Source organism: Camellia sinensis, chromosome 7, assembly GCF_055761805.1.
Source record: "Camellia sinensis isolate YWXY chromosome 7, ASM5576180v1, whole genome shotgun sequence".
Lineage (NCBI taxonomy): Eukaryota > Viridiplantae > Streptophyta > Magnoliopsida > Ericales > Theaceae > Camellia > Camellia sinensis.
In genome coordinates this window covers 180,787,747-180,931,925 of record NC_138967.1, presented here as the reverse complement: position 1 = coordinate 180,931,925, position 144,179 = coordinate 180,787,747, and the positions used below count along the sequence as shown (strand labels likewise).

The following is a 144,179-nucleotide window of genomic DNA, read 5'->3' as shown; positions in this document are numbered from 1 at the left end:
GATGAAAAGACGATCGCTTTCTTCTTTCTTTTCAAGGGTAACTCTTCCTCTTGATCTGTTTCTTCTTTTTCTTCTCCTTGAATATTGGATGTTTCCTTCTCAAGTTCAAAGAGCCTCCTTTTCTTTTGTGATTGGCCACCTCCACAAAAGAAGAATTAAAGATAAGGCAAAATGCATTATAAAAGACAAAAGGAGAAGGGACAAGGGTATACCTTTCTTCGAGGCAGCTCGAGTAACTCTAGGAGAAATTGAAGCAGCAGGAGCGGATTGTGTTGTAGCATGTGCTGTATCTGAAACAGTGGAAGTGACAACCCCAGCTTCTTTAGGCTTGGTCACATCTAACACCATTAGTAGGTTTAAAGGTGAAATGGCCAAGTAGATCTCCATGTTAGTCACCCACCAGTTTTGGTACCTCTTTAATACGGTACCTTGAGGAATGAAAGGGGTATACTCGAAATTGGCCAAGTCATCTATAAATTTAAAAGTTACCTCTTCTAGCCTGGACTTCCGGACTTTCAGATCCCTTCTAGTAAGGCCGAGATTTGTGTTGCTATAGAGAGGTATTAGGACCCCTTGTGTGAGGCCAAATTGTCTAGCAAATTGAGCAGGACAGTAAGGTTCAGCAATGCATTTGTAGGCCTTCGGGTTCAAAGTCCCGATAAATAACTCTCTGGGAATCAGAATGGAAGCCCATATATCTTTGTGAATAGGTGAAGTGCAGGACTGGTCACTTAGGAAATTTCTCAACCAAGATGGACCAATGGAGGGTTCGAAGGGACGAAAACGGTAAGTAGGAAGGGAGGCTGGAAGCTGGTGAAAGAAAGAGAAGTAAAAAGCAAAGGTAGAAGGGTAAAGTGAAGCATTGGCCAAGCTTATGCCATGAGTAGGAGGGTTTGGCTCGGAAAATTTAAGGCATTTGGATTGTAACTCAGTAAAATAGGCGAAAAGCCAAAACTGAAGAATCCAGAATGGCCCCCCTTGATTAGCATCTAAGGGTTTCTCACAGAAAAGGGAGCAGACTCTGTATATATGACCTAGAACATGTGGGGCTAAGGCCACCTTTTTCTGTAAAACAAAGGCTTTGGCAAGAGGGGCAAATTCAGGCATGATTCTCTGAGAAGAGGTGCAGAATAGAAATTTGCAAAGCCAATACAATAAGAAAGAAAAGAACTCCCTATCAGTCACAGGGCCTTCTCGTTTATTCTCAGCCCTAGCAAAATCACTATAAGATGAGTTAAGGGAAGGGAGGGAGAAAGGGACTGCTAAATCAGGATAATCCGGTCCGAATGGGGTACCAATGGGAGATAGTCCTAATAAATGACAAATATCAAGAACAGTAGGGGCCATCATCCCGCATCTATATTGGAAAAAGTTAAAGACAGGATTCCAAAAACATAAGGCAGCAGGAATAAGGAAAGGGTCCTCTGAGATAGTTACCCTAGATAGTTTGAGAGCATCGAGAAGGCAGAGTTCTTGAAGGTCTAGGGTCCTAGCAGGAATAACCCGATCATACCATTCTTGCCACTCTGGTCTCACCGTGGGCCAGCATCGGTGGGGGTGATTTATCCTCCAGTTCCTCCAGTCAAGACCACCTTCGTAAAGGTGACATTGGTTTTCCAGACGGGGATACAGGGCTGGGAGCTCAGTAAGGATCTCTTTGAATATGGGCCCGAGCACGTAGTCTAGCTGCACATGGCGACGAGGGACAAAGATGCGTCCATCAATAGCGTTTTTCTCCCCAGCTTTGTACTTTTCACATTCTGCATCAATAATCCTCTTCAGGGCCACAGATGGACTCGTACGCTCTACGACTGATACTAAAGGAGAAGCCCTTGACAGTATGCTTTTCTTGAAAGTGAAACCGGGAAAGGAAGTAGAGAGAAACCGAAGATCGGTAGAAAGAGGGGTTTGTGCGTTAGAAGAGCAAGTGATTTCAGAGCATGAAACAAAAGGGTTTTTAAAGCCCTCATATCCGAAAATATATTACATGAGCTGTTAAGTATTAGAAGTGCGAATACAAAAGCTTCCTTCAATATTAATGCTTTTGGAGGGAAAAACAAACCCCAGTTGTTGAGGCTAGCTTCGAAATAAGATATTTTGCTTCGAAGCCAAGTCAAACGGCTTCGAAACAGAGAAGCCGGCTTCGAAGCAGGTTGCTATACCCAAAATATAAAAATACTCGAGTGTTTATTTCACTTAAAAGAGTTTAAAGACCTGTTTTTAGGTTTTAAACGAAGGTAATGTCCTTCGAGGCAAAACTTGAGATTCTTTAAGGATGGGATTTGGTGTTTGAAACATCAAAAGCAATAATGACAATGACTAGATGTTGACTATGGTCAAAACAGACTTTAAGTATAAGATTGCTATATTCGAAGCACTGTTTCTAATTAAAAATCAGCCAAAACTGTCAACTTTATTCCACAAATTGGAAAGGTTTATAATTGGCTCATTTAGTGTTTCATTTAAAACAATTAAGTCCAGATTCAAAGGATGAAATTGTTCAAAGTTCGAAGCTCTGAATTGACTTTTAAAACACAAGTGAAAGCAGGGTCAAACAATGACAAATGAAGAAGAATTTTGTTTATACTAAAACCAAAGCGATTACATCAGATGACCCTATCTCGGTATGAACTCGAGCTCATAAAAATAAGGAATGGAATAAATAACAAGATCATGAAATTTAGTCCAACAATGATCAATAAACTTTTGTTCTTTCTTTATTATATCTCCCAAATTTTCTAGCATTGACTGCATAAGTTGATGTGCTCTCACTTCATAGTAGAGCTCTTCAGCCTTTATTTCGAAAGTCACCTCTCTTAATCCTTGTTCCAATTCGTCAATGTCTAAGTCATCCCAATACGCAGAATCTTTATTCTTGAAATCACCGAATTCTTCAATGAAGTTCTCTGCTTCGTACTGAGCATGAATTGGAAGAGACGAAAGTTGGTCTAAAGATTGTGTAGTAGCCACAGAATTTCGATGCTAATAAAGGAGCAATGGAAGTTGGTCTAGAAACATATGAAGTTCTGCCTGAGCAAGGGGATTAAGGACATGGCCCCTAGTCAGAATATCACAAGCCCATCGAAGGTTCTTGAGAGGGACTTCGTCCTCAAGTACATTAAAAGGCAAGTGAGAGAAAGCTGCAAGCAGAAGTTGAGCTTGTTTCCGCTCAACTGGAGTAGGAGAAGGTAGAGGTTTATAAGGTGGGAAGACATTTTCCATGGATAGGGCAAGCTTCAGGCTCTCTGTCTAGGAAAGAATTGGTGGGGAAGAAGGTATGAATACTTCAATTTTGGGAGACGAAGAAGAAGGTGTGGACGCTTCTATTTTCGGAGATGACACGGGAGTAGAAGGAACAAAGGCATTAATATAATCAAGCTAGTCAGAAGAACAAATCTTCGCCTTCTGGGCTAAGAATGATGGGTTATACCCTTGTGCTTCTTCTGGGCGGGGGGCAAAGTGCACTATCTTTGTAGGCATGGAGGATGTATACCATGCTACAAGAAGATTCTCCTCCAAACTACGCCGATGGTCAATGGGCACATAGGGATAGACAACTGAACTTCGAGCATAGGAAGGAAACTCTAAAGGGTCAGTGAACTCAACAAAATGATGGTTGATTCGCTCCTTCAAATCACAGGTCTCAGGTATTGACCAGCTTGTCCAGTCAGAACCCCCCAGAAGAGGAAGAAGTTGCAGCTTTATCCCATACAGAGATTTGTGAAGAAGAGTTTCTCAAGTCCATATTTGCAACTTTCCGAATCAAAGGTTTGAGAGCAGTTTGTTCGAACTGTAAGGATAGGTCAGAGGAAAAACTTCTTATGTCTATATTTGTAGCTTTCTGAATCGAAGGATTAAGAGCAATGTGTTCGTAATCTAAAGATTGGTAATTTGCACAGGCATCCATGACCTGAATATAGAAATGTGGGTAAAGGTGGCTAATAAATGCATGCTTTCGATGAGGAACAGCATCGACATATGACTCTTCGTGTGCTTGATCGCTGGAGGAAAGAATTAATTTGGCCATGAAATGTATCAGTCTGTTCGAATGCTAAGACAGTGAAAATACTTAAAGGATCAAAACGAGAGTATTAATACAGATGGTGAGTGACAGTTGCATTTCTGGGAAGATGCAAAACCCATGCACGTTCTAAGACGTGGGAAAAAGAACCCTGATCCACTAATATCACCAAGTCTTGGGCATATTAGTGCGGGGGGTAATGTTGGCTACATATTTTGTGCTAGCTAGTGACGATTCGACGCGTGGCAAAGAAAGGGTAATATGGGGAGACCAGTCAGGTCTTCGATCCTGATCATACACGTGGCAGTTAATATTGGTTGTTATAAGATCTGAGTAGCAGCGGATCAACAAAGAGATGTAATGTGACGTGGCTTCAACGGTTGCTCACATTCAAATTCAAATATAGGAGGGAAGCCTAACTGCAAGTGAAGGCATAGTGGACCTACTTATAAGGTAGCATGATCAGCGATCACGGAGGAGCAGTTCGACGGTTTGAAGTGCAGTTCGATGGTTATTTTTGGAGAGTATAAATAGCAGGAAGGACTTCAGAGAAGGGGACGGAAAAAAAAGATCTAAGAAAGCCAGTCTTACTTTACATATTCCAGTTTTATTTCCTGTTCTTTACATTTCTGTACTTTAAGTTCCTGCACTGCACATCATTTGTAGGAGTAGTTTTCGAGTATATTGCCACTGTAAATCTCTACGAGGCTGAGATCATTGTAAGTTTTTCATACTAATGAAATGCTTCAATTTATTTAACTGTTCTTATGCTTAAATTCTCTGAAGTCAAGCTACCAGTAAGCCACCAGTAAAAGTCCTCTTTATTGAGGCTAAAAGAACCATAACACAATCGTTTGAATAATTGGTTGGCAATTACAATTCTGTAAGGACTGATTGATTCTTGCTGGCACGCTCGTAATTACAAAAATAACTTCGAAAGCCAAAAAGCCAACACACCTGTCGCTGTCAGCGACTTTTTCGGCCAATTTAGTGGTGACTTTTCTAGCACCAATGACTTTTTCCGACAACTTTTTCTGACGACCTTTTCAGTGTGTCCTTATTACCTAACAATATTTTACTTTAGATCTAATGTCTTATACTTCCAAAGTCTGAATTTTTCACCAATTTTTTTCATTTATATTTTAATTTGTTACTCTTTGTTTTATTTTATTTATTTTTATTTTTTTCTTGGAGAATATTTTTGTTAAAAAGAATAGGAGTGGGATAAGAAGTGGGGTTAAAAATAAGGAAATGCGTGGAATTTTGAAAAGTGTGACGATATAAAATTTTTAAAAAAATTAAATTTTAAAAGGAATGATAATTAAAAGGAAAAATTTTTAAATAGTGGGGCAGGTAAAAAAAAAATTACAAGAATATGTACGGTGCAAGTGAAAAGTTGCGAAGTGCAAGTTTGTAAAAAAAAAAAATTCCCTCTTGAGTGAATGTAATTCCCCCTTAAAAAAATGAGCATTTTTTTAATTTTATTTTGAGTGATTCTATTTACATCACTAGTTTATCTCTTTATACCCTCTATATGAGATTTTTTTTTCCAAATCTTATTCATATGTGAAATTACTTTTAAGGACAAAAGACTAAAGTTAAATATATTTTATTATCCCCTTACACCCGTTACTCTTTAATTCTTACTACTCTTCTTCTCTTCTCAATTTTTCTTCTCTGCTACATATCTCTTTTCAAAAAGTGAAAATCATAGTGTTTTAATCTTAGAATAAAGCAATGGATGAAAAAATGGTAGTAAAGAACCATCAAAAAAGTGAAATGGTGAATTTTTTTTATTTGTTTAATATGTTTTCGTTTCGTTTTTTTGAGAAAGTTCTCCAACTTTTGTTTGGTGTACCAAAATCGAATAAAATAAAATAGTTCGAAATTACATTGTTGAACAAAAAATATATGTTCAGTAACCCACAGCCAAATAAAAGATACATTTCAAATAACCCAAGGCTGAACTTTTTTAATTTGTTTGGTTATTCATTATCGTGCATTTCCAGTTTCAGTTTTTATATTTATTTTATATTTTATATTTTATATTTTTTTCTTGAAAGGATTATACTTTTATTCATTGCAGCAATGCAAGTACAATCATCTGACTACTAAACATCTTGAAAGGCACTCATTTACTGGTAGATTATCTGAAGAGGAAATATCGTCATTAGTTAACATGTTAAAGAGTATGGTACGACCAAAAGAGATATTGATTACATTCAAACGAAGGAATGCCTTTAATGCGACCAGAGGGGGACTTAAGAAGGGACCAAGGGGGTTTTAGAATTTTTTTTTTTTTTTAAACACAAAACAGATGTGGCCTTATCTTTAAAAAAAAAATTGTAAAAAGAAAAGTGTTTACCAAACACGTGCAATGGGCCCTGCCCTCCACTCAATCTTTAACTTTAAGATGTATATACATACATCCTGTCCCCCATTTCTTTATTCATATCACATCACTTTGCTTTCTGCGACTGCTATAGTCTTCCTTTCGACTCTTTGACTCACTACTGCTTCGACTCATGGCGAATCGGGACCACACTACACAGGGGACCACACTACAACTCACAACCTTTTCTCTCCATTGTTTACAAGTAATTTCCCTCTCTAATATTTTACTCTTAAATGAAAAATAAATGTATTGATTTATATGGTTATTTGTGGTTAAAATGATATGTTTTGATTTGTTAAATTTAGAAAAAGATTTATTTGTGATTATTTATGTTAAAATTAGAGATTTTGATATGCTAAAATTAAGAATCTTGATTTGTGGTGGTTTATATTAAAATTAGGGTTTTTGATTTGTTGTGATTTGTCAAGGATTTAAAATTAACAATAAAATTAGGAATCTTGATTTGTGGTGAGTCATATGAAATTTGGAGTTTTGATTTGTTGTGATTTGTACTAAAATTAGGGATTTGATTTGTGGTGATTTGTACTAAAATTACGGATTTAATTTATACTACAATTAGGGGTTTGATTAGCGGTGATTTATATTAAAATTAGGGATTTTGATTTGTTGTGATTTGTACTAAAATTAGGAATTTTGATTTATTGTTATATGTGTTAAATTTAGGGATTTTGATTTGTGTTAAAATTGGAGATTAGGGTTTTTGATTAAGGGTTTTTATTTTTATTTTAAAACAGACGTGGAGAAATATTTCAAAAGAAAATCAAAGTTGGAGTCATCTATTCCTCAAAAAGAAGATGATAATTCTTCCTCTGCAAAACGAAGTCGTATAAAAATCAACTTGACAGACCTTCCTACAGATCCAGGATTACGACCTCGAATTATGGACTATAACCCTAATGATCAAGACCGAATCCATAGAGCATATCTACAAAAGGGTCCTTGTCAACCTCGTGATCATAATTTCCCACAAAAAAGCATTTGGACAAAAACTTTGACAATTTAATCAATCTTGTTTCAGTGAATTTCCTAATTGGTTAGAGTATAGTGTAATGAAAGAGGCGGCATTTTTTCTATGTTGTTATCTTTTCAAGCCTGATATTGGAGATCAAGCAGGTGGTGAAGCTTTTGTTAGTGCGGGTTTCTCAAATTGGAAGAAAAAAGAAAAAATTCAAACTCATGTGGGAGTCCCCAATAGTGCTCATAATCAAGCTTGGGGTAAATGTCAAGACTTGTTAAACCAAAAGCAACATATTCAAATGCTTTTTTCCAAACAACCTGACCAAGCTCGAATTGAGTATCGAACTTGCTTGAATGCATCGTTTGATTGTGTTAGGTTTCTTCTAAGACAAGGACTTGTATTTCATGATCATGATGAATTTGAAAAGTCAAGTAGCCAAGGAAATTTTCTTGCACTCTTGAAGTTTCTTGTTGATCACAATGAAGATGTCAAAGCAGTTACATTAAGCAATGCACCACAAAATCTTAAGTTGACAGCTCCTGATATTCAAAAAGATATTGTTAGTGTAGCTGTGTTTGAAACTATCAATGTGATTTGTAGAGAGCTTGGTGATGCATTTTTTTCTATTTTGATTGATAAAGCCCATGACATATCAATCAAGCAAATGGCAGTTGTAATACGATATGTAGACAAAATAGGCCAACTGATCGAGCGTTTTATTGGTATTGAGCATGTTGCCAATACTATTGCTCTTTCACTCAAGCAAGCTATGGAAAATTTATTTTCTAGACTTGGATTGAGTATTTCTAGATTGTGGGGTCAAGGATATGATGGGGCTAGTAATATGCAAGGTGAGTTAAATGGTCTTAAAACACTTATATTGTGGGAGAATCCTTGTGCATATTATGTTTATTGTTTTGCTCATCAATTGCAATTGGCTCTTATAGTCGTGGCAAAGAATCATGATCAAATTGCCTTACTCTTCACTTTGATTACTAATGTGGTGAATGTTGTTGGAGCATCATGTAAACGTCGAGATATTCTTAGGGAAAAACAAGCAGCAAAAGTTGTTGAGGCACTTAATATAGGAGAGCTATCAAGTGGGCATGGCTTTAAATCAGGAAACCAACCTTAAACGTGTTGGTGATACACGTTAGGGTTCACATTATGGTACTTTAGTCAGCTTGGCTGGTATGTTTTCAACAGTGATCGATGTGCTTGAAATGATTTCAGGGGATGGTTCAAATTCAGAACAACGAGTAGAAGCAAATGTGTTGTTGGACTCAATTCAATCTTTTGAATTTGTATTCAATCTTCATTTGATGGGAACGATATTGGTTATTACAAATGAGTTATCACAAGCATTACAAAGAAAAGATCAAGATATTGTTAATGCTATGAATTTGGTTCAAGTTTCTAAAAGGCGACTCCAAATGATAAGGGAGAGTGGGTGGACCTCTTTACTTGATGATGTTTCATCTTTTTGTGAAAAGCATGAAATTGATGTTTCCCAAATGGATGGTATGTTTGTAGCTCAAGGGAAAAAAAGGTGTAAAGCTCAAGAAATTACAAATTTATATCACTATCGCACCGAGTTATTCTACACTATTTTGGATATGCAAATTCAAGAACTAAATGCTCATTTCACTGAGTCAAACACTGTGTTGCTACTTTGTGTGGCATGTTTGAATTCATCCAACTCATTCTCTAGTTTTGTGTCATGACCCAAACCCGTCCCTATAGGTTTAACGTCGTAACCGGCCAGTAATTCGTGATTACCAAAGGCCTGCTTATCAATAAGACAATAAACTAATAAAAGGGGCTGGCAGAAGCCAATCAATATCGTCCAATGAGCTGTGAAGACTTAAATGAACAAAACAAATTTCACATACTTGTGATTACACAAATACTTAAGTCCATAACACACCTGTACAAGCTAGGGAATTAAATCCCATTGCCAAAAACAGTTACGAAAACTCAATAAACATTCTTATTTCTTAAATGCAATGTTAAAATGGTGAATCTGAATCACCCAATAAGCCTTGATATGCAAAAATTTGAACCTCGCAATGAGGGACAGTAGTCGGCTTGACAAAAACTGGATTCTGGTCAACGCTGCTAACTCTGATCCGATGCTCGATCGCCTACATACATATAATAAACAATGAGCTAGAGCCCAGTGAATAACAACTGTGTAAAGGGGTTATGAATAATGTCCTTACAATAATTGAAACAATCAATTCATTAATAGATCAATTTCTCAATAAATGTTTCATATCATATCAATCAGTTCGATCCATTTCAATTCATAATAGTCATATGTGGTACATCCAATAGCAGAACAATCGATAGGTCTTAAAGACCAAACAATCATTTGATGGCCATCAATGCAATAACAATAGTTCCAAGAATTGGAAATAACAAAGATCTCTGTAACAATAACAATAACAATATGCTATGGATGCCACGAGTACAGTTCAGAAAATAGGACAATCATTCATCAATAAACATTATCAATTCAGTAAAACAATACATTTTTATCAATCAGAAAATAATGCGTCCGACCTAAACAAACAAGTCAAGCACAAAACTCAATACACAATTCATTTATTCAATCGATTCTATTCACTTATTCGGTTTCTATTTGTTGTCCACTCGTTCGGTTCTAACATTTTTTTCTTTCGTTTCATTCGAGTTCATGAGATGTGAATGCACATGAAAAACACTTTAAACCATGCGAACGGAGGCCTGAAAGGTAGAAAAATGGAGTGAAAACAAAACCGAGACCACCTTAACAACCGCATGTGCGGGGGCACTAGCCGCACGTGCGAAACCACCACTGCACGTGCAATTATTTCAGTACTGAAGCTCAAGTTTGCCCTGTTTTCTGCACATGCGGGACCCCAAGCCGCACGTGCGGTTTTGGGTCTGTTTGGTTCGAAAATCTGTCTCTTTTTTGAAGTCTCAATTTTACAACTCCAACTCTAATTTCATGCAATTCAAGACCCAAAACCTTTCATGAACATAGTGAACTTAACATATCTAGCTTTAAACAAAATTATAACTTTAATCAAAGCAAAGTTGTCCATGCAAAAGCTTCAAGTCTTATATTGTAATGAAAGTTCATAAAGCTTGTACATTTTTGAGCTACAAATCTTCTTAAATTTCATGATGCATGTGCAATTAAAATTCTAATTTATGCAAGACACCAAAAAGCAAACCCACAATATGGTCAATTCTAATTTAATTTCTACAATTTGAATTTAATTCAATTCCTTCATCCTTTTACTAATTTCTTTTAAATTACATAAAATTGATTCTTAAACTCTTTTCTATTTTCCTCTAAATCATGAAATTAGAGTTATGAAAATTTGCATGTATGAAATTAAGATCAACACTAACTAATTATAATTAGCATTTCTCTAATTTGGATTTTTATTAATTTTCTTCATATCAAACCCATAAACGTTTTAAACATTAATTAACATCTCAAACCGTTGAAATCCTATGATGCATGTTTAATTAGAGTATTAAACTTGTAGAATTTGTCCATGTATGTAACAATGAGGCTTAAGTTCATGCGAGACTACATCATTAAACCCAAAACAATTAATTTCCATAATCATGAATCTAACTTAATTTCTTCATATTTGTTTCCTAATTTCTTCCAAATTATATGAAATTGAACCGAATCTCATCTTTAATTCAAGTGTAATACAAGAATTCGACAAAAATCATACCTTAAACTTTAATTGCCTGAAATTCTTGAACTTTTCCTTTTTCTCATTACTTCTCTTCTTGTATTCCATGCCCTAGACTTGAATTCCCTAGCAAAGTAGTTTGAGTTCCCTCTCTCTCTCTCTCTCTCTCTCTCCCTCTCTCTCTCTTGGGTTTGCCCAAAATAAATATGAAGCTACACTCCTTTTTGTTCTCAATTTCTTTCTAGTACAAGAATGCTGCCAGCAAGTAATAAAAATAGAGTGAAGCCATGGTCTTTTGCCCGGTTTTCTCTCTCTAGGATGAGGGGCTCTCTACTCTAGGGTGGATTTCTCTGGGTCAATCCCAGTCTCTGTGTTTTTTTCTCTTGTGAGGGTCTTTGTAGCCTCTTCTTTGTCTCTTTTCTCTCACCTGCTATTCTAGAATATCCTTTGAGCCTCCTTTTTCTTTGAGTTGTGCTTTTTTTAGATGGCGACTGTCTCGAGCACTTCGTCTGATTTGGGAACCATTGAGTTGGAGGATGGTTTACTAGGCTCCGAAGAAATACCTCACCGGTGCTTAGTTGGTAGGATTCTGGCCTCCAAGAAGCTCAACAAACAAGCAGTCTCGAACATCCTCCATGTTTCGTGGAAGGTTAGAAATTCCTTTACCATCTCTTCTTAGAATGACAATACTTTTCTTTTCAACTTTGAAACTGAGGAGGATCTCCAGTGGGTCCAGCGGGAGGACCCCTGGTCTATTATGGGGTCTTTACTTATTCTCAATCCCCTTGTCTTAGGCGTCCCAGTCAGAGACATAGACTTCTCCTGGTGCCCTTTTTGGGTCCAAGTTTATGGGCTTCCTCTTGAAAAGCTGACTAAGAGGAATGGGGAGATTATTGGGGCTAAGATTGGCCGCCTTATCCGAGTGGAAGCTCACTATGAGGGCCTTCTTCTTTACAGGAATTTTCTTCAAATTAGAGTGGGAGTTAATGTTACAAAACCCATTCCGAGAGGTTTTTTTCTCCATACTGGTCAAGCACGTGGTGAGGGCGAAGCAACCCCGTGGGTCTCTTTCAAATACGAGAAGTTATCCGATTTTTGTTTTGATTGTGGGCGTCTTGGTCATGATAGACATTCTTGTAAGTTAGTGTCGAGAGAAATAGGGAGTAAGTCTAGTTATGGGCCACATTTACGTACTGGGATAGCTCGTAACACTGGTTTCCCGGTCGAGTATTATCGGAAGAAGGTGGACGAATTGGATGAACGTGTAAGGCCTCTGTTACACTGATCCGGGTCACCGGAGCAAAGTTTGCCGGGCAAGATGACGGATTCTGGAAATGTGAGTACGATTGAGACACGTGGGTTTCATATTGAACCTGGGATGGTGGAGGCAGTAACGAGTGCTCATGCACATCCTGATGTCTGTACTACGAAGATTTTGGTAGAGGGACGGAATAGCTGGGTCTGCAGGGTGTAACACAATGGTCCAAAACCTCCCTCTAGTGAAGCCGCATGTGGAAACGGGGGCCAGCTTGGTTAGGTATATTCGGGATCAATCTGTTGGGCTATTGGCAGAGGAGTTGGCCCCTCAGGAGAGTCCAATTGGCCCAACATCAGCAGGAGTGTTTCCTTCTAATAGACCACGTTATTTTGTAACTGAACCAACTGATTATATCCAGGCCTTTTCTCTTCCTATGGCCCATGGAAATCAATCATCAAGCCTACTAAATATTGAAGAGCTCAGTCCATCTACCAGCCCTGTTCGTTTAGATCTTAAAACCATAGTGGTGGATGATTGTATATCCCAAGTTTTTCACAGTCTCTCCATCAAACGTAAAGCCAACGAGGAGGAGGACAGACCAGTCCCGAAATGCAAGGTTTCTAAGTGTTCAGACAAGCTATTTGTCCCTATCCTTGCTGCAGGTTCTGCTAGCACTGTTTCAGCTTTGATTACCCTTCCTCCATGCCCTCTTTCTACGAAACCTAGGCCTTTCCATCGCGGGAGAGGAAAGAAGCAACTGGGGAGGGTACATCAATATGATTCTCAGACTCTTTATGAAGTCCAGGTGGTTGCGAGCCAATCTTTACCCCTGGAATCCACCTATGAGGTTTGTCCCTCTTTGACTCTGTTTGATGATTGTTGTTCATAGGTCCCAAGCACACCTTCTGAGGAATTATCTTCTGTTGATGTTGATAGGGTTGTGGTGGCTGGCCCCAAGCAGCCACAGCCCCCACGTTGATTCTCAGCTGGAACTGTCAGGGGCTAGGCCGACTCCTGACGGTCCGGATCCTCCAAAGGTTGATGTCAACCCATCGGTCTATGGTGGTCTTCCTCATGGAGACAAAAAATAAAACGGGTAGTCTAGAAAGAATCAGAAGGTGTTTGCATTTTACAAATTCGAGTTATGTGGAACCAACTGGCCTTTCAGGAGGCCTGGCGCTTTGGTGGACAGACGATGTAGAAATTGACATCAAGTATCAATCAAAAAATTTGATTAAGGGCATCATTACTCCTCCGGATAAATCTACGGTTTGGGCTGCCTCATTTGTTTATGCCCCTCCTTAGCGAACTCTTCGTAAGGCTTTCTGGTCTCTCTTTCAAAATATGGCTTCTGAATCTCATTATCCTTGGTTATGCATTGGAGATTTCAATGAGATTGGGGCTCAGTTGGAGAAACACGGCGGTGCACATTGTCGTTTGAGTCAACTACAAGCCTTCCCAGATCTCCTTTCTGATTGTGGCCTTATGGACCTCGAGTTTAAGGGTCCACCCTATACATGGTCAAATAACCAAGTGGGTTGGAGATTCTTGTGGGTTGGAGATCCTTGTATCCGTGTGCCCAAGTCTTTCACGAAGTCCTATTTGGCTCTAATCATTGTCCCCTTCTTCTCAGTTGTTGTGTTCTGCTTAAGAAGGTTCCTAGAATTTTCAAATTTGAAAACATGTGGACAACAAGCCCAGCTTGTGAAGATGTCATTCAATCAAATTGGGATGGTCAACACTTTGGCTCTCCAATGTTTCAACTAGTCTTTAAGTTGAAATCTTGTAAGGAGGGACTCAAGGTGTGGAGTAAAGCGACTTTTGGAAATAATCAGCTTCAAATCTTGGCTCTGAAATCCCAACTCATATCTCTTCAATCTTACCCCTTTTCGGAGGATAATGCTCTTTTGCAACGTCAGTTGAAGGTAGATTTGAAAGATGCCTTATCCCGCAAGGAGATGTATTTGCATCAACGGTCTCATATTAGATGGTTGAGTTATGGTGACAGGAATTCCCACTTCTTTCATGCCTCAATGATTCAACGTCGTCAACGAAATCAAATTTTGAGACTTCAGAATGAGGCGGGAGTTTGGCTACACACAGAACATGAAATCAATCAGCATCTCTCAGGGTATTTCTCGAATTTGTTTCACAGCGTTGGGCAAAAGAATGTGGAGGACGTCTTATCTATGGTGACTCCAGTCATTTCTGAGTCCATGAATTAACTTCTGGTGCAACCCCTTAGCGATCAGGAAGTAAAGGCTGCGGTGTTTCAATTGGGTGCAATTAAGTCTCCAGGGCCCGATGGTTTTCCAGGGTGTTTCTATTAAAAGTACTGGGTTGTGGTTGGGCCTTATGTATGCACTATAGTTCGCAGTTTCTTTCTAGGTGGTCATCTCCTCAAAGAACTAAACCACACCAATTTGGTGCTTATCCCCAAAGTGAGTCACCCTGTGAAGTTATCCCGGTTCAGGCCTATTAGCTTGTGTAATTTCACTCTGAAGATCATCACCAAGATCCTTGCAAACCGACTGAAACAAATTCTGAAATCTCTAATCTCTCCCAATCAATCGGCCTTTGTGCCGGGACGAATGATTCAAGACAACTCTATCATAGCACATGAGGCTTTTCACTTTTTAAAACATAAGAGGACAGGGCGTGATGGGTTTATGGCCATTAAACTAGATTTCAATAAAGCTTACGATCAAGTTGAATGGGATTTTTTATTGGAGTTTATACGCCGAATGGGTTTTGCTCAGAAATGGATCCAGTGGGTTTCCTAATGTATCACTACGGTCATCTTTTCTGTCTTTGTCAATGGTGAAAAGCGGGCTGCTTTTACTCCGTCTCGAGGGTTACGACAAGAAGACCCTCTCTCTCCGTATCTCTTTATCCTAGTTGCGGATGTTTTATCCAAATTAATCACTCACAATCTTCATATGGGACAAATTTTGGGTTTCAAGATCAATAGACACTGTCCCACTCTTTCTCACTTGCTCTTTGCGGATGACGTTTTATTGTTCCTCAAAGCAGATCAGTCTGAATGTTTGAAGATCTTGGATATCTTGAGTTCCTATTGTAATGCAACCGGTCAATTGGTCAACTTTGACAAGTCTAGTGTCAAATTCTCGCTCAATGTCCCTTTCCCCCTTCGGAGTAGCATTAGAAATCTCTCTGGGTTTCGAGAAACTCCGGTTGATGTAAAGTATCTAGGCCTTCCAACTTTTTGGGAGAGGTCAAAGGCGGAGGCTTATGGTTTTATTATTGAGCGTGTACAAGCTAAATTGCAGGGCTGGAAACTTAAACTGTTATCTCAGGCAAGGCGTGAAACATTAATTAAAGTTGTGGTGCTAGCCATCCCATCTTACGCCATGGCGTGCTTTATCTTCCCTAAGAAATTTTGTGCCAAGCTCAATTCTCTTATAAGAAAATTCTGGTGGAATGGTGACCCGGAGAGTATGGGCATTCATTGGGTAAATTGGGCCTAGGTGGCTCTGCCAAAATCTGAAGGGAAGTTGGGATTTAGAGACATTCATGACTTCAATCTAACCTTGGTAGCAAAGCAAGGATGGCGCCTGGTAAAGTATCCTAATTCTTTCTGTGCTAGAATGCTTAAGGGAATCTACTTTCCACATTCTAATTTCATGGAAGCCTCGAGAGGTCAGTGCGCCTCATGGGTTTGGGCAAGTTTGATTCAAAGTAGAAAAATCCTGTGCAATGGTGTCCGTTGGCAAGTGTATAATGGTGCTTCCATCAATTTTTGGGATGATAAATAGATCCCTTATCTCCCGGGTTTTAAAATTTCCTCCCCAAAACCACCCATCAGCCGGGTTAACGCAGTGGTGGACACAATTGATGTTACTCATGGCCTTTGGAAAGTCGAAGATCTGCAGGGTCTGGTCTCGGCGGCCGAAGTCCAGGCAATCTGTTTGATTCCCATTTCTTTGGCTCACCAGGAGGATACGCAGATTTGGCAGTATGAGAAATCGAGGGATTACACAGTCAAATCGGGTTATCACATTGCGGGTAAGATGAAGAATAACCCAAAAGATCAACTTCCCTCCTTCTCTTTTCAGATTCCCCAGGATTTTTGGCAATTTGTATGGTCTCTCAAGGTTCCTCCAAAGATTCACCATTTTTGGTGGCGAGTGTGCAAGAATGCTTTGGCAACAAAGGAAAATTTATTTAGAAGGAAATGCAGCCTATCAAATATGTGTCCTATTTGCAAGACTGCAGTGGAATCGATAGAGCATTTGCTATTTGGCTGCGGATGGGTCAGGGTTGTTTGGTTTGGGTGTGACCCGAATTATAGAGTGGACTGGACTTCTATCTCCTCAGTGCTTCATTGGGTATGTGCGGTTCAAGAGTCTTTTCTTCACAAGGAGGATTGCATCTATTTTTTTAGCACAGTTGCTTGGTTTAGCTGGTTTGTTTGGAAGGAGCGCAATGCTTTTGTGTTTAATTCCTCACCAGCAGACCCTTTGTATACCATCCAGCGAGCTCAATGGGCTAAAGATAAGTTTTTGCAAGTTACAACGAATTCAAACCTCATGTGGCACCAGTCCTTGAACCATATCTCCCAACATTCTGAGTGGCATCCCCCTCCCAATGGGAGTTTTAAGATTAACTGTGATATGGCTACTCTTAAGGGATCTGACAAAGCTTCCATCGCGGCTGTTTTACGGGATTCACAAGGGAGCATCCTTGATGGTTTAACACAGCAAGTTTCTATAGTTTCTGTGCTTCAAGGCGAAGCTTTGGCCTGTCGTTTAGCTTGTCAACTTGCCTCCTCCCTAAACCTCTCTGGTGTCGAGATCGTAGGTCATAAGAAATAGGTAATTCATCTCAGTGTCTCAGAATCTGTCCCTCCGTGTGAATGTGCTGCTGTGGTTGCTGATATAAAACTAATGGCACAATCAGGTGACTTCTCCTTTTTGTGAAGGCCACAGACAGCCAACAAAGTGGCCAATTGGGTGGCTCATCATCATCTTCGGAACAGTCTCTCTCTTGACTGGGTCTCTAACCCACCTCCTGGGCTTGTGGCTTGTCTTGCTTCTGTTTAGTTTTATTTTGCTGTGCTGGGTTTCTGTTTGTTTTTGCTATGTTGTTTTTCTGTATTGTCCTCTGTTCAAAAAAAAAGTAATAAAAATAGAGTTGCCTACTCTCTCTCTCCTCATATACACACACTCCATTCTTTACATTTCACACGTGCACTCATCCTTGAATTCCAACACATCACTCACACGCACACACATACACAGATTTGCTCAGGACACATAGAATTTCTCTGCACACCCAGATTTTTCAGCATACTGTCTAATTTGACTTCCATTAGAACCCAATTAATTATATTTTAATTTATCATTCTAAATCAGATTTTTAATCAAACTCCCAAAATGCTCCAAATATTAAATTAAACTTATTTCCATCCTCAATTTTGATTTCTTAAATCATTAAGACCTTCAATTTCAAATTGAACTTCAAAATCTTCGTCAATAAATTACATATTCAATTGAACACATCATAAGTAAATTTAATTCATAATAATCTTAATTTCCAATCTTCATGACTTAATCAACTCTAATTCGGACCCAATTAATAAAATCTCAATTTTACTAAATTGAATCAGATATTTAATTGAACTCCCATATGGTCTGATACTTTAAATTAAAACAATTCAATTCGTCAATTTCACCTTCTTGAGCTACTTAAGCTTTTAATTTCTCATTCCAAAATAGCTCTTTTATAAAATTATATACGAATCAACACCAATATTGTTCATCAATTCCACAATTAAATAAGAATAATAATCAATTAAAATCCAAATCACCTTGATTAATTAAATGTAAAATATTATACGTGGCGGGGTCGTCACATTTTGACAAGAAAAGTTTAATTCATCTTGCTGAATTTTATCCAAGTGAATTTTCTACAGTAATTCTCATGGTACTTAATGATTAACTTGATACATATATTGTCGACATACTCTCTAGTATTGAGTTCTCATGGTTGAATGGAATTGCTGATCTTGCTAAGAAAATGATGAAGACTGGAAAAGATAAAGTATATCCATTGATTTATTTGCTCCTGACTTTAGCATTGATTTGCCTGTTGCAACTGCTATTGTTGAGAGGGTATTTTCAGCTATAAATATTGTAAAGAATCGGTTGCAGAACCGAATGGGTGATGAATGGATGAATGATAGCTTGGTTGTTTGCATAGAAAGAGACATTTTTGATGGCGTTGATAATGATACTATTATGGAAAACTTTCAAAAGATGAAAACTCGTCAAGGTCAATTGTGGAAGTTTAGTGATATTTTTGTAATGAATGAAAACCCATCAAAGTCAATTGTGAAAGTTTAGTGACATTTTTGTAATGAATATTTAAGTTTTTATGATTAATATTAGCTCAAAATATTATGATTATTTTATTGTTATTGATTAGGAAAGAAAAATTTTGAGATTGTAATTAATAGGTGCCCCTCACATAAAATTTCTGGCTCCGTCACTGAATGTGACAACAATGAAGACAATCTACAACGCACATAAAGTGACAAGTGACTAAACAAATAATCTAATTTGTATAACAATGTATCAAAGAACAAACACTTCACAAATGAACTCCAACTAATTTTTTGTTAAAATAAAGTAAAATCATCATATCAAACGGCAACAAATTGTTAAAAAAAATTAGTTTATCCAGAAACATGGCCCTCCAATAATTAACAAAAATAAATCAAATTACTATATTACCCTCGTCTTCATCCCTCACACTCGCCCCCTCTCTCTCTCTCTCTTCCCAACCCGACACCGCTGCTCCATCAGAATTCGAAACCCATCTTCACTTCCTTTCGTGTTGGTGTACGGCATTTATATTATATTATCATGAAGATCCATTATTACAGTTCAATTGATGCCGATTCTCGTGGAAGATTATATGCTAGAAGCGTTTCTTATGGGTAATGTAATGCCTCATCTCTGAGATTAAACTTTCATAGAATACTTGTTGTATTTGTTACAGGGAGTAGTGTTTGATTGAAATGCCCTTTCGTTTATTCCATTCTTACCCTCTGTTTTGATGCGCAGAAAATTAATGAAAATTGAAAAGAAAATCTGAATCTTCTGCGATAATGGCGACTCTATGTAAAGTTTCACGTTCTTCTCTGTAATTGTACTGATTCTAAGAATTACGCAGCTTCAAGACATGTGTTTTGTGGCCACAGACTGTGAGTCTGGTCTCTACTGTGGCCAAGCTATAAAGCCCATTTTATTGTAAGCTTCTTCAGCTTTGTATCCTTTTCATTTGAGTTATATAATTTTCTTGTTATATTTTGTGTTTTACAACAATTCTGGTGATGGGTTTTTGTTGTTTTGTGCAATTGGTCATGGGTTGATCAATGGGTTTCCCTTTAAGCACTCGAGGCTGGTGACTCGTAATCTTCAGTCAGTGTTAATGGATTGGTTTTATGGCTTTATTTTGTAAATTGGGATTTTTGTTTTGTCTTCTATACTTTGTATATAATTGACTGGCTTTGGATTGTTGTGTGATTAGCTTTGGGGAGAAGCATTCTTTTTCTTCCGTTTGTATGCCTGTTGTTACTTTGGTACAGGCAGTGGACAGAGAGAGATTAGAGAGAACACAAGAGAGGGATTATAGTGCTAGGGTTAAAATTGGTATTTTCAAAATTTTAATTGATGGCATCAGCCCTACCTATTAGTTGACATATCAATTGACTAACGGAGGGAGAAAATTGTAATGCGATTGGAAACCATAGGGAGGAGATATAATTTGTATAACCACAAGGATAATAATGTATTTGCTAGAAACCTTAGGTGAGGTCACTCCCTGTCTCTTAGTTTATGGCGAATGGGTAGCCACATAAAAGGTGAAGAAATTCGGTGAAATACTCTTGGTGAAGTACTTATAGCAGGTCTCTTTCAAAATTATTTTTTTTCTTCAAAAAAAAAAAAAAAAAAAAATCAATAGAATCAAGTGATGCTCCTTTTATCTCTCTCATGCATTATCCTTTGCAAGCCCCTAATTGAAGCTGCACATGATGAGATATCTGAAAATCTATGGAAATAAAGAAGTTGGCAGTGATAACAAACTCTAAACATGTTATTGTCCTCTAGTAGTGTACATGAAATGAAGTTGTACACTTAAGAAACTAGACTATTTCCAACAAAAAATAAAAAAGATGAAGAAGAACTTAGACTGTGAAAGGGTGGTATAGATTATTTGCATTCTATTTATTATCTTACTTGTCCTCTTATGGATTTTCAAATGCCTTACTTTTCTCAAAAAGTCCAGGTCAGTTGTGAATTAAGTCGTTTGATTTTGGTGCCAATTTGGTTAGACTATTCTGATGAGCATGACTGATTGTTCCTACTCAACCATTTTGGACCACTAGTTGATAGGAATCTGTATAACTTTCCCAAAAAAATGGTCTGCTCTCGAATTTGATAGTCTTTGAGAGGAATGACTTGATGTGTTTGAAACTTCGTCGGTGTTAATGAGAACAGCTTCATCATGCTCCATCAGAGAAGAAGATATCAAGCCATTTTGGGTGGCGCAACCCTTTAGCAGGCCAGAGGCAAAATTTTAAAATGAGATCTTTTATATTTAAATATTAATTTTTATTATTTTAGTTTCATCAAAATTATTTTTTGTTACTTTTTTTTTTTTTTTGATAAATAATTTTTGTTACTTTTTGTGATGCAAAATTACTAATTAAGCTTTTGTAATCAAGTTTCTATAACATATCATTTTCAAGGATAAATTGCTAACACACTTAATCTTTCTTGTGATATAGTTAACCATAGGTAGGACTTTATAAATTTTAATTTTGAAGTACTTTTTTCTACAGAAGCAATTGTTATGGGTATTGTCAGTAATATTTTGTAAGCAATACTTGCATTTGAAAAATAATCTAGATTTTAAAATATAATTTAGGCCTCGTTTGGCAAGAGGCTATTTTAGCCAATTAGCCAAAAAGTTACTAAATTAGCTAAAAAGCCAACAACCCATACCAAAAAGTCAAAGATTCTCTTTTCTCTCTACTTTTTGCACATCTTTTCGTAATAAGCCAAAAAGTCACCCCAAACATACAAGTTTTTTTTACCTATCTTTTTAGCCAAATAGCCAAAAAGTTACTAAATTAGCCTGTTCCCAAACGAGGCCTGTCAATTGGTGTATTTTTCCTTTCCTAATATTTGTATGAATTCTTTTAAAATTTTTAATTTGGAAAAACTATCAATTTTATAAAAATCATCAAAACTTACAAAATGAAGACAATATTTTTTCAAACTGCCATCATCTAAATTTATTTTTTTTTAAATTAAATAAAACATAAAAGGATAATTAAAGCTGGCCAAAAAATAAAAAACTTGGGATTTACAAAAGAAGCATTGAAAATATGAATTTTGTAAACGGTTTCCGTGAAGACACATGTTAAGAAGTTTGAAAATGTTATACATTATTTATAAAAGTGTGTGAATAAAATGCCCTACCATTTTAAATTTTATTAACCAATTATTTCGGGACACTCATTAACAAGCCTCAAGAAATTTATAATTATTATATGGGCATCACACAAAATGAGGCCTTCCCCAAGTTGTGTGCCCAAGGCAACGGCGTTAATGGCCTGCACTTGGGCTGGCACTGCAAGCCATTTACCCAATCAACAATGAACAAGCAAACAAGGGGAACAAAAATTTATATGGTCCATGAATTTTGTAATCCAAAATTCCCAATATCTGGCAGTTCCAAAAGAAAGGTGATTTAGAATTTAGAAAAGTATGCCTTTCTAAATAATGACCCAATGAGAGGGAAAGGCAGACTTATTGCAAATATTGATCCAATGACTCAATCATGGGAAAGTAAGACCTACTGCAAGAGGTCTTGAAATGATCTTTATATTAGATTTGATAGTAAAGATGGAGAAAAGTATGTTTACAAACTTGTTAAAATGAGAGAAAGGAAAACAAGAGACTTTAATCATGTTAAGTGTATTATAAGAAAGGATTTGAAGGACTTAGTAAAGGATGAGGAGATTAAGAAAGGTTGAAAAACTTATTTTGAGTAATTGTACTGATTTTCAAGAATTATGCAGCTTCTAAACTAACACTTTGCGGCCACCGGCTGTCAGTGTAATATCTACTGTGGAAATTCTCCCACAATGAGCAAGCATTAACCAGTCTGCACCAGAGGCCAAGCTATAATACCCACATTTATTGTAAGCTTCTCAAGCTTTGTCTCCTTTTTCTTTGAATTCTATAATTTTATTGTTGTATTGTGTGTTTTACAACAATTCTGGTGATGGGTTTCTGCTGTTTTGTGCAATTGGTGATCTGTAGGTCAATGGGTTTCCCTTCAAGTATTCATGGCGCCCATAATCTTCAGTCAGTGCTAATGGATTGGTTTTATGGCTTTATTTGGTAAATTGGGCTTTAAGTCTTTGATGCTTTATATAAAATTGGGTGGCTTTAGATTGTTGTGTTTTGGGGAGAAGCATCTTTTTTGTTCCGCTTTTGTGCCTGTTGTTAGTTTGTTACAAGGCAGTGGAATGAGAGATCAGAGGGAACACAAGAGATGGAATATGTTACTAGAGTTAAAATCAGTATCTTAAAACTTTTAATAGCTAACATCATCCCTATGTATTAGTTGACCTAACAATTGATTAACAGATAGAGAAAAATTGTAATGTGACTAAAAAACATAGGGAGGGGATGTAATTTCCAGAACGCAGAGGTACTAATGTAGCTAGAATCCTCAAGGGAAATTCAGTGGAATTTACCCTATCCATGGTACACTTCTAATACTAATCTTTCTTTGTCTCCCTTATTTAATGAAGGGAAAATAATAGGCCCACTATATTACTAAGCAGCCACATAGAAGGTGAAAAAATTCGGTGAAATAGAGTCAGCTGATGCTCCTTTTATCTGATACATAATCCCTAGGAAGCCCCTAATTAAAGCTGCACATGATGAGATGTCCAAAAGTCTATGGTGATGAAGAAGGTGACAGTGATAACAGACTGGACTTCCATTTTCCTCTAGTAGTATGCATGAAATGGAGTTGTTCACTTGAGAAGCTAAACTATTCCCGTTAAAAGAAAAGTAAAAGAAGAAGAAACTAGACTATGAAAGAGTAGTTGGAATGATTTTCATTCTATTTACTAGCTTACTGTTCCTTTCTTATGAAGTTTTAAATGCCTTACTTTTCTCAAAATTCCAGATGACCAAATTTGGTCGTCTGAATTTAGTGCCAAGTTGGTTTATATAGCGATCTGTGATTGTGTGTTGTGGTTTATGCCTTGTGTTTCTACCCTTTGTTTCCTTATATTTGAGTTTGGGTTGTGTCGAGCGAGTTTGGAATAGGTTGATTGTGAGTTGGTGCAAGTGGTTGCTGCCTAGGTTTTTGTCTCTTCGCTCGAGCGAGGCTTTTTGCGCTCAAGCGAGCCTTGGGTATTTATCTCTTCGCTCGAGCGAGCTTTCTTGCGCTCGAGCGAGCCTTGTCTGGTGTGTCCTTTCGCTCGAGCGAGAAACCTTGCGCTCGAGCGTGCGTCTGCGTCTCTTTTAGACCTGAAGAGTGGCATTCTTCGCTCGAGCGAGCTCTGTATTCCTTCGCATATCATTACTCTTTGTTTCATAGCTAGTTCTTGTTTGCCTACTTGTACATGTGAAATGGAACTTCATTTCAGCATTTTTATTTCTCAATTTGCTTAGTCCAAACACATTACAATGTCATATGCAATATCTATAGGGATTAAGAGATACGATTTCACATTCTTTATATTCAGATACATATGTGAAACACCATTCAAAGGCTACAAATGTCCTTTAAGTTTTATGGAAGAACGTGACATATTATATGTATTAACTCTGATCTCTTTACAATGATTAGAACATCTATATATATATATATATAGAAGACAAAAGCCTTAAAATATACATGCTATATGGTAAACTTCCAAAAACAAACATTCCTTTCTTGTGTTTGTTAGCTAAACAGACTCAAAAGTTTTCAACCATAACAATTAAAATATCACTAGGAATTGTCTTCTATCGTGCCTCTACCACTGTTGTGCTAACCATGTTGGCTGAACATTGTTCAACCTCACTTCCTGTTGACTCTCCTTCAAGCAGATTCCTTTCAGTGAAAAAACCAGGTTGTTTGGGGTGAGTCAGTGCACCCTCTCTGCCCAACATCAGAACCACACTTGCCATGTTAGGCCTATCCTCTGGCCGTTGTTGCACGCACAATAAACCAACATGAATCGAACGCAACACCTCAGGTATATTGCATGAGTTTTGTATTGGTTCATCAATCAATTCTCTGGTTCTGTCTTCCTTGTATAATCTCCATGCCTGAACAGTTAGAAACACTTTTAAGTGATTGTTTTAATTTTTATAGAGAATGACGTTGCTGAATTGAGCCTTTCTATTTAACACCCTTTGAAATGGCTCTAAATTACTTTTAGAGATATCATTGCTACATCATTCTGTAACTTTCTTTTGTAAGATTATATTATTCAACTCTATGCTTACATGCCCAAGAAGGTTGAGGTGATGGTCTTGGTGATAGAATCCCCTGTTTCTCTTCCCACTCACTATTTCTAGTACCAAAACGCCAAAGCTAAATACGTCGGACTTTACTGAGAAGAGTCCTTCAATTGCATATTCGGGAGACATGTAGCCACTACAGGAAAAAAATGAACAAATAAACCAATTTATATAGTTGAAAGAGAAAAAATTTGAATTGGTTTGAAAATTCTTACTATGTTCCAACCACTCTTCTCGTATTTGCTTGCGTCTCGTTTGCTCCAAAGATTCTAGCTAAGCCAAAGTCTGATATTTTTGGGTTCATCTCATAATCTAGTAGAATATTGCTTCCTTTCAGATCTCTATGGATAATTCTCAGTCTGGAATCTTGATGAAGATAAAGAAGCCCCCGAGCAATTCCATTGATGATGTGGAAGCGCTTAGGCCAATCCAGTAGCATCTTCTGTGATTGATCTGTTCAATTTTTCACCCAAGTTAAACCAAGCTTCTAGCTAGTATTTAACTTCTCGAGTATGTATAAGAAAGCCATACCAAAAATAAAGGAGTCCAAGTTATTGTTGGGCATGAATTCATATATTAACATCCTTTCTTCTCCTTGAATGCAATACCCTAGAAGCTTTACAAGATTTCGATGCTGAAGCTTGGCAATGCAGATAACTTCATTCTTGAACTCATCAACTCCTTGTTTGGAATCCTTTGATAGCAACTTCACAGCTATTTCTTGTCCCCCTTCCAACATACCCTGAAAAATTATACAGCATTTTTGTTTGTTTAAATGAGTTCGGATACTGAAAACTCTTGTTAGTGTAACTATGTTATTACCTTGTAAACAGGTCCAAAGCCGCCCTCTCCAAGCTTATTGTTGATTGCAAAGTTATCCGTAGCTTTAGTGATTGTAACCAAGTGGAATAATGGTAATTCTATATCTTCATTCTTGGATTCTTTGTAGTAACCTTGTTCAGGATGACCTATTGTTCTTCCTGCAGAAAGGGGGTGTCAAGAACATTTAAATGAAACAATTTGTTCAAAACAAGTATACGTGCCAACTAGAACACCTACAGAGGTGAGATATTGAAGCATTATTGACTAATTGTTATTACCTTCTCTCTTCTGCCACTCCTTCTTCTTCCAAATGTACAATGAAATGGCCAGGCCAAGTATAAGTGTTGCTGTTGAGACTACTGAGATGACTATGATCGTCTTTGCCTTGTTCCAATTGTGGCCAGCTTTACCTAATCCCGAAACAATTTAGTTAAAATCATTTAAATTTGGGGAAACTAAGAAATTCCAGGTGGGTTATAAGGGATCTATGGTGAATTCATCCCAATTTATCTACTCAAATGAAATGTATGATCAATAAAGACGATGCAAACTTACTGTGACTCTCTTTTTGTTAATTTGAAACCAAATTCAGACATGAGAATTTATATATCAAGATTCTTTGTGGAAATTAATATGCATATATTAGCATTAGCTGTGATTGTTTGCATTATGTGTAGTGTTAGATGAGTATAGAGAACTAAGAAAGGCACAGGTTACATAGTATGATGTACGATCAAGAATGAGCAAGATAATGAATTTGATCATGCTGATCCAGATTCAATGAGACCTAATATGTTTGGAGGACTAAATTTGAAGAGGGCTAAAAATTTTATAGCATCAATGCTCTTAATGGGTAAGAAATTCTTACCAAATTCAGAGGCAGCCATTCTTACATAAAGATCTTGGCCATTTTCAATGACTCTGATATCAACAAGTTCATTAAACCAAAGCAAACACCCACTTCCCTCTCCACTTACATCCAAATTCGCATAAGCCATACACGAGCATTTCTTCAAACACATGGTCTCACATTCCTTAAGGGTCATGCTCACATTGAACCATGAATTTTCTGTATCCGGCACTTTAACACCGGTGTACTTCCAAAACTTATCTCCATTAACACCACTGCAATTCAAGGGTGTTCTTCGAACACACCCATTTGACCAATCCGTACCCCAATCTTTAGGAAATTTTGGTTCAAATCCTTGCAAACAACCACATTCTGGGGAATTACTAACAGTACAGAGACCATAAGGACCGCAAAATGCAAAAGTATCGCAATTTGTCATCTCTGTAGTCAAGTGTTCAACCCAACTCGTGGATGATCCTTCTATCCACGTCATGCGCCTTAGAACACCATCCTGATTCATCACCATTCTTGTGACAACCGAGCTATTGAGAAGATCGTAATTGAAATAAGTCTCATTCTGATTCAACACAAAAGTGAAATTGTAAATGGGGTTTGAAGATATGGTAGGCATTCCACTGAACCGGACACCATTCCACGGCCCTGATCGAAACACCTTGACAGTGTCCTTCCTGAGAAAATACTGTGGAAATCCATGAGAATCCATACTGTATGTATAATCTCCTTGAGCCGGATTGTCACTGCTCTGCCATGACCACAGGCTCATATTAAGCCCAGTTTCATAGTGAATTCCAAACTTCATACCGGGTAAAAACGTGTCAGTCGGATAGTCAAAACTCTGCCACAAATAATTCTCCGGGTTATCATCATCAGCATTTCTCAGAACCAAATTCCCTGACTCCAGGAGCTCTGCAACTGGGTTTTTTCTGGGTTTTGTCAAATTGGAAGACCAAATGATACTTTCTGTACTGTTGAGGAGGACGAGAACACCTTGTTGGGTAACCATTAAAATGCCCGAGGCATCGGTGACGGGGGTTTCTCTATTGGCAACCCATACAACAGTCCTGGAATCATTAGATATCTTGTTGTACCATATGCCAGCGTATCGGTTTTTGGAACTTCCAGGGCTGAAAAACCCGAGTGCGAAGCTTCCTCCAATGGAGACTATTGTGTCACCATCTTTAATGGATTGAGTTGCGGATATTGTGTTCACTGCAGTGGTGGAGACTACTAAGATGGAACAGAGAAAAGATGAGAGTAGTAGATTGGTAATGGAATCCATTGAGGACTTGTTTAGTTTCTGCACAATTGTTTATGATTGTATAGAATCAATCAAGCAATCCATTTTTCTATCAGTTGAGTCAATAAGAGAAAATTTCAAAGGCTTTATTATTTGTTTATACCAAGTCTTCCTCATATTTTTCTCCATTAGACTTTCCAATTTGTTAACTTGGCCTAATTTACTTCCCGACTGCTTGGTGGGCGAACTATTTTTATAAATGAGAAAGGAGGAGGATCACCTGCGGTCCACATTTTGGGCTGGAGGGTGCTTTTTGGGGCCATTTCCCTAAATAAGTTAAAATAATAAATCAATTCTCAAACTAAGCCTAGTTTTGAAAGAATTCTCAAAATAAGTTAACTCGCGATTCACAATCGCGATTTCAACATATTTGCACCTATCTCACGTGAAACTTGGTAAATCTTAAATTCGTGGTTACAAAAAGCGCTTTTGATTAAAAAATCACAGTTACAAAACGCGATTTTAATTAATTTTTTTTTCTTATGAACTCGTTGTTCTGAACCACGATTTTATCCAAAAAAAAATTTCTTCTGAACTCGCTGTTCTTAACCACGATTTTATGGAAAAAAAATTTCTTCTGAACTCGCTATTTCGAATCACGCTTTTAGACCAAAAATTTTTTCTGCTGAAATCGTGGTTGTGAACCACGATTTCAATACTGCTTTCCCAACCACGCTTGGACCAACTGATGCCTAAAGTAAAGTAAACATAGTTGGTCTAATAAAGTTATTTCATAAAAAAAAAAAATCTAACAAATAAATTTCTAAAAATAAAAATAAAAATAAAATTCTAAAAATTTATGCTACCTTAGTATTTAGGGATAAAATTTATTTTTTTTATTTTACTAAAATAAAAATAAATAAATTATAAGAATTAAATCCTAAACCCTAAAATAAATAAAATAAAATTTATCCGTAAACACTAAGGTAGCGTTTGGTAACGTTTACATTTTTTGTTTATATTTATGAAAATTTTATAAACTAGTTTTTATTTATTTTTAGAAAAACATAAATTACAAACGAGTTTGGTTTGAACAAAATGTTTAAAAAATTTTATAAAATAATTATTGAAAGAAAATAATTATTTGAAAATTTTATCCCTAAACAATTATTTATCCCTAAACAAATAATTGAAAGAAAATTTTATAAAATAATTATTGTTTAAAAAAATTTTATAAAATTTAATTGAAAAAAATAATTATTTGAAAAAAAAAATTAATTGGGAAAAAAAATATTTGAAAAAAAAAATTAATAGAAAAAAATAATTAATTGAAAAAAATAATTGAAAAAAAATTATTTGGTCTTAATTTCAAATAATTGAAAAAAAATAAGACCTAATAATTGAAATTAAGACCAAATAATTTTTTTCAATTAATTTTTGTTTCTATTAGTTTTTTTTTCAATTAATCTTTTTTTTCAATTAAATTTTTTTGAAATATTTTTTTTCCCAATTAAATTTTTTTTCAAATAATTATTTTTTCAATATTTTAGGCTTGAACAAACATATTTTTTATTTTACGTTTTTAAAATTTTTTAAACATTTTAAAACTAAACGCATTTAAATTTTATAAATTTTTTTAAACATTTTATTTAAACCAAACTCGTTTGTAATTTATGTTTTTCTAAAAATAAATAAAAACTAGTTTATAAAATTTTTATAAATATAAACAAAAAACGTAAACGTTACCAAACGTTACCTTAGTATTTACGGATAAATTTTATTTTTTTTATTTTAGAGTTTAGGGTTTAATTCTTAAAATTTATTTTTTTTATTAAAAAAAAATAAATTTTATCCCTAAACACTAAGGTAGCATAAATTTTTAGAATTTTATTTTTATTTTTATTTTTAGAAATTTATTTGTTAGATTTTTTTTTTTTTTTTTATGAAATAACTTTATTAGACCAACTGTGTTTACTTTATTTTAGGCATCAGTTGGTCCAAGCGTGGTTGGGAAAGCAATATTGAAATCGTGGTTCACAACCACAATTTCAGGAGAAAAAATTTTTGGTCTAAAAGCGTGATTCGAAATAGCGAGTTCAGAAGAAATTTTTTTTTCATAAAATCATGGTTAAGAACAGCGAGTTCAGAAGAAAATTTTTTTTGGATAAAATCGTGGTTCAGAGCAGCGAGTTCATAAAAAAAAAAAATTAATTAAAATCGCGTTTTATAACCTCGATTTCTTAATCAAAAGCGCTTTTTGTAACCACGAATTTAAGATTTACCAAGTTTCACGTGAGATAGGTGCAAATATGTTGAAATCGCGATTGTGAATCACGAGTTAGCTTATTTTGGGAATTCTTTCAAAACTAGGCTTAGTTTGGGAATTGATTTATTATTTTAGCTTATTTAGGGAAATGGCCCTGCTTTTTGAGTCTTCATCGCCGGTCTTATTTCAATAATTCGAACTGTTTATTTTGTCAGGTACTTTATGTATTTCATCCACACAAAAAATTAGATCAATCCGATAATTGTAACTTATTTAATTTTTCACTAAAAAAATAGACAACAATTGTGTTTTTAAAAATAAATCATACCTTTTTTTAGTGACAAACGTAATAAATTGAATAAGTTACAGTTATTAGATTAACCTAATTTTTTTTGTGGGTGAAACATACAAAATGCCCAACAAAATAAACTGTTTGGATCATTAAAACGGGATCCGTGGTGGATCCTACGGATTCAAATAATACCTCCAGTCTAAAATGTGGATTGGAGGGGATCCTCCTCCAATGAGAAAATGACAGGGGTTGAATGAATCTCACTCTCCAATTGTTTATATTTAAAAAAAAAAAAAATTAATTATATTTATAAAATTTTTAAAAATGAAAAATAAAAACCCGTTCAATTTCTATTATTATTTTAAATTTTATAAATATAGAAAAGTTGGTTTACACTTGCTTAGTTTTTTTCTCAGTCTAAAGTCAAAAGGAGAATATTAAATGCTTTATTATTTGTTTATACCAAGTCTTGCTCATGTTTTTCTCCATTAGACTTCCAATTTGGTGAGTTAGACAAATTTGCTTCCAACTTCTCTTGGTGAGCCAAATAGGTTTATTATGAGAAAACGATAGGCGTTGAATGAATCTCACTCTCCATGGGAGGGGGAGAGACAGACTTGTTTAGGATTCGTTAACGTTTATATTTATATTTATTGAATTTTTAGGAATTGTAAAAAAAATTCATTTGATTTTTATTTTTGTTTTCAAGTTTCATAAACACAAAAAAATTGATTTACACCTGTTTAATATATATATTTTTTTCGTTTATTATTGTTATTAATTTTCTTTTCTCCCTCTATACTCTCACGCTTTCTAATGACCACCATTACTCATCGCCAACCATTATCGATGACTTCATCTATTAGCTTACCTATTGTTGACATCAACCAACTTCTACAAGTGGTAATCACCTTTGGCTACCACTTTAGGCGACTGACTTATCACTACAATCACTTGCAACCATCAATCACAAAGCTGGCAACCACTTCTTGTTGGCACCTCTAACACTTTTCATCAATCACTCATTTTCACTTTTTCTTTTTTTTTTCAAAATGAAATTTTAAAATACTTTTATACAAAACATATTTTCAATTTTTGTTTTTATTCAAAACAAACAAAAACATGTTTAATATTTTTTTATAAATTATAAATATTGCCAAACCACACCTTAATATCAATACTAACGATTACCAAACCACACCTTAATTATAAATTACCAAACCACATCTTACTCTAATGGCACGAGTTAGAACTAACGATTGTTTTGTTAATGTGATTCTTCTGCCTTAATTCACCCTTTTCAGATATCAAAGTTTAGCTAAAATAATAAATGAAGACAAAAAGGTTAAAATAATTAATATGGTATAATATTACATCTAAATCATGATTATTTTATTTTTCTTTTTTAACCATCAAATCAATTATAAAAAAAAAATTTAACTATATTAAAATAGTCATAAAAAATCAAATTAAAATAACTAAGTTTTAAGACGGATAGTTTTCTCTGATAGTTCTCTTTCTATAACCAAGACGACTAAGGCCACGTGGTTGAGTTTTTTTTTGGCTTTCAAATCAGGGTGTTTGAAATTAATTATATTTAAAAATTGACTAAAGAAATTATTAATTTTTTTTAATAAAAAACTACTATTAATTCAACCTGTCACTCTTCCCTATCATCATTTTCTCCTCTAGTTTTCTCTGGTAATTCTCTCTACAGCCAAGACGACTAGGGCAGGTGGTTGACATCTTTTTTTTTTTTTTTTTGACTTTCAATTTAAGGTGTTTGGAATTAATTACTAAAGAAATTATTAATTTTTTTAATAAAAAACTACTAATTTTTAGTAGTTTTTTATTTAAAAAAATACTATTAATTCAACCTCTTACTCTTTCCTATCATCATTTTCTCTTCTAGTTTTCGCTGGTTGTTCTCTCTCTACAACCAATACGACTAAAGCAGGTGGTTGACGTTTTTTTTTAACTTTGAATTTAGGGTGTTTGGAATTAATTATATTTAAAAATTGACTAAAGAAATCATTAAATTTTTTTAATAAAAAACTACCATTAATTCTACCTCTCACTCTTCCCTATCATCATTTTCTTTTCTAGTTTCATATGGTAATTCTCTCACTACAACCAAGACGAAGGCAGGTGGTTGAGGCTTTTTTTTAAAATACTTTTCCAATTAGTATAAAAAGTGACTAAAGAAATTATTTTTTTATAAATAAAAATGAATTTAACTCTTTAAATTTTTTAACCGATAACAAATAAAATTTTTGATCTTTTATTTCTTTTAGTTAAAAATTTAAATACTTAGTATAATTATGTCAAAATTTTAAGATTATGCATAATTTTTTAAAATGTAAAAGGTTAGTCAGTGTAAATTTACCTAAAAAAATTAATTTGTTGTCTGAAATTTAAACCCAATAAAGTTGTCATTTTTCAAAGAGAGTAAAATTTTAATTTGGTATTTGTTATCTTTAAAGTGATTTTTTTACCAATATATCACAGTAAGCCTTCTTTTGAGATGAACTAATTTAGCTTGATCTTTTTAAATTATTATTTTTTTAATCTATTTTAACTTATTTTAAAAAGTTATATTTTGACTCTTTTTTTTTTTTTTTATATAGTGGATTTGATAAATGTGAAAAAAAAGGTAAAATGATTATACTTTTAATGTAATATTTTGTATTATTAACTAAACTAGCATATCACCCGTATTATGCATGGGATTTGATTTAAAAAATTTATTTATGATTATGTCAAACATATTTTTAAATTGTTAGCATAAAATATACGTAATTTTGAAAGAAAATGTTGACATTTCATAATTGAAGTAATAAAAATAAAAACTTATTACATTTGCTCGAAATTCACTGAATAAATAAAATATATTATAACTAAAATCCAAATTGTTGTGGGTCTTCTATCAGTATTCCTACATTGTCAACATGATAGTTAGTATTATAATTGATGAACAACACATATATTATGTATTTATAAAATGTTATGAAGTAAAAATGTTATACTTACATATTATATTTTTTTTATCTTTTAAAAGATATAAACATTGTTCAGACTAATTTATATTTAAAACAAAGGTCACGCACGGTACACAATCTAGTTAACGTAGCATTGTTGGCATAGGTATGATAAATGCATAGGCACGATCTCTGCATGACGCAATATAATCTTTAATCATTCTAAGTTCATTATCCGATAAAATTTTAGTATTATAATATTGTGTTCGAAAAGGTAAGAATAAGTTACTTATAATAAATTTTATAATTCCTACATTTGATCTCATATTCTTCAAATATGATGGTTGACATCGCAAGATAAACTCTGTCTGCTTATCTTGAACAGTGAGATTTATTGAACCAGTACTGTATTTGACCACAATGTTAACATTGTATCTAATAAATTAAAAAAAAAAAAACACTAGTTAAAAAGAAATATTATACCTAATAAAAAATTAAAACACTTGTTAAGTTTGAATTATTTTTCTACATAATAATTATTTACCTAATGAAAATTACCTCTTTATAATATAAATATCATCATGTATGCAGTGACGACAAATAATGTGGCCATAATGATATTTAACTTTTTGATAGCAGTTTTTGCACAAATCAATCCAAAGGTTGTTAACATCAATTTGTTCAATGCACTTAAGTATTCGAAAATATGAAACCTACAAAATATTTGAAAAACACATAAATTAATCTTTCTCTATAAAGGAATTTATATACGTATCATTTAATTTTCCTTACTTGGGATGATAACAATTTTTACCATTAGCATAAGTGCAAAATCATGTATTTGAATTCTTTTGGCATTTGATATTACCAATGACTGTGAAATTGAGAATTTATTTTTTCGATTCTAATATATCAACTTTTGTGATATAGGATTCATAGCAAGCCTAGATAAACATGTCTATATATATATAATTGTGAGAATTATATTGTCGTATATAATTGGTTAATATTATACAATCATAACATACAACACTCGAATATGATTTGTATAACGGAATGAATGATTAGTATATAACTTGCTATATTTGCCTGTAGTGAGACATGGACCTAGAAGTTGAGAAAAGATAACTTATTAATATCAAAATGTGTATACGCATATAGATATTATAAAAGTAAATAAAAAGTAATCTTACCATGATAATCTTTAATTCTTAATCCAGTGGTAAACAAAATATTATCATTCTCTAGAGTATGATATAATTGCATGTCATCAGTTGTTGCAAACACATCCTATAGAGGTAGTCTTACTAATGTGAAACTATTTTTACAATTAAAAAAAAAAGAAGTTGGGATTAGGAAAAAATATAATTCGCAAAGTATTTCAAATTTGGTAAAAACACAAAAATATGTTATGATATCAAACCTTGTATCAAGTAGTAGAATCTCTCTCTTGTAATTATCATGATTTACAATATCTTGACATTCAGTTACACTAACAACCAAGACAATCACATCTGCATATTTTAGCATTGACATGTTTATTGTTTTTATAGTTTAAATTTTTTGTATTGGTAATAAACTATGTAAGTATGTAATCTAGATGAGTATCTGTATGAGTGGTTTTCTGACCACACTGCCCGCTTAGTAATTCAGCTATAGAACACTGGCAGAATAGATGGTACCTTGCTGACCTGCAACAGAAAGAGAAGGCTCCGGCGGTGGTTCTTCCACCCGGGGGTACTCCGACGATCAAGTCAGAACTCAATATCTTTCAAAGATAATCAATCATCTATTCAACTCACAAGCTTGAGCATAAAAAACATCCTTTAGACCCATGGGGGTGCCTCTTATTTATAGCCAACTCAATCCTAGTCTCAATGGGAGCCTAACTCCAATGGACTCAGGATTACTGCTAATCTGAGACTCCAAGTGGGATTAGGATAACCTCTCTAAGAGTCTCATCTTTACCCAAACTGAAGTCTCCTCCCATTCTAGAACTCTTGTCCCTCATCCAGGTTGAGTTCCCTTTTCATTCTAGGACTCTTGTCCCTTATCCACTTATCTCGGATTCCGATATCTTCGGAGATAACCTCGGCCTTGCCGAGATCACCTCGGCGTCACGACCAGGACACGTGGCACCTCGGCTGACACGTCGGTGTCACCTTGCCACGTGTTGGTATTTAGAAAATATATCCCCACAATTGCCCCCTAGGTTCTATTACCTCGGCATTCTGAGGTGATGGAACCTACATTGTCTGTTCATCTGCGCCCCTCTGTCCGAAATCAAAACTTGCCGACCTCAAAGTTCCCTGGACTTTACTGTCTACTTGTGTCAATCAAGTTTCATGCTTTCCAAGTTGCTTGAAATCGCACCTCCTAGCCGAGGTTCTGGTTCCATTAATTCGTAAACTAAGAGCTTTGCAACTGCTCCACTCACACTCTCTGGTGAGTTCCCGATTTCCAGTCATCTATTTGACTCCGGCGATTTTCATATCGGCGTTCATTTCACTTGGTAGGTTCATGCACTCTTTACTTGCTATTAAGCTCAATCTTTCATAACTCTTCTGAATCTGTTTACTTGCCATCTGTTGCCTTCTATTTTCGTCTGTTTCAAGTTTTGAATTGTTTGAATGCCTGGCACTGTCCTTGTCATATCCTCTTTCTGTTGCTAGCATCATGTCTGGGTCATTACTTTCTTGTTCTTCACATACTTACTTAGTGCCTGTGCACTTGGCTTTATTCTTGAACTTTGTCGTCTTCTTGACTATTTTTCTCTTTTTTTCATTTAATCCTCTGGCTTTTTTCCTTTCTAGCTCTTTTGCTTAAATCCGTCATTGTTCCAAGCTTTGAAGCTCTGCAATTGTTTTCGTTCCTCTCCTCCGGTGAAGCTTACGTTATTCTGTCATTTTCGCATCCGTCGTCAGACTTCGGCAATTCTCATTCCGACTTCCCTCTTTCTGGTAAGCCACTTTTCCTCCTGGTTTTATTTCTTGTTGCTTTCCAAGAAGCTCTGCTTCATTGTTAACCACCATTGTTGTTTTACCCGTTGTTTCCAAATCATCTTCTTGAATATACACTGTTCACATATCTGTTGATTTCTGCCACTGTTCTTAGCTTGACACACCTGTACAATCTTTTTGTCTTGATTTCCTGATAGCTTCATCACCATTTTTGATTTACGAATTACATTCTTGTTTTTGTTTTCTGTGTCTTTTCCCAGAGTTTTGCTTTCAATCCTTGCTTTCAAAACGCTGAGGTGCCAATCGCCGAGAAAAGCTTTGATCAAACTCTTCAGGAGATTGATGCTGAGCTTCGTGGCTGAGAAGGCTGCTGAGAAGTTCTTTCCAACTGTCTTCTAGGGGTGAGACACAACCTGCCGCTGATGCCGAGTAGTTTGCTTCTTTCTTGAAATTGATGCCGAGGTAACGGTAAAGAAACTCCTCCAGCTGACTGCCGAGGCTGAACCATCGTCGTCCGTTGAAGCAGATCAGTCCGACGTTATTGCTTTCAGTCCCTAGTTCTTTAAGGTCTTCATTTTTGTACTTGCCAACCTTCTCAGCTCTTAACAAGCTAGTTGGTCATCTCGGATGATCATATCTCAGAAACGTCTTTCAGTGTTATCTCGGCTATACCAAACTTGTAAATTGCTACAAATTTTAACAAGTGGTAGACTTCATAATCTTCGGTTAACTCATCTTGTAATTTGCTCAAAAATTTCAACAAGTGTTAACATTCCTTGCTCCTTAATTATCATTCCTTCCCCCTGCACCTTCTCCCTGCCCCCTAATGTGAACATAAGTTGTACTTAGGATCACATCAGGGAAGTTGGCTTCGTGCCGCAGTCACAGACCTGATGTGTTCTGCTTTCACCAATGTATTAAAACTTCTGATATTTAATGCACCCCCTATAGACCCTCTTTCTCTTGGCCTTTGCAAACTATCATCGCTGTTTCTTGAAACATTTATTCCTTTCACAATTCTGGTCACCATTTCTAGCGTGCACTTAGTGGTTCTGTTCTAATCAAAATGACGTTTGACTCCGGTGAATCTTTTGCCGACATTTAACTTTGTGCACTCTCAAAATTTCAACAAGTGTTAAACATCATTTCGTTTTAACTTCGGTTTAAGCATCATCTCCATTTAACTTTTAGTTAAACATAATCTCGGCTTAACTTCGGTTAAGCATCATCTCAGTTTAACTTCGGTTAAACATCATCTCGGCTTAACTTCGGTTAAGTATCACTTCAGTTTAACTTCGGTTAAATATCATCTCAGTTTAACTTCAGTTAAATATCATCTCGGCTTAACTTCGGTTAAGCATCACTTCAGTTTAACTTCGGTTAAACATAATCTCAGTTTTTGAAGTTTTTCCTTTTTTGTCGCTTGTACTCTTGTACCTTTTTGCTTTTTTAGACAATGTAAGCTCTGCATATGGCCGATGTGCCTCCTTGTTCTTGAATGTCTAATGCAACTGTCCTTCTCTGAATGCTTGTGCCTTTGTCTTTTCTTGACTGCCTTTGCATGATTCTATACTTAAAATATTTTGCGTGTCTTTAGTATGCTCTTCCTTCTTTGTGCAACCTTCTCGGGGTGACATACCTCGGGTATACAAACTGATGATTTACCTCGACAATAACTTGTCCTGTAAACTTTGCATAAATTCCAACTGATATAAAACACATACTGTTTTAATTTCAACCTATAAACTTTCCTTAAGTTATAACAAGTGTTAAATAATGATCTACTTGTAAATTGCTACAAATTTCAATAAGTGTTTAAACAATATACTTAGCTTTTACTTCAACCTGTAAATTGCTGCAAATTTTAACGGATGATCATATGTCGGCTTAACGTCATCTTGTAAATTGCTACAAATTTCAACAAGTGTTAAGCATCTTCTTCGGGTTAACCAACTTGTAAATTTCTACAAGTGTTTAACCAATAACCTCGGCTTTACTTCGGCTTGTAAATTGCTACAAATTTCAACAAGCGAAGAGAAACAGTAATCTCAGCTTAACTTCAACTTGTAAATTGCTACAAATTTCAACAAGCGAAGAGAAACAGTAATCTCGGCTTAACTTCAACTTGTAAATTGCTACAAATTTCAACAAGTGAAGATAAGGAATCAGCTTAACTCCAACTTGTAAATTGCTACAAATTTCAACAAGTGAAGATAAGGAATAATCTCGGCTTAACTTCGACTTGTAAATTGCTACAAATTTCAACAAGTGAAGATAATGAACCATCTCGACTTAATTTCAACTTGTAAATTGCTACAAATTTCAACAAGTGAAGATATGGAACCATCTCAGCTTAACTTCAACTTGTAAATTGCTACAAATTTCAACAAGTGAAGATAAGGAATAATCTCGGCTTAACTTCGACTTGTAAATTGCCACAAATTTCAACAAGTGAAGATAAGGAACCATCTCGGCTTAACTTCCACTCGTAAATTGCTACAAATTTCAACAAGTGAAGATAAGGAACCATCTCAGCTTAACTTCAACTTGTAAATTGCTACAAATTTCAACAAGTGAAGATAAGGAACCATCTCAGCTTAACTTCAACTTGTAAATTGCTACAAACTTCAACAAGTGAAGATAGGGAATAATCTCGGCTTAACTTCAACTCGTAAATTGCTACAAATTTCAACAAGCGTTAAGCATCATCTCGGTTTAACCAACTTGTAAATTGCTACAAATTTCAACAAGTGGTAAACGCATTCTTGTTCTCTCTGCCCCCCCAGTGTGAACTTAAAATCCCCTTGGGTTCTCATCATACATGTAGCTTCGACCTTGTCGCCGAGGTTTAATTCAAGCCGAGGTTGTCGGCCTTGGTTTCTCTATTGATCTTACTTGGCTCCAACCTGAGTTTGATTTTCGGCCTCGTATCGGCGAGCCGTTTCTTTTTCTTGTTCCGACGCCTTTGTTCCCGGCATGTCCTCCTCGGCCTTAGTATACTTCTCAATTCTGGCCAACTTTAGTCTGATGTTGTGTGTTTCCTTTTTATCTTTTGGGATCTGAGATTTGCTCACTGAGCTCTTCTCTTTTCGGACTTAAGTGCCGAGATCTTGTCTGCTAGAATCTTGGATCTGCTCACTCAGGTTGAGTTATTCTCTTCTCAGACCTACTCATCTAGGCCGAGATCATGTCTTCTAGGATCCGAGATCTGGAATCCGGGATCTGCTCACTTAGGTTGAGCTCTCGTCTTCTCAGGCCTACTTGTCTAGGCTGAGATCATGTCTTCTCGGATCCAGGATCTAAGATCTGAAATCCGGGATCTGCTCACTCAGGATGAGTTCTTCTATACTTGAATGTTATCTCCTTGGGAGAGCTCATGCCCCCTGTCTTTGCATCCCTTCTGGAAGGGTCTTTGTTCTTCCGCAGGTATCTATCCTTCCATACCTGGAGGTCATCTTTGTTGCTTCGATCTGTTGTCTTTGGTGCGTCACCTTCCTAGCTGGCGTCTTTCACTCTGTGACTCTGGTCATGAGTTTCTGTGTTGCGGTTGTCCCCTTCAACGTCGAGGTTGATAGATCTCCCATTCCTAGTAGGAGCGTTGTCTCTAGTCTGATCCTTCTGTTCGTCATTGGCTATCTATTCTTCTTTCTTTCCCATAGACGGTGCCAAATTGTGTGAGTGATTTTCTGACCACATTGCCCGCTTAGTAATTCAGCTGTAGAACACTGGCAGAATAGATGGTACCTTGCTGACCTGCAACAGAAAGAGAAGGCTCCGGCGGTGGTTTTTCCACCCGGGGGTACTCCGACGATCAAGTCAGTACTCAATATCTCTCAAAGATAATCAATCATCTATTCAACTCACAAGCTTGAGCATAAAAAACATCCCTTAGACCCATGGGGGTGCCTCTTATTTATAGCCAACTCAATCCTAGTCCCAATGGGAGCCTAACTCTAATGGACTCAAGATTACTGCTAATCTGAGACTCCAAGTAGGATTAGGATAACCTCTCTAAGAGTCTCACCTTTACCCAAACTGAAGTCTCCTCCCATTCTAGGACTCTTGTCCCTCATCCAAGTTGAGTTCTCTTTTCATTCTAGGACTCTTGTCCCTTATCCACTTATCTCGGATTCTGATATCTTCGGAAACAACCTCGGCCTTGCCGAGATCACCTCGGCGTCACGACCAGGACACGTGGCACCTCGGCTAACACGTCGGCGTCACCTTGCCACGTGTTGGTATTCAGAAAACATATCCCCACAGTATCATTTGGTAAAAGTAACGTACCTATTAAATGAACATCTTGATGAAGAAATTTGCCAATGTATGATAATTTCGTAATGAAATACCACCTAAGTGCTATATTATCATTATGATCAAGTATATGCACAATTATTGTATCATTAGTAAAAGACATCTTATAATAATATGACACCAACTTGAATTTCTCATCAGCCGATATAATATGAACTTCTCTAAAACAATATAGTTTTCCTTCAATTAAATGTTCTTTGAAGTAATCATGTTCCTCAGAACATATAGTTCCTTCAATGGCATCACCCTTTAAAAAAAGGTAATAAGTACACATTTTTAACATAATACAAAACAAAATATTTAACAATTATCTTATGATAAGAGTTGTAAATACTTGTCTATCAATAAAAATCATTCTGAATGTCATATTTCTCACAAGGCGATTAGTCATAGATAACAACCTGACTAACTAAGCTTTAACGCTCCAATTACTTGCATATGGATGTAAATCAACAAAATAAGGATATCTAATAATTCTATCACCTATTAACAATGTAGAATTTTAATTCTGTCACAAAAAAACAAAAAAAATTAGTTTTTTGAAAAGTGAATTATGAAAATCCAAACCAAACAAACTGAATATTTTTTTTATTTAAAAAAAACACAATCAGTTGAAAAAATAAAAGCACAAAATTTTTTAAAGTGATTATTACATATGTAATGAGACAATGTATATTTAAATTGCAGGAGTTGGCATTATTTTTTTGAACAAAATTATTACAAAATAATTCTTACCTTGTTGTGGAACAATTTTATTATTTGTTGTCTTTGCGGGTTGTGACACATCTCCATACAACCGAACACTCTCGGATATGGGATTTATGACTATTTCATCATTAAAATATCATTGAAAAATAATTAAATATCCCAAAATAAACTTATGTGAAATAATACAATGAGAATAATAATGAGATAAGTATAAAATTATGAGTCATGTACAAATAATGCAAAAAAATGAATAACATAATAGTTTATTCTTACGTTGTTGTGGAAGACTATTGATATTTGTTGTCATTGTGAATTCTAAGACATCTCCATACAACTTAATGTCTTCAGATGTGAGGGGCATGACTATTCCATCATCTAAAATTTAATTACGAAATTAATAATTAATTTATAAATTAATATTTAATTTAAAGGTTTGTGAATATCAATTATTGGCAATTATAATTTTAAAAATTATAATTAAAAATGTTAATATATATATATATATATTAGGGTTTATCTTCTGATATGACAATATTATTATTCACTACCCTTGTAATTTCCAAAACATCTTTATGTATGTGAACACCCTCAGATATCGGGAATACAACAATTCCTTTATTTGAATTTGTATGAATAAAATATTTAGTGTCAAATCATTTATTATTTGAAGTTATGATAATATTTTCAAATAAATCATAATTCTAAAATTAATACAAATAATAATTATTACCTTCTTCTTCTGTGACAATATTGTTGTTTGCTATTATAGTTTCCTATAATAAATCCTCATGCAACTGAATGCCCTCTAAATTTTGACACATGATTATCCCGTCATCTAATTGGATGAAAAAATAAACAATATACATATCGGGAATTATAATTTTAAAATTCATAATTACAAAATCTATATATATATTAGTGTTTACCTTGTTGTAGGACAATATTATCATTCATCACCCTTGTGATTTCTGAAACATCCTCATGTATCTGAACACCCTCAGATATCGAGAACATAACAATTACTTTATTTGGATTGACATGAATAAAATAATTCGTATAAAATCATTACTTTTTTGAAATTATTATAAGAATATTGTCAAATAAATCATAATTGTAAAATTAATATAAATAATATTTCTTACCTTCTTCTTCAGATATGGGAGGCATGACTATTGCATCATATAATTTTCATAAAAAAATATAAACAACATAACTATTAGCATTCATTATGAAAGTAGCAGATATTAGTATTTGCAAATAATTATATAAAAGAATCATAATTAGAAAATATTATTACTAGAGGTTTTTACCATTTAGAACATTAATATTGTTTATCAATGTGGTGACTCTTGAAACATTTTGGTAGAAGTGAACACACTCTGATGTGGAAGACATAACAACTCCTATATTTTAAATTGCAGCAAAAAAAATATATTTAATACAGAAACTAGTAAGAAATCTATATATATGAAATTAATAATACTTCAGAGCTTACTTGTGATGTTCTGAACATTGGTTCTATAATGTAATTGTTTGTCATGTAGAACACATGCTCTTAATCGACATGTTTCTTTTTGAAATTGTTTCAATTTATCTTAGAATATGGGATCATCATGATCAGTCTGGCGTGAAATGAGTAATTTTCTTTTTTGAGATAGTCGATTGATTTTAGTGGTAACTATATCACGTTCCATCCTGTAAAAACACAGAGATTGTGACAACGCAAACACAGTGTGTTTGGTTTGAGTTTTTTGGATTAAGTTTTTTGAAAACTGAGTTTTTTGATTTTCATATTCTTTTGTTTTTAGTGAATATTTCTTAAATTTTAAACATTTTTTTTTTACTTTTTTAGATGCACCTTAGTTAGATGTATCTAAAAAGTAAAAAATTTGTGAAAAAATATTTTAAAAAATTAATAAATACATAGAAATACAAAAAATGTACTGAATTTTTGTATTTTTTATTTTTGGTATTTAGTGAATTTTTAAAAGATTTTTTTTACAATTTTTTTACTTTTTAGGTGTATTTTTGTTAGGTGTGTCTCAAAAGTAAAAAAAAATGCTTAAAATATTTAAAAAATTCAATAAAAATAAAAAAACACAGAAAATAAGAAAGCAGAATTTTCTAAAAAGTGTTTTCTAAAAAATGAAAACAAGCAAGCTAATCAAAATGGACTGTAAAAAAACACAATCAATTAAAAAAATCACCATGTGATCAAAACATAATGTAAAATCACTTTTTTGTTCGTAGTAATAATAATAATAATAATAATAATAATAATAATAATAATAATAATAAGGTAATGAAGTCAATTGGTAGTTAAAAAACACAATCATAAATTTTTTTTCTCAAAATACACAGTGAGTTAAAAACCCAATTACAAATTAAGTCAATTGATAGTTAAATTGACAGTTAAAAAACACATAATCAATTATTTTTTTCAAAAAACACGGTGAGTTAAAAATCCAATTACAATTTTTTTTTCAAGATGAAATATAATCTAATCATCATTGATAGTAATGAATACAATCCATTTTTGTTTCAAAAAACACAGAGATTGTCACAACCCAAACAATTTTTTTTTTTCTCATCATGTGATTGAAATTAGGAGTGCAACTCGGGCGGGTTCGGTCGGGTTGGGGGTCTGCCCAAGCCCGACCCGAATTGTATTTGGCACTGCCCAAGCCCGCCCAAGCCCGACCATGAACCCGAGCATTGTTGCCCAAGCCCGGCCCAAGCTTTGTATTTTGAACTCGGGTTGTCCGAATTGCCCGAATTGCCCGAGTTCAAAAACCTGTAGGTAGATCTAAGGGTAGACATAAAAGATGCTAATCTAATGGTAGAAAACTAACCAAAAAAAAATAAAAAATAAAAATTAAGACTAACTCTTTTACTTAATAGAAGACTAACCAAAAAAAAATAAAATAAAATAAAAATTAAGACTAACTCTTTTACTTAATTTATATATATTACATAATTTATTAAATTATATATATATTATATATTATATATTATATAATTTATTAAATTATATATATATATATATTATATTATATATTATAATTTATATAATATATTAAATTGAATTCGGGTTCGGGTTGCTCGGGTTGGCCATTGGTTCTGCCCAAGCCCGGCCCGAATTGCAATTCGGGCATCAAAAATCTGCCCAAGCCCGTCCAGATTACAAGATATAGTTGCCCAAGCCCTAAAAAAACTCGGGCTGGGCTCGGGTTGCTCGGGTTGAGCCCGCCCGAGTTGCACCCCTAATTGAAATGGAGTGTAAAAAAATACAATTAGTTAAAAAATGTGATCAAAACGGAGTGTAAAAAAACACAATAACATTTTTGCTCATAATGATAATAACAATAATAAAAGCAATGACGACAGTTGATAGTTAAAAAACACAATCTTTTTTTTTTTTTTTTAAAACATAGTGAGTTAAAAAACCAAATTATAAATTTTTTTTTGCAAGACAAAAAAGAAAAAAAAAATTAATTCATATTTAAAAAACACAATCAGTAACAATCATTTATTTTTCAAAAAAAAAAAAAAAACAGCGAGTTAAAAAAATCAATTACAAATTTTTTTTTTCTTTTTAGAATACAATCTTTTCATCATATTAATAATGGATACTTTATGTGAACCTAATACAATCCTTTTTTTTTTTTTTCAAAAAACACAATGAGTTAAAAATCAAATCACAAATTAAGTCAATTAATAGTTAAAAAACACAATCAATTTTTTTTCAAAAAACAAAGTCAGTTAAAAAAATTAATTACAATTTTCATCATCAATAATGGGTACTTCATGTGAACCTAATGAATACAATTTTTTTTTTTCAAAAAATACAATGAGCTAAAAATCAAATCACAAATTAAGTCAATTGATAGTTAAAAAACACAATCAAAATTTTTTTTTCAAAAAAAAAACATAGTGAGTTAAAAAAATCAATTTCATTTTTTTTTTCAAAATACAATATGTGAACCTAATTAATACAATCTATCCACCCCCCCCCCCCAAAAAAAAAAAACAACAAAAACAATGAGTTAAAAATTAAATCACAAATTAAGTCAATTGATAATTAAAAAATACAATTATTTTTTTTATAAAAAAAACACAATGAGTTAAAAAAATCAATTACAATTTTTTTTTTTTCAAAATACAATCTAATCATCATCAATAATGGGTACTTTATGTGAACCTAATGAATACAATCCATTTTTTTTTTTTCAAAAAACACATTGAGTTAAAAATTAAATCACAAATTAAGTCAATTGATAATTAAAAAACATAATAAAATTTCAAAAAACACAGTGAGCTAAAAAATGAAATTATAAATTTTTTTGCTAGACAAAATACAAATTACAATTTTTTTATTTTTTATTTTTTTTGGGGGTGTAGATATGCCGAACACTTGGAAAGAATAGTTGAGTATTTGGGCTTAGTTGTTTTACAATTGTTATGCTATCTTTATGACTGTTCATATTTATCTAACTACAATAACATTTTTCTCATAATAAAAAAATAAATGAAAAAAAAAATCATTGAAAAATAAATAAAATGATTACTTATAGGCTTTGAAACTTTCTTTTTGTGACAGTGTCAAATCACAAATTAAGTCAATTGATAGTTAAAAAACACAATAATTTTTTTTCAAAAAATACAGTGAGTTAAAAAAATAAATTAATTTTTTTTTTTTCAAAATACAATCTAATATCATCACCAATAATGGATACTTTATGTGAACCTAATGAATGCAATCCATTTTTTTTTCTCAAAAAAATCAAATCACAAATTAAGTTAATTGATAATTAAAAAATATAATTTTTTTTTTCAAAAAACATAGTGAGTTAAAAAATCAAATTATAATTTTTTTTTTTTGCTCAACAAAATACAAATCACAATTTATTTTATTTTATTTTATTTTATTTTTTGGTGTAGATATGCTGAACACTTGGAAAGAATGGTTGAGTATTTGGGTTTAAGTTAGTTGTTTTACAGTTGTTATGCTATCTTTGTGACTATTCATGCTTATCTAACTACAATCACATTTTTGTCGTAGTAAAATAAATAAATAAATAAATAAATAAAAAGAACCATTGAAAAATAAATAAAAAGATTACTTACAGGTTTTGAAACTTTCTCTTTGTGATTGTTCATGTTTATCTAACTATAGTCACATTTTTCTCATAATAAAAAAAAAAAATGAAAAAAAAAAGAACCATTGAAAAATAAATGAAAAGATTACTTACAGCTTTTGAAACTTTCTCTTCATCTTGATTTGTCCTGACTTGATTTGTCCTTCTAATATAAAAAAATAAGTGAAAAATTATGTATTATAGATAGATAAATGTGTTGTCGGTAAAATGGAAAAGGCTGCAATAGGTATGGAAGAAGTTGAAAAGACTGTGTATGAGAGAAGTCAATAAGTGTTGAGGTTTTTTTTTTTTTGTTGTAAATCAAAAAATTAGAAAATTAAGATTGAGATATCAAAACTTATTTTCCTTATATAATATATAAATAGATTAGTTTGTTTTGTATTTACTGACTAATTTAGCCAAAAATAGTTCATGGTAAACTAGGCCTAATGATATATGTATATGAAAAATATTTGAGTCTCATAAATGTTTCACAATTCAATCCATATTTATGTAATTTGACAAGTGTCAATTTTTTATTAGTCAAACACTTAATGATACGAGATTCATCACTCTACTCACATCATTGTGGATGTATTTGTAGATATAAAATGTGAGTTTTTAGTATAATTGCATATATATATATATATATATATTTGGGGGGTGAGTAAAAATTTGTAGATATAAAAATTTATGTTAACCTGTTGTAGATACTGCCATAGTGGGTGTTTGAGGTTAGTTAGTTAGTTAGTTAGTTAGTTTTTTTTTTTTTTTTTTCTTGATTTATTTTGGTTTTTAGTGAATTTTTTTTTAAAAAATATTTTACTCCAACGAGATGAATCAAAAAAATTTTAAAAATTTAAATTTTCTAAAAGATCAAGAAAAGTGAAAAAATAAGTAAAAAAATACTGAATTTTTTTGGTTTCTTTTTCAAAAACAAATTTGGAACTTCAAAAAGAAATTGCATTTTAGATTCATTCACACATACGGACCGGAAAAATGAAATTTTTTGACATAATGAAAAAAATATATTAAACACGAAAAAATTCAAAAAAAAAAATGTGGCTTATTACTAACTTCTTTACCTTGCATTTGAGCCTCATGTTGCTGACTTAGAGCATCTCCAACGATAGTAGGCATTTTACCTATCTAAATATTACTATAAAGTATATATTTTATTTTGCCTATCAACTATTTTATGTTTTTACTCCAACCATGCTCTTTATTTTAGCTATTTATCCAAATACTATTAATTTTATAGAATGACACGTCAATAACATAGATGGAGGGAAATGATCATAATGATTGAATACATTTTGCTTAGTGTTGAAGGCTAGCTACATGTAGCTAGTGAATATGAGTTGAGCCAAAATGCCTAATCATATGCCTAGTGCATTGGAATTGAAAAAAGTGAATCACACTAAGCATTTTAACTAACAAGTATTATATGCCTATGCTTTCATTGTTATTGCAGTAAAATTGTAGTGACATTAATTCTGATTCTGACCGATAATTTTATGCATTGTTAAAACCTTCGAATGCACTTTGGTAAGAGAGGAGAGAGAAAGGAAAGGGCTTTTAGTAATTTCACAGAATCTTCCCAGATTTCACTGCAGGAAATTCGACATTTAGCGGCGTTTTTTAAACGCCGCTACAAGGGTAAAACAACGCCACTAATTCTTTTTGTGATGCTTATTACCAAACGTCGAAAATGCAGCCGTCGCTATAGCCTTATGATGCTTAAAAAACACTGTTAAATTACAATCGGCAGCGTTTCAAAAACGCCGTCGTAGATGTCTTCAGATGTCTTCATATTTTAAAAATCTAACCGTTAGTGGTATAGTGACATTTGAAAATGCCGTTCTAGATTTTTTTTTCTTTTTTTTTTTTTGGAAATTATGCTAATTCTATGTGATTGAACAAAAAATATACCTATAATAAAAGTAAAAAATAGCAATAATATGGATAAAAAATTGCTACTATTTCAATATATTGACTAAATGTAGACAAACATTGCATAATTATTCTAAATCAAAATAAGGCAACAAACTTGTCAAATGACAATTCAACAAGCAGATTATTATAAATTTCAACAGAACTACCACATAAATTTCCATTCAACAAACAAACTACCATAGGAATATCATAATCATCTGTGTGTTATAGGACAGATTTGGAGCCTCCTGGAAGGGAATTCAAATTTTGCATGGTCAGGAAACTGAATTCCACAGATTCAATATGACCTGATTGTGCCCCTAGAAAACTTGACATGCTATCATACTTGACATCAACTCCAAGGAGTTCATTTTCTCCCGGCTAAAGATTAAAAAAAAAAATGATGTCAAGCATTAACAAGTAACTTGAATAACCCAATTTTTGTCACTTGTTGTGGGACTAAATTATAAGGATAAAAGTTAATCTCAAAAAAAAAAAAAAAAAAAAATACAAAAGATTGCTATCAGTTCATCACATTATGCACTATGACTTCAAATTAAAAAAAGCAATGTTAAAGTATCGTAAAAATCCAGATTAAAATTACATGTATACAGCAAACCAAGCAATGAAGGAACACGTAATGCTTTGCACAATATTGATACTTGTACCTATATGAGAGCATACCAAAGGTGGGAAAAACAACCTGCAGATTTTGTATGTTATTTCAACTAGAGAGTGAATGAGAAAAAGACAGGAGATAGCACCGATAGTAATGATGTATTATACTCAACACAACACTATCATTATACACATATCTCAATTCACAACAAATGAAGCAGAATGGCATAGCATCCATGCTCGAAACGACTGAACAAGGTTTTCCCTGTACAAGACTGAACAAAGAATATAGTATCAATGATAAACTTCAGCAAAAATTTAAAGAAATGATTTAGGAAGATTTTCCTCTATTTATATGTTAAAAAATTCGAAGAACAATCCTGAATACATGTTTACAAGTAATGACATTGAATATATAGCAGAAATACAATTGCAGGCCTACAAAATCAGTATATTTAAATATTATATGATAATTTTTGTATGATAATTTACTAGGGATCACAGGCCTACGAAATCAGTCCACATTGGTTGGATTCCTCCTACACGTGGAAAGTACAAACTTAACATGGGCAAGGTATACAGCTAAAGTGTAACGATCCAAATTTTAAAAACATTTTAATTATATTTACTGATTCATTATTACTTCTTTAGTATATTTAAACTTGTTATTTTGCATTAGAATTGACTATTTTGAACATTGAGGAGTTAAACATCAACCAGGAGTGGTTCTTGTTTAAACTTGATCAAAACCCCAAAATTCAGATAGTGTAAACACCTTTCACTATTTTGATCATATCTCTTTTTATAGTTGGAATTTTGATGTGAGCTCCATTTTGGTCAATAATGAAATTGAGTACCCAATTAGATATTCATGGGCATGTGGTGAACATAATAAATAGGTTCAGGCATATTTCAAAACAATTATACATTGGTTACTACTAGGCTTAGTACCCAAGTAGACATTCAGGGGCAACCAAGCTCAACCCATTTAAGTTTACAAAGATTTAAGATATTGATCACTGAAGCTACTCATCCACCCAAGTAACTAGCATCAACTGAAATTTGAAGGATGCATACAAACTTTTACCGTCACATACTTGAAGTGATTCATTACTTGAAGTGATGTTGGAAATAGAAATCCAAGTAAGCACATAAATATGTGTACTCACATGCTCATACTAACCCACATAAAACAGAGTAACATTAGCAGGCCACTGAAAATGAAGGATATATTTGTGCATAAAGCATAAAGTTATGTTTAATTACAAGTCCAAAAGTACCCGAGTGTTGCGTAGTTGAGGGAAAAAACAAACAAAAATCAAAGCTACAGTAAAGAGCAGAATAAAAACAGCATGAAATCGTGACATATTACCCTGTATGTCATTAATAATCACCTAGTGATGTCTATTGTAGACTTTTAGTCATAGCATGATTACATTAAATTTTCTTTTGGAAATTATGCTCGTTATTTGTAGAATCATTATGCTATTGGGGAACATTTTTTCCAAAAGAGAAGTCAAGACTGTTAGGTTTTATTATTGGCAATCCCGATTGACAATGATTTCTTTAAGTAGTTGGATTTCTTCCAAAACTAGGATTACTTTTGGATTTTCTAAATAGTTAGTTTTCTCCCAAAACTATTTAATTCCTTCAGATCTTCTTTTTGGTTCTTAAGGTTTATATCTGGGGATATTTTGTTAGTTTTCTTTGATGTTTTATTGAGTATTCAACTCATGGTTTAAAGAGAGTACATCAAAGGTTTTGTTTGCTATACACAAGAGAGAGAGAGTTGTTCTTCGGTGGATTCTGAAGAACTCGAGCTTGAAGCTTCGGTGGATTCTGGAGTGGCTCATCGAAAAGACAATTCCGAGGTGAAGACCGGGTTGGAAGAGGCACATAGAGGTTGGTTCAATTAGGCGTGGATTCGCTAAGTAATTGAGAGTATACCTGCGTAATTCCTTTAAATCTTCTTAGTGAATTGTTTTGTGGCTGTTGCCCGTGGTTTTGTAATCACAGTTGGAGGTGTCCAATTGTGGTTTTTCCACGTTAAAATCGTTGTGTTGATTTGTCTTGATTGTTTGATTGGGATTGTTATATACTGCTTAAAATTGTTACATAATCACAAATCAATATCTAGAGGATTTCTAGATTTTTCAAAGACATTCATGACCACATGGCCATTGAGTTTTAGTAATGAGAATCTGTAAATATATTAATTTGTAAGCTTGGAAGCATTCTATCATTCATTATTCATAATCTTTTTATCTATTACTCATTGGAAGTATTGATTTCCATATTTATTTGTATGTAGACAGTAAGTTCCTTTTACAGTTGCATCTTTCACTCTTATTTCCTGCTTAAAGCCCCTAATCTTGTAACTGGAATAAGTACAAAAGATTCACAAACTAAACTCCTAAAAATTAGCTACATTAAACTTTGCAACCCTAACAACAATGCCATTAAGAAAATTATAATATGTCCATACATCAGAATTGGGACCAAAATCAGATCAGCATAGGAAAAAAAAGGCTAATATTGTTGATGCTAATTTAGGGTTTAAAACAGGGTAATAAAAAAACAGAGAGTGAAAAATAAAGAACGCTGATTGAAAAATCAGTTCTGGTGATCTGGGAAAAAATAAATGAGGTGTAAAACACTGATTGATCAATACAAACTGATAAATAAAAAACAGAGATTAACTTCTTCAAAAAATTGATTGAAAACCTTAGGAGAATAATCGATTGGAAGGAAGAACTTGAGAGAGAGAGAGAGAGAGAGAGAGAGAACTTGAGATTTACTGAAGTGAGGGTGCTCACCTTAGTAGATGATGGTGCTCACTCTCCTTGGATGAATCTGAGATTGAATAACCGAGCTTTGAAATCGAGAGATTACTTCGAAATCGCCGAATGAATCTGTGATTGAATCACCGAGCTGAAGAAGGTTGAACTTCGAAATCACCTTCAATTGATCAATAGATCTTCAATCAATCTGATCTAAGAATGATAAAGTAGATGAAATCTAGCATACCTGAATCGAATGATTCCATAAGTAAGTATCATCTTCAATCGAACTTGAATGTGCGAAGATAGAGATGAGACTGATCAACACTTACCATGAAGAAAGGCCTGCGAACTTGAACTCGAACACGAACTCGAGACGGCACATTACGATATGCGAATCTACCATCTACGAATACTTGTATACTTTAGAAGCGAGAGAAACGAAGGGTTTTGAAGCGAGAGAGAGTGAAATCAAGGGTTTAGAGAGAGAGAGAGAGAGAAGAATAGGCTATTTAAGTATACAAAAAAAAGAGAAAAGTTAGAGATCATGAAAATTTTGCCATGAAAATGATCATGAAAAATTTATGATCCTTGGATTACCTTGACTACTGTGTGGTACTTTATTCTAAGTGTAATCCAAAGGTCACGAAATTTTCATAATTATTTTTATAAAAGGTTTTTCATGATACCTAGCATTGCTGCAAAAAAAAAAAATAAATAAATTTGAAGGCGTTTAAAAATGCCTTCTGAAGTTAAAACGGTGCGGTATTAGTCAATTTGAAGGCGTTTAAAAATGCCTTCTGAAGTTAAAACGGTGCGGTATTAGTTAATAAGAATGCGACGTTTAAGAAACGTCGTTAAATATTGGAAACAGAGGCATTTTTTTAAACGCCATCAAATTAATGCCGTTAAATCTTACTTTTCTTGTAGTGTTTTTGTAATTATTTTGCATCATTCAATTGTAATTAGTTTTTATTCTGGTCTATTTGCAATTATTTTGTGAACTTTCCAATTATTAGTAATTTTTCTTTTTAAAAATTACATTCTATTTACCCTAAGAAAACAACTCCTCACACCACTTGTCTCCGTTTCTTTGAACTTGTATAATTTCCGTGTTATATTGTGTGTTCTACAACAATTCTGGTGAAGAGTTTCTGCTGTTTTGTACAATTGGTGATGGATAGATCAATGGGTTTCCCTCCAAGTACTCATGGCTTGTAACCCATTATCTTCAGTTAGTGTTAATGGATTGGTTTTATGGTTTTATGGTTTTATTTTGTAAATTGGGCTTTCGAGTCTTTGATGCTTTGTATATAATTGAGTGGCTTTAGATTCTTGTGTGATTAGCTTTTGAGAGAAGCTTCCACTTTTATGCCTATTGTTATCTTGGTACAAGGCAGTGGCAAGAGAGATTAGACAGAACACGAGGGAAGTTGCTACTAGGGTAAAAAATGGTATGTTAAAATTTTCAATAGTTGGCATTCGCGCTATTTGTTTGTTGACCTAACAGTTGGCTGATGAAGGATGGAAATTGTAATGTGACTGGAAAACATAGGGAGGGTGATGTAATTTCCAGAATGATAGGGTACTAATGTATTAGTAAGATACCACAGGGGAGGTCAGTTTAATTTACCCTATCCATAATAGACTTCTAATACTTCTCTCTCTCTCTCTCTCTCTTAACATAAAAGGTGAAGAAATTCAGTGTAATACTCTTGGTGAAATACTTATAGTAAGCCCCTTTCAAAATTTGGGTTTGTTAAATCAATAGGATCAAAGGATGCTCCTTTTTATCTCATGCGTAATCCTGAGCGAGCCCCTAATTGAAGCTGCTCATGATGAGATGTCCAAACATCTATGCTAATGAAGAAGTTGGCAGTGCTAACAAACTCTGAACATGTTGGGTGTGTTTGGTTTGTGTATGTAGAGTAGTTTTTAAGATAAAAAGTACGAAAACTTGTTTAGTTTGCCTTTTTTTAGAAATGGTTTTGGAAAATTGTTTTGGAGAGAGGGTTTTAAAAAAAGTGATTGATTTGATGTGTACGAGACAGAAAGTGATTTTGGAAAGTAGATAACCAAACAAAATTTTGAGATTTTTTTTGGAAAAATTTGTTTGATTTGATTACTATTGAAAATTTATTTGTAGAGAATTTTTCCCAAAATTTTTTTTGAAAAACAAACCAAGCAAGGCCATTATTTTCCTCTAGTAGTATGCATGAATGGTCTTCTTCACCGGAGAGGCTACGTTATTCCCATGCTAGACTATGAAAGAGGGGTCGGACTGGTTTGCATTTTATTTACTATCTTGCTTGCCCTGTCTTATGAAATTTCAAATGCCTTGCTTTCCTCAAAATGTCCAAATCGACTGCAAATTTAGTCATCTGAATTTATACTCTGTTTGAATTGAGAGATGAGAACATAAAAGAAACGACCAGAGAAACGAAAAGAAATGTTTCTAGTTTCTCACATTCTTGTTTGGATGGAGAGGTTTGGTAAGAAAAGAAAAGAAATGGTGAGAATAGGAAACCCATGTAAGAAAAGAAAAGAAATGGTGAGAATAGGAAATCCATTCACATGTTTGGATGGTTAAGTAGGTGAGAAATGGTGAAAAATGATGAGAGATGGTAAGAAAAGAATTCTCACCAAACCTATATTTTGTTTCTCACCGGTGGTGAGATTTTATGAGAAAGAAATGGGAAATTCTATTTCCACCACCCTAATAAACTCAGGGCAAATCTTTTCTCAATACACATCTCTATTAATTTAATTATTAAGTAATTATCTCAACCCACATCCTTAAAATTGCAAATAAATCCTTCACTCATATGTACACACACTTTACCCTCAAAATACACACACTTTAATTTATCCCAATTTACAATTCTACTTCCACCCACTTTCGTGAAGACCAAAGTGACCCCAATTTACATTTCTACTTGAAACAAGAAGGAAGAAGAAGAAGTTCAAACAGGAAACCAAAAAAAAAAATCTGCACTTTCCTCACCTCCATTGAAGATTTCAAGAGCTCCATTGAATATCTACTAAACACTGTTGAAAACCTTGTTTAAGGTAAGAAATCTTTCAATTTTATTATTACATTTATCATTTTGTTATTAGATTGACAATTTTCGGATCTCTCTTCACTCCATTGGCATGAAAGTATGTTTTTTCCGTAGTTGGAAGTGTTGTGTAGATCTCGGCACTGGGTTTCCGAATATGTGTGTTTCATTCGGCACTTGATTACCGAATATTATGTATAATTTCGTCCAATAAATTCTGAAAAAAATACATAACTTCAAAGTTTGACTTCCGAATCTATTCTATATTTTCGGTGATCTTATTCCGAATAAATACAATAATTTCGGCACTTAATTGTTGAAATATTTTTGTAAGTGCGATTCTGAAGTGCCGAATGGGTTTTTTTTTTTTTTTTTTTGATATAGAAACAGGTTACATAGGCCACCAATATTTGTTTTACTCTAGGTTCTTTTCCAACAATTTTATTTTATGGGTATGTTTGTGTATTTTTTTTTCCCCCCAAATTGAATGCATAACAATAAAAACAAAAAACTGTATAGTATTGGTATTTTCACATGATATTGTTAGCTTAGTAGTTGGGTCTTCATAAATTTTGTTAGCTATATAGCTGAACAAAACAATTGCATTATATAGAGTATTAAAAGCTTGAGTTAATTTCACATCATTTAAATTGTGAATTTAATGGTGTGGTCTATAACTGCGTATTAGATTTCATTAAGGTGGCATGGTTAGGCTACTTATTACCCACATTGATGTGATCCTTTTATGGGAGTGCTTATTATGTTTCATTATATTGGGTTGATAAGAACAACTTTTCTTATGCAGATGGATGTCGGTCCTAGTGAACGTCGATCAATAACAGCTTCGAATAGAAGACTAGGTGAATTAGAGAGACGTGGACGTGGACATGGACGTGCTCGAGTGCATGATGATGACATGCACATTGCCATGGATGATGATCCTATACATGGTGCACCAGTTATGGATGATATTGCTATGGATGATGACCCTACTGGTGATGATGCTGACATTGTTGATGAAGATATCCTTACTCAGCCATTTCCAGGAGGTCCAACTGATCCATCAATCCTTAAAAGTTTTAAAAGTCATGTTGCCGCAGCTATTTGGAATGGTGCTGATGAAAGGGGGGCCTTAAATTGTCATAATCACTCATCTAAGATTCGTTCATGGCCGTGGTGGAAACAAGGAAACAATGCTACATTTGTAAACATTGTGGAGATGTCAGGACTTGCACAATTAGCTCGTTGCACGTGCTGCTTTGTCAATAAAATTGTAGTGTCTAGTTTTGTTGAGAAATGGCAACCGGAGACAAACACCTTCCATTTGACTGTTGGAGAGATGACTATCACATTGGACGATGTCGCCACTATCCTAGGGCTTCCCATTGTAGGCAAATCTATTAGTGTGCGTAAGTTGTCAGAAAGGCGGGCCATTGCATTAGTAGTTAATACGTTGCAAATTGATGAGCAAGACATCAGCCATGAGATATGTAGTGCTGGAGGCAATTCAGTGAGGCTTGAGTGGTTGAGGGCACACTTTCATAATGTCACAGACAATGATTTAATGGAAAGAATTGCATGTGCAGGTAGAGCATACTTGCTATTTTTGTTGGGTTGTACACTTTTCAGTGACAAGACTTGTACTAGGGTCCCCGTTGTTTATTTGAGTTTGTTATCTGATTTGACGACTATATCTTCATATGCTTGGGATGCTGCTGCATTGGCATACTTATATAGACAGTTGGGGTACGCTAGCAGGTCCAGCGTGAAACAAATAGCCAGTTACATGACACTGCTTGAGGGATGGATTTATGAGCACTTTCGTGGATTCCGACCACACTTGAATATGAATTACACTCGAGAGATGCCACATGTTTACTGTTGGACTTCTCGGAGAGAGTGTAGTGAAGAGACACAGTTACAAGCTTTTCGAGAGGAGCTTGATAGGATGGGTGTACATGATGTAAGTTGAAAAGTCCTTCAAAATTTGAAACTCTATATCATACAAAATTTACAGTTGTCATATCTTACAATTTTTATTGTTTGTAGGTTATTTGGAACCCGTACCAGAGTTGCAAAGATGTCTATCAATGTCATCCAGTTACGTTCTACCACGGTTGACTAAAGTGTTTGGAAGTAGTTAAGCCATATCACCCTGATAGAGTGTTGAGACAGTTTGGCAGAGTGCAGACAATCCCTAATCCACCATTTGGCCCTATGCGTGCTTCTTGAGGAGCCACAGCTCCACGCTACAATGTTATGTATGCATACTTGGACATCATTTGGGAGGCATGGGACAACCATGTGTTATCTGATCGGAGGAGGAGTACACCGGTACGGCAACCTTAGGATTGTGTTCCTGGTTACATGGATTGATACCAAACCATTACCCATATGTACGTACAAAACCCAGCGCGTCGTTCTCAAGTGGATCTGAATATCCATCATTATCATTATCCTAGCCAAGACGCACAGGTATCTTTTTTTTCATTTAGATTGCAAATTATTTATGTAAACTGTTTCAAGTTTGCACATAATGGTATATTTGTTCTCGTAATACAGCGTATGTCACAGATACATCAGATTACTCATCCTTTCATTCAGGCTGGCTATGAGGACAGTGTTCAACATCCTGATAGGCTTTACTGCGCGATTGATGCAATCGAACAACTTCTTCAAGATCAGCACATTAGTGAAGCTGCGCCCAGCACATCCACTCAGGGTCGGTCTGCACCCAGCTCTTCCACTGCATATCGTTTTGGAGCACATTACACTCGCCGGTCACGTAGTTAATAGTAGTTCATAATGTTAGCACAAGTAGTTTCTGATGATGTTGGTAGATGTATAAGGAGACAAATATTATTATTATCTTCGAATTATGTATGTTTTGGATTATGTACAAGCACACATGTCATTTGTGATGGTGTGGATGGATTGAACTACTATTTAGTATATATATATATATATATATATTTTACATGTTTAATCTTATTACTTTTTAACAGCAATTGCACTTGGTTAATATTATTTTCATTACGTTTTGTGTTCAGACAATGTAAAAATAATATGACATCCATTCCATAAATTAGAGAACTATAACGCATATAATATTCTATTTTTTAAAACAAAACTGACCATTACAAAATCCAATGGCAAAATCCTATCTACCTCGTTACTCTATTCTAGTAAATCATAAAAACTAATGTCTTAACCCTCTCATTACTACTTTGTAATACCTCAATCTATGTCAACTACATCAAATGTCTCTCGAGTAGCTACATTAGGTCCTATGTTGTCTTTAAATTTTTGAACGCGGCTAACATATGCATTCTCCCATTCTGACGCACAAGGGTGATGGTGAACTTTCCAAAGCACAACAATGGAAGGAACTAGATGACCAGCTTCCAAAAACACCTGCACGTACATCCAAAAAATTACATATCTTTACCAAATACATAAAATTTGCAATTACACAAATATTAGACAACAATATTTGGTTATTTTCATAACTTATACCTGCACAAAATGATTTCCATTGACAAATCCAATGGCAATCTCGCGACGATCAGCTAGGGTTACCGGCAGTGATCTCAAAGGTAAGAGAGTGAGACACTGTTGCAATGACAAGTGGTACAAGACTACATTATAAAATGATGCAATAAGATGCCCCATGTCAGGCATAGTCATTCAACGATCAAAGCCTGGGCTATTTTCAAAATATGAAAGGATGTGTATCAGCTCCTTAACCATCTCATGCGACCCATATAGTACGACGTATTCATCTCTGTGATTATTCAATTCAAGTAGCAGATCACGCCTAACTTGCACCCAGTCATTCTCTCTAAGACCAAGTAAACCTGCAATAACTAAATCCACAATTCCCATCACCATCTACATCCTTCATCAACTTTAAGAATGGTATTAACATAGGCGGGAAGTCAGCAGCATATGCACTCGGTAAACTTGTTATTGTACGATATGTCTTTGTCTTCACATTCCGCTTCTTCTCATGCACTTTTGAAGCTCTCTTTTTCTTTGACTGACTGGAAGCTAATGTGCTCTGGCTATTATGCTCATCGTCAACCAACTCAATAGCATACGGGTCACAACGACAAGATATATCAATTTTCTTATGTCCTCGACGTGGATTAGGTTTCACATCGGGCTCAATAAGAAAAGTGCTTGCTGGATTTGCAATTTTCCTCAACTTCTTCAACATATCCAATTGCGTGGCAATATTAGACTCTTCGAACCGCTTTAAAATCAACTCAAGTTCTGGGATACAAGTCAATTCCAACTTCTGTTCCTTCGGATTATGCACACATATAGTAAGGCGCGTCCAATGTACATGTATGCTACTGAGTGGAATAGGACGGCCTTGTCTCGTGTAATCTGCAATCTCGTGAGAACAAGGTAAACCATGTGTGCGCCTAAGAACACATCCACATGTTGCAACATCAATTCCAACTGAATTTGCTCTCTTACTCTCTGCTAACACGTACTCCAATGCACAAATAGACACATTACCCCAGAGCTCTTTGAATTGAGAAGGTTTGAATTGATGTTGTACAGTTGTCAAACTCTTCTCGAATGATACTTTAACTTGAATGTGCTGCAACTCAAGTAGACAATGTATTTTTTCAAATGAAACCTCAAATGTTGTTTGACTTGAACCTAATTGCCTCTTCAATCTAGCATGAGCACTCTCAACCCTGTTCATATGGATGTAAACCAAAATAGTCAAGCATAATAATTAAAAATAACAATATGATTTATAATAAATTTAAAAAAAAAAGAAACAAATCTTACCGATTGGTTGTAACATTACCAAAATGCATACACATGTCTGTATGTACCGCAATGAATTTTTCTTGATACGGATTCAACCAACTCACAGTAACATATTTGATTGCCTCCGAATAGTTACTAAAATCCTTATGTAGTGTTGCAAGGTGATCATTGTATTCCTCTTCAGTCGATGACAATATCAAATAGTTCCATGCAGTGTTAAACTTGTCCCATTTTTCTTTTGTCTTAAACATTTTCTTGCATTTTGTCAATACATTCTTATTAATATGCCAACGACATAACAAATGTCAAGCATTCAGAAAGGTGTTGTCAATGGCATTCATCAAAGCAAGCTCTCTATCTGTGACAATGACTTCAGGTAAAACACTGTCGTCCATAAGATCACACAATGTTTGTAACGCCCATGCATAATTATCAACCCGCTCAGTTTGCAAGTATGCGATAGCCACGAAGAATTTCATATGAGTTGATGTTACTCCCACAATTTCAAGAAGAGGAAGCCGATATCTATTCGTCTTATATGTGCAATCTATAATCAACACACAAGGGAATGTACGAAGCAAATCCAAACTCACTGGATGTGCCCAAAACAAGTCCGTGATAGTCATAGAGCTTTCCTCACATCGATGACGCTCAATGTACTTATGTTTCGCTAATTCACACAGCAGTTGTTGCATCTGGGATCTACCAGTTTTCTGTAGAACCCTACATCGATGTCGTACATTGTAAACTATCTTCATTGTGCTCATATTAAGGGCATCCCTATGTTTGAGTGTAATGAGTATCTCTTTTGGTCTTACTAGGCTCTTTGACATATCAACTAATAGCGACTTTTCATTAGTTGACAATCTCCCTGCATATGAATGTCCTTGGAGATGCTCAGCAGCTGGATGATTATGCAACCTGCAAATTACATTCAATGTCCATTCATCGTTTGTTTTCAACTTGAATGCCTTCAAATCAAATGGACATTCACACTTCTTCGTACCAGTTTGTCTCAATAAGTTTTTTGGGCCATCTTTCAACTTTTTACGCAATCTATACTTCCCACTCCGCTCACAAGCAAGATAAATTCTTCGTTTCTTATGACCGCCACCATAGTCCGACGTCCTTATAATAATAACAAAGCCATTTATCCTTCCAATGTCTCGTACCCAAGTGAGCAATTCATCTTTGTTGTCGAAAACCTATATACGATGTCACATAACTTTCATAATAACAAACTAAACAAACTAACTAATACAAATTTATGAACTTACAAATTTTATGTTAAAAATTACTTGTTTAGCTGTAAAATGACTAGTACAATCCACCATAATATTTGATTGAACCTCAGGTTCTTCAGTGCATGCCATCTGAAGAGGAGGGGGAAAATTTTAATTCAGTTCTACAGAGCCGAAATAAATTAAAAAATTCGGCCATAAAAAATGAAAATAATAACAAACTTCGGTATTCTAGGACCGAAAATATTAATTTTGTTCGGAACTCTACAACCGAAATAAATTAAAAAAATCGTAATTCTAGTGACGAACTATTCATATTATTTTGGTATTTGATTACCGAATTAATTTAACAAATTCGGCACTGCGTTTCTGACTAGAAAACGCAAAAAAAAAAAAAAAAAAAAAAAAACAATACTACACGATTTTACCTTTTCAATGCTGATTTTGCTGTCACCATTGCTTGAGTTTGAACTATCATAGGTTCGCAACTCTTCCATATCAAAATCAAATAAAAATTGTTGAACTAATAATTAAATGATATTAATAATTGAATATAAACTTAAAGATTAAAGCAATATAGGAGATGTTTTGTTTGCAAATAACAGAGAGGAGTACAGAGTGTGTAAGAAGCAAAGTGACTGCAAAAGAAAAATTAGGGTTTAATTTTTTTGTTTCAAAAAGTGTATATTGAGATATTTTTATTTCTAAAAGATGTGTATAGAGAATTTGTATATATAATATTAGGAGTGTTGATCAATGGCTATTATAGTAATTTTTAATTAGGATATAATTGTCATTAATCTAATTTTTCATTAAGTGTGTTCACTGAGTTTATTAGGTTGGTGGAAATAGAATTTCCCGAAAGAAATTGGGTTTAATGAAAGTTTTCTAAAATACCAAAATTACCCTTATAAAAAAACATAACTTGTTAATATGGAAGGTTATATTGGTAAAATGAAATACACCACTTTGTTTTCTTTTCTCTTGTTTACTTTATCCAAACAAGATAGGTGAGAAACTACATTATCTTCTCTTTTATTTATCCAAACATAATGGTGATAAACCATAATCATTTATTTTATTTTCTCACCTTGGTGAGAAATCACAATCATTTCTTTTCTCATCTCACGATCCAAACGGAGTAATAATCATCATAGTTACTCCGTTTGGATCATGAGGTGAGAAAAGAAATGATTTTGATTTTTGTTTGATTTGGCTTTCTCACTATTTCTTTTTGTTTCTCACCTTATTAATCGTCCAAACAAGTAATGAGAAATCTCATTCTCTTCATTTCTTTTCTTTCCTCACTAAACCCCTCAATCCAAATGGAGTGCGAATTTGGTTTGGACTATTCTGATGATCATGACTGATTGTTCATACTCCATGGGATTCCATTCCAACCCTTTGGACCACTAATTGACACGAAGTTTTAGAAGGCTCCAAAAAAGAAAAAAAACTGTCTGCTCTCCAATTTGATGTCTAATAGAGAGATTAATAAAGGTTTGTTGTGCTGATAGTGGTATCAGGTTCTGCTATCTGTATGCTTATCCTATAGATATATATATAAAATAATTAATAATAATAATAAATAAAAATAAAGAAAGAAAGAAAAAAAAAAAAAAAAAAATTGATAAAAAAAAGAGGGCGACAGAAGATGAAAATGACAACTTCTAAAGTTGGCATTGAGAGGGATAACTTGATATGTGTTTGAAACTTGTTCAGTTTCTGTGATAACAGCTTCGTCAAGCCCCATCAGAGAAGAGATCAGGCCATTTACCCAATCAAAAACGGACACATACTGGTCCATGAATTTTATTATCAAAGATTCCCAATATCTGGTTGTTCCAAGTTCCACCTGGAAAGTACATTTAGAATTTAAGGTAAGATGCTTTTCTACATATTGAACCAATGAGGGGGAAAGGAAGACTTATTGCAAATAATGACACAGTGAGGGGGAAAAGAAGACTTACTGCAAATATTGAGCCAATGAGGGGGAAAGGAAGACGATTCAAATTAGCATTACTGACTCTGGAATTCCATGTCTTCTTAGTTGACTCCAAGTCCAACTGAAATGTCTTAAATAGAGAAAAGTCCAACTGAATAGTAACTGTGCTGCAAGAGTTCCTGAATGTTAATTTATAAATTGAATAAATAATGGCAAAACGGATGAACTCCATGAATTTGGACATTAGACCATCAATGGACGGCCTCAAACTTTCTTTTTGTTCACCTCTTTATTTTCCATCTTAATAATGTCCAGTGCAGTAGACTTAATAACTAAAACCCAGTTCATTACAGGCAGCCAGACCGTAGTTTCATCTGGAGGGCGAACTATTTTTATCATGAGAAAATGATGGGGGTTGAATGAATCTCACTTTCCAATCGTTTTGAGCTAATGTTTATATTTATAAAATTTTTAAAAATAAAAAATAAAACTCATTTGATTTCTATTGTTATTGTAAATTTTATAAATATTGAAAAGTTGGTTAATTTTTTTCGTTTATTATTGTTATTATTATTATTATTATTATTATTATTATTATTCATCTTTTCTCTCACGCTTTCCAATAACCGCCAAACGGTCACATCACCAACGATCTTATTTGTCAATCACATGCTGCTGACACTAACTACCTTCAGCAGATAAGTTATTGGTTGATTCAGGAACAACTCTTTATGCTCTCCATATGTATTGTGATTGATAGAAGAAGTGAGACTCATAATTTTATGTTAAGTGATTGGGGAACATGAGAGGGTATGAAGTTTGTGATTAACCTAAAATATGACTACATGATACCCTAAGACCAACTAATAATTTTTCCCTTCAACCACCACCCTGAAACTAATCACCATTTTCAACCATTGACAACCATTTTTTGCCATTGACAACCATTTTTTGCCACCACTAGCACCTCCCACGACCACTTATTTTTTTTTTACCTTTTTCTTTAAATAAAATTTTAAAATATTTGTGTATCAAATATATTTTTTGTATTTATTTTTATTTAATCTTTTTTGTAAATTAAAAATAGTATATTGTAACTGTTATCAAATCACACCTTAATATAAAAATTAAGGGGAAAATTCAATTCAATATATACTTTTAGAAAAAAAAAATTAAATGATAAAATTTATCCACATTAATAATTAAAGTTATAATTTTTTTTATGAATCTGTAATAATATTTTTTTATAAATAAAAATAAGAATTATTATTATTTTAAATAAATTATAAATACATTATTGAGATATGTTTAAAATCCGAATTGCCCCTTATGCTTTGAAAAATTACAAATATCCCATTGTTAGAAATTTTTTATTTAATAAAATTAATAAAAAAATAAAATTTCTACTTATTTTTCTATACAATAATAAAATTATCTGAATTAATAATTAAAATAAAATTTTGATATCATTAAAAATTATTAATTGACTTGATGATTTATAATAAAACAAGTTATTTGTTATGAAATTAAAAACTTTAAAAAGTGAGATATATTTTCCAGAATTACGTAGTGTAATTCATATTTTAAATAAATTTTAAGTGTAGTTATAATTTACCCTTACTTATTTTGTTTATATTTTGGCAGCTTATTTTGCCCTGAGAAGAGTGATCAGATGGCATGAAACCGCTTATTGGATTTTAATTATGAGTCGTAGAGGGTATAAATTGTTCGATTTAGTTGGTATTTAGGGCATATTTAGGCCAAGTTTGGCATCCTCCAAAAAATCCAAAAAGTCAAAAAGTCATTATCCTATTTAAGTCACATCATCTTATTTAAGTCACATCACCTCTCTAACACATCACTTCAAACCCAACCCAAACCCAACCCATATTTCATAAAAAGTCAAAAAGTGCACTTATTTAGTCTTCCCAAACTTGGCCTTAGTAACAAAATTAATCATTCTTGTTTTTATGGTTGAGAAATCGATTATATATGAGAAACTGAGACAGACAATATGTTACAGTTCGATTTTATCAATTTGATATAGAAGATAAATTTACATATAATTTTAAAGGTTTTATAGTAGATCATAAAATTTTACATTAAAAATAAATGAAAAAAAGATATGAAAATTACTCTATAAATAATCTTCTTCCTAATTTTTATCATAAAAGTATATTATATTAATTACTTATCATGCTCAAATAATTATAACATAAAAACATTAAATATAATATTTAATCGGTTAAATTTGTTGGAATATAAAAATTTCAAAATCTAAAATAAATAATAAAAAAAACCCAAAATTGGAATTTCGGCCGGTTGGATCGGTCGGTTCGGTTCTTGAAAGGTCTCCACACTCCTTTTCTCGCCAGTTTCTCAACAACCAAACGGAAAGGAATATAATTTAAGTCAAAATGTAGACTGACAGAACAGACATTATGCAAATCACAGAAATTGGAAGCTTCAATTCCTCAATTACGGTTTGCGATTCTTTTCTTTAACTCTCAAATTGAATATTCATAATTGCTTATGACTGTGTTTACATTTATGTATGTATATGTGTATATATATATATAAACGATGTATATACTCTCTCTCTCTCTCTTAAAATTTCTGGTAAGCTGTTGTAGATATTGCTAATGAGCCTCAGTCATCATAGCTCTCCATTTAACTTGCATTTGAGCCCAATGTTGCTGATTTACTCTGCTTTCATTGTCATTGAAGTAAAATTGTGGTGACATTGATTCTAACAGATAATTTTATGCATTGTTAAAACTTTCAAATGCATTTTGGTAAGAGAGGAAGAGAAGAGAGGAGAGAGAAAGGAGAGGGCTTTTAGTAATTTCATAAAATCTTTCCAAATTTTGTAATGGGTGATTCTACTTACACCACTATTTAACCTTTTTACACACTCTATCTCATCACACCACTAAAAAAAATGTAATTCTCAATACACCCCCAATATATTATCAAAACTAACCTTAAATTAACTATTTCATCTCTTTACGCCACTAATGTTTGTAACAGTGTTAAACAATTTACATTATTCTGGTGTTATGCTGCTTGAAAAAATAGATCTCTCTAGCATTTTGTTGCTATACATTTACAGAGTCACTTTCTTCCAAACAATGATTTTTTAATTTGTGGTGGGCCTGTTCGGTAATACAATGCTAATTAATTTGAATTACTCTAGTGTCATGTTACCGGATAATATTTTTTTTTCCTAGCATTTTATTGCCCGTCCAATTGGATGATAACAAGAAATTAATTTGGGCCACTTGTGAAGTGTCTGTTGAGTGATACATTGTTATACAAATGGGATTACTCTAGTGTCATGTTGCCAAACTACAATAGAGTATTCTAGGCCCCCGTCGCTATACATTGAAAGATTTACTTTTTCCTTGAAGCATCCATAAAAAAATTCATAATTCAAACACGCATCCATAAAATCATACATAAAAAGTATTCATAAAATTATTCATAAAAACATCAAGTGTACGAATATCCATAAAGCATCCATAAAATCTGTCATTATTTGCATCCATCAATCAAATATATTATCGCAATTCGTCTTGGTAATTTGTAAGTAATTTTTCCCCTTAATAGAAATAGACATCCACACTTTTTAGAGCCTGTCAACCTCAATTGTTCCCCCTTGATCTTCCTGTTGTCTCTATAGTAACCACTTATTTCACAAGCAAGTGTAAGTCTTGGTTTTCTGCAATTGCCTCCCGCATCCGATGTCTTTATAACAATGACAAATCCAGTCTTCTTCCCAAAGTCAGAAGCCTATTTAATTAATGCTTCACGACTACTAAAAATCTAAAGATAATAAACACATTTATACATCAAATTATTAATAAAACTCAATACAGATTAAAAATAAGAAAAAATCGTATTCATAAAAAAAAAACTTAACAAACCTCGTTTGTAATGAATTCATTACTAGAGTCCACTTATATTGCAGTACTTGTGTTGTTGCCATGAGTATGTGTATAATCCTTCCAGGTAAAAAAATAAGATATATAAAAAAATGAAATTGAAAATACATGGTAATGAGAAGCCGAACAAATTAAAAAAAATTCGGTTTGGGGTTACCGGAAATGTATCTTTTATTCGATAGTTGGTTACCAGACTTATATTTTTTGTTCTGCAATGTGATGCCGGACTGTTTTATTTTGTTCGATTTCGAACCACCGAACGAAAGTCGAACACTAGTCCAGAAAAACGAAACAAAAACCTACTAAATAAATAAAAAAAAACTCACCATTTCATTTTTTTTTATGGTTCTTCACCACCGTTTCTTCATCCATTACTTTCTTTAATGATCAAAACACTATGTAACAAGTCCGCGGGGGACCTCGCTACAGTTCGGACTCTCGATTTGTAGTCACGGTTCTAAGTCTGAACCAAAAAGTCCAAATCTGGCAAATCGTTTTTGAGAAAACTGATTTTTGAAAGAAGTGCCAAACATGGACTGCTTTACCAGATACAGAGTCGCCACCTAAATATTTTATTTTGGGGAAATTTAGGAAACCCTGACTCGGTGCCAAAGGCCACGTGTCCGTCATCACCAAAGTTGCCTTGGCTCGGGAACTTGGGTACGATTGGGGAAGGTCACTTCGTGAGCACCCCCGCTCGCCCGATCAAAGATCGGCCTCTACTAACCATGATATCTATTTTTGAAAACTTTGTGTATCCTTATTCCGGTTATTAGCCTAGGTTACTATGTGATGCACACAGCATATAAGTATAGACTGGGTCGCCCGAATTGGAACAAAACGTTTCATGCTTGTTTATTTGAAAGATGGTTTGCTACTCGCAAGTAGGCTTAAAAATGCAGATTTTGCCACCCGCAGGTGGGCTTAGAAAAGATGGTTTTGCCACTATCTAGTGGGCTTAAAACAAACAGTTGATGATTTATTCCAATCCAAGTAACCCAACCTTCACCCACAGGCATTCAGGCAGTTATATCACATAAGCATATAGCCTCATGGTAAGCATGCTATTCATGGCAGTCACTCACACACATGCAAGGATGCTAAAGCATAAAACTCACCGGGTACTCCAAGCCAAAACAAAAACTCATTAGAAATCATGCATGAATCCTAAGTATACAGAAATGCCTAATGCAACCCATGCAAAATGCAACTATAGCAGGCTCGGCTATTCTAAACATGGCATATGAAATGTTACAACTATCACGTATTCAATTTGGAATTGAAAGTACAATGCAGTTAGTATGATGCGCCGAGCCCGGTGCATGCAAAACAGATGAATGAATGCAAACATGCTATCATACTGTATGCTAATTGAAATATGCCCTAATCTAACCATCATAAGCAGGTAAATAAAAGGGAAGAAAGACGTGGGGTTGGAAGACATACAACACACTCACGCACACTTATTACAGTTGTGCCCTCGCGCAGAGGGTCCGAATAAATATACAGTCCCGAATAAAAGAATATTACAGTCCCAAATATTACAGTCCGAATAATATACAAATTCCTAATTAATTAACAAATTAACTAAGAAAATAAATAAAACTGGCATGCAAGCCAGGGATTGCCTTGCATCTGATGGATGATGTATGTTCGGGTTGCCTTGCGCGGAAATCCACCGGGATGCCCCAATTAGCCTCTGTTTAGCAGTTATCCTTGGAAAACGCGCCAAGCTCCGAAAAGTTTCTGATTCTTCATTTTGCTGCAACAGAGAGCAGGAAAGGGGCATAGCAATGTATTTTCACAGATATATGCATGCCTCGATCCTCGTGCCACCAATCACGCATACCGAGGCATGATGGCCGAGGAGTCGAATTGCACAATTCAATATAGAATGAATGCACGTATAAACACAATAAGAACCTAACTCCATCATGGATGATCCGGAGTGTCGGTGACTAGGGAATTGAGACACATTCCGTCACTCGGAGTACGAAATGCACCTCGTTTCCCGTGCCCGGGCTAACTCCTATCCCGAACACGATGCAATATGCATGACATGCATGAAATGCGACTAAGATACAATCCTAACATACACGATGCTATAAAAATGAGATGCCTCGAAATGCGCGCACACGGGCACGCAAACCGAGAAAATGGCCGAGGAAAATGTAACATGGACTTATACTAACATGAGAGAGCCTCAGCCACACTCACATAAGAAGCCGGTAGATGAAAATGAAGTGCCTCGAAATGCGTGCACACGGGCACGCAAACCGAGGCGATGGCATATGCAATGCAAATGACATGAAAATATGATATGGGCTTACACTAATATGAGAGAGCCTCAGCCACACTCACATAAGAGGCCGGTAGATGAAAATGAAGTGCCTCGAAATGCGTGCACACGGGCACGCAAACCGAGGCAATGGCATATGCAATGCAATATGGCTAAAATGGCATATAGAATGCAACATGGACTTACACTAACATGAGAGAGCCTCAGCCACACTCACATAAGAGGCCGGTAGATGAAAATGAAGTGCCTCGAAATGCGTGCACACGGGCACGCAAACCGAGGCGATGGCATACGCAATGCAAATGACATGGAAATGGCATATAGAATGCAACATGGACTTATACTAACATGAGAGAGCCTCAGCCACACTCACATAAGAGGCCGATAGATGAAAATAAAGTGCCTCGAAATGCGTGCACACGGGCACGCAAATCGAGGCAATGACATATGCAATGCAATATGGCTAAAATGGCATATAGACATGCTAATGGATTTTCAGCAATGAAATGTGGGGTAAAACAGCCCCGAAATGAGGCGAAAACACACCCGATGCATGGAATCTCTCCCGAAATGCAAATTAGGCACCCGAAACAATGCGTGCACAATATGGACATGAAGTGCAAATACAGAAGCTAGGCAGTCCCTAAATAGGCATTTTTTCAGTTATGAACATGGTCAAACAGCAAGCATAGGTAGAGCAACAATGGCATGCAAAAAATGAGGGTCAAGAGAGAGGTATGAAGCAAGTGGTATATGCAAAAGCCAAACTGGAAAATTCCCTTCTACAACACTGAAGAGGGACCAAAAATATGCACATTTACAGTTTATGGCAGCCTCAAAATCAGTATACAAACATGCTAGAAATGCAACGCAAAATGAGGCTCAAAAATGGCTATAACATGAGGTATACAAAGCATTCACCAAACAGAAAAATATTGTTAATGAAACATGACAAGGGGGTCAAAATATGGCCACTTTCAGTTCTGATCATGGTCGAAAAGTGAAAACACAATAGGCTAAAAAAACATGCAAAAATGAGGGGGAAAGAGGGCTATAATGGTAGGTGGCATATAGAAACATCAAATGGTGATGGGCCCTTCAACAATGTTGAAGAAGGGCCCAAAATAAGCACATTTACAGTTTATAGAATGCTCAAAAACAGATCACACATGGGCTAGAAATATCATGCAAAAAGGATGGCATACAAGAGGGTTGTGAAGCAAGTGCCAAAAATAAAACTCAAACAGAGAAATATCCTTAATGAAAGATGAAAATGAGCTCAAAATAACACTAATTTCAGTTATGGCCGGAACTCAAATGTGCAAGAAAGAGAGGCTAAGAAATGTTGCAAGAAATGAGCTAAAAAGAGAAAAATGGCAACTCACCCTTGTAGACCAAACTCTAGCAACTTCTTGGACCAAATTTGTTGCCTCTAAGCTGCTGGAATTCCTCTCCTTGCTGCTGAGATGGAGTGGTGGTGGTAGAGCTTGGTGGTGATGAAGAAAACAAGGTGTAGGACTTGGAGTTTTCAAGCAAAATGAGAGGGATGGAGGGAGAATTATGTATCTAGCCTTGAAGAGCAAATTTTCTAACCTCTAAATGTGATGCCACCAGCTGGTTATATGGACAAGAAGAGGGGAGTAAAGGAGGGGCAAAAGGTGGGGGAAAATAGGCAAGTTTTCCCCCACAAAATATCCCCCGGATTGGGATATTTTCTGGGGAAAGGGCTACACAGCTGTAAAGTGGAAGGAGAGAGGAACATGGCCGGCCACCTATTGGGCTTGGAAGTGGCCGGCCGGCCACCCCCCCTAGCCGGCCAGCTAGGGGTCAAAAGGGTCAAGTTGAAATAGTGGCCGGCCACCACATATTGGTGGCCTCCCAGGTCTCCTCTTCACAACCCTGTGGTTCGAATTTGGAAACTCTAAAACAGGAGAGAGAACAAGCCATTTTGAGGAGGGGTTCAAAAGGTTCAAATGGAATTAATGGCCGGCCATAAACTTTTAGGGTCCTCCCATGTGTGTACAACACAAATATGTGGTTCAAAGTTCAAGAAAGTGGCCCAAGGATGTTCAACATTGGCTCGGAAGGAGGGGTTCAAAAGGGTCAAGAAGCATTAGTGGCCGGCCATGAACTTTTAGGGTCCTCCCATGTGTGTACATCACAAATATGTGGTTTGGGTTTGAAGAAAATGGCTCCAAGGTGTTCAACATTGGCCCGGAAGTGCAAAAAACGGGTGTCGGAGGGCGCCGGAGGAGTAAAGAACTGGTTGTTGAAACAATTGCTGGCCTCCCACCCTTCCATGACCTTCCTAGTGATGAAACAGAGGTACCTGCCAAAAACGAATGAAAATCGATGCAAAACGAATGTTCGGGGGCCAAAACACGCAGTTCGGGGCCCCGGAAACTGCCCGTTAAACACCGAAAGTGGCGTTCGGCCACGAAGTGGGTTTTTCAGACCCCAGTGTCCCTCAAAAGGGAGAAAATAAGATGTATGCCAAAAATCAGAGCAAATGGAGATGGTTAAGCGGTCCCGAACCGGGGCACATGGCCAACGGTCCCGAAAAACCGAAAACCGGACTCCGAAATGGGCAAAATGGCCTACAGCCACCAAATGTAGCCCACGGCCACTGAGAGATGGTCTACGGGACCTCTCCCTCCCCTCAGGAAAAGAAACAAAGAAAACCGAGCCTGGTTCGCAAACCGAGGCAAAGCACAAAAGAGGGTTCAGAAGTCCGGAGGTAGGGCTCACGGCCGCAACTCGGAAACTTCTGAACGAGCACATTATGCAACATCACCAAGTGCTCAATCGGTGACGTCTGAGTCTTAAGGTCGGTCAAAAATGGGGTGTCTACACACTATAATTCTCACTTTTTGAAAAGAGATGTGTAAAAGAAGAAGAAAAATTAAGAAAGGAAAAAGAGGAGTAGAGATTGAAGATCAATGGGTATAAGGAGATAACAAAATACATTTAATTTTAGTGTTTTGTCCTTAAAGGTAATTTCACACATGGATAAAATTTGGGGGAAAAAAAAAACTCATATGGAGGGTGTAAAGAGGTAAAGTTGTGGTGGAAGTAGAATCACCCTTTTGTGATTACTTTTTGCATCATTCAATTGTAATTAGTTTTTTTCCTAGTGTATTTGTAATTATTTTGTGAACTTTCCCATTATTAGTAATTTTTCTTTTTAAAAATTACAACCAAAAAAAAAAAAAAAAATTTACATTGATCTCTCTCGGGTGATTCTATTTACCCTACAAAAATAACTCCTTAAACCCCTTGTCTCATTTTCTTTGGACTTGTATAATTTTCGTGTTATATTGTGTGTTTTGCAACAATTCTAGTGATGGGTTTTTGCTGTTTTGTGCAATTAGTGATGGGAAGATCAATGGGTTTCCCTCCAAGTGCTCATAGCTTGTTGTGACAATCCCGTTCTGTATTATACTTTTTAATTCCTTAATTGTGCATGTGCTTATGTGCTAAGTGTGAATTTGAGTGGTAAATATGTCATTAATATGTTTTTGGCTTTATATCTGTTGATCGTAGGAAAATCTGTTAAGAATTCTACTTTGATCTGAAAATGGAAGGCCTTAATGGCGTCAGAAACCAAAATTGGTTAATTTATTGTGATCAATATTAAGAAGTTTGATTAAAATTTGATTCAGTTCAAAAATATTAAGTTTTAATTAATTAAACTTAAACCTAATTAATCCCTTAAACCTTGATTAGTGATAATTAAGCCAACTAGTATATATATATGTTTTGGTTAAGGAGTTGAGCTCAATACTTCATTTTGGCTGAAATTTGTAAGTCTAGAGAGAGAGGGAGAGTTCATTTAGAGAGAGAGGCTCAAACTTGGAGAATTTTGTTTGAAGCTTTTGGAATTGTGTGAAGTAACTCAAGAATTAGCTTGTGGAGGTGTAATTGAAGACCTTGGGTAAGAGTTTGAACCATAATTCAAGAGTTTAAGCCATCAAATATGTGAATTCAAAGAGATTATGTGTTTAAATGAAAGAATTGAGCTAGAATTGTTAGAATCAAAGTCAATTCATACATGCATGCATAATTTGATAGAGTTTCATGAGTTTGAACATGATTCATGTCATCCATGTTGTGTTTTGAAGCTATCTTCTACATGCACTCATGAATTATGAAGTTTTAGAACTTAATTAAATGATTTACAAGATTTTGAAAAGAAATTGCATGTTTTTGTAAACTTTGGAAAAGAATTGAAGTTTAATCATACATGCATGATCATTTGAGTCGAATTCATGAAGTTTGGCCATGAGGCTTGAGAATTGGCCTTGAATTCATGTTTTTGGAGGAGTTTTAAGTCTTTGAGAAGTGATTTACAAGCAATGCAAGAGTTTGTGTTTGAATTGCAAGCTTTGAAGCTCAACTCTGTTCTGGAAATTCCAGAATTTTGTCTCACCGCTTGAGTGAACAATCTGTCGCTCGAGCGCACATTGCATGCATTCAGTATTTTTGCAGGCATTTGCAATTGGCTCGAGCAACCACCTTTTAAGTTGCATCTTGGCTCAAGCGAACATCAAGCCTAAATTTAGACCATCTAGTACTTGTGCAGACCAAGTGGTCCGCTCGAGCGACCGATGTTGCGCTCGAGCGAAGTGTTCTGTTTTAGCAAATTTTGAAAAGACATATTCTGAACAAATGTGCATTATCATTCCATTTTGAGCATTCTTAGGCATGAATTGAACATCCTAAATGAATTAAAGGGTTAGAATAAAGTTTAAGAGAATTGAATCAATTAAAGAACAATCCGGTTGGACAATGTAATCCAACTCGTGTGTGTTATGATAATGTAGGATCATTCACAAGGACGAATCAACAACCAAACCACTATGAGTAATATCTTAGTAAATATATTTTCTTAATTACTCTATTTTCTGTATATCCTACTGTAGTAAACTTTCTGAAACTATGAATTTGCAAAGGTGAATGAGTCTCTATTTGTCTGACCATTGTGATGTCTATAAGGAAAATGGTTAGGACCCCCTTTTTGGGAAACCCCCACCACCCCCAATGCATTGTGATTGGCCAACTTTTTGTTTTTGTTTTTGTTTTTGTTTTTTTTTCCCTCCTGTCTCTGGCTAACATGTGTCTGTGGGGGTTGTGGGGATAAAAAAAAAAAAGGGGGTCTGTATCATTTCTGTATCTGTAAATGTGATTGATGTGACACGAATGTTTATGATGGACCTAAGGTCGTTCTGTATATCTGAATTGGACCCAAGGTCGTTTCGTACGTATGATAAGATGGACCCAAGGTCATTCGGAACATCAGATAAATTTGATTATCTATTATGAGTTGACCAAATGGTCGTAATACAGCTGTAAATGATTGGACCCAAGGTCGTTCTGTCATGATATGATCAATTTCATTTTGTAGTACTGTCATATATTGGACTCGAGGTCGTTCTGCTATCTGTTGGATCCGAGGTCGTTCTGTTATGTATTGCTCATGATATAAATATAAATGCTTATGTCATTATTTGAACTCATTCACATAAACCCTTTACTCTGATGTTATTCACTGGGCTTTCGCTCATTACGTTATATTTATATGTATGTAGGTGAGCAGCGGGATATCTAGCCCTAGCCTTAGTGAACCTATTAAGGAAACCAAATTTTGAGGAGTCTATTACAAGCGCCTCATGAGCGAGGCTTTTGTTCTTTTGTCTTTTACTTTTCTGTTTCCTTTTGCTGGTCAAGCTCGACCACTTCTGTATATAAGCTCGACCACAATGATGTTTTGAAAGATCTTGGACATATGGAATCTTATCATGATTTGTATGAGTGTGAGTTATTAATATATGAGAAGTTCTGTTTATGCCATTTATGCACAGTTTATTGGACAAAATTTTGTATTTCTGTTTCCACTTCTGGCTCCTTATTATGAAATATATCTGTATTCTGTCTGAGGCTGTAGGTAATCTCATGATTACTGGCCGGTTACGATCCTAACCTCTAGGGGTGGGTTTGGTCGTAACACTTGTAACCCATAATCTTTAGTCAGTGTTAATGGATTGGTTTTATGGTTTTATTTAGTAAATTGGGCATTCAATTCTTTGATGCTTTGTATACAATTGTGGGGCTTTAGATTGTTGTGTGATTAGCTTGTGGGAGAAGCTTTCTTTTTTTCCACTTTTATGCCTATTGTTAGTTTGGTACAAGGCAGTGGAGAGAGAGATCAGATAGAATACAAGAGGGAATTTGTTACTAGGGTCACAAATGGTATTTTAAAATTTTCAATAGTTGGCATCAGCCCTATCTGTTAGTTGACCTAACAGTTGACTAATAAAGGGTGGAAATTGTAATGTGGCTGGAAACCATAGGGAGGGTGATGTAATTTCCAGAATGGTAGGGGTACTAATGTATTAGTTAGATACCTCAGGGGAGGTCAGTTTAATTTACCCTATCCATAAGAGACTTTTAATACTTATCTCTCTCTCTCACTCAACATAGAAGGTGAAGAAATTCAGTGAAATACTCTTGTCCAAATTGAAGCTGCACATGATGAGATGTCCAAACATCTGTAGTAATGAAGAAGTTGGTAGTGATAACATGTGAACATGTTATTTTCCTCTAGTAGTATGCAAATGGAGTTCACTGGAGAAGCTACACTATTCCCATGCTATGTGTAACAATAGTTTGGTAGAGAGAGAGAGAGAGAGAGAGAGAGAGAGAGAGAGAGAATAAACTGAAGTGTATTGATCTATTCAGTATATGTTTACAATGGGAAGATTACTCTCCTTTATAGAAGGGAGAGTATACAAAGGTTCAAAAAGACCGAAACAAGAAAGCACAAAAGTGTGCACTAAGGGAACAACATAATTAAAGCTTTAGTTTACAGCTAATTACAGTTACACTAACAGCTAATTACAGCTACACTAACATCCCCCTGCAAACTCAAGGAGGGTAAGCATCAACCAACTTGAGTTTGGAAATAAGATCACTGAAGCGACCAGGAGGATGAGCCTTGGTGAAAATATCAGCAGGTTGATCGGCAGAAGCAATAGGGAGAAGAAGAACAACGCCACGTGTAACATGCTGGCGAATGAAATGACAATCAATCTCAATATGCTTGGTGCGATCATGGAAAACATCATTGTGAGCAATCTGAATGGCACTCTGACTGTTACAATAGAGAGAGGTAGCACCAGAAGAAGAAACGCCCATATCAACAAGGAGCCAGCGAAGCCAGAGAAGTTCCTGAGTAGTATCAGCAAGAGCTCGGTGTTCAGCTTCGGTATTAGAGCGGGCAGTGAGGGATTGTTTCTTGCTACGCCAAGTAAGAAGAGAATCTCCTAAGAAGAAACAGAAACCCGTGGTGAAGCGTTGATCCATAGGATCCCCAACCCAATCAGCATCAGAAAAGGCACACAGTTCAAGAGAGGAGGAAGCAGAGTAATGAAGGCCATGGAATAGAGTGCCTTTGAGGTAGCGAAGGATGTGGAGTAAAGCAGTATAATGGGGAGTGCAATGAGCCGACATGTACTGACTAACAAGATGAACAACATAGGCAATGTCAGGACGAGTCGCAGTGAGATAGACAAGACTACCGACTAGCTGGCGATAAAGAGTAGCATCAGAGATGAGATCTCCTTCGAGAGGAGTGAGACGAATCTGAGGATCGGCTGAAGTAGAGGTAGTTTTGCAATTAGTAAGACCAGTACGGGCCAGAAGATCGGATGCATATTTGGCCTGGGATAAATAGTAACCAGTAGAATCATGGGAGATTTCAAGGCCTAAGAAGTAGTTAAGAGTACCAAGGTCCTTCATCTCAAACTGATGATGGAGAAAACGTTTGAGGTGAAAAATACCAGCTACCTCATTACCAGTGATAATCATATCATCCACATAAAGAAGAAGAAGAGTGGTACCATGAGGATTGGTACAAGCCTCACGATAGGAGGTAAGTTCATAAGTAGAAAAGGCAGCAGACCCAACAATATAATCACGAAGATGAATAGGTGGTTGAGTTACCCGGTGTGGCCGACCCATGGGAGGATCGGTAGGGAGAAGAGTTGGCAAAGAATGAGGAGACGGACTAGAAGGTGCAATGAGAGGTGGACCATCAGAGAGAACAGTCTGGATGGGATCAGGGATCAACAAGGGCGTCTCGATGAAGGAGGAACCTGTATCAAAATTATTAGAGAAGAGATCTATGAAAGGATTAGTAAATATGACCGGAGTGGAGAGTGCGGGTAAGTGAAAGGAGGAAAGGGAGGAAAACTGTCACGACCCAAACCCGACCCTATGGGTTTAGCACCGTAACTGGCCAGTAATCCGAGATTACCGAAGGCCTGCAGAATAGTAATACAGTAATACAGAGTACAGGGCCTGGCGGAAGCCAAAACAGTAAATAAACAATGTCCAATGAGCTGTGACAGTCTGTATGCAAAAAGACTTCTCATACATTTATACATAAACAGTACAGAACAGTATACACACTATTTACAATCATTTAGACTAGGGACTCAATCCCTGCATAACAGTACAGTAAACATTCGGTCTATACAAACAGTAAGACAGTACAGAAGGGGGAATTGTAAAACACCCCTAAGCCTTAACACGATAGGCTCGGAACCTTGCAGTGAGGCACATAGGCTGGCTTGACAAAACTGGAGTAACCCTGACGCTCCTAGCCGCGGTCTGGTGCCTGAACACCTACATATATATATGAGCAGTGAGCTAAAACCCAGTGAATAACATAATGCGTAAAGAGGTTAAGAATGAATGTCCTTACAGTATGAAAACAGTTCAATTAAACAGTATTTCAGTTGTTCAGTCAGTACAGTCGTATGTGGTACACCCAGTAGCATAACAGTACAGTAAGCAGCAGGTCTTAAAAGACCGAACAGTAATGATGGCCATCAGTCAGTAAACAGTAGTGGTTCCAACAAGGGAACCGACAGAGAATTCTGTCACAGTAACAGTAAGCAGTAGGTGCTAAGGATGCCACAATACAGTTCAGAATATAGGACATACATTCATTCAGTTAACAGTAAATCAGTTCAGAAAACAGTACAGTTCAGTTGTTAAGAAGATAATCATTTGTAAACATATCTTTACACAATCGTTACACAATCATTACTCACAGAGTTCTGGGCTACAGTATGCTAGAGCGTGTCTCCCCAGTCGCCAACCCTACACAGTTAACAGATTGAACACACTAAGCTACACAGCTGGGAAAGATAATAACTTAATCCCTAATGCCTCGGTGTGTTCTACATCTATATCCTCAGTAAGATGTCTTAAACTAGGCCTAAGAATGCCTAGAATGGGATGAGGATGCAAAGATCTACTCAAAAAGCAATTTCAGAAGTTTCAGAAAAACAGAGTCCCGCTTGAGCGCAGGTTTACCCGCTCGAGCAGTCATGCAACAAAGGTACACGCTCGAGCGTCAACTTTCCCGCTCGAGCGTACTGTAAAAGTACTGGATGGGTGAAATCTCCGCTCGACGAACGCTCGATGCCCGCTCGATCGTGAGACACATGCCTCCGCTCGAGTGCCCAATCCTCCGCTCGAGCGGACTGTAAAACAGTGCAGAGAAAATACTGGATGCTCGGATTCCACGCTCGAGCACCAATTCCCCGCTCGAGCGGAAGTGCAAAATCTGGGAATTCCAGATTGCACCTCCAAGCCAAAACCAGGTTCAAATGCATCAAAACCAATCCTCTTGTGCCCATTTTTCTGGAAAACCTTTATAAACACATAGAATAACATGGTTCAAAGCTCAATTTGAGAAATCAAAGCCCAAGGGTGTTTAATTCAAACCCAATTTCAAACCAATATCATGAACAATATGAACATGCAAACATGCATGAATTCAAATCAATTCAAAGCTTCAATTTGATGCTCTAAGGAGCCAATTGATCCAAAAACAAGTTGAAAACATGGACCATTACAAAGTTATGGACATGCATGTACCTTTTTACCATGAAATCAACTCACAACTCAACAATTCAAACATGTATGCATGAATTATGCTCTATGTCAACATGCTAGAACTAATCCATGGCTCAATCTTCAATTTTGACATGAATCATGCAAGAACAAGATAAACAAGAGGGTAATTACTCTACCTTAGGTCTCCAATGCAAGACTAGGAGCTCATTTATGAAACCAATACTTCAATTACCAAGCAATTCTTCAAGATGAATCCAAGATCAACTCAATTCTCTCTCTCTCTCTCTACTTGGTCGGTTGAGTCTAAGGGATGAGCTGATGAAATGTGTACGTGTGAGTGCAATGAGGCTCTAAGATGTTATATATTGAGTGGCCACTAAGGCTAGTTTGGTAATTAAGTCAAACTTATGCAATTGATCAATATTTAATCTAATTTAGTCATACCTAATCAGTTTTCAGGTAGATACACCATAAATTCACATTAATTATGAGGATCATAAAACATCAATCAATTCCCGGTTCGGCCGCCGATAAGGCCTTCAATTAGCAGTTTAAACATAAAACGTTAACAGATCAAATAATCAATCAAACAGATAGAATACAAATTAACATACACACTCAGTCAATTCAATTCCAGTTTTCAGTCAGTCAGTTCAATTCAGTACTTTAATCAGTTCAGTTATCAGTCATGATCAGTTCAGTTTAACGGTAATCAGTGTTTATCGGTAAGCAGTGGTGAGGGTTATTACAAAAACATTTTGTGCTCCTAGAAAACTACATGGCGGGAGATTCGAAGACGTTTAGAGAGAAGATCCCAATAGCGAAAGCCTTTATATTCAATCCCATATCCAAGAAAGCAGCAAAGACGAGAACGAGGTTCAAGCTTGGTGTGTTCATGGGATTGAAGCAGAACAAAGCAAGCAGAGCCAAAAACCCGAAGATTGGTGTATGGAAGGGGAGTGCTGTCACGACCCGAACCCGCCCCCATGGGTTAAGGACGTAACTGGCCAGTAATCATGAGATTACCTACGGCCTCAAACCAAACCAAACGTATTTTAACAGAGTTAATGGGGGCTAAACGGAAGCAATTTAAAACTTTGTCCATAGAGCTGTGCTTACATGGCACATCATAACAATCATACAGATACATATTAATAACTCACATCAAAATATGTACTAACACAACCTCTGTACACACAGGATCATTCGAATCTAAGTCAGCCAAGCAAAACTATATACAGACGTAAACCAAAGTCCTCACCAACATGACAAAATGACACAAGATAGCAAAAGGGCGAAGACGTGCCTCGTTCGTGAGACGCGAGGGCTGACTCTTCAAAACCTTGGTTGTTCCACACAAACTTCACTGAGGTTGGGTTTGGACCTCTCTTGGCTCACCTACAAACACATGAATGAGCGTGAGCGATAACCCAGTGAATAATATCAAACAAAGAAGTCATACAAACGATATGTAGAACAACATACTCCAAACGGCCTTGGGCCCAATTCATACTTCTATTTAACATATATATATACACAATTTAAGTCAAGTGACCGTGGTTCGTATCAGGCTAGCCTTCGGCCCATTTATACTTTCATTTATGTCAGAACGGCCTCTGGCCCATCCATTCGTGTCAAAACGGCCTCTAGCCCATTCATTCATGTCAAAACGACCTTCGGTCCTTTCGTTTATGTCAAAACGACCTTCGGTCCATTCATTTATCTCAAAGCGACCTTCGGTCCATTCATTTATCTCAAAACGACCTTTGGTCCATTCGTTCATGTAAAAACGACCTTCGGTCCATTCGTTTATCTCAAAACGACCTTCGGTCCATTCATTTATCTCAAAACGACCTTCGGTCCGTTCATTCGTGTCAAAACGACCTTCGGTCCATTCGTTTATGTCAAAACGGCCTTTGGCCCATTCACACTTTCGTGTCAAGCTGGCCTTTGGCCCAATCATTCATATCGAAACGGCCTCTGGCCTATTCATTCATGCTTGTCAAAACGACCTCTGGCCCATTCATTATTTCTTGTCAAAACGGCCTCTGACCCATTGCAAACTTTCATATCAGACATTGTCCACCATTCAAATTAATGAACTTACAGACTTACATAGAGGTAAGCAATAGGACAACAACATATTCAAACATCTTTTGTTAAGATATTACTCACAGTGATCGGCTTGTGAATTTGCCCTGGAGCTTGACCCTACACATCACATAACATATATGGGTCACAAATCACTCAATCCGTTCTTTAATTCACACATTCCTCTTTAGGCTTCATTCTTATCTCTTTAATTCAATTACAATGCTCAAAGTATGCCTAAGAGTGCTTAGAAGTGAAAGGGAACGGAAAACAGAACGCAGAATGTATTTTCAGAATTTCAGAAAACAGGGTCCCCGCTCGAGCGGACCCTTAGGGCCTACAAAAGTACTGGTTACATCAAATCCCCGCTCGAGCGTGAACTCGGCCGCTCGAGCGGAAGGCCCATCTACATAGCTCCCCGCTCGAGCGCCAACTTCCCCGCTCGAGCGGACACCATGTCTGCAAAAAGTGCTGGGAGCACATATTTCCCGCTCGAGCGGTAGTTCCCCCCCCGGCTCGAGCGGACACCAAAATTCTGGGTTTTCCAGAATGAGTTCTTGAGCTCCAAATCGACCAATTTTTCTTGCATACATTGGCTCCAATCTCATATATATTTGTACTAACACTAGAATACGTCAACATGGAACTTAATCTCATGAATCAAACACATGCATGGCTCATTTTCCACCAAACTCATTACCAACATAACAATGTCATGCATTCAACCTTATAATTTGTATATGCATGTGATGATTCTCAACTTAGATAATACAATTGGTGATTACATCATGAGCTTTAACCAAAACTCTACATGAATCATGTATTTCAAGATCAAACATGCAAATTTAAGATAATTTCTTACATGCATGCACAATTTAGGCTTCAATTCAACAAAATCAATTCAATTTCATCATACTCAATTAAATTCATGTTCTTTATTCTTATTCAGCTCTGAATTTACAAATAGCAAACAAAAACCCATGATTCAAGGGTTAATTACTCACCTAGGAGCCTTAAACACTCAAGTTCTAGCCAAATCTTGAGCTTAATCTTCAAATTCCCAAGCTTGAGCCAAAAATCACACAATTCTCTCCTTCTCTCTCTCTACAGCCGGTTCTCTCTATTTTGAGTCCCAAATTCAGCCAAATGAAGTGAAAAAGAGAGGATAGAGTGTGTAGTGACTTCACAACAAAACCCACTAAGGCCAATATAATATTAATAAGATAATTGGGCTCTAATTCACCGATTTAATCTGACCCGAATCAATTTTCAATTAAATTTCACCATAGGTTCCAAAAATTATGCCAATCCCAATGGCGTAATCAATTTCGGGTTCTGTGGCCGATAAGGCCTCCAATTAAATTTCCAAAGCAGATAAATCAAACAGATATTCCTACGGTGAACAGATAGAAATCCAAGACCACATAATGGCACACAAAATCATATTAAACACATAATCATACTCATATTAAGGACCAATTAACATATTACGGAACAGGGGTATTACAAGTGCCATGTAGACGTTCAAAGGGAGTTTGATGATGGATGACAGGGGTAGGAACACAATTGATAGTGTACACAGCAGTAAGGGCAGCTTCTCCCTAAAAGTTTTCAAGGCAGGAAGAAGAGAGAAGGAGAGCGCGAGTAGTGTCAAGAATATGCCGATGTTTTCATTCAGCACGGCCATTTTGTTGGGACGTGCCAGCACAGGAATGATGGGGTTGAGTACCATGACTCTGAAGAAAGGAAAGGAAATCGGTATCCCGATATTCCATAGCATTGTCAGAGCGAAAATTTTTAATGGTCTTTGAAAATTGGGTGTGGACCATTTTGGCAAAGCTATAATAAAGATGTCAAAGTTCAGATCGAGTTTTCATGAGAAAAAGCCAAGTAAAAGGTGAATAATCATCAATAAAAACAACAAAATAACGAGATCCCCCCATGGTAGTAGTAGCAGATGGGCCCTAAATATCCGAATGTATGAGATCAAAAGGAGCATGGGAAACGGAAGTACTTTTATTGAATGATGAAGCAGGTTTTTTTGCAAGTTGACAGGGTATACAATCAAAAGTATCTAGAAGTACACGACCCAATTGACCACTAGAAACTAAAGACTTTAAGTGACTAACGGAAATATGTCCTAAGGGACAATGCCAAAGATGAAAAGGAAACAAAGAGGAAGCAGATACAGGAGCAGCGATCTGTGGGGAGTCAGGAACATGAAGTTGAATGAGTTCATAGAGACGTCCATACTTACGGCCGATCCCAATAGTCTGTCCCGTCTGAGGGTCCTGCACCAAACAACCATTAGCAGAAAATGTGACGATTAGACCAAGCTCACATAATTTATTAATAGAGATAAGGTTTAAGGTTAGAGCAGGGATATGATAAACTTGAGGTAAAGATAACTAAGATGTGGAAACAATACCAACATGACTAACAGACATAAGAGAACCATCAGCAGTATGAATGGAAGGAAGATGAGTAGAGGGAGAGATGGAAGAGAATATAGTAGAGCTGGATGTAACGCCCCAATTTTCATGCCCAAATGATAATACAATAGTCATGGCTCTTTAAAGTAAAACTGATAATAAATCCTCATACTTGCATTACATGATGTAAATAGTCTTCATGCGACAATACAATTAATCCAACAACAATTAATTAAACAACAAATACCCCCAAGGGTTTACAAGTTTCCAAGGCTTGAGCCTGGTTACACAAAACAGTTATTCAAACCCACACATACAAAGCCCTTGGCTTGCAATCAGAGGCACAGCAAATGAGCACATTATGCTCTCAGCACACACTTCAGGTCAGCTACTTTTTTCCGAACCCGAACTAGGCAAAGGAAAAGTGGATTTAGACTGCTGTAGTTAGGGCTGGGATGAAAAGGTACCCCTGCTCTTCTTATTTTGCCTATAGTCTCCTTGAGACTCTTGGCCCCTAGACCTCGAACTCCGAAGCCTCTCCTCCTCGGCTTACACGGAAATCTCTACGTATGCCGCCGATTCTACAAGACAGTCATAGTTCCGAATCATGTTTCCAACAATTTTAAAAAAAAAATTGGTTTTCAACTTTTTCTCGAATTCAATGCAACGGTGCTCTTCAGTTGCCACCAACTCTGGCATAAACCTAGAGAAATTATAGAAGATTGCCTCGAACTCGGCCACGGTCATGTCGAGTTGTTTGAGGTCTTTGAACTCTTGCATCAATCTCTCCCTAGCAGTGGGAGGTAAATATTTATCTTGGAAAAGCAACTACAAAGGCTTGCCATGTTGGCTCCACTCTACTCTTGGCATACTTCCACCATTGACCCGCATCCCCTTTAAGGTAGTAACTCGCTTGAGTCACTCTCAACTCGCTATCATCAATGTGAAGCATTTCAAATGTCTTCACAATTTGTTCAAGCCACTCATCCGCTTTCTTAGGCTCGCGGCCACCATCGAATTCATCCGGTTTGGCCCGCAAAAACTCCCTAGTAAGGAAACTTGCTCTTGCCTCTAAGGTGTTCTCTCGGGCTTGGTTCTCCGCCCTCAACAAGTTCATAGCCCCTGCTATTTCTCTAGCTAGGGCCCCCATTGGGGTTTGACCCACTTGTTTCGCTTGTTCGGCCATATTAGCTTAGCCTGACTCTTCCTCTTGCACCGGGACCTCAGGCACACCCCGGCGAGCCCTACCACGTCTCCCGCCTCTACCATCATGGGTTTGACCTCTTCCTGACATCCTATAAAGGACAATAAAAAAGATTTAGCACACTAACTCATATGTGCCCGCAATTTACCTCACACGTCTAATCACCGCAATTCTATACATTTCACTTCTATATAGACATTTCAATATCATTCCACATAAGCACTTAGTCATGTAACACATACGGATTATTCTTTCATGATGAAATTCGTCCCACGAAAACTAAGAATTCTTAGTAGAACGAGTATTGATCAAGTACCCTTCTAAAAAGACCTCAAGGAATTTAACAAGTGCAAACAACATCCCAAAAGTCCAACCCCATACCCACATAGCCACATAAGCATGTTATCACATAATCACAAAATGTACAACATCTTCCTATCATGCAATCTATCATGCAGCATGAACCCATTGTGGTAAAATAACCACTTCCCACGAGCTTCAAGTATTCAAACCCGGTAGCTCTGATACCAAGTTGTAACGCCCCAATTTTCATGCCCAAATGATAATACAATAGTCATGGCTCTTTAAAGTAAAACTGATAATAAATCCTCATACTTGCATTACATGATGTAAATAGTCTTCATGCGACAATACAATTAATCCAACAATAATTAATTAAATAACAAATACCCCCAAGGGTTTACAAGTTTCCAAGGCTTGAGCCTGGTTACACAAAACGGTTATTCAAACCCACACATACAAAGCCCTTGGCTTGCAATCAGAGTCACAACAAATGAGCACATTATTCTCTCGGCACACACTTCCACGCCTTCAGTTAGGCGAAATCACCACATCATTTCTTGCACAAAAGTCCCGTAGGGTGAGCATAAAGCCCAGTAGAGAATTCTTAACAAAGTATATACATTTTACACAAGTCTCAAGAGATGGAATGCTTATGCCATGCCATGCCTTTTTGAAAGTAAAACACACCTTCATCTTTTTGAAAACCAACATGCTCAATGATGTCATGCCATTTCAACTGCTGAACATTTATCAAATTTTATTCGAGGGGCGGTAAATACAACTCTGGTAATCCTTAAGTCAGTGTCTGCAAGTAGACTATACAAGTACTACCAATTTTTCATTTTTACCAGTATCAACTGGAGGGCTTGACACCCATAATCTGTCATTTTTACCAGTACTGACTGGAAGGCTCGACACCTATTCTCTACACTACCTTTCAAGACTTACCACTGTATTTACCCCAAAACCATTTCATGAAAACTTGTTTCTCAACATTCCTTTCTCAATGCAAGTTTTCAAATCAACTTCCAAAGTTCAATAATCAAATGAATTGATATGCCAATGCAACAATAATCAATACAATGCAACAATTCTTCCATTTCCAATTCTTCCACACAATGCTACCATTGTGATCAAAATTCCCATTTTTCCTTTCCATGTAATTTCACAAGATGAATAAATACATTTATTTCAATTCATCCGAGGAATAACATAACTCCCACATTTCAAACATCGTTTATTTTGACACACAAAATAGATATAACAACATATTCTAAAGATTTTCAACATCTTTCTTAAAATCCCCAATTTCTAGGTTTTCTCACCAAAACCATTCATCTTCAAATATTAGAGAAGATCTCACCAAAACATCTTTCTTTCATCAACATAGTTCAAAAGCTCCCAATTTCTATCTCAAAGGATCAAATAGTAAACCCTCTTTCAAAATCACTCTTTTTCTTGAATCAACAATTAATTTTCAAAACTAATCAAAGGATTTTGAAAAATCATCTTGATCTTGCAAAAACATATATATAACTCAAAGAAAATCCTTACCTTAAGTGTAGAAGATAGGCAAGCAAGATCAAAACTCCAAAGATGACGAAATTGACTCTTACTTGGATTAACATGAAGCTCTTGAAGCCCTCTACCTTATTCACAAAGACACTAGGGTTAAGAACACAACGGATCTAGATGAAATCTTAGAGAGAAAGTGTATTCTAGAGAGAGAGTATGAAAACCTGCATTCTTGGAGAGTTTTAGAGAGAGAGTGAGCTGCAAAAGTGTTCTGAAATGTCTCATTCACGATCTGATATGAACAAGCTCGCTCGAGCGAAGGAGTTCTCGCTCGAGTGACCAGACACAAAAAGGTCGCCTCGCTCGAGCGCAAAAAGCGTCTCTCGAGCGTAGAATGCAAAACTTCAGGTCTGTTACCAACGCAGACGCATGCTCGAGCGCAAGAAGTCTCGCTCGAGCGAAGAAACAATTTCACAAGGTTCGCTCGAGCGCAAGAAGCCTCGCTCGAGCGAAGAACAGATTACACAAGGCTCGCTCGAGCGTAAGAAGCCTCGCTCGAGCGAAGAAGCCAAAATCTGGGCAACGACATTCTAGACTAACTAACAACCAACCTATTCCAAACACGCCCAACATAATCCAAAACTCAAATACAAAGAGTTAAAGGAAGGAAACAGGACATAGACAACAGTATACAAATCGCGGAATCCGAGTCTAGAACACAACGAAAGTTGGGGTGAAAACCTGGGTCGCTATATTAGAAGTCATAATATTACAACAGGCGGAGTCAAAATACCAAGAAGAGTTACCTGGAGTCACAGACAAAGCAGTAGGTAGAGGTGTACCAGAGGTGGAGAGAAGCTGTTTGAACATGGCCTCAACATCAGTTTGAGAAAAAACAGGGACAGGAGACTCAGAGAAATCCTTAGATGCAAAAGCAACAGTGCTATTAAACTGACGATGAGAGCTCCCCCTAGAAGAGTCACCGCGAGAGAAGTGGCTAGTGGAAGATGACCAGGATGGATTGCGAAAACAATCCTGCTGCAGATGACCAGGACCAAGTTTGTTGCAATATCGGCAGGATCGAATAGGGCAAATGAACCAGAAGATGATAGAAGGAAGGCCCCGACTCTCACAATAGATGCAAGCAGTGGACCGTTGGGTCGGTGAGGGTCGTGACTGAGGAGTGGTAAGAACAGAGTCCATATGATGAGTCTGGAGAGTACCAAGACGAGTCTCCTCAGATAACAGCTCAGAAATAGCCTGTTCAAGAGTGGGCAATGGGAGGCGATGAAGAAGAGAGGCACGCACGGGCTCAAAAGAGGGAGTGAGAGCCATGAGAAAGTGAACCAACCGCTGCTGATTACGATAGGTAGTGAATAAAGCAACATCTTCTCGATGAGGCCATGCCAATTCTGAGAGAGCAAGCTGGTCCCAAACAGAATACATTTGAGAAAGAAAGTCATTAATAGACTGACTTGATTCTTGGCGCATGCAGTGAAGTTGACTCTGAAGTTGATACTGATGGGCAAGACCTGTAGTCCGATATCGATCTCTCAAAAAATCCCAATTGTCTTTAGCAGGATTGGTAACAGAGTTCAGTTGAAAACGGCCAAACTGAAGACTAATAAAGGGAACAGAGGTATTCGGAAGCCAAGTAATGATCTGTTAGTTCTTACTGTCCCAATCTTCGAGTCGGTCTTCATATATGGCAGTAGGTTTAGCGTCCTCTTTCACCGGTTTGGTCACATCCCCGGTGATAATACGCCAAAGTTTTCGTCCTTTGAGGAAGGAAGACATGGCTTAGGCCCACAGTACATAATTGGAACCATTAAGAAGAACAGAAATTGGATGGGAGGCATCATGGCGATCCATATTAAAAGTGGAGTAAGACTAAATAAATAGGAACATGCCTGTAGGAGCAAAATCTGGTAAAACAGAGCGTACCAGTGAGTTTGGAAGGTCGGAAATAGCTGGGAAAAGGGCTGTTGTGCAAAGATGACGTCAGCAGAGGGCCGGATGATGTCAGTGGCGCACAATAGCAATCAGAGGAGCGGCGCACAATAATAGGGACGGCGGGCGGCACACGATAACAGAACAGTGCATGCGCGGCGCAAGAGAGCAAAATGGTACACGCCGACGCACAATAGCAATACGGCGGCGCACAGTAGTAGGTGCGGCGCACGCAAAGGGTAGGGCTGACGTCAGATGATGACGTGAGCACGCAATAGAAGGCGCGTGAGAGCGCGTATGAGAGTGGCAGCGGAAGCAGAGACGCGCCGAACACGGAAGTGGCGCGTGAGGGCACGTGAAGAATTTTCTGGTGATGTGGGTGGTGCCGTTGGAATCGTGAGGAAATTCCGAGCAGGTTGGTAGGAAGATACAACGGCTCGGAAGCAGTTCTGTAGTGCAACTGTGTACGGGACTAAGATCACGGAGAAAAGGAACTCAGCTCTGGTACCATGTAACAATAGTTTGGTAGAGAGAGCGAGAGAAAGAATAAACTGAAGTGTATTGATCTATTCAGTATATGTTTACAATGGGAAGATTACTCTCCTTTATAGAAGGGAGAGGGTACAAAGGTTCAAAAGGACTGAAAGAAGAAAGCACAAAAGTGTGCACTAAGGGAACAACATAATTAAAGCTTTACTTTACCGCTAATTACAGTTACACTAACAGCTAATTACAGCTACACTAACACTATGAAAGGGTGGTCGGATTGGTTTGCATTTTATTTACTAGCTTGCTTGCCCTGTCTTATGAAATTTCAAATGCCTTTCTTTCCTCAAAATGTCCAGATTGACTACAGATTTGGTCATCTGAATTCACACTCCGTTTGGATTGAGAAATGAGAACATAAAAGAAATTATTAGAGTTTCTCACCTAGGTGAGAAACGAAAAGAAATGATTGTGGTTTCTCACTTTCTTGTTTGGAAGGACTGTCACTCCGTTTGGAGTTTGGATAGAGAGGTTTGGTGAGAAAAGAAAAGAAATGGTGAAAATAGGAAACTTATTCACTTGTTTGGATGGTTAAGTAGGTGAGAAATGGTGGGAAATAATGAGAGATGATAAGAAAAAAATTCTCACCAAACCTATGCTTTATTTCTCACCAAAAGTGGTGAGATTTGGTGAGAAAGGAATTGGGTTTAATGAAAGTTTTTTAAAATATCAAAATTACCCTTATAAAAAAACATAACTTATTACTATGAAAGGTTATTTCGGTCGAATGAAATACAACACTTTGTTGTCTTTTCTCTTATTTACTTTATCTAAACAAGATAGGTGAAAAACCACATTCTCTTCTCTTTTATTCATCCAAACATAATGGTAAAAAACCATAATCATTTCCTTTCTTACCTCACCTCACGATCCAAATGGAGGGACTATGATTAAAAGAGTAGTTTTGGTTTCTCCCCAAATCTCACCACTTTTGGCGAGAAACAAAACTTAAGTTTGGTGTGATTTGGCTTTCTCACCGTTTCTCATCATCACTCACCTTATTAATCATTCAAACAAGTGATGAGAAATCTCATTCTCTCAATTTCTTTTCTTTTCTCACCAAACCCGTCAATCCAAACGGAGTGCCAATTTGGTTTAGACTATTCTGATGATCATGACTGATTGTTCATAGTCCATGGGATTCGATTCCAACACTTTGGACCACTAATTGAAACGAAAGTTTTAGAAGGCTCCCAAAAAGAAAAAAAAAACTGTCTGCTCTCCAATTTGATGTCTAATAGAGAGATTAATAAAGGTTTGTTGTGCTGATAGCGGTATCAGTTTTTGTTATCTGTATGCTTATCCTATAGATAATAATAATAATAATAATGTAGAAATTTAATGTATAAAGAAAAATAGAGAATTGTATAGATATTGATTGTATTATTGATTGATTGAATGTTATGTGTTTACAATTCCTATATATAGAAGAGAAGAATAGGTAGTAGGTGGAGTAGGTGAAGTGGGTGGAGTAGGTGAAGTGGAGTAGGTGAAGTGGGTGAAGTAGGTGATAGGTTTTAACAGCCCCCCGCAAACTCAAGGGGGATAGGAACTAACCAACTTGAGTTTGGAGAGAGTAACAAAACAAGAAAATAATCTGAAAAATAAAAAATGGATAGGAGACACTGTATGGTCGTGTCAGACCGTTGTAGAAGACTGTATGGTTATGGCAGACCGATGTAGAAGACACTGGCTCGTGTTGGACCGATGTAGAAGACAGTTTATGGAGTCATGTCGGACCGTTGTAGCAGACAATGTTGTGACAGTGGTTGTGACAGTTTACGGAGTCTTGCTGGACCCTTGTAGAAACTAACCGGAATCAATGTCGGGACAGTTTACAGAGTCTTGTCGGACCCATGAAGGAGCTAACCGGAATCAATGTCGGGACAGTTTACAGAGTCTTGTCGGACCCTTAAAAAGTTGCACCCTCAAAAGGTGTGCCCAATCTTTCAAAAGGCGTGCCATCAAAAGGCGTGCCCAATCCATAAAAAGGCGTGCCGGATATGATGGCGAGGCGCGTCACCGCATTGGCTTGCGCGCCCGTTTTGTCGTCTAGCGTCAAGTGGCGCGTGATGCGCGTGTCTGCCTTGGCTATTTAACCAAGACGGATGCTGAGGCTGAGGCAGAGGCTAAGACAAAAAACTGGCTAAAAACCTCTGAGAAACTCTTCGTTGTCTTGAGAGAGATACTCTGTAACACTCTGTAACCAACCCTTCTCTGAAACACTCAGCAACCCATAACATGGCCTCGTCTTCCCGTTCAGCTACCCAGAATATGGCCTCTTCGTCCCGTGGTCTGCTCACTCTCTTTCCCGACCTCAACGAGTCAACAAGAGAGATAACTGGTGCGGTGGCCAGTGAACCTCAACCAAGCGCCTCTGGTTTTGCTCCGTTGAACTTTCCGATGCGGTCGGTGGAGCAAAAAATGGCGGTGCAAACTGATATTGAGGCCAATCAGTATACTTTGAAGTCATGTGTGGAGACCATGATGGCGGTCACAAACCTGTCACACCGGTTGCAGAGTAGGACAAATGAGGTGCAACAGTTAAACGCCTAACTGGCTCTGCTCCAGCGCATGTATAAGGATGCTCGAGCAGAGATAAGTGTGCTAAAGGCGGAAAATAAGGAGCTGAAGCGGAAGGCCACTGTGATGTTCCGATTTGGAGGTCCGCCATATGCTGCAGTGGAGGAGCAGGGAGTAGTGATCGTGCCTAGTGGAGTGGGAAACACGGAGGCAACACCGTCAAGGGCCGCCTAGGACGGAGGCAAGAAGAAGAGACCCGCGGCAGAGTAGAGAAGAAAAAAATCCCGCCTGTGGAGGTAGTTGTGTTGGTTTGGTTTGGTTGTTTTTTTTTTTTTTTTTTTTTTTGTAAAATTGTGATCGGGGTTGATCCCGGAGATGAATAAAATATGGGTGTTGTGCAAATTTGTAAATTGTTTGGTTTTTTTTTTTTTTTTTTGGTATGGGAATAAAAATAAAATAAAATAAAAAGAGAATGGAAAAAATATGATACTCACCAACTGAGTTGTAGAATATTGAAATATTGATGAAAAAGAAAGATAGAAAAAAAATTAAAATAAAATAAAATAAAGGTTTGTGAAAAAATTATTATATAGATATATTGATGAATCAGTAGATATATAGATATAGGGTGAGTGAAGGATAATAGTGTAGGTAATATATTATAATAATAAAAGATATATATGCTTTGTCCCCTGAATCGGTAAAGATATGGTGAGTGGAGTGCAAAAGGTGAAGGAAGGGGTTGGAAAGTGGACAAAGTGGTGGATCCTTGAGTAGAGAGAGAGAAAAAAGGGACCAGAGAGAGAGATAGTGGGTTGATTAAAAAAAAGAATGTGGAGTTGAAAGTGGGTTCATTCATCAACTTCATGGCCTCAATGATGCAGAGAACCTGTCCCTTCTGTACTTTGTCTCCAACCTTAACAAGCGGTGGTTCACCAGGTGCTGGACTTCGGTAGAATGTCCCTGCCATGGGGCATTTAAGAGGTGGAAGGGATGAAATGTTCGCGAGTCAGTTTGATGGCAACTCTGCCTTCAGTGGCGGTGGATTTACGTCTTCCCAGTCAACCCAGGCCACCGATATCGGCTCCTCTCCTGCCAAAAATCGTAACGCTTACGGAGTAGTTCCGATTACAGTGAAGCAGATAAGCGAATCCGCTCACTCTGGCGATGAAAAATCCAATTACGTCGTTGATGGAGTCGACGTAGTCAATGTTACACTGATTGGTATGGTGTCTAAAAAGACTGAAAGGGTCACTGATGTTGCTTTCACTCTCGACGATGGAACAGGGCGAATTGATTGTAACCGATGGGCTAACGAAGCTTTTGATTCGAAGGAAATGGAAAACATACAAGATGGAATATATGTTCATGTCAATGGGCTCAGAAAAAGTCTTCAAGGCAGAAGGCAATTAATTGCCTTTTCTGTTAGGCCTGTGACAAATTTTTGATGAGATTTCCTTCCACTTCATTGAGTGCATACATTTCCATTTGCAAAATTCCAAAACAAAGCTGCAAGGTAGCACCACAACCCAGCCTCAGTCTGCAAACCCAAACAGCTGCATTCAATGTCATCAATGGGGGTTCACATGCTGGCAACAAATTGGCAATGCAGGAGTTTATGATTCTTCCTGTTGGGGCTTCTTCTTTCACAGAAGCCATGAAGATGGGTGTAGAAGTATATCATCACTTGAAGGTGGTGAGGTTTAGGCCGGAAAGCGACCTGGTTTGGCGGCGGCGGAGCTGTGGAGATGGAACTGGAGTAGGAGGAAGAGGAGGAGGAAACGCATTTTTCTGGGTTTCTCTCTCTCTCTCAGCAATGGATTTTAGAGAGAGAAAAAGCAGAGAGTGACTGAGAGAGTTCAGTATGCAGAGGGAAAGTGTGAATTGAAGCTTGAAGAAGAAGGGTTGTTCTTGTGATTGGAAAGAGTGGAACAAACTTGGTGGGTGTGTAGAGGTCCGGCGGGCGGCCAAGGTGAGCTGCCGCCTGCCGGTGAAGCAGAATTACTAGCTTCTTAACCTTGCTCTGATACCATGTAGAAATTTAATGTATAAAGAAAAATAGAGAATTGTATAGATATTGATTGTATTATTGATTGATTGAATGTTATGTGTTTACAATTCCTATATATAGAAGAGAAGAATAGGTAGTAGGTGGAGTAGGTGAAGTGGGTGGAGTAGGTGTAGTGGAGTAGGTGAAGTGGGTGAAGTAGGTGATAGGTTTTAACAAATAATAATAATAATAATAATAATAAAAATAAATAAAGAAAGAATAAAAAATAAAAAAAGAGAGCAACAGAAGATGAAAATGACAATTTCTAAAGTTGGCATTGAGAGGGATAACTTGATATGTGTTTGAAACTTCTTCAGTTTCAGTGATAACAGCATTAAGGGTGTGCATAATACCGCCGAAACCGCCGAAACCGCCAAAACCGCACCGAACCGCACCGCCAAGGCAAATTCGTTATTATTTGTCAATCGAACCGCCGGCTTTTGGTAAGAAAAATGGCAAATTCTAGTGACACTTTTATCAATCCGCCGGTTTCTATTTTTCTTCCAAACCGCACCGACCCGCACCGCTATTAAATCATGTTTTATAGGATTCTAAAAATTCTTTTTTACTTAAGTTTGCTTGTTGTTCTATACCTTAGAATATAGTATTACATTACTGCTCGAGGGGAATTTTATGTATTGTATTTGATCATTGTAGCTTCCACAGATGCTTGTAATGAACTGATGGTATAGTCGTTGATATTATCATGTTGTTGCTACACTTGCTGCATCAGAAGAAAGCTTCACAAGATGCTTAACATTACGATATCTCTCGTCTTTTTTTTTACTCTTTGATTTAAGTTTTGTAATTTGAATTATATTTTTTATAAACCGCCAATCCGCTTGAACCGCCAAGGCAAATCCGCCATTATTTGCCAACCGAACCGCCGGTTTTCGATAAGGAAAATAGCAAATTCTAGTGACACTTTTATCAATCCGCCACCCGCCATACGGTTTCTATTTTTCTCTCAAACCGCACCGACCCGCACCGCGCACACCCCTACCCATCAGAGAAGATATCAAGCCATTTACCCAGTCAAAAACGAACAAATAATGTTCCATGAATTTTATTATCAAAGATTCCCAATATCTGGTTGTTCCAAGTTCCAGCTGGAAGGTACATTTAGAATTTAAGGTAAGATGCTTTTCTAAATATTGAACCAATGAGGGGGAAAGGAAGAGTTATTGCAAATAATGACCCAGTGAAGGGGAAAAGAAGACTTACTGCAAATAATGAGCCAATGAGGGGGAAATGAAGATGATTCAAATTAGCATTAACTGACTGTGGAATTCCATGTCTTCTTAGTTGACTCCAAGCCCAACTGAAATGTAATAAGTATAGAAAAGTCCAACTGAACAATAACTGTGCTGCAAAAGTTCCTCAGTGTTAATTTATAAATTGAATAAATAATGGAAAAACAGATGAACTCCATGAATTTGGACATTAGACCATCAATGGAAGGCCTCAAACTTTCTTTTTTGTTTGCCTCTTTATTTTCCATGTTAATAATGTCCAGTGCAGTGGACATAATAACTAAAACCCAGTTCATTACAGGCAGCCAGACCATAGTTTCATCTGGTGGGAGATTTGAGATGGGATTTTTCAGCCCGGGCAATTCCCAGAATCAATACTTGGGAATATGGTACAAGAAAATATCTTCTAGGACTGTTGTATGGGTTGCCAACAGAGAAATCCCACTCATCGATTCATCAGGTGTCTTGAAGGTAATTGACCCTGGAATTCTGGCCCTTCTCAATGGTACCGGCAGTGTCATTTGGTCTGCCAATGTGACAAGATCCACAGTACAGGATCCTATTGGTCAACTTTTAGAGTCAGGAAATCTTGTTGTGAGATATGCCAATGATGACAACCCAGAGCATTTTCTCTGGCAAAGTTTTGATCATCCATGTGATACTCTTTTACCAGGCATGAAACTTGGAAAAAACTTTGTAAGTGGCTTAGAGCGGCACCTTTCATCATGGAAGAGCTCCGATGATCCAGGTCAAGGTGATTTTGCATTTCGGTGTGATCCCCAAGGATATCCACAACTTATTCTGAGCAATGGTTCCATTGAGCTGTTCCGGACTGGACCATGGAATGGTCTTGGATTCAGTGGGAATCCAAACCTTAAACCAAATTCCATCTACACATATGGATTGGTTTTCACCAAGGAGGAGGTGTATTATGGTTATGATCTCGTTAACAGCTCAGTTGTTTCCAGGTTTGCTCTAAGTCATGATGGCATTATGCAGCGCTCGACATGGATTGATCGAACCCAGGAATGGGTCCTTTACCTGACTGCACCGGTAGATAATTGTGATTATTATAAACTGTGTGGTCCATATGGTAGCTGTAACGTTGGAAACTCGCCAGTATGTGGTTGTTTGAGTAACTTTGTGCCCAAATACCCAAAGGAATGGGAAAGTGGAGATTGGTCTAATGGGTGTGTTCGGAGGACACTATTGGATTGCCATAAAGGAGATGGATTTCTCAAGTATTCACATTATAAAATGCCAGACACAAAATATTCCTGGTTTGACAAGAACATGACCTTGAGGGAATGCAAGATACAATGCTTGAAAAACTGCTCTTGTATGGCTTACACAAATTTAGACATAAGAGAAGGTGGAAGTGGCTGCTTGCTTTGGTTTGATGAATTGATTGATATGAGAGAGTTCAGTGAAAATGGGCAAGACATTTACATAAGGATGGCTTCCTCTGAGTTAGGTAAGAAATTCCTACCAAATGCATAGATTAGTGATTTTACATTATAACTGAAAGATTTATGCTCTTTTTGACTGCCAAACATATAGATTAGTGGTTTTACAAACATACAAGTGATGATGATTATAAAAATTTGATTTTGTTTAAGGACAAAATGTATGTATGGTTCTTAGAGTATGTGCTTTATATCATTTGAATCTTTTCAGTTTCATTTTCGTCAAAAGATGGGAAGGGGTTGGAATATATCGGACCCAATAGTTTCAATAATCACATGAATTGTAAAATGTCAATTGAATTATGGTATAATTGTGAGCAAATGACCATCAATGGTTCAACGAATAGCCCACTGGCAGACCAAGGTGAGACGGCTTATCCAATGGACGATATTGGTATTAATACTGCTGGTCTTCTGTTGAAGGTGAGAGCCCAAAGTTCAGGTTTGGTTAATTACTTTATGCAAATCCATTGGTAGCTTTGGGAATTTCAATGAAGGATTTTGAACCATGTTTTGCCTCTTTTATTTTATTTTTGGTTCAGCTAGATATAAGTTGCAACACAAGCCAACAAGAAACCAATCAATCATTCTTGTCCTCGGGTCCCTTGGTTCTTTAGTATTTCAAGCTGTCCAAAACTCCAAAATTGAAAGATGAATAATGTATTTACATTGCTTTTGGGCAATTTGTTGGTGTCACCCTTATAAAGTTCATTCAGCAACAGTTGGGAGAACACTTCATAGGGGAAAATCTAGAATCAGAGGCAGTGATTCAGTTCTGTTTTTAAAATTTGCCATCGGTTTAACTATAAAGGGTATTAATTAAAGTAAATTAGGCTTGAAAACTTTCCCACAAAGAATTTGTAAAATCAAGAGGCAGCAACTACAGCTTGGCCACTTGCAGAGCCCCTGGTACTTTGGAAAGATTGATAACCTCTTATACCGAGATGTATAGTAATGCTCATAAATTAAGGGCTAATTTCTCCTTCAGATGGAGCTTCCCTTATTACCAATCACGGTGATGAGTGACCGTATTACAGAATCTACTAAGGACTGGCTTGACCTCATTATGTTACTAGGCCTTGGTTGTGAATGTATTTTATTACTTATTTTCTAATTATATATATAGCAATTGACATTATACATATGTTTGTGCTCTCATGGTTGTATTACCTGAATGAATTGACCATTACTTTAAATGGATTGAAGATTCAACAGTCCGACGAGTTGGCTTTAGTGGCAAGAAAAGAAAGATAGTCGGAGTGACCTTGGCATCATTATTTGGACTTCTTCTGCTGGGCGTGAGCCTAACCTTGTGTCTCCAAAAAAAGAAGAAGAATTCACAGCTGAACAGAGAAGGTATTTGAGACTAGTTGCTCTGTGCTAAACTTTTGTGCCTTTGTCTTAATTTAAAAGGAGAGAAGAAAAGAAATGCTCACTCATGTGTATATATATATACTGTAATTATGTGTTGATGTGTTCATCCCTGTAATGGTATATTACTTTGTTGGATCTACTTGTCTCATTTACATCCACTTCATCCCCGCTTTACAGGAAGTCTAATGCAGAACTCTGAACGAGGTTACAATGACAAAAGCCAGAAGGAAGATCTAGAGTTACCATTGTTTGACTTAGCTGTAATAGCTAATTCCACAAATAACTTTTCAATTGACAACAAGCTTGGAGAGGGTGGATTCGGACCTGTTTACAAGGTAACAATGTAAAGACGCACTTGTGCTATCCATAACGATTTGATGGATTTAGAACTACCTGATGGTGTATATAGTTATTTGAGATCCTTCTGCCTGATTCTACTTATACAATGATCCTAATATAATATATATGTGTGTGTGTTATCTTTTATTCAATACTACTGTCACGACCCCAACTTGCCCCAAACAGGATGGGGTGAGGTGACTGACCAGTAGTCACGGACTACCAAATGCCAGGCTTACAAAAAAACAAGCTGGACTCTTAGAATATTTGGGGCAAATTTTCAATTATAAAGTGTGGAAGCCATTACATACTTATATTGAGTCCATTTGAAACATCCATTCAGAGCTGTGCATAACTACATGAAATGAAAGCATAAATTCCTCTTAGATTATTATCCCACTTATATTACATTACATGATCCATACAGCAAAAGTAAGATACAAAACTCATGACAAAGCTCATACGAAACCATTAGAAGCAATCAAGACAGCTCTTAATCAATCTTTTCTTGTAACCAAGCTCTTTGTCACCTACATATATATAAGGGAGGGGTGAGCCAAAGTCCAATGAATAAAATCAAAGTAAAGTGGTAAATAAATGAATCCCAAGCTCATTAGTAAAGAATCATTTCATATAGCATTTATAGTCATTCAAATATTTCATAAGAATAACTCATAATCAAAGCATGATACACATCCATATGAGCCTCTTAATGGAATAATCGACCTGGGTACGATTAGACAATCCACATTTCGGTGGCAGTGGAGCTCAAATATGGCCACGGTACATTTAGAATGTCCCCCAATGGCTGGGACTATCTATGGATGCCATTGATAGCTTTAAACAAATTACAGGATATTCATTCATTCATAATCAAAATAAAGATTTCAATCTTTTCGTAAATTATCCAAGAAGGCTTGAAGAATGTCGAAGTGTGTTGAACATGTACGTTGAAGGGTCCTAAGTATTCTACAATAATTTCATAAGCTATGCATTGAAAAATATCATGTTTAGATGTTTATAGGAAGAAATGAAAGAAACTAAGTTAGGAGAGGAATTAGCATGAAATGGTTAGAAAGAAAGTGAGTAGCCTTCACTAGTTTAGACATATCTCTTTGTATATTTAGAATTTGGATGTGAGACCATCACCATTGGAAACTAGACTTTCGGGGCTTGAATTTAGATTCAAGAATCACCTAAAATCGAGTCCGGATGAGAGAGATATGCCCATTTAAAATTAGACTAAAACATGGTTCAGCATGTGCAGGAAATATGAGGTCACGCTCAGGAAGAGTTCCGCACGTGCAGGAAATTTGAGGGCACATGTGGTTATTTCAATAGCAAAAATTGGTTTCTAGGGGGGTTGGCCGCATGTGCGGGAAACCTGGGGCACATGCGGGAAAATCTGGGTTGGGCGGGTTGAAGCTATTCTTGATGTTCTTGAGCTTCCTAATTCAATTTTTCTTCACTTCCAAACCCCAAAACATGATATACAAGGTACCTAGGTATGCATAAATGATGTCTAATCCATGGAAAACATTTGTATGCATTGAATTCAAAGTTTCAAAGATCAAAACATGATTTTCCTTCAAAAATTCTTCAAGATTCATTCCTTTTCAAACTCTTTCTTATTTCTTCATTTTCAATTCTCTAAAACATGATTTCAAGGCTTCAAAACATGAAGTAATGATGCAAGACCCATAAAAGCTTATTTGTTTGCAATAATTTCTAGACTTAACCAACTAAAAACAAATATCAATCCATGAATTCATCAACCTAACTTCCTTTTCATATTTTCTTCATTTCCTTCATCTAAATCCTTCCAAATCTTAGTTTAAATGAATTTCTAGCTAGATTAAAGCAACAATACTAGGTAGAGGGTTGAGTTTCTTACCTATTGACGATTTTTCTTGAATTTCTAGGCCAATTTTGAGTTCCCTTTGATTTTCTTTCTATTTCCCCTTCTTTTCTCCTTTCTTCTCTTCTTTCTCTAGAGCTCTTGAGCTCCCTCTCTATTCTTCTCCATCTTTCTCAATATTTCTCTTTTGTCTTTCTTTTATTTGATGTAGGTTGATTAATTAGCTTAAGTGTTTCACTAATTACTTCATTAGCTTTATTAACCGAGCTTAGTTCTAATTAACCATACTTAGCCCTTAATCTTCATTAGCGTAATTAATCCTACTTAAATCTTAATTAATCTTGCTTAACTTTTACTAATCCTACTTAATTTTTAATTGAGTACGCATTAGGCTCTACACATTAAACCAAGGTCATTAAGCTTCTCACTTAAGATTTCCTAAATCATCGAGGCGTTCAATTCTTAAGGGAGGGAGGGCAGAGCTTTTGGTGGTCCAGTCAAAAATTAAGGCCTCACAATCACTAGCCAATATGCTTTTCTCTCCTCCCTAACTCTTCAACATTTACCCAAATTTTTTATACTAAAGTCTCATGTTCAAGTTCTTCGTGGCTACTTAGGTTCTCTATCAAGTACCAATATTCCTAATTTTTCTAGCTAACGTATTCATTTCCCAAATTTTTATCCTAACAATTCATATCTTTATTTCCAGAACATTGTAAGGTAATTGAATTAGGGTATCCCGTGATATGAAATAGTCAATAAGATAATTATTTTGGCCCAAGGTATTTAAGGATGGGTAATGACATAATTATAGTACGTGGCATTCTTTGGGGTGTCACATCTACACTTTATAATTAATCCAATAATTAACTTGCCTACAATTTTATATTCAGAATCTATTCTACCTTATCATGCTACTGACTTTTGGAATGGCCTATATGTCCACAAATAAGGGGAGTAGTAATACATCTTCTCAACATTAGTATAAGATAAGCTAATTCAATACCGTTACAGGTTCTTGTCAAGTAAAATAACAAAAATGTGTAGGTATTATTTAATGAACTAACATCATCATTCAAAACAAAATATTGGCTTGCCAACAACCTGATATTTGACTTTTTTTTTTAATGATTATTCAATTATAGGTTGGTACTTTATTTTTGTTTTCTATTTTTTCAAGTAATGGTATACAAACACAAAAATTCTATTGAAAGCTACACAAAATGATGTGGCAAATTTGAACTTTTTAATTTCAAATCAAAACACGTATCGATGATTATTTATTTAAAAAATTGTCATTGTCATATTATTCTAGTAGAGTATTCTATTTATAAATTATGGAAAACTGATTGTTTATTCTTGTTGAATATTCTATGTAGAAAATTATTATTATATACATATTTATATTATATGCGAGAAATATAATTGAGACTGACCTTTAAAATCTTGTAGGGAAGTTCTAATTTTGTAATCCCCTCCACCTGTCCTCACTCACCCACGCAGAGTAAAACATTCTCTGCCCTTTTCTTATCACACAATCTAGATGCTATTTGGCATAGCATAATATATTTTTCTTTCAATTTTCAAAGAAGACAATTGGTTTGTTTGATGCAAATTTTCTTAGATATGAAACTTCATAAATCTGTGTAATTTTGTCTTTCAAGTATGTGTCTGGTAATGCTGTTATATAAATCACTAGTCATTACTGCACCTGTTGGAACAATGTCAGCCGGAGCGACATAAAAAAAAGCAAGAAAAATACATAAATAATAAGAATTTAAAAAAAAAAAAAAAGTGGTTTCTTTTAATTGAAAAAAGAAGAAGAGTGGTTTATTTTAAGTTCTAATAGAAGAACATTCTATCAATTATAATGGTAATTCCCAGGGTATGCTGGAAGGAGGACAAGAAATAGCTGTGAAGCGGCTCTCAAAGAATTCTAGCCAAGGAATTGATGAGTTTAAGAATGAAGTTATATGTATTGCCAAACTTCGGCACCGAAATCTCGTGAAACTTCTAGGATGCTGCATTGAAGGAGAAGAAAAGATGTTGATCTATGAATACATGCCCAACAAAAGTCTGGATTACTTTATTTTTGGTTTGGCTCTCTTGAAAACTATAATACTACATATATAGCACAACTATTCCGTTCTCACACCAGCCAGCAGTCTTTCTTTCTTTTTTCTATTCTTTTTGGTTCCATATAAATCTTTTGAATAATTTGATAATGAGTACAAAAAGGTTGTTATTACATGTGCATTTGCATGAACTGTCTTCTAGAAAAATTTGGGATCTTCCATTGAGGAATACTGTTAAAAATTCATGCATCTAATTACCAGGAGCAAGGACTAAATCAGACAAAATAATTTCCAGATCGAACCCGAAGCGCATTACTAGAGTGGCCGAAGTGCTTCCACATTATTAATGGGATTGCTCGGGGGCTTTTATATCTTCATCAAGATTCCATACTGAGAATTATTCATAGAGATCTCAAAGCTAGCAATATTTTGTTGGATATTGACATGAATCCAAAAATATCAGACTTCGGAGTGGCTAGAAGTTTTGGAGGAAATGAGACAGAAGCAAATACAAACAGAGTGGTTGGAACACAGTAAGAATCTTCATGACATGTTTTGTTTAATCCACTTATATTGCTTCAAAATCTGGTTCTTCATTAAGTGTTTCTCTGTAGCGGTTATATGGCTCCAGAGTATGCAGTGGATGGGCTATTTTCAGTCAAATCAGATGTGTTCAGCTTTGGTGTTTTGGTGGTGGAGATTGTGAGTGGGAGGAGAAACAGAGGTTTCTATCATCCCGATCACCACCTTAACCTCCTTGGGCATGTAAGTGTACACAGTTTAAAACTATTCTTGCATGTGTATGTTTTCCAACAAGTACTGTTAATATTGTAGTGGATTGTTCAGGCATGGAAACTCTACAAAGAAGACAGGTTGTTGGAATTGATTAACGAGGCTCTATGGGACTCATGCTACCTAATTGAAGTGTTGCGATCAATCCATGTGGGTCTTTTATGTGTGCAGCAATGTCCAGAGGACAGGCCAAGCATGTCTTCTGTGGTTTTGATGTTGGGTAGTGAAGGCCCATTGCCTCAGGCCAAACAGCCTGGCTTCTTCACTGAAAGGAATGTTCTTGAGGCTGGTTGTTCGTCAAGCAAGGATGCAACAACTTCAGCCAATGAAATCACCATTACCATGTTAAATGCCCGATAGAAACACACATTGTGTTGATGCTAATTACATACCCCAAAACTTGTGAAATAAAATGAAAACCATTTTGTTGGATTTTATACCTTCTGTAAGGTGGAAGCTATGGTTATTCATTGTTTCTTGTTAATGTCGGGTTATAAACCTTCATTGGTTATCATCATAATTAATAAAATTTCTTTCTTTCTACAAGTTCTTAGCAATCCTTGTGAATTCAAGAGTTTCATCTGCTAAAACAATGCCTAGCCTTTTTTGCTATTACTGCTATATCATCGAGGACTACTTTCATGCAAATCCTAAGAAACAAGCAATGCAGCATGAAGCACCTAAGGAACAGAGCTTAATAGAGGTGTCAAATCTATGGTCCATGATTGTGTAGTATGAAGCACCAATGAAATAGACAAGTTAATTCCAATTATGGTTTAGTCCTACGCTAGAAAAAGTGACTCTAGCTAACAAGCAATGCAAAAGCACTATTAGTGCAGAACCAATGAAACAGTTAATTCATGAATACTTGCCTCAGTGCGAAGAGGAGTCATTCCTATAATCCTAACCTATGAAACACTGGTACGGATACAAGTATTAGTATTGGTATAATATAGGTATGTCAATACAGTAGAATTTTAAAAAAGTAAGGTATGAGTACAGCTATGTACGTTCATAAAAATATATTTATTTTTAATTTGAAATAATGCAAAATTTAATTAAATAGTCTAATTTTTAACCTATAATTCATATTTTATATCAAAAGTAAGGTATAAATCAAAATTAAATATCATTATATTAAATAACCTACAAATCAAAACTTAATTAACTTTGCCTCTAAAACTTCATAAATTTGTGTAATTATGTCATTTAAGTATGTGTCTGGTAATGTTGTTACATAAATCACTGGTCATGACTACACCTGTTCAAACAATGTCAATCGGAGTGACATGAAAAAAGCAAGGAATGAAAAAAAAAAAAAAAAAAAAGAGTGGTTAATTTTAAGTTCTAATGGAAAAACATTCTATCAATTATACAGGTAATTCCCAGGGTATGCTGGAAGAAGGACAAGAAATAGTTGTGAAGCGGCTCTCAAAGAATACTAGTCAAGGAATTGATGAGTTTAAGAATGAAGTTATATGTATTGCCAAACTTCAGCACCGAAATCGTGTGAAGCTTCTAGGATACTGCATTGAAGGAGAAGAAAAGATGTTGATCTATGAATACATGCCCAACAAAAGTCTAGACTACTTTATTTTTGGTTTGAATCTCTTGAAACTATAATACTATATATATAGCACAACTATTCCGCTCTCACACCAGCCAGTAGTCTTTCTTTCTTTCTTTTTTTTTATTCTTTTTGGTTCCATATAAATCTTTTGAATTATTTGATAATGAGGCCAACAAGGTTGTTATTACCTGTGCACTTGCATGAACTTTGTCTTTTAGAAAAATTTGGGACTTTCCATTAAGGAATACTGATAAAAATTCATGCATCCAATTAGCAGGAGCAAGGACTAAGCCCTGGTTTGGCGTTCATTTTGGGGTTAAAAAATCACAAAAAGACAAAATTGACTATAAAAGCCAATAAGACAAAATACTACTTTTTATCCATAATCATTACACTTTTTCTCTCACAAAAGTTAAAAAAGTCCAAAAATAAAAACCAAACGAGGCTAAAAAAGTCAGGTTAAAAAAGTCTCAACACAAAAAAATTGGCTACCGTAGCCAATGCCAAATGAAGCTTAAATCAGACAAAAAATTCTAGATTGAACCTGGAGCGCATTACTAGAGTGACCGAAGTGCTTCCACATTATTAATGGGACTTCTCGGGGCCTTTTATATCTTCATCAAGATTCCATAGCTAGCAATATTTTGTTGGATATTGACATGAACCCAAAAATATCAGTTTTCGAAGTGGCTAGAAGTTTTGGAGGAAATGAGACAGAAGCAAATACAAACAGAGTGGTTGGAACACAGTAAGAATCTCCATAACATGTTTTGTCTATTCCACTTATATTGCTTCAAAATCTGGTTTTTCATTAAGTGTTTCTCTGTCGCGGCTACATAGCTTCGGAGTATGCAATGGATGGGCTATTTTCAGTAAAATCGAATGTATTCAGCTTTGGTGTTTTGGTGCTACAGATTGTGAGTGAGAGGAGAAACAAAGGTTTCTATCATCCAGATCACCACATCAACCTCCTTGGACATGTAAGTGCACGAAGTTTAAAGCTATTGTTGTATATGTATGTTTTCCAAGAAGTACTGTTAATATTGTAATAGATTGTTCAGGCATGGAGACTCTATAAAGAAGGCATGGTGACTCTATAAAGAAGATAGGTCGTTGGAATTGATCGATGAGGCTCTATGGGACTCATGCTGCATAAATGAAGTGTTGCGATCAATCCATGTGGGTCTTTTATGTGTGCAACAATGTCCAGAGGATAGGCCAAGCATGTCATCTGTGGTTCTGATGTTGGGTAGTGAAGGTGCATTGCCTTGGGCTAAACAGCCTGCGTTCTTCACTGAAAGGAATGTTCTTGAGGCTGGTTGTTCGCCAAGCAAGGATGCAACAGCTTCGGCCAATGAAATCACCATTACTCTGTTAAATGCTCGATAGAAACATGCATTTTGTTGATGTAAACTATATGCCCCCAAACCTATTAAATGAAACGAAATCCTTACTGCAGTCACAGACTGTTTAAGTTGTATAAACCAGTTCCCCTTTTTCTATTTTCCACTTGAATTAAATTAGGGATCAGTTTGGATGCCTAGAAAATTAAAGAAACAAAAAAAAAAAAAAAAAAAAACACACTAATGCTACGAACACAAAATGAATCACAGAAAGCGTATTCAGAGTCAATGATTTATTTTGAATGTGGACCACAACATAGCTGGGTTTAATCCTAGCCATCCATTGCATTTTTTTTTGGATCATTTTGTATTCCTAGCATTACTCGAAAAGAAAATCTGAATCTCGTGCTATATGATTGCATACTGGTTAGTGATCGAAAGAAGAATAACTCACCTCAAATAAGCCAAATGTAGCTGCTTCTCATTTTATCAATTTTCGTCATCATTTGCACTGCTTGCTCTAGTGGCAATTATCAGGTTCCTCTCTCTCTCTCTCTCTCCACATGGATCCACTTATAAATTACTGTACATACATATATCAATATCTATTATCTATATATATTTAAAGTTTCACTTTCTTCTTGGTAATTTTACTGACTTTCAAGAATTGCACAGCTTCTAGACTCGTGTTCTGCAGTCACTGACAATGAGTCTGGTCTCTACTATGCCAATTGTCACAATGAGCAAGCATTATTCATTCTGCACCAGAGGCCAAGCTATAATAACCATGTTTATTGTAATCCTCCTCAGCTTTGTCTCCTTTTCCTTTGACTTGTATAAGTTTCTTGTTATATTGCGTGTTTTACAACAATTCTGGTAATGGGTTTTTGCTGTTTTGTGCAATTGGCGATGGGTACATCAATGGGTTGTCCTTCAAGTTCTCATGGCTTGTAACCCGTAATCATCAGTCAGTGTTAATGGATTGGTTTTATGGTTTTATTTGGTAAATTTGAATTTCAAGTCTTTGATTCTTTGTATAAAATTGAGTGGCTTTAGATTGTTGTGTGATTAGCTTTTGGGAGAAGCATTCTTTTCTTCCACTTTTATGTCTATCGTTAGTTTGGTTCAAGGCAATGGAGAGACAGATCAGAGAGAACACAAGAGGGAAATTGTTACTAGGGTTAAAAATGGTATTTTAAAATTTTTCATAGTTGACATCAGCCCTATCTGTTAGTTGACCTAACAGTTGACTGATAGAGGGTGGAAATTATGTGACTAAAAACCATAGGGAGGGGGATGCAATTTCCAGAACAACAGGGGTACTAACTAATGTATTAGTTAGAAACCTCTAGGGAGGTCAGTTTAATTTACCCTATCCATCATAGACTTCAAAACTTCTCTCTCTCTCTCTCTCTCTCTCTCTCTCTCTCTCTCATTTTATGGTGAAGGGAAAATAATAGGCCCACTATATTACATGAGCGAGCCACATAGAAGGTGAAGAAATTCAGTGAAAATACTCTTGGTGGAAAACTTATAGTAAGCCTCTTTCAAAATTTTGGTTTGTTAAATCAATAGAATCAAATGATGCTCCGTTTTATCTCATACATAAGCCCCTAATTGAAGCTGCACATGATGAGATGTCTGAACATCTGTGGTAATGAAAAAGTTGGCAGTGCACTGATAACAAACTCTGAACAAAAGGGAAGGTTGGGCAATTGGTGGACTTATTGGGTTTCCTATGCGGGGTGTTGGTTGGGGGGGTGGGGGATGATGTTTTGGTGTAGGGGAGGGGGGGTGTTGTTGGGTTGGGTTCAAAAGGGGTTTCTTTTGGTAATCATCTTACTATCGGGTTTTGTGGGGGTGTGTGGAGGAGGAGTTCCCTTGATGACATGTTTGGGGGATAGTTGTTCCTTTAAACGTGAATATTTTTTTTTTTTTGTGTGGACGGCTGTTTTTGTCAGGATCCTTACTATTGATAATTTGGTCCGCCGTCATCATATTCAAGTCAATTGGTGTTTTTTTGTTGTGGTAACGCGGAGTCAGTGGATCATTTGTTTATTCATTGTCCAGCAGCATCTCAGTTGTGGCGCTTATTTTTTCTACTTTTGGTGTTGTGTGGGTCCAGCAAAAGGGGGTGCTGGAGGTTCTCTTTATCTGGGGAGGGGGTCTGGTTGGAAAGCAGCATAAGAGGGCTTGGGCTTAGGCTTTGGCCCCTTTGTGCTTAATGTGGTTGGTTTGGTTAGAGTGGAATTGTTGTACCTTTTAGGAGGTTGCCCGCTCGTTATCATGGTTAGAGCACAAGTTGTTTGAGGTTCTGTATGGTTGGGTGTTGGGGAGGGTGAACCCAGATTTGTTTGCTTTCGTGGATTTTGTAGATGATTTGATTTGTTAGGTGTTTTCCTTTTTTGGGGGGTCTTTTTTTTATATTTTTTAGCATCTTCTTGATGCTCTTGGTAATAAATCTTATTTGTGAAAAAAAAAAAAAACTCTGAACATGTTATTTTCCTCTAGTAGTATGTACATTGTATGGAGTTGTTCACTGGAGAAGCTTCGCTACTGCCATGCTAGACTATGAAAGAGTGGTTGGATTGAACTGCATTCTATAATAGAATTTCTATTTACTAGCTTGCTTGCCCTGTCTTACGAAGTTTTGAATGCCTTACTTTCCTCAAAATGTCCAGATCGACTGTGAATTTGATCGTCTTAATTTAATGCCAATTTGGTTTAGACTATTGTGATGAGCATGACTGATTGTTCGTACTCCATGGGATTCCCCTTTGGACCACTAGTTGAAAGGAAGTTTTAGAAGGCTCCCAAAAAGAAAAAAACATCCTGCTCTCCAAATTTGATGTCTAATAGAGAGAAAATAAGGGTTTGTTGGGCTGATAGTGGTATCAGTTTTTGTTATCTGTATGCTTAACCTTAACCAACACCAAAAAAAAAAAAAAACAAACAAACAAACAAACAAAGCAACAGAAGATTAAAATGGCAATTTCTAAAGTTGACATTGAGGGGTATGACTTGATGTGTTGAAACTTCTTCAGTTTCAGTGATAACAGCTTTATCATGCCCCATCAGAGAAGACATCAGGTCATTTACCCAATTAAAAATGGACAAACAAAAGAAGGGGACAAAATTATGCTGGTCTATGAATTTTATTATCAAAGATTCCCAATATCTGGTTGTTCCAAGTTCCTACTGAAAAAAGGTACATCTAAAATTTAGAAAGTATGCTTTTCTAAATAATGCCCCCAACGACGGGGAAAGGAAAACTTATTGCAAATAATGACCCAGTGAGGGGAAATGAAGACTTGCTGTAAATGATGACTGTGGAATTAGCATTGACTGACTCTGGAATTCCATGTCTTCTTTATTGACACTACCAAGTCCAACGGAAGAATCACTGTGCTGCAAAGTGTTCATTTATAAATGGAATAAATAATGGAAAAACAGAGGAATTCCGTGAATTTGGCCCATCAATGGAAGTCCTCAAAATACCTTTCTTGTTTTTGTTCAGTATATAGCGTTGAAGCAACCCCGACTCGTTTAGTGTCAATCTTGTAAAGACAGAGCTGTTGTATGGTTCATAGTGTTAAAATGTATGTATTATTGATTGATATTGTTGTGTTGATATTACAAGGATTTATATAGGAGAGGATTTGGGAGTAGGTGAAGGTGGTAGTGGAGGTGGTAGGTGGAGTGGGTGGTAGTGGAGGTGGTAGGTGGGTGGTAGTTTACATTTTACAATTTACATTTTACATTAACAGCCCCCCTCAAACTCAAGGAGGATAGGTACTAGCCAACTTGAGTTTGGAGAGAGTAACAAAACAGAAAAATAAGCTGACAATTAAAAATGGGATAGGAGACACTGTATGGTTGTGTCAGACCGTTGTAGAAGACACGGTATGGTCGTGTCGGACCGTTGTAGCAGACAGTTTACGGGGTCATGTCGGACCGTTGTAGCAGACACTGTGTGGTCGTGTCAGACCGATGTAGAAGACAGTTTACGGAGTCATGTCGGACCGTTGTAGCAGGACAGTTTACGGGGTCATGTCGGACCGTTGTAGAAGACACGGTATGGTTGTGTCAGACCGTTGTAGAAGACACGGTATGGTCGTGTCGGACCGTTGTAGCAGACAGTTTATGGGGTCATGTCGGACCGTTGTAGCAGACACTGTGTGGTCGTGTCAGACCGATGTAGAAGACAGTTTACGGGGTCATGTCGGACCGATATAGCAGGACAGTTTACGGGGTCATGTCGGACCGATGTAGCAGACAGTTTACGGGGTCATGTCGGACCGTTGTAAAAGACAGTTTACGGGGTCATGTCGGACCGATGTAGAAGACAGTTTATGGGGTCATGTCGGACCGTTGTAGCAGACACTGTGTGGTCGTGTCAGACCGATGTAGAAGACAGTTTACGGGGTCATGTCGGACCGTTGTAGCAGGACAGTTTACGAGGTCATGTCGGACCGATGTAGCAGGACAGTTTACGAGGTCATGTCGGACCGTTGTAGAAGACAGTTTACGGGGTCATGTCGGACCGATGTAGCAGCTGACCGGAATCAATGTCGGGACAGTTTATGGGGTCATGTCGGACCGTTGTAGCAGACATTGTGTGGTCGTGTCAGACCGATGTAGAAGACAGTTTACGGGGTCATGTCGGACCGTTGTAGCAGGACAGTTTACGAGGTCATGTCGGACCGTTGTAGAAGACAGTTTACGGGGTCATGTCGGACCGATGTAGCAGAGGTTGTGGTGGTGCACCAAGGGGGTGACTTTAGGGAGTGCGCCATGAGCGACTTATACATGATACTGTGTATAACCCCCCCTCAAACTCAAATAGGTGTGAAGATAGAAACCTATTTGAGGTTGAAACAAAGGGATTGATAAAGCTGACTGGTATAGAAGACACTGTAGGAGGGTGGAGATAGACTGTCCAAAAGATATACATAGATGTAGATATCGAGCCCTCAAAAGTCGTGCCCTCAAAAGGTGTGCCCGCACCCTTAAAAGGTGTGGCATCAAAAGGCGTGCCCGAGTCATCAAAAGGCGTGCCATGAAAAGGCGTGCCAGGTTGTCGGCGTCAAGAGGCGCGCGATGCGCGTGGCTGCCTCGGCTATTTAACCAAGACAGAGCCTGAGGCCGAGGCAGAAGCAAAAAACCTGCGAAATCCGCTGAAAAACTCTGCCGTTTCTGAGAGAGAGACTCTGTAATACTCTGTTGCCCAGAAAATGGCTTCGTCGTCCCGTGGGTTGCTCACTCTCTTTCCCGACCTGAACGAGTCCACAGGAGAGAGAACTGGTGCGGTGGCCCATGAACCTCAACCAAACACCACTGGGTTTGCTCCGTTGAACTTTCCGATGCAGTCGGTGGAGCAAAAAATGGCAGTGCAAACGGATGTGGAGGCTAATCAGTATACTTTGAAGGCATGTGTGGAGTCCATGACGGCGGTCACAAACCTGTCGCACCGGCTGCAGAGTAGGACAAATGAGGTGCAGCATGTAAATGCCCAACTGGCTCTGCTCCAACGCATGTATAAGGATGCGCGAGCAGAGATAAGTGTGCTGAAAGCGGAAAACAAGGAGCTGAAGCGGAAGGCCACCATGATGTTCCGATTTGGAGGGCCGCCATATGCTACAGTGGAGGAGCAGGGGGGAGTGAACGTGCTCGATGGAGTAGGAAGCACGGAGGCAGCACCGTCAAGGACCGCCCAGGACGGAGGCAAGAAGAAAAGACCGGCGGAATAGGCGAAGAAGTGAGGTCGGTTGGTGGCCGGCTGCAAAAAAAGAAAACAAAGCTGTTGGTGGTGTTGTTTTTTTTTTTTTTTTTTTTTTGTGTGTAAAATTGTGATCGGGGGTGATCCCTGAGATGAATAAAATATGGTTTGGTGTTGGAGTGCAAATCTTTAGCACACGGATTTGTGAAAAACAGCAATGGTATTTGGAATGTTTTTTTTTTTTTTTTTTTTTTTTGGATGAGCATGGGGATGATGAAGAGATAATAATGAATAAAAATAATAAATGTGGGAGTGGGGAACAGGACGAATCAAGAGAGCGTGATTAGAAAAAAAAGAAAGTGATAATAAAAAAAGAAAGTTTGGGCGGTGGATGGTTTTTTTTTTTTTTTTTTTTAAATAATAATAATAATAATAATATATTAATGAGAAAAGCATGAGCGGTGGTGGAGAGAAAACAAAGGGACCAGAGAGAGAGGGAGTGGGTTGATTAAATAAATAAAAAAAAATGTTGGCATCATAAAGGGCATGTGGGAGACCACGGGAAAGAGAGAGAGAACTGTCATGTGTGTGTGTGTTATGTATGGGTGAAGAATCAGTCGGAGAGAGATCAAGTTCAGAAAGAGATGAGACTGAACATCCAGGCAACAAAATCGAGAGGTTTTACTGGTCGGTGAGTGCTAACGAGGTCATGTCGGCGAACCCCGGTCACTACGTCACACTCGTCGTAACCTGACTTCCAAGTCCGAAAATCGAACGCCGGTGAAGCAGCTCAAGCTTCTCCGCCCCGATGATACATTGCTTATCGGACAAGTTTATCGGCTCATCAGCTTCGAAGATGTGTTGAAGGAGTTCGCTGCAAAGAAGTGCGTGAAACTCGGGAAGCTGTTGCAGAGAGGAGCATTGGCTGAGGAGATTGCGTTGTAGGTGATTAGAGCTACTGAGAAGGTTGTGATAAGGGTGAAAAACGAGTTCCCACAACCCATTTTCTCATGTTGGAGCGATGGTGGCGACTGAGGATGTGCAGATCAACAGAGGAGGAAGACCGATGACCATGGAGGTGGAGTCGCCGAGGAGGACGGACCCATGACCGTACCATTTATCATGGCTGTAACAGTTGCAGACTATGACTTTAGATGAAGAGGCTAGTGAAAGATGAAGTTACAGCGGAGTCCGGCGGGCGGCCAAGGCGAGACTGCCGCCCGCCGGTGAAGCAGAATGAACAAGTTCTTAACCTTGCTCTGATACCATGTTAAAATATATGTATTATTGATTGATATTGTTGTGTTGATATTACAAGGATTTATATAGGAGAGGATTTGGGAGTAGGTGAAGGTGGTAGTGGAGGTGGTAGGTGGAGTGGGTGGTAGTGGAGATGGTAGGTGGGTGGTAGTTTACATTTTACAATTTACATTTTACATTAACACATAGATATGTATATCAATCTATTGTTGTTGAACTCCAACATTGTTTTAAATGCCGGATTGTTGTACAAGGGAAGATTAATGAATGTGAGTTTTACCCCAGACCGGTACTTTTTTATTGATCCCATTCTAACTACTAGTTGAGGCAACCCATGATTATCAACTCTGTAAGTAAACTCTCCCGGAGATGGATCGTCAACGCTTTTCCATGATGTCAAGTACTGATCTAGACTTGTTCTGTTGTTCTCTCCCATCTCCAGGTCAGGTATCCGCGTATTGCATGGGAAATCAAAGCTCTGCCGTAGGAAACTATCAGAATTTGTTTCTGTCTTGCTAAATAGAACAAGATTTCCAGAATCTAAGAGCTGTGACACTGGACTTTCTTCGACTCTTAACAGGTTAGATGACCAGACAATGCTCTGTGTTCCATTGAGAAGAACCAGTGATCTAAAAAGAGAAAGAAAAGGCTATGTTTAATCTAGTTTTAAAATATGTTTTTAAAAATAAATAAATAAAAACTTCTCATTTCAATATGGTTTTATCTTTTTAGGGACAAAAAAATTAAAATATTTTTAAATATTTTTTTGGTATTTATTTTTGTCAAATTAATTTATAATTTTCTCAAAAAAAATTTCAAAAAAATTGATTCAAACATTGAAACCAAACATAGTCTTAGGGTTTTAAAATTGAAAATGATGGTAATATTAGAATATAGGGATGTGTACTAAGAATTTATATTTTTATAATGTGTGTATTAAGAAGGAGTTCATTAAGTGTGTGTACTGAGAGGAATTAGTGTGTGGAAATAGAATAACCCTAACTTGTCCTTATGGACAATATGTTTCAACACTTGGACCTCCAAACAAAGAAAATATAGGATTGGATTTATCAACCGAGAGCCTTTTTTAGAATTGTTTTCTAATTTATTCATTTTTTTTTTTAAATTGCAAAGTAATTTGACAAAATAAACACCAAAAACATATCTTGATATTTTCAAAAATTATTTCCACCCTAAAAAGATAAACCATATAAAAATGGAACTACTCTATAAAAATAATCTTTTTTTTTTCATCAAACTAGTTTTCAGTGAACAAAATTTAAAAAATCAACCAAATATAAAGATTTCTGAAGCTGGTTGCAACTTGTGGGCAAAAACTTGATAAGGAGAGCTTCTAGTATAAAGTTCATAGTTTAGAAGGATCACACATCATATAACTCGAACAAAAACAAAACTAAATGACCAAACCCATTCGAAAACAACATCAACAAAACTTTCATTAGCTGAACTCAAATGTCTGGACCGTAAAAATTAAGACATGTTAAATTATGCAACTCAAAACCAATTGACAATATTTAAATATAATAACTAAGCTTGGGTGGCTTAGATAGACAATGTGAGACAAGTCTATCGGGGCTCTAACTGTGTTAGAGTGACCATGTTGGCTGAACATGGTTCATTCTTGCTTCGTGACAACTCTTCTTCAAGCAGATTCCTTTCAGTGAAAAAACCAGGTGATTTAGGTTGATGAGTCAGAGCACCCTCTCCGCCCAACATCAGAACCACTGTCGACATGTTAGGCCTATCCTCTGGCCGATGTTGCACACACAATAAACCCAAATGAATTGAACACAACACTTCGTGTAAATTGCATGAGTTTTCTATTGCTGCATCAATCAATTCTGTTGCCTTGCCTTCCTTATAAAGTATCCAGGCCTGAACAATTGGAAACACCTTTAATCAGTCGTTTAAAAGAAAGAAAAAAAAAAAAAATCCAATTCTATGCTTGCTTACATGCCCAAGAAGGTTGAGGTGATGATTTGGGTGATAGAATCCCCTGTTTCTCTTCCCACTCACTGTTTCTAATACCATAACACCAAAGCTAAATACATCTGATTTTACTGAGAAAAGCCCCTCAATTGCATATTCCGGAGACATGTAACCACTACAGGAAAACAATGAACAAATAAACTAGATTATGAGCATTGTTGAAAGAGGATGATTAATTTTGAACGTGTTAGTAGATTCTTACTATGTTCCGACAACTTTTTTTGTATTTGCTTCTGCATCGTTTCCTCCAAAACTTCTGGCTAAGCCAAAGTCTGATATTTTTGGGTTCATCTCATGATCTAGTAAAATATTGCTACCTTTTAGATCCCTATGGATAATTCTGAGTCTAGAATCTTGATGAAGATAAAGAAGCCCCCTAGCAATTCCATTGATAATGTGGAAGCGCTTAGGCCAATCCAGCAGCATCCTTCGTGATTGATCTGTCCAGTTTTTGGCCCAAGTTAAACCAAGCTGTTAGTAGTTAGCTTCTAGAGTATTTATGCAAAATGATTCCAGTAAACAGAAACATAAATTTTCATTGGGAAAGTCTGTTAGGACAGGTTCTTGATCCAGTATGAAGTAGAATGTAATTAATTAGCTGGAATACTGGTTAAATCAGAATATGATGGTTTTGAGATATCGATACCGAAAACAAAGGAATCCAAGGTATTGTTGGGCATGTATTCATATATTAACATCCTTTCTTCTCCTTGATTGCAATATCCTAGAAGTTTTACAAGATTCCGGTGCTGAAGCTTGGCGATAAATATAACTTCATTCTTGAATTCATCAACACCTTGTTTGGAATATTTCGAAAGCAATTTCACAGCTATTTCTTGTCCCCCCTCCAGCATACCCTGAAAATTAAAAACCATTTTGTTTGTTAGGTACAGTATGCTGCCACTGAAAGAAGCCATGTACATTTTACTTTATCAAACTTTTGTGTTTCTTCTTCTATATAATGTTTCTTTCAATGCCATTACTCAGCAAAATCATGTACAACAGTCACCATTAAAGTCCATGCAGAATATCATTCTCGATGGTTTTCATTAGAACTAGTTTGGATAATGCAACTCTTGTTAAATGCACATGTGCTGACTAAAATTTCAGAGTAATCAATTCTGCATGACATTGGGAAGTTTCTAGCAACATAGTGAAATAATTTAGAACCGACTGCCTAGAACTTGGTAACCAATATTGTTTGTTACCTTGTAAACAGGTCCAAATCCACCCTCTCCAAGCTTATTGTTAATTGCAAAGTTATCTGTAGCACTAGCGATTGTGGCCAAGTCAAATAATGGTACCTCTATATCTTCATTTTTGGTTTTTTTGCAGTAACCTTTTCCAGGGTGATGCCTTGCTCGTCCTGCAGAGACAGGTTTAAATGAAACAACTTGTTCAGTGAAGGTGTTTACTTACTGCAATTTGAAAAAAGGCACATATACACTCAAACACACCCATAAACATGAGATTCTGAAACATCAATGATTAATTTGGGTTACCTTCTGTTTTTGGCTGCTGCTTCTTCCAAATGTAAAACGTAATGCCTAGTCCAAATATAAGTGTTACTGTTGAGACTACTGAGATGACTATGATCCTCTTTTCTCTCTTCCAAAAAGAGGAAGGATTCTTCTCCACTGGGGACAAAGCATTTCCTTGACAATCAAAATAATAAATATTTTAATTTAGGAAGATAAAATTAGAGCCCAATAATGGGGAAGAAACAACCAACCTAAGAAACAGGCCACTAATAGATAAGAAATGAATAACACAACAAATGGCCTCGTTATAGAGTAGAAATTATCAATCTTTGCACTTGGCAATGATAATAGAAATGTACAAGGGTAGCCAGTTGAGCTAACCAAGTTGGATCACATGCTCCATTTTTGAAAAATAAAAAAGTTTAAATAAATATGAAAACAATAGTTCTCAAAATTCAGAGGGGCAATTGCCCCAGCTTGTGCCCTGATCGGGCTCTGCCTGGACCACATGTGCTGCCAAAGTGTGGCTAGCTTGACCTAATATTGAAGCAATTCAATTAAATTTATTTAAATGTTAGAAAACTAGGAATTCGAGGTGGTTAGGTTATATTTGTGGATGTTTCTCTTCAAACCAAGTCACACTAACTTTGCATTGTATAGCGTCCAATGCAGTATAGAAAATTAGAACATCACTAATATGATAGATCAAGAACTGGCAAGATAATGAAATTAAGCCTACAGGTCCAGATTTCCATGTGGCTTGGTAAGGGAATTGTTACCTAATTCAGAGGCAGTCATTCTAATGTAAAGATCTTGACCATTTTGAGAGAACTCTCTAATATCAACAAGTTCATCAAACCAAAGCAAGCATCCACTTCGTCTACTTATATCCAAATTCGCATAAGCCATACAAGAGCAGTCCTTCAAGCACATCATCTCACATTCCGTAAGAGTCATGCTCAAATTAAACCATGAATTTTGTGTGTCCGGCAATTTAACCCCCGAGTACTTCAAAAACCCATCTCCATTAGCACTGCAATTCAAGGGTGTTCTCCGAACGCAACCATCTGCTTCTGTGCCTCCATCATTTGGGGATTTTGGTACAAATCTATCCAAACACTGGCATTCTGGTGAGTTACCCACAGTACAGAGACCATAAGCACCACAAAATGAAAAAGCATCACAATTGGTCTTTTCAGTGGTTAGTTCTAGGGCCCAACTCTTGGTTGACCCATCTCTCCAATTCCACGTCATGAACTGCAGATCACCAGTTTGATTCAACACCATCCTCGAGACAACCAAGCTGTCGAGAAGGTCATAAGTGAAATAAATCTCCTTCTCATTCAACACAAAAGTGAAATTGTAAATGGAGTTTGAAGATATCCTAGGCATGCCACTGAACCAGAAACCATTCCATGGTCCAGAACGAAACTGCTGAACAGAGTTCTTCTTCAGAAAATACTGTGGAAACCCATGAGGATCAATCCTGTACGTAAAAACTCCTCGAGCTGGATCGTCACTGCTCTTCCACGACCACAGGTACCTGTCTAGTCCAGTAACGTTGTTGATTCCAAGCTTCATACCCGGTAAAAACGTGTCTGTTGGATCGTCAAAACTCTGCCATAAATAATTCTCTGGGTTATGATCATCTGAATTTCTCAAAACAAAATTTCCTGAATCCAAGAGTTCTGCAACTGGGTTGTTCGAGGATTTTAATGAATTGGAAGACCAGATTTTGATGCTATCATTATGGCTGAGGACGAGAACGCCTTCTTGGGTAAGCTTTAGAACGCCAGAGGAATCCACAATGGGTACTTCTCTGTTGGCAACCCATACAGCAGTCCTGGAATCATTAGATATCTTGTTGTACCATATGCCAAGGTATCGGTTTATGGAACTTCCAGGGCTGAAGAACCCAAGCTCGAATCTTCCTCCAATGGAGACTATTGTGTCACCATCTTTAATGGATTGAGTTGTGGCTATCGTGCTCACTGCGGTGGAGGATGCTAAGATGGAACATAGAAAGGATGACAGTAGCAGAGTGGTGATGGTATCCATCATGAAAGATTTTCAAGACTTGGCTTGAGGGGAGGAGAAGGGAAGGAAAGAGTCAGTTGTGAGGGGAAAGGAAAGGAGAAAAAAGGAATGAAATTCTCATATGTTACAATAATTAATTAAGAAGGAGATATATTTAATTAGATATTTTAATATATTATTATGAGTAGCGCTTCACTTTTCTTTTGTTTGTTCTCAATTTTGGAGAAGTGCTTAAATTAGTTAGGTCAAGTTTGACAAGTCTAGAATAAGTTAAAAAGTCAAAAAATTATTCAAAAGGTTAAAAAGTTAATATTATTCATCAAAAGTCAACAATTACGGCTGCACAACTCCCAATTCTAATTTTCTCTTACAAACCAATTTTTACAATTTTTTATTACACATTTTTCCATAAAAAGTCAAAAAGTTAACCCAAACATCTATATTTTTTTCCTCAATTTTTTAATTCAAAAAGACAAAAAATATACTTATTTAGGACACCCCAAATAACCCCTTATACTCCTCCCCTCGTAATTCCTCCATACACTTCCATTTTCCTTCTATAAAAGTATTCAAACATAATTTAACTACGAATAATGTTAAAGATCCTAAAGATTTATTAAAATTCTTACTAAGGCTAGGTTTGGCATAACCTATATAATCCATCTTTTTATCTTTTTTCCATCACATCACCTCTCTACTTTTCTGCACATCTTTTCGTAAAAAGACAAAAAGTGCACTTTTTTAAGACACCCCAAACCAACCCTAAATGTCTCACATGATGTGGCTCATGTGAGACATTTAATATAAATTTTGATAAATCTTTTAGAATTTCTTACATTTTTCTTTTAACTAATTCTATCCCTCCAAATCCTTCACCTGCCTCCTAAACAAACGAAGTGTAAAGTTGCACATGTTCATGAAAAAACTGCTTTGGTAGCATAAATGATGGGTATTGAAGTGGAATGAGGGCTTGGAATTTGGTTTTGTCATTTGGGAGAGATTGAGAATCAGGAGTTGGAGAGAGATCACACCTTCCCAGCTCCATTAGACCATTTTCAACTTTTTACTAATTTTTTTATTTATTTTGATTTTAAATTTGAATAAAAAATTTGATTTGATATAAATTACTCGATCTCTTTCATCAAATTTTTATCAAAATCTTTTTAAAAATGTATCTCTTATCCCAAATTTCTCTTTTCATCAAAGTTGATTAAAAAAAACATCTCTAATGTTTTATCTTTTTAAAATTTTCATCAAATTCAAATTTGATGAAGGATTTAATGAGTTCTTAATTTGATGAAAAACAATAATAACTCTCCCTTGACTTGATGATAAATATTTAATGAAAAGATTAGAAATAATTTTGAGTACTTTTTCATCAAATTTAAATTTGATAAAAAAAAATACGAAAGATTTGACATACTTTACAAATACCCATTTTATGGTATTTCGCAAGGAAGTGCTTCAATGTTCAATTCAATTATACATTGTAAGAAAAGTTATGATTTTTATAATAAAAATTATAAATGACGAAATTATGATGTATACCTAAAAATTATGTGTAATTAAAGTTATATTTTTTGTGAGAAGTAAAATTTATATTTTTTGTGAAGAAAATGAACTAAATAGTAGGTTATCTAGACTATGCAATTTTAAAATGTGTTTTAAATTTAATTTGTTTAGTTTTTAACTTAATCTGAAATAAGTGTTAATTGAACCGGTCAAAGCGTGGGTAAAAATTACAAAAAAAAAAAAAAAACACAGGATTTTGCATATTTTTCAATTTAAACCTTAAGGTTTCAGTTTTCACAATTAAAATCCTGATGTTACTTTCGTGTCACAATTTACTCCCTCCACCCATCTCCGTTCATCTTCTTCCTTTAGCAGCATACATAATTTTCGTAAGATGAACGGAAATGGACGGCGGGGACAAATTGTGACACGAAAGTAACATTAGGGTTTTAATTAGTAAAATTGAAACCCTTGGGTTTAAATTGAAGAACACACGAAATCCTGAGATTTTTTTTTTTATAATTTTCCCTTTAATTTTTTATAATTAATATAATCTAATCGAGTTGAGGAATATGTTATTTAAATTTAGTTTAAAAACTTAACAAATTGCGTGAAAAGTTTTGAATAACTCGAACATACCAAGATAGTTGATGATTTCAAATAAAAAGCAAAATAACCTTGTAAATTTAAGAAAGATACCAAGATTTAAATGGTTTGGCCTAAGCTGCTTACGTCTACACGAAAAAGAAAGGTTCATTATCGAAAGAACAAGTGCTCAAAAGAGTTACAATGGTAATAAAGTAAAAAAAATTCAAATCTAGTCAAATCTAAATATAAATTAGATATTGGGTCAAAAGTCTCTCATTATAAGCCCCGGGAGAAGAAACACCTCTTTCATCGAGAATAAACGAATTTGTTTTCATTTTTTTTTATAGACAATCTTAGCCTTAGTAATTATTTTTATATTTAGAACTTCAAAATGATATAACTTTTGACTATATATTGATTTTTAATAAAATTATTAATTTTAGAATTTTCTCGTCAAGATCTATGTTGGTTATGAAATTTTGTTTAAAAAAAAATTAATTTTTTTCCTGTTGAAACTAACGTCTAACAGTAAAATTTTACTCTGATTCACAGTAAAAAAAAATTTACTTTACTGTGAATCAGAATAAAATTTTACAATTTACGTCAATTACGACTGTAAGATATATATATATATATATTTTAAGAATTTTGTAGTCAGTCTAAATCTTATTTAATAGATCTTGATGAGTGATTTCTAAAAATAATAATTTTATTAAAAATCGATATCTAAATCAAAAGTTATATTATTTAAAATTTTAAAATATTAAATTAGTCACTAAAAATATTTTGATAATAGCGGTGTATGTTGGACTTTTCAAAGAATTTTTTTATATTTATCCTTAATGCATTAAAATTTTATTAAAAAGAGTTTTTGAAGCTTATTTTGAGAAGTAAGTTAAAAACTAACTTTTTAATTATTTTAAAAAAAATATGCAAAAAACAAAAAATACATAATATAACCTAAAAAAATCAAAAAATCAATAAACACTTTTAACCAACTTTTTAAAATAGGCCTAAATCTCCCAAATTTCGACCCCACACAGGAAGTTTCTAAGGAACTGACACAAAACAACAATCAATTAAAAAAAAAAATCAACAAGTGATCAAAGGTCATACAAAAACAACAAAGTTCTACTAATGACTTAATGGCCTACCAATGAAATCCCTCCTAGGATGTTTCCAAGAAACTGAACAGTTTAACAAAGGAGTAAGAGTCTCCATATGTTTATAACCTAAAAATCCTTTCTAAATCTAATCCAAATCAAATAACTTTTCCCACAAATCTAATCCCAATAATAAAAAAATATTGAAACCAAAATAATTTGGAAATAGATAATGAGTCAAAAATTAATATTTAACTTGTTTACATAATAAATTGATCAAATGTGATAAAATAATAAAGACAAATTAATAAAATTTGGTGATTACAATTATTGGATTAATATAATTTTTTTTATAACTACTAAAATCTAAAACATTAATTAATTAAATCATTAAAATATAATTCATGATAGACGCATACACCCGAATTCAACCACTACAAGAATTTACACATTTTGCGACCACTTTTACCGACTAAAAAAATTTTGGTCGCAAAAAAATGACGTTTGGCGACCAAATATTAATTAGTCGCGAATGATCATTAATTTTGGCGACCAAATTTTATTGGTCGCAGAAGGTTATATTTTGGCGACCAAAAAATATGTTGGTCGCAAAAAGTGGTATACTTATGCCGACCAACTACAAATTTGGTCGCGGAATGTCACATATTTTCTGGCGACCAAAAATTTGGTCGCGAAAAACTTATTTTCAGCAACCAAAAAAAATTAGTCGCCAAATTAGTACTTTTAGCGACTAATATTTTAGTCGCCGTTGATTGAGATTTGGCGACTAAAAAAATTTGTCGGCGAAAGAACCTATTTTTGCGACTAATTTGAGAGTTTGGTCGCCAAAAGTTTGGGGGGAAATTTGAATCGTGGGGCGGGAATTGAATTTCAGAAAAAAAATTGCAGATTGGGGTAATTTTCTACTTCACACACTGTTGATGCATCAATCGAACCCAGATTGGGCTAATTTGGTTTAACTCGTCTCCTCCCATTCCCTCTCTGTCTCTCTCTCCCTATCTGTTCCTCTTTCCTACCCTCCCTCTTGCGCTCGCTCCCGACGCTGGCCTCCATTTCTGCCTCTCCCCCATTCTCTCTCAGTGTCTTCAAGTCGCAATCCTCCCACTCGCAAGGTAGGGTTTCCGATTGTGAATCGCGACACTGTGCTTCGATTGGGTCACCGAAGGCTAGGGTTTCCACCACCACAGCCACCGTCATCATCATCAGCTTCCTCAAATTCTACATTGACGCCGCTGTCTTCTCTTTCTCTCTCTGCTTCGAACCCCCATGGGAGCTCTCCGGTACCTCTCTCCCTCTCTCTCTCTTTCTCTCTATGCTTCTCTATGCTTCAAGTAAATCGATATTTGTTGGTGGAATTGAGGTAATGGTAAAGACTGATTATTGTCAATAATCAGTCAAGTAAATCGATTACAGAGTGGAATTGAGGTAATGCTTTTCCTGATACTTTGAGGGTTGCTTTGCAATTATTGATGTTTGGATGTTTATCTATACAATGCAGGCATATCTTTACTTTAGGGTCAATGAAGATATTGAATTTTATTTTATTTTATTTTATTTTTTAAAAATTCAGGTTATTGATTATCCTATCCGATCCAATTCAATAGAAATAAACTAGGGGCTTTGACTACAGAGCACTTGGATCTTTGATTTTGAAGTTTTTCATGTGGAATTTAGGTTTCTGTTAGGGTTCTGTTATTGGTATGTTGTTCTAATGTTATTGGTATGTTGTTCTAATGTGTCTGAAACTGAGGTTTTTTGTTTACATCATAACCATATAGTAGGAGTAATTACATAACCTTCATTTGTGTTGAATTCTGTTGGGTTCCTTTGAGAGATGCGTCAATTGCTTTGTTTGGTCCAGTGACAAAGCATAGCAAAGGCAGAACATCATCAAATATTGAACTTATTACTTGCTATCTGGTTTCCAACTTTGTAAAGGCTGTAAAAGCCTTCTAAGACAATTGGGGTTTCTTCCAAATTTAAGTCATACCATGCATGTTTCGCTTGCCTGCTAATATGTAAATTCTAATTTGAATCTTTTTTATAAAAAAAAGTTGGTAGCATATTCTGTTGTTTGTACATATAGTTTTCCTTACAAAGCCTTATTATGATTCATGTGCTTTGCTAACTGGCAAGTTCCTTCCACTCCTATGAAGGTTTTCTCCAACAATATGGGAAAGAAATCTGAGCCCGTCATAACAAAATGCAAGGAGAGCGAAAACTGGACAAAAGTTACATTTAAGCCTGACTTATCAAAATTCAATATGACTCATCTTGAAGATGATGTTGTTGCCCTGATGAAAAAGCGGGTGATTGACTTGGCGGGATGCCTTGGAAAGACTGTGAAGGTTGAGCTTAATGGGCAACGTATTCTAGTAAAGTCTTTTCTTGACTATGTTAATCTCTACCTTCAATCTGCCTCCAAAGCCAGACTAGATGCCCTCCCAGGGTTTTCATTTCAATATTTATTGATTCATTTTACTTCTCATAATTTTAATCAAAATACTATTCAAATTCAACAATTTCATCAGGATTGCTGAAAAGGTTAATGATAGGTGGGAGATAGTAGTCCTTCCAAGCTTAGGTTAGGAATATAATTCTACTTGTTCCATTTTTTTTGCCAAATTAATAAACATTTAAACTTTTTAGGATGAGCCTCATCATAAAATGTTCACTAAGTTAAATATTCATCTTTGAATTGGGCATCATTGGCTGATCTTATCTGGAATTTGTCCAGGAGAGTAGTGATTAGTCGCCCAATTGGCAGCATAAAGCTCTTGTAAAATTTCATTCTATTGGTGATCAAACACACAATGGAATTGATCACCTAAACTTCTTGTTCAATGCTAGATTGCATAGTTAATTAAGTAGTGATAAATAGTAGGAAGCTTTCTCGATTGAATTTACAAGAAATCCTCAGTGATAGAACCCCCTGTGGCAGGGCAACTAGTACGTCGACAAGCAGAACACCCCAATCCATTGACTTGTCAGGGGTCTGACCTTTTCATCCCTCTTCCCTAATAAAATATAATGTCTTGATTTTCTTCAAAATATTGAAAAAAGAAAAAGAAAATTAGTAATTCTCCATGATGTATAGGGACAACATTAGGCAAACCATTTTTGGAAGGAAAAGGACTCTGGTCATGTCTTTTTGGTGCCTTCTGATGCCATGCAGTACTCATGATGCTGTCAACAGAATCATGTAACTGCTTTTTCTTGTCATGGTTAGATATGTTGCAGCTGATGTGGTAGAAGCTTTGTTGGTTCCCAACAAGGAAAATGTACATATACTCTTTACTTATCAAAATAAAATAAAATAAAATAAAATTCATCCAAACAGAGAAGGAAGAACTTCATTATTTGCAACAGGTTACTATTTTAATCCTCAATCATTTGAAACAAGCGTTTTTATTTTAACTTAATTTTTTATACATGGTATTTTGTGGGTATGGAATGCTTACTCATGGTTACTATTATCTCAGGAGGAAGAATGGCTGGAAAAGTTATTGGCAAACGACAGATGGCTTCCTTTGATTTTGAGCTTATTGAAGGTGATGTTGGTCAAATAAGGACTGTTGAAGCATCACCAAACCAGATTAGTCCATGGATTGACCCTGCAACAATAAAACTGAGACACAGAATTGGGAGGGGTCCTTTTGGTGATCTATGGCTAGCAACTCATCATCAAGCAACTGAAGATGACGAGTATCATGAAGTGGCTATCAAGATGTTGCATCCAATTAAGGAAGATAATGTTAAGGTTGTATTAGATAAGTTCAATGATTTGTTTTCTAAATGTCAAGGCTTAAAGGGTGTTTGTTGGTTGCATGGCATTTCGATTATTAGTGGAAAGGTAAGTCTTTTATCTGAATTTGTTTATAATTTTGATATATTTCCACCCTTTTTGCTAAACGTTGTTTCTCCTTCCAGATATGTATTGTCATGAAATTCTATGAGGGATCAGTTGGTGACAAAATGGGTAGCCTTAAAGGGGGAAAACTCTCATTGCATAATATTTTGAGGTGATGTTTACTTCATGCGGACATGAACATATGCTTTTATGGTTTTCACCCTTAGTGCCTAATATGGTGAAGTGCCTAATATGCTTTCATGGTGTTTTTAACAGGTATGGGATGGATTTGGCTCAGGGAATTATGGAACTGCATTCAAAAGAGATTTTAGTTCTTAACCTCAAACCTTTTAATTTCCTTTTGAATGAAAATGAGGGGGCAGTTCTTGGAGATTTAGGGATTCCTTATGTGTTGCTCGGAATTCCATTGCTAAGTTCAGATATGGCTCGAAGACTTGGAACCCCAAACTACATGGCTCCAGAGCAATGGAACCAGAAGTAAGAGGTCCAATATCCTTTGAAACTGATTCGTGGGGGTTTGGTTGCAGCATTGTGGAGATGTTCACTGGAATTCAGCCTTGGCGTGGAAAGTCTGTGGATGAATTATATAACTTAGTTGTTAAAAAACAAGAGAAACCACAAATTCCCAGTGGCCTTCCTCCTGCTGTTGAGAATGTCATAATTGGGTGTTTTGAGTATGACCTCCGAAGTCGTCCTGTGATGGCAGACATCCTACTTGCTTTTAAAAGGTATCTTTTTTGTTTACTGAATATGAAAGAAAATAAAACCTCAACAGTTGATTATTGGATGAGTTATTCTATGGATATATGATATATATTGACTCAAGAAAAAGCAAATGATGAGGTCCTACAGGTATGATGTGGAGGGTTTATTGAAAAGAAGAGGAGTGAGTTTTCATATTTATATGGTTATGGATGAACTTATTGTGGATATAAAAGAGAACAACCCAATTATCTGTTGTTTGTTGATTAGTTTGTATTCATGAAACTATGGTAGGGTTTTTATCTGAAGTGAAAAGTATGAAAAGATAATACTCAGTCTGGTGGTTATGAGTTAAGTTGGACTTAACAAGATGTATGATATAACTTTAGTAAATTCAAAATAGAAATTAGGATGGTGAACACGTTTGTTGTTGGTGGTCAATTGTTCACAAGGCAGGCAATTATAAGAAGAAGTTATCTATAAACCTAAACTAGGATGAGTGGAATGAAAATGCTTTTGAGTGTGGTAATCAATACTTTCCAAGTCCAAAGAAAAGGTTTATTAAAGAGGTTTAGAACTAGTTATGCATTGTAATACAGAAAGTTGAGTACTTCCCCCCCCCCCCCCCCCAAAAAAAAAAAAAAGTAATACAAAATGTTGAGTGGAAGACTGGAGATCAACTAAATTTGCACCTGAAGGGGCCTGAATAGGCAAGACCCTAGGTACTACTAGCCAATTAAAGATTTAATAATTCGATCAAATATGCTAGTCAATATCTATGAATCAATCCAAAAGGCAACCATACTAGAGAAGTCACCGATTTACATGGAAAGCCTTGGGAGCAATAATTTCCATAAAAATTATAATAATAAAAAAAAAACCATGTACCTTACCAGAATAAGAATCTGTTAATAATTTAGGGTTCATTACAGTAACAATTCCCGTTTTTCACACAATAAGTTCTAAAACTTGTTAAAGATTGAAAGTAAGTGAATTAGGTGTATTTTTTTTCCCGATTAAAAACACGTACTCTAAAACTAATGTGATATTCAACCAAACCTACTTTTTGTCTATGGAAATTTCCAATACAACAGTACATTTAACTAGGGTTGTTCAAGGGTCGGATCATATTGATTTTCTTGTCAACCGACCCAACCCGATTATGACGGGTTAAAAATGTAATCATGCAATTTTGACCGATGTGGTGTTCGAAATCAACCGTTCTAAAATTCATTGTGGTCAGATTTGGGCAGACTGCACTGTCACAAAAAATCACAAACGCAAGAATAAAAAACCAAAATCTAAAACCCCACCCCCCCCCCCCCAAAAAAAAAAAAAAATAAAATAAAATAAAATTCATGGGAAGAACATCTCAGAACAAAAAATGAAAAGAAAAAGGGAAGGTGGTTTCCATAGAACAACAAAATTAGATTAAAGGGGAAAACTCTCCAGTAATCAAAATGGGTCATCGACTCAGTTATTCAGTGACTTCAATATGCCTTCATCAGTTTTGCAAGTGGTTTCTAGTTTGACATCAATCACTAGGAATCACCCTTCATCATTGACCCCATGGATGAGGTATAGTAATCGGAAAGATCGGAGTGGGGGAGTGTTTTGTGGGGGAGGGGGTTTCAAGGGTGATGGAGAGAGAATGTGAACACATAAGAGAGAGAGAGAGAGAGAGAGAGAGAGAGAGAGAAGGTTGTCAGGTGAGGATCTCTTAGAGATTATGTGTAATCTGGATGGCCAATAAAACAATGCCACATATTCTTGTAATAATCATCAGTCGGTTGGTTGGGGTGTGTATCAATCCGATACCCGCCCAAAAAACCGAAATTTTGTATTCCTACCTGCAGCCGACCATTCCATGCCATTGAGCCGACCGTTCCGTTAATTTTCGGATCGGATTGGTCGGGCTGGGCAAGTGATTTGAGTTTTTGTACAGCCCTACATTTGACATTGAATAAGTTAGAGACAGACATGTTAACCAGTCAAGACCTGAATCAGGATTTCAACATACATGAATGGCAGTACAAGTGGTGCTATAATGGGAAATTAGAAATGGGTGATTTTAAAGATGAAATAAGAGGAGTTTAGCTAATATGATTTCTCATGTTGTATCTAGACTAATCAATGCTCCAAGTGATTTGATTAGTTGAAGTTGTCAAAAAGATTGGTAGAAGGCCATGGAGAGACTTGAACGCAACCTGAATAGTGTGTCTCACAGTGAAAATGATTAGACAATTGAAAACTTTCAAGTCAAACAAATCTCTTAAAGACTCTTACAAGATAAATCATTTTTATATTTTTATTTAGCAAATGGAATCTAAAATTGAAGACTTGAAGGTTCCAGCTTTATGTTTTGAACCTGGGTACTGTAAGCACATGAAATGTCTTAATCCGAGGATAAAGACAGAGTTGTTAGTTTATACGTATTTATCTCCCTACACTGTCATCTATAAATCCATAGTGCTTACAATTTCATATTACATGGATTTTTTGGTCAGTACTTAATCCTATGGATTGTTCGTATCCTTTCCATTTGTCATTGTGTGATGTAAAATTGATATGAGAATAGTATTTAAAATAATTATTGATGACATTAGAATACTAGTGTTTGGAAATTGGAAGTACTATATGAAGGTGGGAGTTCTTTTTTAAGAGTGAGTTGGGAGGTTTGTAAAGTTGTGTTTAGAGACTGATCATTAAAAAATGACGTGTTTATGTTTTCTCTCATTAAGTGATTTTGAAACTTATAAAAATAATTATTATCAATTGAAATATTATTCTAAATCTGAAATGAGATAGGCTTGCACAAAATGGACCAATATAATGTTCTGCTATGGTCGTTGTCTAGACTCAATGGCTGAGTGAGAGGATGATTGAATGTCATAGTTACGTGAGTATGAAATAAGAGTGAGATTTAGAGCATGGGAGTGGTAACTAAACGATATCTTTTAGTTTCATAGATTCTACACACGTGCACGCATATATATATTACTTTGTTTATGTTTTGTGTTTTTATTGCGTGCATTTAGTTAAGGTATCTATTTCTGTCAAAAAATGTTCGATAAATAAATTGTTATGTACCTAATGGTTAACAATTATTCAGATTTCATATCCTAATTTGAATAACCATCATAACAATGTTACACAAAAGTTGAACCTTATAATATAAGGCATATTTAAACATTCCATGTGAATAATATCCTCCATTTTTCTTCAACATGAATAGAAACTTATCCTAATAATTTCTTTTATTGCATTTGAAACATTTCATAGGCCGCTAGTATGGAGATCTTGATTATAATATCTGTTTCTTTCTTCTTGTTTGTCTAGTGTAAGAATTTTGTTGTATGTTGTGGATTTCATTTCTGCTATCTATTATTGTTATGGCCCCATCTTCCTTCGATGCTCAATTTTAGAGAATGGCAATGTGACTTAAGTTCTTCGGAAAACCAAGATTGAAGGGATGGCACATCCAGATGTGCTCTCACAGTAGCTCACTAATTGGCATTTGATAAAGTTGCTATTTCAAGATTGTTTGGTCGTTGAGCAATTATTTCTCACTTGCTTGAGGTGTCCTTCATTTGAGAAAAAATAGAATATAGTTCTTGTGTCTTCCATATTTTTTATTGAAAAAATAAAATAAAAATAGAGCTGTAGAGAAATAGGGCTTTAGAAAGAAACATTTTCCAGCCAAAAAAGTACATAATTTGAGTACTTAATGCCATATGCTTGGGTTTAATCTATTTATTGCACTACCAAACAAAAGGGTACACTGGGATTGAAAATCTAGCAGACATTTCAGAATTACTGTAGATTTAAAATTTGTTTCTGCAATTGCTGTATCAAGATCATGATATTGTCTGTAGAAGTTGCGCATGACTGCATTCAAACAGTCAAATTTGAATTAAATCTTATCATGCATCTTTTTTTTTTCCCCACGAATATGAAGACGTGTTCTGTACGCTGCATTAAGCTTCTGATGCGTGGTAATTTATTTCAAGGAAAATTGCTAATTATTTGTTCAGTCCTTGTCCTTCATTTAAAATTGCTTGCAAATTTGCAGCTCTCAGAATGCAGTTCTTCAGGATGGAGGCTGGACAGGTCTCACTAGTAGAACAATAATAGACAAATCAAGTGGCAGTGGATACACACAGTGGTTTCTTTCAAAAGATCAACTCCAAGTGGGGGACATGGTACGGTCCAGGAAGCCATCTAACTCATGCGAACATGAAAACATGGATGTTCCAGAAGGGACTATAGTTGGTTTAGAACGTGACGCAGATCAAAATGGGTTTGTTTTAGTTCGGGTCCATGGGATCCACGACCCAATAAGAGTTCATGGATCTACATTGAAGCAGGTCACATTTGGTTTGGCAGCAGGGGATTGGGTACGTTTGAAGGAGGAAGACAAGAAGCACTCACCGGTGAGTATTCTTCATTCGATCCATCGCGATGGAAGTGTTGCTGTTGGGTTTATAGGAGGGGAGACCCTTTGGAAGGGTACTTACTCAGAGCTCCAGATGGCAGAATCGTATTGTGTGGGCCAGTTCGTGAGGCTGAAATCGAATGTCTGCTCAAGCTGCTCATCTACAACCCAAAGTTTAATCTAAAACTAAGAACATCAGAATCATTCATGTTTTAATTAATCTGTGGTATTATTCATTAAAATAAACTTTACCAACTTTATTAAAAAATCATATATAAAAGTGAACTGAATCAATGGAGCTTTGATAGTTAACTATGCCTATATTTGTTATGGCTGTTAGCTTATTAATCATTGTGTACTGAAATTTGCTGGTACAGCAACAGGTACAGTTTTATTATGCCACCTAGTTGTCTCAATACGATGTACATGTTTATAGGATTTAATTGATTTTTGCAAAGATACGGGTTTGCAATCCAGTGTTGCTGCCACTATCATGCTTCTCTGATTATTTTTTTTCCAATTCTGTTTCTTTATTAGGTGCCTTAGATCACTACTGCTTTGATGGATGCGAAGCGTGGCACGGAAGGGCGCAAGGATCTTTTTGATTGGCTATCAAGGCAACTTAGTGGATTAAGCAATTTTCTTGATGCTGTAAATCTGAATTATGTATTGTTTCAATTTGTTATGCTAGATGGATGTGACTTGTGAATGAAAACTTAGAATAGTTGTATTGTGTCGAATGTTAATGAATTATGTATTGTGTCGAATGTTAATGATTCAGTTAATTTGAATGATGTTTTAAATTATAGGTTTATTATGGATTGAATGAATTATTAGGAATTACAGGTGTATTGTTTTCCTGCTTTGGCGACCAATTTATTAGTCGCAACAAATAAATTATTTTTTTTCGCAAAAAATGACAATTGCCGACCAAGAGTTTTGGTCGCAAAAAATACATCTATTGCCGACCAAAACAACTCTTGGTCGTGGAAACTCACTTTTGCCGACCAAAAGTTTTGGTCGCGAAAAGTAATAAATGGCAACCAAAACTTTTTTTCGTCGTGGAATGTCACAATTGACGACCAAACTTTTTGGTCGCGGAATGTCACGATTGGCGACCAAAATTTTTTGGTCGCGGAATGTCATGATTGGCGACTAAAATTTTTGGTTGCGGAATGTCACAATTGGCGACCAAACTTTTTGGTCGTTGAATGTGATAATTGGCGACCAAACTTTTTAGTCGTTGAATGTGATAATTGGCGACCAAACTTTTTGGTCGGGAAAATATCACTTTTTGCGACCAAAGTGTTTTGGCGACAAAAAAAATTAGTCGCGGTAATTAAATATTTAGCGACCAAAAATTTAATCGCGAAATTTAACTTTTGCCGACCAACCATAATTTTGGTCGCGAATTACTTTTGCCGACCCTCAATTGGCGACCAAAGTAGCGACCAAAAAAATTGGTCGCGGATAACTTTTGCCGACCAAAAATTGACTTTTAGCGACCAATTTTTTTGTTGCCAAAAGTGATAATTCTTGTAGTGTCTCCGACCAACTCCCCCAGACCATCCAACTAAACTAGATCATCACCCCCTCGTTGAATCTCCTCCCAAATCTCCAACCTTGTTACAACCACATCATCTCGGAAACTCTCCTACCCATTTCACCTCAGTTAGACTTATTTATTTTGATAATTTATTTAATTATGTTTTAATTTATTTGGAAGAGAAAAATATAATCAAAATTTATTTTGCTGATTCATTTGAAAGAGAAAAATATAATCAAAATAAATTTTGATGATTTATTTGAAAGAGAAAAATAGAATCAACATTTACTTTGATGATTTTATGTTTTAATAAAATCAAAATTTATTTTGTCCCATTATTTCTCACATAAACCTTTATCTTAAATGTTGTTAGAATGTATTTAATATTTGATTAAATCAGGAGTTCAAATAGCCCAAAAATAGAGGTTCAAACAGCTCAGCACAACAGCAGTTCAAAAGGTTCAAGTGGAAGATATTCAAATTTGTAATGATGGAGTGGAAGATATTGAAATTGGTAATGATGAAAGTACAATGGCTATAAACGACTATAAATTCAAATGACTACAACGGCTATAATTTTCATTATATATACCAAAGCCTCTAATGTAAACAAGTTACAAAAAATTTGAAAATATTCTTTAATCTATAATCACTCACATCTATTCTCAGAAATTATACACTGAGCCTTATAGCTTTAAGCCCATCTTTTCTGTGTGAGGTTTACAGAAAAACCAAAGCTTCATTTTTATATCTATCTTTGAGAGATAATTCTTGTGGCTTTCTGTGAAAGCAAAAACACCTTCTTTTCAACCTTATAAGAGTACAGTACACTCAGTATTCTTGACTTAGAAAATCTGTGTAAAATCCATGGAGCATTGCTCCATTTGTAAAGAGGTTGCTAGCACCCCCGTGAAGCTAGAGCATAGTGAAAAATCTCTAGTGAAGCTTGAGGAGTGGACGTAGGCCGAGTTGAAACCGAATCATTATAAATTTGTTTGCCTCTCTCTCCCTTATCTCTTTATTTTATTTAAATTGCTGTAGCTATATTTTACATTTTCACTGTGCTAAAATCATTAACTGACATAGTTGTTAGAACACTTGTTTTAATTATTTTTATTTCATTAACTATATTTATCTATTGTGCTAGTCATAATTTTTATTAGGGTATTATTAATTTTTAATTGTAAAAACTTAATTCACTCCCTTCTTAAGTTGTCTTTTGGGTAACAATTGGTATCAAAACCTAGACTCTTATTTTAGATTTAACCATCTAGAAGTTTCGTTCCATGGCAACCTTAGCTGAAGGACAAGTCACAAATAGGCCAGCATTGTTTGACAGAAACAACTATAGTCATTGGAAGGATAAAATAACCCTATACCTACAAGCCACTGATTATGCCGTGTAGATTATTGTCACCAAAGGTCCAAAAATTCTTACCAAATTAGTAGACAATATTAGTGTAAAACTCACCCTTGTTTGTGGATTAGACTCTAAGGAGTATAATAGAATTTCAAGTTGTGATTCGGTAAAAGAAATTTGGGACAAACTTGAGGTAACGTATGAAGGTACAAACCAAGTGAAGGAATCTCGTATTGATATGCTTGTTCATAGTTATGAATTGTTTAAAATGAACTCTGATGAATCTATTTCAAGTATGTTTACTAGATTTACTGAAATTGTAAACTCTTTGAAATCTCTTGGCAAAACTTATACTAACAGTGAGTTGGTAAGAAAAATTCTTAGGTGTTTACCAAAGAATTGAGAAGCAAAGGTCACGGCCATTATAGAAGCTAAAAATCTCTCCACACTTGGATTGGATGAGCTTATGGGTTCCCTTATGACTCATAAGATCACCATGAAAGGACATAAGGATGTTGAAAATAAAAAAAAAGTAGAATTGCATTCAAAACCTCATCAAATGAAGAAGAACATGAAAACTCTAATAAGGATAAAAACTATGCAATGTTTAGTAGAAATCTCAAAAAGCACTTCAAGAAAAACAATTATGAATGAAGAAGACCTTTCAAGAAAGAGTACAACAAAGATAACAAGAAAGAGCCTATAATTTGTTATGAGTGCAAAAATCCTGGACATATGAAGATGGATTGTCCAAAATTGAAGAATCATGGAAAAGACTACAAAAGAAACAAAAAGGCCATGGTAGCAGCTTGGGGAGAAAGTGAAGATGAAAGCTTAAGTGATGAAATTGAAAATGAAATAGCCAACTTATGTCTCATGGCTCTTGAAGATGAAGAATCTACTCAAGATGAGGTAACTACTCTTTATGAAGAACTTGAAAGTGCATTCCATGAACTACAAGATGAATTTAAAAAAAGTTTGTGCCAAAAATAATGTGTTTAAGAAATCTGTTGCATCTTTATCTATTAATGTAGAAAAATTAAAGAAAGAAAAAATTGTTTTGAAAAATGATTTTGACACCATCTCTAATGAGAAAACTGCTTTACAAAACAATGTTAATGATTTAACAAAAACACTTGAAAATTTTGTAAAAGGTAGAGACAACCTTAACATGCTTCTTGGAAATCAAAGATGTGTTTTCGATAAGGCGGGCATTGGATATGACCCAATTAAAAAACAAAAGAATCTCAATACAATTTTTGAAAAGGCACCTCTCATGACTCACCCTCATATTACTTGTCATTATTGTAGAAAGAAATGCCATTATATATCTTCTTGTCTATTCAAAAATAATATAAACATGAGAATTAAAAAGATTTGGATTGTTATGGGATCTAACAAAACTAACCAAGAAGGACCCAAGAAACTATGGGTACCAAAAACCAACACTTGATTGTCATCTTATAGGTTTGTTTTAAGTCCAAAGCTAAAGAAGGGAAGTGGTACCTTGATAGTGGATGTTCCAGACACATGATTGGAGATAAATCATTCCTTACTAAACTATTATCGAAAGATGGAGAATTTGTTACTTTTGGAGACAACAAGAAAGGAAAAATCATCGGTATTGGTACCATCGGTATTTCTCTTAACCCTTCTATTGAAAATGTTTTACTTGTTGATGGACTTAAGCATAACCTACTTAGTATTAGTCAACTATGTGATAAAGGTAATCGAATTATTTTTGATAAATCACATTGCACAATTGAAAGCACAAATGATCATAAAGTTTTATTCGTTGGTAATCACCATGATAATGTTTATGTTTTACATCTTAATGATCTCTATGCTAGTGATGTTAAATGTTTATATGCTAATAATGAAAATAGTTGGTTATGGCATAGAAGACTTGGTCGTGCTCATATGGATTTAATTGCTAAACTTTTGAGAAATGATTTGGTCATTGGACTTCCAAAAATTAAATTTGAAAAAGATCATCTTTGTAGTGCTTGTCAACAAGGAAAACAAACTAAAACATCATTTAAACCAAAATCTCATATTTCCACAACTAGACCTTTACAACTGTTGCATATGGATTTATTTGGTCCCTCAAGGACATCTAGTTTAGGTGATAAATGTTATTGTCTTGTTATTGTTGATAATTATTCAAGATTTACATGGGTTATGTTTTTAGCACACAAAGATGAAACCTTTTCTTCTTTCACAAAACTCTGTCGTAGAATTCAAAATGAAAAAGGCTTTCTTATTACTAATATTCGAACCGACCATGGTAGAGAATTTGAAAATGAGAAATTTGAGTTGTTTTGTGATGAGCATGGTATTGGACATAATTTTTTAGCACCTAGAACCCCTCAACAAAATGGTGTAGTAGAAAGGAATAATAGAACTTTAGAAGAGATGAGCAGAACAATGCTTTGCGAAAATAATCTTCTTGAATATTTTTGGGCCGAAGCCGTTCACACCGCATGCTATATTTAAATCATGCATTAATTAGACATATTCTCAAAAAGACTCCTTATGAACTTTGGCATGATAGAAAGCCCAACATTAGTCACTTGCATGTTTTTGGTTATAAATGTTTTGTGCATAATAATGGTAAGGATAACTTAGATAAATTTGATTCAAAATCTGATGAAGCAATTTTTCTTGGCTATTCCTTAACTCGCAAAGCTTATCATGTTTTTAATAAAAGAACTCTTGTTGTGGAAGAATCTATACATGTGGCATTTGATGAAACTAACATCTCTACTCAAAAGCAAATTGTTAGTAATAATATAGATTTGAAACAAAATGTGGAAGATTCAAGTATCTACAAAGAAGAGAACTAACCATGTAAGTTGAACAAAGAGATTGAACAACCTATTCTCCCACCTCAAGAAGGAAGATGAAACAATGATGATTTGCCAAGAGAATGGAAGTTTGTTCATAATCACCTTAAGGATTTAATCCTAGGTGACCATACAAACGGTATTGCAACTCGCTCTTCACTTAGAAATATTTGTAATAACTTGGCATTTCTCTCACAGATTGAGCCTAAAAACTTTCAAGAAACCGAATTCGATGAACATTGGATGATAGCTATGCATGAAGAGCTTAACCAATTTGAGAGAAACAAAGTGTGAGAACTTGTGCCAAAACCTAAAGATCATACCATTATCTGTACCGAATGGATCTTTCGAAACAAGCTTGATGAATCCGGCACAATTATAAGAAACAAGACTAGACTTGTTGTACAAGGATACAATCAAGAAGAATGTATTGATTTCGATGAAACCTTTGCTTCAGTTACTAGATTAGAAGCCATTTGTATGTTACTTGCATTTACATGTTTTAGAGATTTCAAACTTTATCAAATAGATGTAAAAAGTTCATTTCTTAATGGTTTTATAAATGAGGAAGTTCATGTTAAACAACCCCCGGGTTTTGAAGATCATGTTTTTAAACTATCAAAAGCTTTATATGGTTTGAAACAAGCACCTCGTGCATGGTATGAACGATTGAGTAAATTTTTTATTGAAAATAATTTTTCTAGAGGAACGATTGACACAACACTTTTTGTTAAAACTAAAAATGATGATTTACTTATTGTGCAAATATATGTGGATGACATTATATTTGGTGCTACTAATGAAACCTTATGTAAGGAATTTGCTAAGTGTGTGCAAGGTGAGTTTGAGATAAGCATGATGGGGGAGCTAAATTATTTCCTTGGGCTTCAAATCAAACAATGTAAGGAAGGAATTTTTATCAACCAAGCTAAATACACAAAAGAACTACTCAAAAAGTTTAGTATGTATGACTCAAAAATAGCTGGAACACCTATGAGCACATCCATTAAGCTGGACAAGGATGAAAAAGGTAAGTCCATTGATCAAACAAAATATCGAGGTATGATCGGCTCACTTCTTTATTTAACTACAAGTAGACCCGATATTATGTTTAATGTTTGTATGTGTCCTAGATATCAATCAAATTCTAAGGAATCACATCTCAGTGTTGTTAAAAGAACTTTTAGATATCTTGTTGGCACTCAAAATTTAGGACTGTTTTATCCTAGAGGTGTTGCATTTGATTTAATTAGTTACTCAGATGCCGATTTTGCCGGATGCGAACTTGATAGAAAAAGCACCAGTGGCGCTTATCACTTTCTTAGTAACTCATTAGTATCTTGGTTTAGCAAAAAGCAAAATTATGTTGTTTTATCAACGGCCGAAGCTGAATATATAGCTTCCGGAAGTTGTTGTGCCCAAATACTTTGGATGAAACAACAATTGGAGGACTTTGATTTGCATTATGATCATATCCCTATTAAATGTGATAATACTAGTGCCATCAATTTAAGCAAAAATCCGGTTCAACACTCACGAACAAAACATATTAAAATTCGACATCATTTTTTAAGAGATCATGTTCAAAAAGGGGATATTGTACTTGAATTTGTAAATACCGACAAGCAATTGGCGGATATTTTCACAAAACCCCTAAGTGAGGATCGCTTCAATTTTATTCATGGTGAGCTTAGAATGTCGATTTCTACTTAAAAAGTTTTGTCAGGACTGTGAAACTTGAATTTTTGTTAAAATGATATGTGTATTGCTACATTGATATGGAAACATTTATATCAGTTGAATGTTCTCAAATTTTTCATATATTTATTCTCCTTAACAGTTTGCTAGTCTCAACTGTGTAATTTTTTTTGATTCTGCATCTTGAGGTAAAGTTAACTTTGCATACATTGATTTTTTTTAAAACCCTCACGGTATTTTTTTTGCATTACCATTCCAGCAACACCAACATCTCATTAAGTTTAATTTCTGCTAGTATTATTTTATTTTAATTTAATTTATTTTATTTTTTGCTATTAGGCTTAATTTCTTTTATTTTTATTTTTTTCTCATTATTATTTTTTGTTTGGACTTAATTTTTTTTTTTTTTTTTTTGCTTTTTAATTTCATTTTTCAGTACTTAAACGTAAAAACAAAAACAAATCAAAATAAAAATATTTACATAAAAAAAAGACCCTTCATTTTTTTTACGGCCACACACTGATCAAAATAATCATACAAAAAAAAAAAAAACCCTTCATTTTTTTCCGTTCATACGCCGATCTTACTTACTCGCCTCTTCCATTGTTTTCTTCTTCTTTTTATCACCTTAGGCGACCCTTGACGCCCCTGCCCCCATGCTTTCGTCGAGAGCGACGACTCCCCACTGACTATCAAAGGCCAAGAACGACGTTGCTCCAAATCGGGCCATGGAGGTGGTCTTCCGTTTAAGTTTTTTATTTTCGGCCTTCAGTGCACCTATTTCTGCGCGCGCATCCTTGTACATGCGCTGGAGCAAAGAGAGTTGGGCGTTGACCTGATGGAGCTCACTTGTTCTGTTCTACAATCGATGAGCCAATTTTCTTACTGCCGTCACCATCTCCATACAGGACGTTAGTGTGAAATGATTGGCTTCTATGTCAGATTGAGCTGCCATGATTTACTCAATCGACATCATAGGATGGTTAGGAAGAGAAATGACAAGAAGCGTAGGAGTAGAGGCACTCGGTCCAGCAGAGGTTATGGGATCGTTCAGGTCCGGAAATAGAGTGAGGGGACAGGATGAGGAAGCCATGGTTTAGAGGTGAGAGGTGTAAAAGAAATGAGTTGCAGAGAAATAGAAAAGAACAGACTAAGGTTTGGCCTCCTCCGTTCAGTTTTTTTTTTTTGTCTCTCAATAAGGAAGAAGAACAGAAGAGAGTGGTGAAGAAGAGATAGAAGAAGATATAGAAGAGAGTTAGGTGAAGAAGAAGAAGCAGACGAGTGTGATTAAGAAGAAGGCTGAAGAGAAGAGGCTGAAGAGAAAAAAACAAGGAGGGAGAGATAGCCGAGGTGCGTGGCAATCGAGAAGAGCTATTTTTGTCGGTCGGCTGACGCAAAAGCGAGGCCATGTGTTCGACGCAATTTTTCAACGAAAAAGAGAGGCGCGGGCTATTCATATATATATATATATATATATATCCATGTATATATATGTTTTGATTATCTATTTTTTGATGCCATTTATCACTATCATTTTCCTCCCCATCCTCTAGATTCTGACCTATGATTTCCTTTTGATAATGTCATAGGAGGAGAAATTATATGATGTTATGTATTATGGTATTATTTTCAACTTATGCTATTGTTTGAAAACTAATATGATGATTATGTATTTATCGTTTGATTATGTTATGTATTATGGTATTATTTGAAAACTAATATGATAATTATGTATTTATCGTTTGATGTCTTAGTCTTATATCATGTTGTTGATTAAAGCTTATTTATTACACATGTGTTAACCTATATATTTAGAAATGAATTCAGGGAGCATGACTTGAGGGGAAGTCTTTCTTACTTCCAAATCAAATCAAAATATCATTGTGTGCCATCATCAAAAAGGGGAAAATTGTTAGACTTATTTATTTTGATGATTTATTTAATTATGTTTTAATTTATTCGGAAGAGAAAAATAGAATCAAAATTTATTTTGATGATTTATTTGAAAGAGAAAAATATAATCAAAATAAATTTTGATGATTTATTTGAAAGAAAAAAATAGAATCAATATTTATTTTGATGATTTTATGTTTTAATAAAATCAAAATTTATTTTGTCCCATTATTTCTCACATAAACCTTTATCCTAAATGTTGTTAGAATGTATTTAATATTTGATTAAATCAGGAGTTCAAACAGCCCAAAAACAGAGGTTCAAGCAGCTCAGCACAACAACAGTTCAAAAGGTTCAAGTGGAAGATATTCAAATTTGTAATGATGGAGTGGAAGATATTGAAATTGGTAATGATAAAAGTACAACGGCTATAAACGGCTATAAATTCAAATGACTACAACAGCTATAAACGGCTATAATTTTCATTATATATACCAAAGCCTCTAATGTAAACAAGTTACAAAAAACTTGAAAATATTCTTTGATCTATAATCACTCACATCTATTCTCAGAAATTATACACTGAGCCTTATAGCTTTAAGCCCATCTTTCCTGTGTGAGGTTTACAGAAAAATCAAAGCTTCATTTTTATATCTATCTTTGAAAGATAATTCGTGTAGCTTTCTGTGAAAGCAAAAATATCTTCTTTTCAACCTTGTAAAAGTGTAGTACACTCAGTATTCTTGACTTAGAAAGTCTATGTAAAATCCGTGGAGGATTGCTCCATTTGTAAAGAGGTTGCTAGCACCCCCGTGAAGTTAGAGCATAGTGGAAAATCTCAAGTGAAGCTTGAAGAGTGGACGTAAGCCAAGTTAAAGCCGAACCACTATAAATTTGTTTGCCTCTCTCTCCCTTATCTCTTTATTTTATTTAAATTGCTGTAGCTATATTTCACATTTTCACTGTGCTAAAATCATTAACTGACATAGTTGTTAGAACACTTGTTTTAATTATTTTTATTTCATTAACTATATTTATCTATTGTACTAGTCATAATTTTTATTAGGGTATTATTAATTTTTAATTGTAAAAACCTAATTCACCCCCCTCTTAAGTTGTCTTTTGGATAACAACCTCCACCCCTGTTGGACTCCCACTACCTTGTAAACCACCACCGAGACTTCATTCTAAGGGGCCAACTCTACATGGCAGAAAAGCTAGTAGCGGAACCAAACTTGAACAAACTACGCGTTATCGTGCAGTCTTGTACAATGCAAGAGTACTGGGAATTAGATCACCACGTCAGGGTGATTCCATTCTTGAAGAAGACAATAGAAACCACGATGGGTCCAGAATGGATCGAAGAAAAAAATGAGACACTAACTCAGAAGGAAGTGGACCTTCCTCATCTCCCACTCTTTAAAACTCCCATGAAAGTTCTGTTATGGAATTGTAGAGGGGCTACAAACCCACATTTTTTGAGGCATTTCAATAACCTCATGAAAGATCATCGTCCTCAGCTAGTAGTGATCACTGAAACCAGAGTTGGCGGCACTAGAGGAGCAACCCTATGCCAAAATTTGGGCTTTCCCAAACATCACATCGTTGAAACACACAGTTTTGCTGGTAGAATCTGGTTGCTTTGGAATGACCTGGAAATCCACCGTGACATCATTGCTTAGACCCAATAGGAGGTCCACGCTTGGATTCAGGTCTCATCTAAACCCTCTCCTTGGTTTTTTTCAGCTATCTATGCTAGTCCTATTTTCAGTTCCAGGAGAATCTTATGGGAAAATCTTACCACTCTGGTGAATTCCCATAATGCTCCCTGGCTTATGATGGGTGATTTCAATTAAATACTAACTAGTGCAGACAAATTTAGAGGCAAGCCTATCAACCTCTCGAGAGCCCTCAAATTCAAAGATTGCATGGACCACTGTGGCATGTTAGACATGGGCTTCTATGGCCCAAAGTTCACTTGGACAAACCTAAGAAACACTGGAGCCCTCATCCGTGAAAGACTGGACTGAGCTTGGAGTAACCATGAATGGCAACTTCTCTATCCCGAAACCAAAATCCTTCACTTGCCCCGCACTCACTCTGACCACTACCCTATCCTTCTTGACGCCCACCCTCTAACTAGAAACCATGTCAGCCGACCTTTTCGTTTTGAAACCATCTGGTTCTCGGACCCTTCCATTTTCTCAGTCGTTCGTGAGAGTTGGGATCAACACCCCTCATCCTTCCTCCGAAGCGTGGCCACTTTCACTTCTAAAGTCTCTATCTGGAATAAAATAAGTTTCAGTAATATCTTCCTCAAAAAAGAAAATTGGAAAGACGCCTTCTTGGAGTCCAGAAATGTAACGCCCTCAAAATATTACATAAATCAATCATTCATTAGATCTATAAACATGATAGAAGAGTTCCATTTTCATTCATCAGAGTCCGTGTTACAATAGATGTTATATGCTATACACTTTCATAAATATTTATCTTGAAACTATAGCATGTAACTCTAGCTAATAGCAACAAAATAAATGTCCTACAGGCTTACAGCTTTCCAAGTTATCACTTAGTTACAACAAAAGAAGAGTCCTAACTCTTTTACATATAAAGCCCTCGTCTTGAATTTGCATTAAATCACAAAACACAAAAGTAGAATGCATCCTTCAACCCCTAGATCTCCCAAGATATGTCCTTGGAGGCGGCATATCACCTGTACCTGAAAATGATGTCTCAAGTAGAATAAGCCAAAGCCCAGTAGAGATATGCTAAACAATATATGAGAAATAACTAAAATATGAGCATTCGATAAATGTGCAACCATCTTGACCAATACGTATTCCTTTCAAGTTCATACAATATAAACAACCAGTATCTCAATTCATTTCCATTCTACCATTTCGGGCAAATCAAATAACCAAATTCGTTATTATCAAGTAGCCAATATGAGATTACAACTCAATGGTTCACAATTCAATACATTCATTCCATTCAGATTCATAGACCAAGAGTATAACTCTCCCAATGACCCGACTAAGATTACATCCCAGGGGTTTTAAATCATTACAATAATCACATAGATACTTCAATCTTGCCATTTTACGAAAATTTCATCCGTGGGAACCGGCATCCATGTATGCATAAGGTTTCGGGACTTTCACCCTGGACACTCCGGCCAACTTAATTCTCACTGAAGTCCATCCCCTATCTCCTCCCAAATAATGGAGTACATCCCTTTTCTCATCCCAAACAAAGATACATATACAATGTATTTAAACACGTTGTCATATACAATGACGAAATAAATCACATATTCAATGGTTTAGTCCAACCGTCATATTCAATGACATAATCCGATTGATTAGTTTCAATTTACCTTATCATCATGCATTTTCTACAGCAATCATAGCTATCCTCCACCGATAGCCCAAACAAATATTTCTAAACAGATAAATAAATCTATCAACAGATAATTTATCAACTTTTTCATAGGTGGGTGATTCATTAATCCAACTACACCATTCAATCACATATTCCTTCAATTTCATGATCTCTAAGCTAATTTCCATATCTATACCAATAACTCATTTCATTCATATTAGGGCAAATCTCCCCCTTAATCATACATTGCTCCCAAGACTAAATTTTACCAACTATACCCAAGCAATGACAAGTTCAAGACCTCTCATACCCATATGGCACCCAAAAATAGAAAACCCCTCTTTAAAACATTTCAAACTTCAAACCCTAACTTCACCCAAACTTTTCAAATCCCACCATTTATACAGAATGACAAATATCTAGGTCAAAACTCATATTAAAGAGTAGAATATCCCTACCTCAAGTGTAGAAGGTGAACCAAGCAAGAGATGAACTCCAAAGATGACGAAATCAACTTCTACTCAGATGAAAATGGAGATCTTGAAGAGCTCAATCTTTTTATCAGAGGAAGGAGGGTGAGGAGATCACTAGATCTAGGTCAAAATGTAGAAAGAGAGAGAGAGAGAGAGAGAGAGAGAGAGAGAGAGAGAGAGTATTTTAGAGAGAGAGTATTTTAGAGAGAGAGGCTCTCAACTTAGGGTTTTGAGTGAAAAAGAAATAAAAATGTTATGTAAAAAGTCACTTTTACAATCTGATATACGCACAGTTTGCTCGAGCAGAGAGTCTAATGCTCGAGCGTTAGACACAAAATTTGCTTTCCACTCGAGCGTAATAAAGGCCGCTCGAGTGCCAAGATACAACAACAACTACCCGCTCGAGCTCAAGGAGAGCCGCTCGAGCGTAGAATACACTCGTCCAGTATTTTACAGACTTCAGACAGTCGCTCGAGCGTAAGGAAGATTACTCGAGCGCAAACCCGCTCGA

General features: G+C 35.9%; 6 protein-coding genes, 4 long non-coding RNA genes and 2 pseudogenes across 15 annotated transcripts; 7 read left to right on the top strand and 5 right to left on the bottom strand.

Annotated features, from left to right (window-relative positions):
* The first annotated feature begins 7,486 nt into the window (after window positions 1-7,486).
* LOC145796349 (uncharacterized) lies at window positions 7,487-12,381 on the top strand. The gene is made up of 4 exons (XM_082881433.1): window positions 7,487-8,246; window positions 8,343-8,495; window positions 8,602-8,916; window positions 11,891-12,381. The coding sequence occupies exons 1-4, from the start codon at window positions 7,487-7,489 to the stop codon at window positions 12,379-12,381; spliced, it is 1,719 nt and encodes a 572-aa protein (XP_082737559.1).
* Window positions 12,382-13,698: 1,317 nt separating this feature from the next.
* Window positions 13,699-14,579, top strand: LOC145796348 (uncharacterized). The gene is made up of 2 exons (XM_082881431.1): window positions 13,699-13,904; window positions 13,988-14,579. Exons 1-2 carry the CDS (start codon window positions 13,699-13,701, stop codon window positions 14,577-14,579), a joined length of 798 nt encoding a protein of 265 aa, XP_082737557.1.
* A 4,518-nt stretch (window positions 14,580-19,097) lies between these two features.
* LOC114286772 (uncharacterized) lies at window positions 19,098-25,374 on the top strand. 2 transcript variants are annotated; one of them, XR_014336490.1, is made up of 4 exons: window positions 19,098-19,315; window positions 19,443-19,628; window positions 22,505-22,591; window positions 22,713-25,374. It is a non-coding gene; the product is annotated as an uncharacterized LOC114286772 (long non-coding RNA). The 2 variants fall into 2 exon arrangements; XR_014336489.1 differs by having other exon boundaries at window positions 19,099-19,315; window positions 22,469-22,591.
* On the bottom strand, window positions 24,203-28,037 carry LOC114273900 (G-type lectin S-receptor-like serine/threonine-protein kinase At4g27290). Its single transcript, XM_082880021.1, has 7 exons — window positions 26,611-28,037; window positions 26,021-26,152; window positions 25,743-25,900; window positions 25,452-25,662; window positions 25,136-25,373; window positions 24,906-25,056; window positions 24,203-24,725 (listed from the first exon to the last, which is right to left on the bottom strand). The coding sequence occupies exons 1-7, from the start codon at window positions 27,890-27,892 to the stop codon at window positions 24,420-24,422; spliced, it is 2,478 nt and encodes an 825-aa protein (XP_082736147.1). The 5' UTR covers window positions 27,893-28,037; the 3' UTR covers window positions 24,203-24,419.
* Window positions 28,038-48,470: 20,433 nt separating this feature from the next.
* On the bottom strand, window positions 48,471-52,311 carry LOC145794864 (uncharacterized). Of its 2 annotated transcripts, none has more exons than XR_014334825.1 (2): window positions 51,876-52,311; window positions 48,471-49,334 (listed from the first exon to the last, which is right to left on the bottom strand). It is a non-coding gene; the product is annotated as an uncharacterized LOC145794864 (long non-coding RNA). The 2 variants fall into 2 exon arrangements; XR_014334826.1 differs by having other exon boundaries at window positions 48,471-49,144.
* Window positions 52,312-58,739: 6,428 nt separating this feature from the next.
* Window positions 58,740-59,940, bottom strand: LOC145796347 (uncharacterized). Its single transcript, XM_082881430.1, has 2 exons — window positions 59,708-59,940; window positions 58,740-59,610 (listed from the first exon to the last, which is right to left on the bottom strand). The coding sequence occupies exons 1-2, from the start codon at window positions 59,938-59,940 to the stop codon at window positions 58,740-58,742; spliced, it is 1,104 nt and encodes a 367-aa protein (XP_082737556.1).
* Window positions 59,941-65,218: 5,278 nt separating this feature from the next.
* Window positions 65,219-105,361, top strand: LOC114312275 (G-type lectin S-receptor-like serine/threonine-protein kinase At4g27290). Of its 3 annotated transcripts, XM_082880019.1 has the most exons (8): window positions 65,219-65,358; window positions 95,214-96,386; window positions 97,585-97,734; window positions 97,930-98,087; window positions 101,834-102,044; window positions 102,320-102,557; window positions 102,639-102,789; window positions 102,871-103,356. In XM_082880019.1, the coding sequence occupies exons 2-8, from the start codon at window positions 95,252-95,254 to the stop codon at window positions 103,174-103,176; spliced, it is 2,349 nt and encodes a 782-aa protein (XP_082736145.1). In that variant the 5' UTR covers window positions 65,219-65,358; window positions 95,214-95,251; the 3' UTR covers window positions 103,177-103,356. The 3 variants fall into 3 exon arrangements, with proteins under 3 accessions (XP_082736145.1, XP_082736144.1, XP_082736146.1); XM_082880018.1 differs by lacking the exon at window positions 65,219-65,358 and having other exon boundaries at window positions 94,731-96,386; XM_082880020.1 differs by lacking the exons at window positions 65,219-65,358; window positions 102,871-103,356 and adding an exon at window positions 104,195-105,361 and having other exon boundaries at window positions 94,732-96,386.
* Window positions 91,110-93,632, top strand: LOC145795484 (replication protein A 32 kDa subunit A pseudogene; annotated as a pseudogene). Its single transcript, XR_014336487.1, has one exon. The product of XR_014336487.1 is annotated as a replication protein A 32 kDa subunit A pseudogene (transcript).
* LOC145795486 (uncharacterized) lies at window positions 98,384-100,734 on the bottom strand. The gene is made up of 2 exons (XR_014336492.1): window positions 99,986-100,734; window positions 98,384-98,621 (listed from the first exon to the last, which is right to left on the bottom strand). It is a non-coding gene; the product is annotated as an uncharacterized LOC145795486 (long non-coding RNA).
* Window positions 105,362-105,475: 114 nt separating the features above from the next.
* On the top strand, window positions 105,476-106,737 carry LOC145795485 (uncharacterized). The gene is made up of 2 exons (XR_014336491.1): window positions 105,476-106,266; window positions 106,405-106,737. It is a non-coding gene; the product is annotated as an uncharacterized LOC145795485 (long non-coding RNA).
* A 7,402-nt stretch (window positions 106,738-114,139) lies between these two features.
* LOC114312245 (G-type lectin S-receptor-like serine/threonine-protein kinase At4g27290) lies at window positions 114,140-118,375 on the bottom strand. The gene is made up of 7 exons (XM_028258455.2): window positions 116,979-118,375; window positions 116,221-116,373; window positions 115,927-116,084; window positions 115,365-115,575; window positions 114,921-115,158; window positions 114,683-114,833; window positions 114,140-114,604 (listed from the first exon to the last, which is right to left on the bottom strand). Exons 1-7 carry the CDS (start codon window positions 118,258-118,260, stop codon window positions 114,296-114,298), a joined length of 2,502 nt encoding a protein of 833 aa, XP_028114256.2. The 5' UTR covers window positions 118,261-118,375; the 3' UTR covers window positions 114,140-114,295.
* A 4,007-nt stretch (window positions 118,376-122,382) lies between these two features.
* Window positions 122,383-131,247, top strand: LOC145795482 (protein KINASE OF THE OUTER CHLOROPLAST MEMBRANE 1-like; annotated as a pseudogene).
* The last annotated feature ends 12,932 nt before the right edge of the window (window positions 131,248-144,179 follow it).

What these genes read in the sequence shown, in the direction of transcription:
- LOC145796349 (XM_082881433.1), top strand. Translation starts at nt 7,487, where the DNA reads ATGAAAGAGGCGGCATTTTTTCTATGTTGTTATCTTTTCAAGCCTGAT. An exon ending in TGGGGCTAGTAATATGCAAG is followed by an intron (nt 8,247 to 8,342) that starts GTGAGTTAAATG and finishes TGGCTCTTATAG; the next exon opens with TCGTGGCAAAGAATCATGAT. An exon ending in TAATATAGGAGAGCTATCAA is followed by an intron (nt 8,496 to 8,601) that starts GTGGGCATGGCT and finishes TGTTTTCAACAG; the next exon opens with TGATCGATGTGCTTGAAATG.
- LOC145796348 (XM_082881431.1), top strand. Translation starts at nt 13,699, where the DNA reads ATGGCTTCTGAATCTCATTATCCTTGGTTATGCATTGGAGATTTCAAT. An exon ending in CAAGTGGGTTGGAGATTCTT is followed by an intron (nt 13,905 to 13,987) that starts GTGGGTTGGAGA and finishes CCTTCTTCTCAG; the next exon opens with TTGTTGTGTTCTGCTTAAGA.
- LOC114273900 (XM_082880021.1), bottom strand. Translation starts at nt 27,892, where the DNA reads ATGGATTCCATTACCAATCTACTACTCTCATCTTTTCTCTGTTCCATC. An exon ending in AGAAGAGTGGTTGGAACATA is followed by an intron (nt 25,057 to 25,135) that starts GTAAGAATTTTC and finishes TTTTTCCTGTAG; the next exon opens with TGGCTACATGTCTCCCGAAT. An exon ending in ACCTCAACCTTCTTGGGCAT is followed by an intron (nt 24,726 to 24,905) that starts GTAAGCATAGAG and finishes CTAACTGTTCAG; the next exon opens with GCATGGAGATTATACAAGGA.
- LOC145796347 (XM_082881430.1), bottom strand. Translation starts at nt 59,940, where the DNA reads ATGTTTAAGACAAAAGAAAAATGGGACAAGTTTAACACTGCATGGAAC. An exon ending in GGTAATGTTACAACCAATCG is followed by an intron (nt 59,611 to 59,707) that starts GTAAGATTTGTT and finishes CCATATGAACAG; the next exon opens with GGTTGAGAGTGCTCATGCTA.
- LOC114312275 (XM_082880018.1), top strand. Translation starts at nt 95,069, where the DNA reads ATGGAAAAACAGATGAACTCCATGAATTTGGACATTAGACCATCAATG. An exon ending in GATTCGGACCTGTTTACAAG is followed by an intron (nt 98,088 to 101,833) that starts GTAACAATGTAA and finishes GGTAATTCCCAG; the next exon opens with GGTATGCTGGAAGGAGGACA. An exon ending in ACCTTAACCTCCTTGGGCAT is followed by an intron (nt 102,790 to 102,870) that starts GTAAGTGTACAC and finishes TGGATTGTTCAG; the next exon opens with GCATGGAAACTCTACAAAGA.
- LOC114312245 (XM_028258455.2), bottom strand. Translation starts at nt 118,260, where the DNA reads ATGATGGATACCATCACCACTCTGCTACTGTCATCCTTTCTATGTTCC. An exon ending in AAAAAAGTTGTCGGAACATA is followed by an intron (nt 114,834 to 114,920) that starts GTAAGAATCTAC and finishes GTTTTCCTGTAG; the next exon opens with TGGTTACATGTCTCCGGAAT. An exon ending in ACCTCAACCTTCTTGGGCAT is followed by an intron (nt 114,605 to 114,682) that starts GTAAGCAAGCAT and finishes CCAATTGTTCAG; the next exon opens with GCCTGGATACTTTATAAGGA.